Source organism: Ammospiza nelsoni, chromosome 4 (assembly GCF_027579445.1).
Source record: "Ammospiza nelsoni isolate bAmmNel1 chromosome 4, bAmmNel1.pri, whole genome shotgun sequence".
In the NCBI taxonomy this organism is placed as follows: domain Eukaryota; kingdom Metazoa; phylum Chordata; class Aves; order Passeriformes; family Passerellidae; genus Ammospiza; species Ammospiza nelsoni.
The window spans coordinates 16,686,454-16,830,632 of record NC_080636.1 but is presented as its reverse complement, the minus strand read 5'-3'; the positions used below and the strand labels follow the sequence as shown (position 1 = coordinate 16,830,632).

At 38.8% G+C, this 144,179-nt stretch overlaps 2 protein-coding genes across 8 annotated transcripts; one reads left to right on the top strand and one right to left on the bottom strand.

Moving 5' to 3' along the window:
* The first annotated feature begins 45,646 nt into the window (after positions 1-45,646).
* STX18 (syntaxin 18) lies at positions 45,647-104,938 on the top strand. Of its 6 annotated transcripts, none has more exons than XM_059470885.1 (11): positions 45,647-45,842; positions 78,308-78,375; positions 87,858-87,973; positions 89,123-89,200; positions 89,304-89,370; positions 92,711-92,826; positions 97,236-97,324; positions 100,406-100,464; positions 101,217-101,286; positions 101,859-101,939; positions 103,212-104,938. In XM_059470885.1, the coding sequence occupies exons 1-11, from the start codon at positions 45,678-45,680 to the stop codon at positions 103,305-103,307; spliced, it is 1,005 nt and encodes a 334-aa protein (XP_059326868.1). In that variant the 5' UTR covers positions 45,647-45,677; the 3' UTR covers positions 103,308-104,938. The 6 variants fall into 6 exon arrangements, with proteins under 6 accessions (XP_059326868.1, XP_059326871.1, XP_059326870.1 ...); XM_059470888.1 differs by lacking the exon at positions 45,647-45,842 and adding an exon at positions 49,567-49,585; XM_059470887.1 differs by lacking the exon at positions 45,647-45,842 and adding an exon at positions 53,975-54,095.
* NSG1 (neuronal vesicle trafficking associated 1) lies at positions 104,156-126,665 on the bottom strand. 2 transcript variants are annotated; one of them, XM_059470891.1, is made up of 5 exons: positions 126,464-126,665; positions 125,946-126,097; positions 122,152-122,268; positions 111,523-111,633; positions 104,156-106,328 (listed from the first exon to the last, which is right to left on the bottom strand). In XM_059470891.1, the coding sequence occupies exons 2-5, from the start codon at positions 126,072-126,074 to the stop codon at positions 106,128-106,130; spliced, it is 558 nt and encodes a 185-aa protein (XP_059326874.1). In that variant the 5' UTR covers positions 126,075-126,097; positions 126,464-126,665; the 3' UTR covers positions 104,156-106,127. The 2 variants fall into 2 exon arrangements, with proteins under 2 accessions (XP_059326874.1, XP_059326875.1); XM_059470892.1 differs by having other exon boundaries at positions 125,946-126,100; positions 126,464-126,644.
* Positions 126,666-144,179: the final 17,514 nt, after the last annotated feature.

Here is a 144,179-nt window from a genome sequence, read left to right as displayed (position 1 = left end):
CCATTTTTCAGCTTCTAACTATTTGAAGAATATCTGCTTGTGATGAAATTCTGAGAAAATGAATACAAGGGCAGACATGTTTTAGACAATTCCAGCAGGCCTTGGCAGATTTTTCATTAATTCTCCATTCATTTCAATGACTATTTCAACTAAGGACAAATAAGACATATTTCTGCCTTTTGTCAAGATTCTCAGACCAGTCTTAGTTCTTAGAAATCCTCACTTATATGAATTCCTCTGCAAATGTGGTCTGCCCCACTGTATTAGAAAAAAAAAAAAAAAAAAAAAAGGGAAAAAAGGCAAAACCCTACTACTAATAGTAGAGTTTTGAAAGACTCAGACTTGAGTTTTCCCTGTTGAGGTACATGGTCACTTATATGATTCTTCTTATCCAGAATATTGGTAACAGTTTTAATGCAATTTGAAAGCTCTGGCATCCTTTTGCTATTTATACTCTTGCACAAAATGACCCCTTTCTGTCTCTACATGAAATCCCCTTCCTGCATCATTCCTAAGCACTCATGGAAGAGTTCATGGCTCTGAATAGAGAACCACTAGCCATTTTATTGCTGCCTTCCTTAAAACTTTCTTTAAGAAAGATCTCTGAGAAGTTCCAGCAAGAATGAAGGCAATCATTTCTCTGTGAATTTATTCCAGAGCTAAAGATGGGAGAAATCACATGAAATAACCTAGAATCTGTGTGCTATTATCCCCCAGCTCTGTGGACCCAAGAATGTCTGGCGGATTTTCTCCTACCTCTTGTAGCCAAATCCATATTTCTGCCTTTGATGGTGATTCATATTACGAGCAATTAGGTCTTACTCAATATTATCTTTCCACGTTCTTCATTGGCCTGAGGATTGAAACTCCTAATGATGGCTGTCCAAAATAAGCCTCTCTGGTCTGTCTTCCATCATCCTAACCACATACTCTGCCCACTCAGGTCACTGGGATTTCACTCCATTCACTGCATTTGGCTCTTCTCAGACCTCCCACAGTTCCTTGTTCAATAGTTCTCTCAACACATCTCTCTCTCTCTCACTGGTCCAAATATTTATCACATTTATCATATTCTCAAAGATCTGTGACTTTTTTTTTTCTTTTTTAGAAGATTGCCTCATTTTCCCCTCCACATCTCCCAGCAGTTCCATGCATTGGCAGCCTGGCCTTTCTCCACAATTGCCTCAAGCTAAACATTATCTTCAGAGAAAAGCAACAACTGTTCAACTCTGTACTGACTGAACATTGCCCATCACCAAAATGTTGCTGAGTATTCTTGAAATTCATAGGTGAAATACTTGATTTTGTAACTGTCTTTAGAAATTATGAGTTCAGTGGTTTTGATAAAACTGCTATATTTATGAGGTTTTACTAATGCCTCGTTAATATCTATTAAATGTTTTTATGACTGTTTTATTTTTCTCTGTCACCTAAACAACAAAGTTTCAAAGCTAAAATGTAATTTCTGACTTTGTTCCAAGTATCTAGCATGAATTATACATGCATTACCATGTGTACTTATCTTCCCACAGCTATTGTTGTTTTTCCTGTTCCTGACCACCAAGTTACACAATTCCAATATTGCATATTTATTGCAGATTAGCATGGAGTTTTCCCATACAAACAATAGTTTTATTACATTTTACCCATATTTACATTTTTTGAAAATCAAATCCTCTAGTATTTGATTCCATGGCAGAGAGGGAACATAATATGCTATAAAATTAGCCTTAAATCATGTAAATATCCCCTAATTCCTTTACCTCCAGGCAAAAGATGGTATCTCTGAGAGAAGAGATTTTTAAAGCTTAAGGACTTCTATTTTGCATCCAAGCAATAAAAGCCCCTGAAGTACTGCTGTTACCTTTGTATCACTATTTGTAAAGAACAAAGGCCTTTTTAAGCAGTGAAAAGCATATTGGTGCAATTAAAGTCTGCTAATAACAACTGAAATTATTTTCATAAGTCAGTGCAAACTGGAGTTTTAATCTTCGGTGAAAAGTTTAAATCAGGAATTTCTATAACACTGTAATTACTGTAAAAACTGCCAACTGGTAAGGAGTTAGGAAGAGATTTTATCTTGTGATCATCTGTCCATATTTTCTCCATTTTATATTGCCTTGTAAGCTCCCTCTTTATCCAGAGATTTAATTTCATTCTCACACTGCTTTTAGTCTTTGGCAGAATGGAGTAGAAGCACAACTTCTGTCAAGTTTTAAAACTAGTTGGGCTGTAAGGAAATGCTGTTTGGAAGTGCACTGCATTTTAAATGAAAGTGCAAAACAAAAGCATTAAGCCAGAAAGAAACAAAATGAGATCCAGAGTATAATGCAACAAGAGCACGGGGAGGCTGGACATCGCTTCAGCGGGGTTTTGTGGAAGCTGACTGGGGAGGAAGTTATTCTCTCTGCTATACATTTTGCCAATGGAACAAACAGTCCCTGGCATTTGGGAAAGAGCCAGCAGCACGCAATAATGCCAACAGACTCAGTTAAAATAATTTATAAATACTAGTATTAAGGAACTGCTTCTCTTGCAGGTGTTTGAATGGCTGCAAAGCCCTCATATTGCAGCTTGCTGGGTGGGTATCACACAGACTTTTTTCTTTGCATAGGCAGCCAGAGGCTTGCCCTCAGAAAGCTTTGCCTTGCAGAAGGTGTTTCCTGTGCCATTCTGGCCTAGTTTAATGTTGCTAAACTGCCCTTCACACCACCAGCCATGCTGAACACATATGGGCCCTTAAACCAAAGGACACAGGGAAGGACTGGAGGCAGAGGAGTCCTGAAGGCTTCCCTGCATGAAGGGCTGATGGGAATTGAAATAAATAGGGCAAGAGATCTTTCTCCCTTTTAATGTGTTTATTAAAAATCAGTTTAGGTGGGAGAACCGACGGGTCTGCGCTCACACCACCGCTGCTCCCAGGAGAGACTCGGAGGAGGAGGAAGAAAAGTGCAGCTGTGCCCACTGGTCTGTGGCCAGAGCTGGGCATTCTGTCCTCAGGAGAGAATCAGTAGAGTCCCTGTTATTTGGTTTGACATTCAGTGTCTCCTCTGTCTAGCTGACATCTTTGGGGTTAGGGTGAGGGTAAGAAGGGTCTTAGCGGACACTGGATTCTGTTCCTCACGTCTAGACATCACTTTGATCCCTTAATTGCATGTTGGCTTGTTGTTTTTAGGGGTTTTTCCTAGGTTTGGTGAGGAGTTTCCTCATTTGCATGCCAACTTCATTGTCCCTTCACCATCTTGGTGCCATCCTCCAGGAAGCAGCAGGCTGTTACTGGACAAAAAGGGGAATTCCCAACCATCAACCACAGGTAGTTAATGAAAAACTATTAACAACAGGTGATCACAACAACAAACAGTTAGAACTCCACCGTGGCAGCAACTGGCCCAACCTGTGAACTCTTCAAGCTTTTAAAAAATGGGCAACTTTTCTACTCATAACTGGAATCCTCCCTTTACCCGGCATTTTTTTAGTTATTCTGTGTAGAACGTACGACCTCTAGACAAAGGAGTGTCTCTGCTCACAGGCCCGGCCTAGAGTCCCTGAAGGAGGCAGACACACTTTGGTGATCCTCAGCTCCCTGCATTCCCCCTGTGTGTGTCCACGGGCAGTATCTCAGCCAGGCCAGGGCAGGCTGATGCTGTTCCCCCTGCAGAGGAGATACCTGTGCCTCTGCCACAAGGGCTCGGTGTTACTGAGAGCACAAAGCAGAGAGTGGATTACCCAGCAAATCCACCCTGTACTCACAGAACAATTTTGGAGCACAGGGTCAGCCTTTTTAAGTCTCCTGGTGAATGCATTTTCTTAATTTAGACATAATTTGTTTAAAACTGGTTGGTCCTACAAGAAATTTAGTATCGGTGTCAGTGTTTTTTTTGAGTCTGGTTACACATAATGGTAATCCAAACATATTAAGATTAAGGCAGTCTGGCACCTAACTTTAACTCTGCCCTTCCCTGATACCACAAGTAGTAAAAACATAGGATTGGAGAATCTCATCTTCTTTTAAAAATTAATTATAAATATTAAACACTTTCATTATATTAATATAATTACCACAGAGTTAAAGATGTGTGAGAGCTTTAATCTTTGCTGAGCCCCTTAATGAGTGTGTAATTTTTAAGTTTAATCATGTTTTCCAGCTTTGAATTTGATGCAATTGAAACAAATCTGAAAAATATTTTTCCTTGAATTAATTGATTTCTTGGGTCCAATGCCATCTTAATTTAGTTTTTTATAAGGGTATACCAAGTAATTAATTTATAAAATTAGTAGCTATCAGCCTACATCAATGGAAAAACTCATTTTTCAAGAGATTTATACAGCATGTTGAAAAATACTTTGCTTCGATTTAATTTAATACACTAGCAGTAGGAAACACAAGGAAATGTATTAACTTTATAGCTCAGTAGTTATATCTTCATGTATTTGCTTTTAAATAAAAATCTCAACAGTTTTTCACATTATTTAATTTTTGTACATGTTTCCTAGTATTACAATGTTATTGGAATTTGATACCAGGGTGTATTGCACTAGGTGCAGTTCTTAAAGCAGAACACAAAAGTGTCATAGCAGAACACAAAAAGTAAGTTCTAGCAGGCAACATTGCAGTTTATACATCTTTATCTTGGAATTACCTTGTCTCTGGTGTAAATAGGTTAGTTTTTCATATGTTGCTACAAATTGGTCTGTCAATAAATGCCTTTGATCAATATCTAGGGCGAAGCACCACCCTTTGATTGTGATATCTATTTCTTCAAGCCACTCAGTAGTAAATGCTGATAAGAGCAGAGATAAAAGGTTACCAACAGCCTGAGGTTTGGAATGTGGTTGAAAGCTAAGATACCCACAAATCAGTGGGCTGCTGTTTAAAGAATGGGATCATCCACAGGAAACACTAAGAGTGAGTGTTTTGCATGTCACAATCATGAGTGCTATCCTTGCTTGCTATTGATGCTGAATTACTAATGACCAAGCACTGCACTTTGAAAAGGCAGAAATTAAATTAAAGGTGGGACTTTTAGGACAAATCATTTATGCATAAAACTGCTGCAGATAAACTTTTGTTTTTATACCAAAATCTGGCAATCTAGACATGTTGGGCAGTGGCAATTCCTGCATTTGTGGAGTCACAGTCAATGCAGGAAAACATGAAAAGCTAAGGTTTAACTCACTCAGTGCCCCAGGTGATGCTGCAGCCAAGAGGGGTGATTGCAGCCCTGCAGTCAGATCTGACAGGTGAGCTGTGGTAGTAGTTGATACAACAGAACACTGCCTCCCTTTGAAGAAAATGAAGATGAAAATGACAGCTACTAGCAAGAACATTTATACAGATTTCCTTTTTGTCATAATCTCTTTCAATGCAGTTGGCAGTGCAGTATGGTTCAGTCCATGCCACCAGGTGATAATGGCACCTTACTCTCTGTGCTCCCATTGCTTGGAAAGGGGAAATTCAACCTCATTCCACTGAAATTTAGACAAATGGCACCATCTACATCCTGATATGAAGTTGATTGTGATGCCTGCTTTAATGCTTTGCTGAATGAGGACTAAACAAAAAAGAAAGCCAAGCAGTATCTCAGCATTATAGGGGGGATGGGAAAAATCAGTCAAGCTCTAAATAAGGAAACACAGTTCACTGCACTATATGGGAAATATCTAATTTTGGCAGAAGCATGTTACAAGCAATTGCATAATAGGAAGAACAATGACTATATGAGTAACAATTTGCTCTGTTTGTGGCACTCATTTTCTCTTCCCTTCAGCACTTTTTGACAACTAAAAAATACTTGAAACCTTTCTTTTCTGATTATGTAAACATAGTTTGCTCTAAGTTAGGATATCACCTACACCTAAAGTTTCTGCAAGAGTCTTCCAGGATGTGTTTATTGCTTCCTCTGACAGGACACTGAGCATCAGTTTTTGGGGCATTTTTTATTGAATGCCCACAGAGGCACACAATATGGTTGAACACGTGATTATACCCAAAATCTGAGCCTATCCAATACTCTGTGCTGCAACAAAGCCCTGTCTGAGACCAAGACTGGCCCTGCCTTCTGGCAGTTTCTAGTCTGTTCAGGATAATTATTCAGACATTCACAAAAGAGTATTAAAATTAATACTTTGTTTATAAATACATATTTTCCATGAAGCTCACAGTTACTTCTAGTCGCTGGGAAAGCTCTCAGAGTGATAGTAAAGCTTAAAATATACCCCTAGAAGGCAAGAATATGAGTATTAAAGTTAAGCTAAGAAGCAGACAGTAATACAATAATTTTTCTGAAGTGGTGGCTGAGCTTGTTTTACTTACTAGCTACACAGTTGTTAGCTATTTTACACATATAACTATCATTTGGTTACTATGCAGTACAGACTGGAGTAGTCATTGGATAATTGTGTTTGTTTTATTTAGTTGAAGCTCATGGACTCAGCAGCTTTTCTTCTCACTTCAAAAGCACTGAGTTTACCCCCAGCTTAGCAACCTCACTCAGCTCCATGGAGAAACTGCAGATGGGATTTGTCTTACCTAAATACAGCTGCCTTAAGGTGAGCAGTCTAGTCTGAACAATTACCCAGACTTCCTGCATGGCCAGAGAAAAACTGCAGTCATTTTATGCGATACATTCCATCTGCCTTGGATGCTTTATTACAGTTCCAGCTGCACCACTATGAATCCATGGCTATGCTCTCCTAAATCACCATGGAGTATGGGCTGTTCCTTCCACTTCTCTCAGCCTGCAGAACACTCCAGGGTGCTCCTGGAGTGCTGTGTCTGTGAGGGCAGCTCTGCATGGTCTCTCCTACCTGGCTTTTCTTTTCAACAAATGCTCTGACTTCAAAATAACCCTGCTGATGTTCTTTGCTACCAGATGCAGGCTGTGAGATGATTAAGCTAGAGACACACACAAATGGCTGAGGGGGGCAAGGACAGGCTGCAGCAGAACGCTGATCTCATGGGGCTGCAGCAGCTCCAGCGGCAGTGGAGCAGAGCCATGGCCCAGGCTTTTGGGAGCTGAGATTTTGTGTAAGACCAAACTGCTGAGAGGTCACACACAGGAGTTTCCTCCTTCATCTCTCCACTGTAGCTATGATTGTATGGAGAATTTATCCTATTTCAAATAACAAATGGGCAAGTTTAAAGCTTCCTCCTTAGCAGAGATGTCAACTGGCCTCTCAATTTGATTTTGTCTTAAACAGCCTTGTAGACACCACAGAACATGCTAAATTTCTCAGCTGAGCAGCTACTATCTGAAAATTGGCATCTCTCAAACCATTTTTGTATGAAGATTGTGTTTTCAAAGCCAAGTCAAACTTGACAGTCTAAATTACTCTTAGAATTTAAGGTAGTATCAGGTTAAGCAAGTACTTTAAGAATGTGTTCCTTTCTGCTTTCAGTAGTGAATTACCACTTCTCAGATAAGGCTGAGCAACCAATACATATGTATATGAGGACTTACCTGGTGAACACCAAATGGGAAAACCAAAGACAAATTAGCATAATCCAGTTTGGGGATTATAATATAATTGATTTTTTTAATACTAGTGAAAACCTTTCTCTTTGTAAAGACATTATCCCTGGTAGACTGAAGCTCTTCTGCAGAAAAATTCTTCAACAGAAAACTTTTCTTCCCCAAAATATGATATTTTAGTCTTCTGTTCCTTGTAGATCAGTAAATGGTTTTGTAGTCTCTCTACCTCATGTAATGAGGATTCACAGCTTTTGCAAACATGTTTTGAGAAGAAGAAAGGACTTGAAAGACTGCAGTCTTAAGGGACCATATAATCTGCTGTTTTACTCAATCTTATCTTCATGGTAAACTCCATAAACTGCCTACTCATGCAGCATCTAGCCTGTTTGCTTGATTAGAGTCTTCAGTTGCTGTTGTAAAGAAAAGAAATCAGGAATTCCCAGTGTTAACAGCTCTCATATTTAAGAGCAATTACTGCAATATATACGTAAGGATGGGTGGTAGAATCATCAGGGATTTATTTGAATGTGTTCTACTATTTCAACATTATCTAGAAGAAATAATTTGAGTAAGATGTTTGTCTAAATTGGCAGGAAGCAACAACATAAGGCTGAAATTAAAGGACATGTACTTATTCACTGTGAGTTGAAAGAGAGTTTGATTATTCTTGTGTAGTTTGAAGTTACATCTAATGTCATGAAATTGCACTTGCAACCCTCAAATAGGGTTGGTTATTCTAATCTTGCAGTGGTTCTTTTATACGTTCCCTGCCATCTCACTTGCTTGGACCTAACCACCAAGTGAACTATGTGTGAGTTAGCAGAACATTGGTTAAAATGCTGTTCCAGTGGAAAAGTAATCCACCAAAAGAAAAGAAAAATAAAATTCTCTTCTGTCAGTTCATTGGACCATTTTCTACTCTGCTAGAGCTGTCACAAAGGAAGGGGAAAAAGCAAACATTCAGGAAGGGAATGTGACCAGTCATTCCAGAGGATGCAGAGCTTTGAGTACAACAAACCTCAGATCTCAGTCTTACAAATGCTTTCATTTCATCTGATAGGAGATCTCCATGCTGTTAATAATATGTTCTCACATGATCCTCTGCGCTGACATTGCATTTAAGTATACCTGGGCCAGGCACCTCATGTACAGCAAAAGGGCTTTGCAGCACCAGTAAACCCAAACCACTGGACAAAAAAAACCAAAAAAAACCAAAAAAAAAAAAAAAAAAAAAAAAAAAAAAAAAAAACCAAAAACAAAAACAAACAAACAAAAACACAAATAAAAAAACCTTCACTTTTTGAATTCTTATAAGTAAATTGAAATTCAGGTATGTCAGTTCCCTGGTCTAGATCATTGGATAGTTATCCAATTGCTAGATCTGGCACAGGAGGAAATGTCAAGTTTTGAGCAGAAAAAGCTCCCTTTGGTAGTTCATTAGTTCATTCCTACATCACCTCAAAGCAAACATGAGATGTGAGAGTACACCCAGGCCACAATGGATATCAGGTGTATTTCTGAAACACAAAGGAAGAAACACCATCTGTACATGCAATACCATCTGCTGTAATTTTGTTACATCTTTTTGTGAATGTTGCCTGGTTTATGCTTTTAGGGGTCATCCTCTCTGCAGCAGCTGCTGTGGCTGCCCCATCCCTGGCAGTGCTCAAGGCCAGGCTGGATGGGGCTCTGAGCAGCCTGGGATAGTGGGAACTCTCCCTGCCCATGGCAGAAAATTGGAACTATTTGATCTCACAGTCTCTTCCAACCCCAACCATTTTACAACTCTAGGATTCTGTTCTTCTAAGACCATTTTCAGCAAATGTTTTCTATACTGCTATAATCATTATTCTGAATATCAATCAATATTACACAACATTCTGAATATGGTTTCTGGTTTTGATCTGTTGATTCAAATAAAATGTGTCTTTAATTAACTTCTGAAAGGATATATTATATGTGTTGTGTAAAAAAAAATGCCATTTTTACCAGCCCAGACAGACTCTGCTCTGCTAAAAAAAATGCTGTGCATAAATCCACAGTATAACATGAATACTCAGGGGACTCAGCTGTACACAAAATATGGCTTATAAGCCAACAGCTCCATGATATATTTTTGTGTTTGTTTTGTATAATTGATTTTTACACCATGTATTTCTTCCTTCTTTCATGAGGCACACATATGGGAGCTCCTTAATGTAAAAGGGTTTTTTTTCTTACTTTGCACCTTCTCAGGACTTTCCTGCTAGTCATCTATGTCATATCTTGCAACTTCCACCTCTTCAGGGGACAGAGAGGCTTCACCTTCCAGTCTGCTGCACCTTCCTCACTTCTAGTTGTTGCTTGCAGACAAAACAGACCTCTAATTTTCAGCCAGATGTCTGCCTTCCAAAACCTGAAAATTAAGTCCATCTAGTAAATATAATAATCATCACTTGGCATTTTAAAGGGGGATCCTTGCATACAGTTCTCTTAACACTTCTTTGTTTTTGCTTCCTGTGACAACCTGTTGTGAAAAAAAGCATATGCCAATACTGAAAAAAACTCCTGCATTTTTTAAAAATATGAAAATACTTTCCAAGGGTGAAGATAACGAGAACAGTAGTTGTTTCATTATAGAATTGTTCAGAAAATAGAGCAGGAAATCAGTAATTGTTGTGAACCAAAAAATAAGATATAGAAATGTCTTAGTGGAAAAAAATATCTAAGATGAAATTCTGACCCTTAAAGCAGGTGTTTCCCATTGATTCCCACAAGGTGAGGATTTTATCACTAGCATTTTTACTAATTATGCTTACTATTAACTCCTTCATCCTGCCCATGAGACAGGAAACTCTGATTTTCTTTTTTATGTCTTAGAGCAACCTGGGGATGTGCAGTGCTCACTCTCACAGCTTTCAGCAGAACCCAGGCTCAGCACCATGTCAGTGATGTGGTCACATTCTAAAAAATGCTTGGTCTCAGGTTATTCTGTCTGTTTTCTACAGCAGCTGGAGAGAGGGGTAACATACAACACTTGGAGTTTACCTGCAGATTCTCTACCGCATAAACCACTGAAAGGTACTTCATGCAATGAGTTACTTTTAGCTTCCATTAGCCGAGCATCTTCCCATTTTTCACAAATGAAACAATAATGTTGTGGGGCCTTTCATCTTCATGAGCTTTCATGGTTTTCATTGTGAAACGGTTCTTGGGAAAACATGGAGCTTGAAAGTGGTTAATGAGGTTGCCCTGGTGCCATTAATTTAACAGAGAAGCACACAGTCCATAGTTGCCACAGAAAAGATGCAAGATACTACCCAGCCTCTTTCATCTTCTGAGAAAACACCCTAAAATAGCTCTAAAATACAAAATGTGGAGAAAAATTAGAAGCAACCTGGATATTCACACCTCTTCATCTGCAGTGCAGTGTAACACCCAGAGAATTAACATTATATTTCTTCATTTTTACATAATTATATTACTATCTCCATTGACTCTGCTGAACCCTCAGAGTACAAAGGATTGACAAATATTTAAGTATCCATTCTTTTTACAATGAAAACTACAGAATTATAGCTGTGTTTGTGAACAAACACAAGCCCAGGCTGCAGATCTATGTGATCAGCCATGATGTTAAACTTTTAGCACAATCCCTGGGACAATTTTAGTCTGTGCCAAAAAAAACCCCCTAATCTCCCAAATTGCATCTGGGGCAATGAACATTATCAAGGCAGAGCCTGGATTTGGCTTCCTGATACCAAGAGAATTCAACCATGAAGATGTGAGCAGTGTCACAACACTTAACCATGGGGCCTGTTTTATTTATTGCTACAGATATAATCTAAGGGTGTCAAAGAAGAGGAACTGTATTTTCTGATACAGCTAAAGAAACCAAGACTGATACTACCACATTCTTACACATGGCAGCTACAATTACACACCATTCCATAAAAATTTAGTCATGTAAAAATACACTTTAATGTATCTTAATGTCATGTTGACATGTTTTATTATTTTCATTGTTAAAATCTCATCATAATATCATTGTTTTTGATAAAAATATATGCTGGATGTTGCTTTAAGAGCTAAAAAACTGATCTTCTGACTTGTATCATCAATAGAATCTTGTCTAGTATGTGCATCACACTCATCAAAAATTGAAATGTGGTTTGTTTAAAAATGTTTGTGATTAGCAAATTCTTGCCCTTGAGCAATAGCAGCATCATACCTCAATGGAAATAAGAAGTCTATGTAGACAATCAGAAGGAGAACAAACCAGAAGATTCTAGTAGTCACATCACTTGTCATTTGGTATGATGTAAAAATCCAATACCAAAGTGGGGAGAAAACAAATCAAAAGTTATAAATCAGCCAAGATTTATTAGCACTATAGAGAAATCAAACACTATGTGTTTTACATGAATGTTAAAGCTAATGTAATTTGCTTTTTTTTAAATAAAAACTAACATCCAAGCATGCATATTTATCTCTTGAAAAGATAAGTGTTCTATCTGCCAGTAGTCTCTGCCTACAAGGTTGGGGTTTATCTTATTGCATATTTTCCATATCTAATGATCATGATCAACAGTGATCTCTGCCATGTGGAACTGCTTTGGCATTTGATCATTTTAATCTTATTTTCATTTAGCACTTTAACATATGATTCATAAAAAGCAAAATTAGGTTGCCAAAGTCTGTGTTTCAACCATCATTTTAGTTATGTCTGCTTTCCTGTTTTCTAATAGTACATATATATCACTGGAATTTAATACCAGTAATTGCCTGAGCATTTCCCTCTTCTTACCCTTCAACTCTTATGATGGTGAGAATTATGCTGCATTCTTCATTGCAGAAGGTGAGAGAAATCTGGCAGTAAGTTTATGCAGTTATAATGCTGCTCAGACTGGAAGCACCAATGCATGATGTGGATATGTGATAACATTTCTGAGAAGAAATATGATCAGAAAAATCATTATACAAGCTGTGGTTTCATTTAACCTTTTTAGTCCATGAACATGTTTGAAGTTTTCTTAGAGCAAATTTAATAATTTCAAACATCCTGAGACTTTCTGGCCACCACTGTCCTTTGCTGGCATGTGGATCTCTGAAACTTGAATAGCTGGAGGTAACTTACACAATCTGTTCAAGCTACCTTTGCTACTTACACTTTAATCCAGTATAAAGCAAATAAACTTTCATCTTCTAAGCACTTAAGTTAATTACATTTAGACAGAATCTCAAGTACTGGAATCAGTTCTATATACAGCCATTAAAAAGACAAACATCATAAAATCCAGATGCAAAAAACATGGCAACTAAGTCTAACAAATTTTCTTTGGCGTGAAATATAAACAAAACTGTATCAGCCGCTGCGGCCCTTCAGATCTTCAACTGTTAATCAGTGTTTTCAAATAAACTTCTTTTACTATGATGGTTATACACATGTACATTATTACTAAAATGTACTTTGATTCAAATACCAGTGGATGTTACCCTAACTTGTAGAATCTTTGAAAGTATTTTTGAAGAATAGTAGCCATGAGTTGTAGAATAAATTTCATTTTAATTTGATACTGTCTATTATTTTTCCCATTTAAAGATTTTCTGTATTTTCATTTCTATGCCACAAGTATTGGGGAATTACTGTTTTTTCAAAACCTACTACTAGAGTTCATAATTTTAAAGTCCTTTTCAAATCTATCCAAGTTTCAACTCAAGTTAACCCTCCAAGCTTTGCAGTGTTTGATTGTTCCCTCATGTTGTTAGTGTAAAACTGTTCCATCTTCGGTGCTCTGATTCCCAAACTCACACCCAGTTCATATTGTTGCTCATCACTTTAGGTTCACAAGGCTTTTTACATAAAAGTAAGCCCCAAGTATTCTATGAAATGTATAAGATCTATAGTGTACCACTTGAGATAGCTTGGGAGTTTTATGCCTTATTAATTAATAGAAACTTATTTACCACTGGGTTAATTTCGCAGAAGGTACACTGTGCATGAGTGTGAAGTCCAGCTCCTTTTATGTTACAGAAGTAATTTAAAAAATTATCATCTGGCAACATCCTGAAGGCAGCCTATGAGCTGGTCTGCTTTTCAGTCATGAATCCTCAGTGCCTCTGAAGCAAAGGTGACAACTACAGTTCATCAGGGACCTCCTGTCATGTAATTTTCATCAATGCCAATCAAAATGAAAACTTCTCAGTGGGATATTTGCGCCAGTTCTAATGAAGGTGCGATTCTTGTCCACAATAAGGAGGAGAGTAACCCACATTAGTCGGTATCAGGGATATGAGAGAAAACAGTTCAGGATTTATATCTAGTAACTTTATTTTTTAAAGCAGTTCCTATATAAAGGCTGAGAAGATGCACCTCAAATGAAGCAGATGGAGCCATTCTTGTGGGATTCAGGAGCCTGAGGCAGGCACAGTTACAGCAGGACATGCTGAAACTGTGACTACTCCTTTTTGGCTGGAAATTACTGCCCCACAGCTCTGATGGAGGAAAGAATCATGTTCCTTTTACTTCAGAAAGAGTTAAATTAAACTGTGAGTGTAGGTGTTCTGGTGTAGTTTGGTGCAGGCTAAAGAGTGCTTTTGTTACTCTTCCCCCATCTTGCTGCTGGCAGAGAGATGAGATAATGCACAGTAGGTGTGGTTTGAGCTGGAGGAACCATCTCCACTGCCCCAGATTCCAGTCCTCTGCCTCTCACGCAGTCCATGATGAAGGCTTCTCCTAACACAGGCTTAGATCCTAACTACTGTTTGTCTCATTTTCTTCTGCTGTGAGATAAGAAGTGTTGTTCCTTACGTCTCAGAAGCTGACAGTGAAAGGCTTGAAGAGCAGAAAGGTGAGATATTCCAGGATTCAATCCTTTCCATGGCTGCTGCACTGCAAAGTACTTAAAATTTGACTAAAAGCTGCCTAAGAAAAACTTCTAAGCATATTCCATTATTTGGGTACCAAACACCAAACTAAATGACAAGCGTAACTTGACCAATCCTCTAGGCTCAATAAATTTCTGAAGCTCATTAAAATAACTTTCAGTGTAACACATTTGTTTACAGCTTTAAAAAAGGACTGATCAGGATTTGTCATTGTTGCTGTAGTTATGTTACTGCTGGCATCCCCTGAAACATGATCATTTCAAGGACAAAACCCTTTAAAAAGAGAACAATAATTCTTGTGCTTTGAAAGGAGCCAGTACTACACAGGTCACACTCCAACTTCTTCACAGGGGACTGCCAAATTTTTTTTAGTGCTTAGAGGCACTCCTTCCTCCACCTAAATAAGCAATAAACCAGCAATACAATGTTTATAACACAGTTCGAACAACTCATGTTATTCCTTTTCCCCAGAAATGCTACAGCCCCTTCCTCACAACCTTCCTGTGAGATCAACTTCAGGCATTTTGCACAGGGAAATGCTAAATATGCTTTATTTACACACTGTCTTGTTAGCACATCTCACACATTAGAATACATTAAATCAAAATATTTTAATTTTTGACTCTCCTTATGCTCTAATTAATACACTGTGCCTCCACAGAGGTTATACTTACAGGGAAGCTGTCCATATCATCTACATCAGAGCAAGCATGATTTATAAGGTTCTTCAGAAATACCACCTATATGTGTCTGAGGAATCCCAATTTAAGTGGATTTGAGTAAGGATAATGCCTTACCTATATCAGAAATTAACTACATATATTTAAATTTATTACAATATTTAAACATTTATGTAGTTGCATTGGTGCAAACCGTTACTAAAATAAGCTTATTTATCATAAATAATTTAAGAGAGCAGGTCTGACATTTCTCAGGTCAATGCAGACTTTTGCACAGTGAGGGTTAGAATTAGATGAAGTATGTAGGCCAGTCTCAGAGCAAATTTTAATAACTGATGACACCATAGATCTCCAAATGCATGGGTAGTGGGTAGCACTGGATTACTTTCTACAAAAAGCCAGCATCAGTTGGATGAATAGTTTCCATGGTGTTCTCTTCCTGTGCAATTTATTTCTCACAGCCACTGGATTTCTTAAAGCAAAATAAAAGTCATTTTTGTTTCACTCAGTGTTCATAAACTTACAGCTTGATTTCCCCCATGGGGAAAAGTGGTCTACAGGGAAAGATAAGGCCAGTGACCAGTGTGCAATCATTGTAGAATTAAGAATCTGATTTAATCTAAGTGTTTGATCATGTCTGAAGTACAATGGGCCAGTCAATGTTTTTATATAAAATGCTGTTGGAGCAGTATACAGACACTTAGAAGGTCTCTTCTAGCTATATATTTTATTTCAGGATCAATTTAATGTTAGCATACATTTGCCATAATGCTTCAGTAGGGTTAAAATTCAGAGGCCTTTTTCTCCTCTGAAGCTGGATCCCTGATGCAGCAAGGTCACATCTCCTTTCTGGCTGCTGTGCAAGAGGGACTGTCTGACACAGGGCATTCAAGGACATTTATAAAGGATGTTCAGCCAGTGAAGGAGTACCAGGCTTGAGTCACTCAAGCTACAATTCCCATCAGGCAGCTGAAGGATTCCTAGGGCAGCATGCCAAGGCTGGGCACTTGGGCTTGTGTCTGTAAAAATACCTCAGCTTTAATTTTCTTGGCATTACTTACATTGCATTCCAAAGGAAGACCTATTTCTTCAGATGCCTGCCCTAATAAATGTGTTACTTGAAAATACACTTTCCAATACAAAGCTAAAGAGCAAAATCCTTAATATACTGTTTGAGCCAGCCACGTGCTTTGCTTCTTTAACCAGAATGACAGGAAAAGTAACTTTCAGCATTTTCTTAGACACTCACACATTCAGCTTTTCCAAATGACATGGATATCCCATTGCAATATTTGAACTCTGTTAAGAACAGCAGTTTCTTCTAAGGATGGGGGTGAACTTTGGTAACTACTTTTCCTTTTCTTTGTTTTTTCCCCCAAAATACATCATTTTAGTGAGGGTCCAGTGGGCTGTTAAGGACTGTCTTTATTTTGGCTTTCCTTTTGACTGAACCCTTTATAAGAGATGTTGTGTGGTTTCCCTTTAGAAGAAGAGGAGTTTTGTGAGTAGTTAAGGGCAAAAAATTGAATTTGTTAGTGGTGCATTCCACACTTTTATGACTAAGCCAATAGCACATGTCTATGTAACTGGTAAATAACATGATACTAAATCAGCCTGCATAACTAAATTGCAACATGCCATTGATTTTAGTCACTAATAAAACACATACATGTGTTTCAAGTGGTTTTAATTATCTGTTTATTATTAAAGCATGTTTGCTTTGCTGTGCTTCTATAAAGTTTTGATGTAAGAAAGAATTTTTCTTCCAAATTTATGCTCGACTGTAATACTTGATACATTTTTGGACCAGGCAAACAGTGTCAAATGGCCATTTACCAAACTATTGTTCTTTAACTTTGACCTCCTAAAGGTGGCACAGAAATCATGCCTGGGACTTGGTGTTCAGGGAAAGATAATTAAAGGTCTGATGGGTTGCATTGATAGGACTTTGTCATTAGCTGCACAGAAATAAAACACTTGAGCTGAGGCCAGAACAATCTGTAAACCTGACTAGCAAACTCACAGCTCTCTGCTCACAGTCCGGTCCCTTCTCCCTCTGATCTGATAACTCCTGCCTCTGTTATTCCCTGTCTTCCACTCTTCATTTTGTTTCTATCCCTTCCCTGACAGCAGAGCTCTAACTCACTCTCAATGTTCTTTCCCTCTCTTCTTGATCTTGCAGAGCACAGGGTGACTTGGGGATTTGGAAGCTTTCCTGTGTCATAGATGTGTTTTCTCTCCCAGTTTTGCCATTTTCCTAAGTAACACTGTTCAGAGCAAATCTGCTTAATTACAGCAATTTTTTCCACATCTCTGACTTACTCTTTAAGCTCCCCATCTTCCTGTATCCACTCATCTCTCCACTCAGGTGGCATCTCACTAAAATCTATGGGGAGGAAATCAGCAAAGGCTTCTGCTTTGTCTTGCTTTCACTTCTCCACAACTTTCCTTTACCTTTGAGGCAGAGATGCTGTAGCACTTCTCACAACTCTGCTTTCCACAGCAATCCCATCATCTTCCACTTCAGTTAAAGGAAAATGGAAAACAGAGACATCCATGTTACATTTTTTTATAGCTGTTCATCTCACTCTTCCATTTTAACCTTTACTCTTCCAGTGGCTTTTGGCACTTTCCCCTTTCAGTACAATCTCACTACACTTTACCCCACAGTCACCTCCCTGCCCTTGTCTCTCCAGCCAGTGCCCTATTTACCTCCTGCTTTACAGGTTCACTGAATGAAAAATTGAGCTTCTCTCCTCTGGTTCCATCCAGGGCCAAATTCTAACAAAACATTGATTGACAAGGTCTTTAAACTTTTAGATGATGTATCCTTATTCTGCTTAGTATCTCTCCCTCAGTTTCCATTATTGGCTCACAGATATTAACAGAAACATAATGGTGCTCTCTGCAGCTTATACTCACTAATTCTGAAACAAGGATCTACATTCCTCTTCCAGCTTTGTTTGTTATGTTTGGGAGGAGCTATTGACAAACATTGACAGGATGTGGTTTCTTTACAGTCAGAATCCTCTCGCCTTGATCTCTGGGGATGATTAGGCAAATGCTAGATTACTGCCCTGCAGAGACCTTTATCACTACTTTTGATAAAATAATTTTGTATTGCCTAGTTTCCCTGAACTCATTTGTCTGCATCAGTTCCTTTGTCTTATCCTTAGATGATTTTTGAGGCAGGACTGTGGAGTTTATCCAAACTTCACAGAACTCTTCCCACAGTGGAGTCCATGACTAAGGCACCACTTGATTTTGTTAGTAACAGCCATACTTTAAAGGCTTAACTGAATTTCAGCTGTACCTAAAAGCACATAATTGTCAATAAACCAGCTCTTATTTTTATTGGAATTGTTGAAATTTAAGGCCTTTTTCAGTAATTTAGTCTTCTTTGTAATTAGCAATAGTGAGAAACATATGGTTACTCTTTTTGATCTGACCAATTAACCATATTTTGAGATCTCATAGGTTATTCCCAGGGGATTGAGAAATTGATGGGGTAGTAAGTATTCTTTGATGTTTATTTTTCTTTATTTCTGGAAAGGTTTATTTCTGAGAAATAAATTACTTTTTTCTTGAAAATATCAGGATTTAAGCTGCTAGAAATTTTGCATCTCCAAGTCAGTACCCAAGCAATAATACACTCTGTGGACTTTTCCAAAGGCATAAATGAGCATTAATTCTTTTTATGTATTCAGTTATTACTGAGCTTTACTCCACTTCTTAATTTGAAGTCTCTTCTACATACACATATTTCCATGCATGTTCCAAGCTAAGCAAAACTGCTTCACTATTTTTATTTGGATTTCTGTTTTGAATCTGGAAACTCCTGCTTGCCTACATGGAGGGCTTGAATGACCTCTTACAAATATTATAAATAAGCAGCAAGTTCATCTCTATGAAAAGAATGCATCAATTAAACTGAGGTTTCTTTCAATAATTACATGCAGATGCTTTGACGATGGATTTTTGCTTCATGGTCTGCAAAATCCCAACATATAATAAAACTGGGTTTGTATTTTTGCTTTGTAAATATCTGGAAAAACTGTTTCACTCAAAAACATAAAGGATTTTTCACAGATGACTGGAAATGCAACATTTACGTTGAGATATTGAGATATCTTCATTTTAAAGCTGTAAGAGAAATATTTTTTATGTAGTAAGAGAAGCAAAAGTAGTAGAAGTCTTTTGCTAGCACTCACTGAGCTCCATTTCAGAACCTATCAGAAACCCAGCCAGAACCTTTGCATGTAGCTTTAGGCTTTGCTGCTTGTGTGCATTTGGAAGAATCATTTGTGGCTACATGGTTATGTCACGTGATTCTGTGGCGTTGTGACTAAAAGGCACGTCACAGAATTCATTATAAACTGTAAATAATGTAGTACAGCCCTTGCCAAACCATGTGTAAGGGCTCTGTTAGTTTCACTCACACATCCCATAATAGTATTTTGCAATACTTTTTTATTAGCACATTTTAACTAAAAGCTATGTTGTAAAGTCTAATATATTGTGACATGCTAAAGAATGCATAATGTATTTCTGTCAGGAAGAATCCTTTTAAATTGCCTTAGTTATTGCTTTGTACTTTCAATTCTAAATTTGTTTGGATAATCTTCTGTACATACCCTGCATGCAATTACTGTCTCCCAGTAGCTGTGGGGTAAAAAAGCTAATTTGGGATTTGTATCAATATTTTGTGCAATTTCCTTGGGTCTTAGTTCATGTTAAAACACCATTTGCTTCATTAGTAATCTACTGTAGCATTGTAATTTTGGCCTTTTTATTCATCTACAAGTTTTACACCTCTGCTAAATCTGACAAACAAGGGTCAGTTCTACCAATGCTGCATTCCACTGGGTACAGGAGCATACTGTGTTCCTGTATGTTAGGAACATAGGAATTGGCCTCCACAGACCCAGCAGACAGCAGTGTGCCCTGCCCTGCTTCAGGGATGGGCTCCTCCAAGCCTGCTCTAGTCAGAGACCTGGTTTGTGTCAGTGCCACACGGTGTCTCAGCAGTCACAAGGGAGTTTTGGGAGCAGGGCTCCCTAAAGCAGTGGTGTGGCTCCCACTGGATTGTGCCCACCAAGCTCATGGCAGCTTGTCTAGGCAGAATCACAGTTAACATTTTGTGGTTTATATTCTGTGTTCTTCACCTGACAGTGTTCAGATCACTGGGGCATTATCTCCATCTATTACAGCGTCCTGAGTGGGTCGCTGGAGGTGAGAGAGAGACGAGAATCTTGTTTCTTGATCAGAAGGCTGGATTCATTGATATATGATATATAATACATTATGACTATGCTAAATAGAATAAAGAGAGAAGTTTGCAGAGGCTTCCTAGCTAAGAATAGAAAGAAAGAATCTATAACAAAGTTGTGTCCAGGGACTCTGTCCCCAACTTGTTCCTGTGATTGGCCCTTAATTATAAACATGGGAACATGAACCAATCACAGGTCAAAATAGGTGCATCCTATTGCATTCCACAGCAGCTGATAACAATTGTTTACATTCTCTTTCTGAGGCTCTTCCTTCCCAGAAAATGCAGAAATCTGAAAGAAAGGATTTCTGTGAAAAAATGTCTGCGACATCCATCCAGCCTTACACAGGGGCAAATACAGAAAGTTGGGTGACACCTGCTACAGCTCTATATATGCATCCTCAAATTATATGTGCAAACTTCTGCAGGCCCATAAAAAAGTTTTTTTTCAGCCTTATTTATAGTATAACAAAGTAGTTGTTATAAACTGCAACCTTTCAACACTGATCTTGGTGAGTATGCAACAAAAAGATAAGGGTTTTGAGAAAAGCAATTGCAATGATCTACCTATAATAATACCTAGTACTGTCCTTTTCATCAACTGATCTCAGAGCACTTTAGAAAGGAGATCAGTATCATTATCCCCATTTTACTCATTGGCTTCATTTTCTTACAGTGCATTGTGCTGATTTGCAAAATGTATACAAAACTCTTTATATCCATCTTTCAGACCCAATGTGAAGTGGGAGTTATACTCACTCTGGCATGAGAGGGTGCTTTTTGCCTTTCACATCCTCCAACCCCTACGCACACAGACCCTTCTATTTTTTCCTGACTGAGTGGTTTTGCAGAGTAGAGATCAAAAGGAAATTTATCAGTATCTGTCTCCCTTCAGACCATTGAAGCCAGACTTCTGACAACAGTGTAGCAGCCTTAAAGCTGAAAGAAGCATCAAGAACGGAGAAAGAAAAGAAAGAAAAAGTCCCATGGCTACACTGTCATTGTCAGATTATGGAGGAGGAAATTGCAGTGTGAGAGCACCACAGATGCTTTGAAGGTAGGGAGGCAGGGGATGGGGGACTCTGGCCTCACTAGATTGTTGGTTTGTCCAACCTAAAAAACTCCAGACCCCCCAGTCCCCAAAGACTCCTGAGCCCTGAAGCTGAAACAGCATCCTTGTGCATTATACTGTTGTGGTTAAAGGTGATCTAAACTGCTTCAAACACATAAAGTTCATCAGAAAGTACCAAGTGTGGAATTTAAATGTAGTCCTTCCTTCATCTAGCTCCTAAAACTAGAACAATAGCATTCAGAATTTCCTTTGCTAGAAAAACTCTTGTGTATAAATGCTGAAGGAAAAACTTTGTAGCCTGAACTTTTCAAGACTCCAAGGGATCCAGACTAGGGATTGTCTGAAGCTCCTTGCCTAAATACTTGGCCAAGACTGCTGGGGTGATATTACACAGCACAGACTGTTCAGCTAAATCAGAGGAAAAGCCAGTGGCTCCTTTTATGTCAGATGTGCTCAGAACCCCTTTAACAGTATCCTCTATCCACTGTATTCCAAGTGACTTCACTGAAGCACTAGGGAGTGTTCTGCTTCTGCATAGCTTGAAATAATCATGTTAGTTATGTGATTCACTGATGAAAGAGGAGCAGATAAATCCCTGAGCTCTGAACTTGGATAGCAGAAAGAAATGATGGATGAACCTTCTGCATTGGCAATTCAATTGGGTTCAGATAATGAATCAAATGTTTAGCTGCTTACCCAGACCGTATCCCCCCAAAACTCTCCAAACAGTTCTCTCTGACACTGGGATTTCATCCAGCTCCCTTTGAAATCAATTAGCAGACTCTCATGACTTCAGCTGGGAGGCCACCAGGCCCTGGGGCTCAAACAGGTTTGCTCTCGCGTGACTTACAGATTGTTTGGCACTGTGGTGAGATGGGGACAAGGCTGACAGAACACTAGTCAAAAGACAAATCTCCAGTCATGGAGAAATGGGACAAGTGAAAATTCAAAGGACTTTAAAAATCCTCTAAGAAAACCTCTGGTGGCAAACCATTATCATGTATTTATTTTCTTTAGAAAATAGTTGATTCAGTTTGGCTTTGTGGAAAAAGAAAACCAACACCAACACCAGACATTCTTATTTAGACTATTCTGGTTCACCCACATCAGTAAAATGCATTACATTTTATTGTCAATAGATAATTATTTGGAACTTGATGACTGAGAGATGCATTTTAGTAATGGGTAGGACCTGAAAGAACCTTCTCAAAAAATATTCAGAATTACATGTGAATTAAGTAACAGGAGCATATCTAGCAACTTCTCCACTCACGGTCAGGCAAGAGTTTAGATGTTCCATATGGCAACTTGCACCAAACAAAGGGGACCTGGCCAAAGAGGTAAATTAATTGGGACACATTGTCTCAAAGTTTTGCACAGTGTCATTACTACCCAGAGATGCTCAACAGGATGTGGCTGCATTTCATCTTCTTGGCATTTCAAAAATGTGTCTGAGCCTGCATTGTTGAACCCTTTTCAGATTTAAGAGTTGTCAGTCCCAATACTTTTGTGTGACAGTATAAATAAGAGAAGGATAAATGTTTATAGGGAGGTTGTCAACACAGTATTCCTGCATTTACAGGGGAAAAAATCTATACATTGCTAGGCAGTAGCAACATATTTGTTTTTTCAGGAAATAACACTGGGGTTTAATTTTTTTTCTAAAGAAGATGTAAAACATTTCTAATTGAAATATAAAAAACTTTAAATCAACCATTTTCTCATTAAAATATACCAGACTGATCAAAAAAATGTCACTTTCTGATAAGAAGAAACTTCATGGTAAGAAAATGAGCCAGTTCTATTAATAAATCCTTGTATCTTCATAACTATTTGACACATATTTCTAGACTCCGTGATTTTCCTTCCAAATTAACCTTCTTAATTTGAAAGGGAGAACACAGATGTGTTTTGTCTCTGTGCAGCAGTTGGGTCACAGTTGCAGATCCTTTTTATCACTCTCTTTGGCTGGAGACACCCAAAAATGAGTTTGAAAGGCCTTAAAGAATTAAAGTTCCAGGTGTCAGCGTGCTGGTACCATTTTAGGCCTCCTCTGTGAGAGCACTGAGCCCACAGGAGCAGCTGTAGGGACGCCTTCTACCCAGTGTGGCCATGCACACTGACATGGAAAGACTCTAGTGTAAAAGGCTCTAATATAAAAAGGCTACATAGAGCTGAGACAAACCTGACCATACACACCCTAAAGTGCACATTTCTGACCCTAGTCTGCTGCCTCAGAATTGTTTCATGACCTTCTGTAGGGTGACTGTGGTCTGTGAAGATTTTGGGGAAGCTACAATTTAGTGTATGCCTGTACAAGGAGCCCAAATGACAGAACTGAGACCAAAATGTTTTTTAATCCAATTTTCTTATTATTATCTTCCACTTGAGTTAAAGGAAAATGGAAAACAGAGACATCCATGTTACTTTTTTTTATAGCTGTTTTCTGGCTGGTTCATAGTCTGGTTCTCAGGAGCTCACAGAGGGTTAGCTGGGCTCACAGTACTGAAAGAGAATGTTCAAATGCAAAACATTTCCCTTTATAATGAGCAGAGGTCATGGCAATATTTCCATTCCTACTGTCTTTCAGAAACCAACTTCATGAAATGTAATTTGAGGCCTCAAACTGCTTGACATAGTCCTGATAGAGGTAAAAAAATAATCTGGAAAAAAAAAAAAAAAAAGCTGTTTTGCCTACTAGTTACTATTCCTGAAAGTTATCCCATATTTTTAATTTCTACTCAGTTGTGGATAATGTGAAAGCTCTTGCCTTGAGGAAAAAGACCTTATACTGGTTCTGATAAGCTGGCTTCACTGCAACAGATGCAGGAAAAAAATAAATCAGGACTTGAAGTATGTTTCTGTCTTCTCTGAAAGTAATTTAATACTGGTCTTATCAGTAGCAGGTTACCGCTCATGTCTGGGTCTGTTACTTGTGGTACAATGTACACAGTGCTGTAGAAGACAAAGCATGCCTGATGTGTCACATCAAAACCACAGGCATGTCAAAAGATTTCTTCCTTAGTCTACCTCTGTCTGAAGGAATTGGCCATGGATCCCAGTGCCCTGAGTGTGCCCATCCAAACATGGGCACTGTGAGGCGCAGGCTGGCAGATTCTGCATCACACCGGTGTCCAAAGGCTGTTCCAGAAACATCTCCCAAAAGTGGGCACAAAGATTAAGTGCTTTCTTCAGGGAGCTAAACAGTGAGAACCTGAGGAAAAGGAATTCTAATTCACAGGAAAGGCTAATAGAGTTGTTTCCACTGTCAGTAATATAACAACACAAGGCAAAGATGGTAGTCTGTTTAGAACAGTTTATTATGAATGTCCAGATTCTACAGAAATTACCAAAAAACTCTTCATTCTCTTGTGATGTTTGTCACAACATAATGAAAGTCGCTTTAAAATGCTTTTGGGCAACAAGTGCTTGTAGAAAACTCTTTTGTGTTGTGGGCAAACTCACAATAGAATGTGTTCTTCCACTGAAAGTATTGGAAAAAGTAGATTTAGAGACACATCACCCTAGAGGAGATCAGGTCATTTGGGAAGACTGTGTTGACATTGTTGTTTCAAGCCTGATGTCACCAATTCTAAGAAACATCTACTCTTTTTTTGTCTAATATGTATATATGAACGAACGACAGCGCAATTTTGCTGATGGAGGATACCTTCTGAACTTCTCACACATGCATTTCAGAAGAAATTCAAATGCAGTATAGAAACTCTGTTCTTTAGAGTAATTAATTAATTTGTTATAGAAAATGTTGTTTTGCAAGGCAGTAACTGGAGCCACTGGGACATTTCTTTGTGCTGAATGTCTCAAGTGATATAATTCCTAATAGTCAGGTCAAATCACACATTTGTAAATTTAACTCCTCCCTGAAAATGCATCCATGACTGAATAGCAATTAAATTGAAAACTGGAAAAGCAAAACTGGATAGAAGAATGGCAAAATTATGTATTAGGCCCTTTTATTTACTCTCTTTAGCAGGCCAGATGCTGAAGTCCTGACTCAATCCTTACTATCCTACCTAAGCAAAAATGTCATTCAAGTCAAAAAGTAATAATTAAATTATTAACTGACAAAGGAGGTAGATTTGGGGATGGAGGGAATAAATAGTAAAATTGATATTTTCACTATTGCATGCATTAGAACTGCCACATTTTCAAGGACATGACAAAGCAGACCAAATTTTTGAAAACTGTAATCCACACAAGAAATAGCCTTTTCTCAGTTGGAAAAATTCCTTTTTTTTCTCTCTTATTTTCTCCAGAACTCTCTTCTCCTTTCTTCTTTGGCATTCTTTGCTTATTACTATATTCATCATGATTGTGGTGCATTTGAAGAAAGAGTATGTTGATAAACCTCCTCATTCATTATGGACCCAAAATACAATTACAGCAATTACATATAATACTGGCAATACATTTTTAAAAGCCTTGCTGAGACAGCTTTGAGACAATAATGAACACCCGTGATTTAAATCACTTGTATCTGAGATTAGCTCTTTTGCCTTACGTATTTCCTAGAAATGTTATGAAAAGTATTTAAAACAGAATAGCACAGGGTAGTCATTAAAATTTTGTGGCAAAACACACAAAAAGAATACCTAAAAACAGAGATGACAGTCACTGACTGCATTGCTCTCATTTCTTAACAGCTTATTCCCTTATGCAGAATTGAGGCTCTTAGGAAGATGTGAATTCTTTCTGTGCCAAAATAAGTGCCTGATCTTCAATAATTCAGCACCACTTAACAGAAAATCCCTCCCCATAAGCTCTAATACGGGATCTGCTCTGTGCCAAGAACATTTGAAATGTAAGTCTCACTTACCTGGTAGGTAAACTTTCCTTCTAGGTGGGTGCTGAGTTTATCTGAAATGCTGGTTCACTGATATTCCAGTGATGAACTCCAGGAAAATGAAAAAGTCACAAATGTCTGCTTCCTGTGGCTTAGACTACAGCATACTTTCAGGAAAAAATCCTGATGTTCATCTCCTAAAAACACATTTAACTCTTACTTGAGCTAAAGAACTGTCTGCTGACTCCTTACTAATGTCCATCAATCAAGTATGTTTTCATCTTCCTTTATGTCAATTGATGGACATTTTATCAGACAGATTTTTCTGCAGAGAAGGAGAATACAATCAGCATATAGCCACAGTCTCTGCATTTCTGTGGGCCCATATTGCCTGACTCACTATATTTTTAGTGATCATCACCTCATATTTTTAGAAGTTTTATAATTAGCACTTTACAATGCCTGGAGAAGTCTGAAACACTTGGATGATACCAAGCTATCACAATCTGACAAAGTTTGCACATCCTTCACTCTGCCCAACCCAGTGTCATGGCAGAAGGCATGTGCTCTAGGTATGTATTGATTTGTGTATTGATTAGTGTATTGATTTGTGTATTGATTTGTGTATTGATTTGTGTACAGTTACAATGACTGCAGTATATGCTGATGGGGAGGCTTTTTTCCATAAATAGGGGATTTTACTTCATAAGTGGCACTCAGGTAGAATTAGCAACTTTCTTCTCACCCATTCTTAACCTGTAATCACCAGATAATAAACTGCATCTTTCTTCCCCTCTCATTGCATTTTTTTCTTTTAAACCCCATTCTAAGTTATTTAACTTTTGCATTGCACTAGAAGCTTTGCAGTATTAAGTTCTTCAGGTTATTTCAGAAGACAGATAACAAAATATTAGCTATAGCACCATTTAGCACCATAACTACACCTCTTATGAGACACAGCTCCTGGTATGGGGAAACTTTCAGAGGAAGAGCAGGTAAAGCAAGATAAAAGAACACAGCTGAACAGTAACATTTAAATATTTTAGCAATGAAAAAGCCATTAACGTGTAACAGGTGATTTATATTGCCATGTAATTCAAATGCATTGCACATGATGAGGAGGGCATTGGAGGTCAGGTGGGGATCAGTAAGTATCTTGCAAGATTAGACTCATGTGATATTTTCCGTAGAATTACTTTTTTACTCACCACTAATCACATCTACTGCCTTTTCTTTTCTAGTCACTTTATTTGTTTCAAGGGGACTGATAAGGTCCTTAAGGCAGTCCCATAATGATACTAATTAATTAATAATTGGTAGCAATTTGGGTGTGTTGAAGAGCTGACCTCAGATAATTCATGCATTGTGACATGATGTACTTGACAGTGCCAGCAGCAGAAACAGCAGGAGTGCCATCCTCCAGCTGCCAGAACTAATTATAAGCAGTTTGTCTTTTCCCTTAATGGCAGATTCTGTTTGTTTCACAACAGCCAATTTAAAAGTCACTTTTAATATCATCATCAACAAAAAAATACCTGGAAAAAAATGTGTTCACTTTTGACCCAGAAACTGCAGAATGAGTTGGATTTCCATGGTCACTTTTGCTAATTCAAACACTGAACAGGAGCTAAAAAGCAGATGGAAAGTTTCTCACAGGAAAACATAAAAACTGCTCTTTCTTCTGCACAGTTGATGTGGTGCTGATGAGTTAATACAGCAACTTTAACAACACGAAGTCCCCTCCTGAAGCTCTTATATTATGTGATCAAGCTTATGACAAAGGACCATAGGCTACATTTTCCACGAAAACTAATTCTGTGTAAGTCTTAGCAGGGATAAGGTGCTGAGAAAGTCATGTAGTCTTATAGATCTATCCAGTGTCAGCTGAAGGTAATTCACTGTTATGAATTCTCATCCTTCCTATTACTTTGTAGGCTCACACCATTAAAATCCTGTCTTAAAATTTCATCCTTCTTCTATAGTAAGGTGAAAAGGTTAATTCCCAAGGGACTAATCCTGTGAGGTGCTGGGCTCTCTCAGCTCCCACTGACTTCAAAGCTAAATATTTGCTTCACATGAAAGCCTCTTTAATTCCCCATTACTGTAAGGTATACTTGTATACAACAGTGGGAGCAGTTGTCATTATAAATCAGACAGTTTATCAGGGGAGCTATTCTCCAGGGCAGAGCAGATTCTAACACACCACGACATACTTTATTTGTTAGCCTTAGTTCCACAGGAATTTTATTCAGGCAGACACCTCAAGGCATGCATCTTTTCAAAGTGTTTAGGCAGGAAGTGAGATTCAAATTAGATACACTTACGATGCAAATGCATTATTATTTGACTCAAAACGACTGAGGCTGGGGGTTGTAAATCCTGCCATAAAGAGATCTTTCAATTACCTTCTGTTCAGTGAATCAGAGAAGAGGAACCCTTTCCCTGGCTTTTTCATGCAGAACAAATTTGACTCCCAAACAAATATCAATCACCATAATACTCTATATTTTAACCTCTATAGAGAGCTAACTCCTAGCTGTTTTATATGGGGTTTTCTTTTAAGATGGTATCAAACCAAAACCTTGTATCTTCAGTGTGACTGAATCTGAATCCAGTCTTTAATGGCTCCTCCCTTTGTAAGCTCAGCAAAACTCCAGAGGATGTGTGAAACCTGGAGCCAGATCTAGATCTGATTTAGGAACTTTTTCTTTCCTTTGGAATTTCATTTCTTCCTCAGTTCATCCCTGTCCTTTGTTCCAAAATTCCAAACTACAGATAAAATAAATTACTGCTTTCCCTGTAATATTTCCACAGTGTGAATTTTTCTGATGGCTCAGATTTCCCTTCACCTCCTTCTAACTTTCAGCTGATTCTCCTTCTCTGCCTTTCCTGTCCCCATCTTTTAAACCTGCCTGTTTAAAACATGGCTGTTATAGTCTTTACCTAACATAGAATCCTTTTGTTAGTTTCTCTCATTCCACTGCACCACATTCACACCTTATTCCCCTCATAATATCTTAAACGTTTCCTTTTCCTTGCCTCTCTGTTTTTGTGTTATATTGATCAATCACACCCTTCTGCTCCCCAGCAGCCAAATTTCACCTTTCCATCCTTGAGTTTTGCGGCACAAAACATTGGGAAAGTTTTACTTTTGCTTCTGCTTTGATCTTCTGAGGAGGCAAAAGAGCAGACAAGCACAACATCACTTTTCATGGATGTTTAAATACCGTGTGAACACCTGTGTCCACACACAGTGCCTTGGCTGGAGCTGTTTCTTTGCAGGAGCATAAGGCTTCAATCAGTAGAGTTCTAGGCATGTGTATCCACTCTTTAGATTGTCTGTAGGTAAATTCAGCTTTCTCATTGCACAGTGATAATTGCAGAAGTGATGGTTTAAAGCTTCTGTATGACACAAACTAAAGGAAAGAAACAACTCCTCAGATACACAAAGCCATCTCAATAAAACTTTACAAAAAGCCTGTTTTTCTGACATGGAGAACCTGCAGGATCAAGTTTGAAGTTGCTCATATTTTCAAAAAAAAACCTTAGATTCATATTTAAATATCATTTGAGGACAAATTTATAACAAAACATATATTCCAGCAACACTTTTTGCAAATACATATTGTATATATGTTAGAACAACATTCAAATACATCTTAGCAAAACCTGCTAGTGAAGCTCATATTCAGCAAAACTAAATATTTGTTTCTTTCATCTAGTTAAATATTTGGTTGGATTCTAACTGTATATATGTATTGCCTCACATAATATATGAATAATTAAAGTTTTCAATGTATTTTAAATGAGGCCATGCTTTCCCAAAGCGAGACTGTATGACTGCAGTGCCAGTGAAAAGTGCCAAAGAAATGTCTGCAGAGCCTGCAGTCTCCTGGGGGTTTCATCTAGAGACTATTACTTGACATGACAATTGCAGAAGGACTTTTACAGGTCCTGTGCTTAGGGCACAGAGGCTGTGTCAGGAGGTCAGGGCTCCACTCCCCACCCTGCAGGACCTGCTGCTTCACCTCAGGCCACTCACCTGAGCTCTCTGGAACTCAGTTTGCCCATCCGTGAGGGGGGCTTAATCTTTCCTGCCTACTCCACAGGGCAGTTATAAGCTTATTTTGCTAATGTTCATGAAGTACTTTGAAATATTTGACTCAAAAGCAAAGCATTTTTCCTATGGTGTTGTTTTTTTCCACACAATTGCTACACATTTATAGTCATGGTACCAGCTCTCCAACGTCACTAATAAAACTGAGTCCCAGTGAGAAGAGTGGTTTCTACACTGTAACATTTTGGGGTTTTTTTTCTTTCTGTTTCCTCTTGTCCTGTCAGTTTAGGTGATGATTTGGGGGGGGCAGGCGTTGATCCTTTCACTTTGCTTTTTTCCAGACTAAAGCCACAAAGACTCAAAAGCAAATAATAAACCTTTCTCTCAACCAAAAGGGAAAATAAAATTTGGACTGTGTACATTTCCAATTATTTTTAAATTAGCCTTCATGAGCAAGTAAGAGCAAGCACAGTGCCACAACTTCAAAGATAATATCACTGCTTCTTGAGTTTATGCAGGCCTGCTTAGTCTTTATCTGTGATCCCACTATCTAAACAAAAGCTTAGCTTTCTTTTTCTGCCCTTATCTTGTTCGTCAGTTGATTGTTTGCTAAGTATCTCAGCGAATGAAACTGACTGTTCGTGTATAATTTGTTTGGATCAGAGTAAATTGGAAAGAAGGTAAAAGTGAGAGAGAAAGTAGACCGCACTTACAAATGAGTAGCGAAGGTCAAAATGAATTACCAAACATCGTGCTCGAAGCTTTCTCTTCCTCTTGTCTGATTTTTCTATGCACTTTGTGGAAAAGGGTAGCTATAACAGCATGTCCAAAGGAAATTCCTTAGATTATGTGAATTTGAAATGTCTCAGTATTGTAATAAGAAAATATCTTGTGAATAATAGAATAATCTAACACAATTAAAGTTAACATAGTCGGTTCCTTTGTCACACTGTTGCCTGCTGACAATTCTTCTGCCTGCTACTACTTTCTGTAATGCTCTGCATTTCTCAGCTGATTAATTTTAATTGCTGTATCAGTGCAAGTCTTTCAAATTGATCCTAAATTTTTTGCAAGAAGACTCAGAAACGTGACTGGCATATGATTTGGAAGTGAGACACTAACCACGTTAAAGTTCTTTGGATTTGTTCTCTTTTTGTATTGCAATAAAACCTGTTTGTGAGAGTTCAACTGTTTTTTTTCAGAAGCAGCACTCTTACGACTTCATTTCAAGTAGATAAGATAATCACAGGATTCCTGGGGAATTAAAATCCTTGCAAGACATCATGACTTGCCAAAGGCACAGCAGGCCAACAGCGTCAGGGCCAGGATTCCAGAGATCTGTCGTGCTTCAGCAGAATCTGCAAGCTGCTAGAAATGCATCTTTCCACTTCTCACTCCCTCCTCAGCTCCTCTTTACTTCACTCTCATAAAAAATAAATGCTGAAGGGAAAACACAGTTATCTAGTCAATGCCCCTTCATCATCCTACAAGCTGGATAATTTTATAGTGGCACTCTTCTTCCATTCCCTCTGGCCTATTTCTTAATTATTCCAGACTTGTTGATTTAAAACCAAAACCCAAGCCACACCACTCCTATGTAACCTTGCACTCTTGTGTAACATCTTTCAATGGTACATTTTTTTAAATGTAGGATTTATTCTTTTGTCTGGACTTGGACACTTTCAGTTTCCAGATGTTGATTCTTGTTAAGTATTTGTCTGAGAGATTAAAATATCTCAACTAAATTGATGATTTTGACTGGTCTTAAGCTTCTTTTAGATAAATTAAATAATTAGGATTTTTAGTCATTCACACATCTTTATAGCTGTTTTCTGTACTTCTACCTTGCCAGTACTCTCCTTTGGCAAAACGAGTATCCAAACTTAGTACAATATTCTCTTTCTGCAGCAGTTTCAGAAAGACCATGTACAGTTGCAATATTTTGCTTGTGTTTGCCTAATCCTCTGCTGACACATCTAGAGATTTTCCAGCCATACCATATTCAGCTCATTATTTACCATGATGACAAAAAGTAGATAACCTGTACATGCCTCTGTCCACACAGATTTGCTCGTCTCCCACTGCCACAAGTTACAGATGCTGCTTGAAGCTTTGACCACCCCATTGAACTGAATCCCATCAAGTTACCTTCCCTCCCATGCCTAACCTCACAGCTCCCTATGTCCTAATCCTTTCCTTGCCTGGGCCTTCCCTGAACCACACAAACTCCACAGATCATTTTTCTTCCCTGCTGTGAGCATGTCCAACAAGATGTGATCAGTGCTATCTGTTGGGAAATCATTTACATCAGAGGCAGCCCAAATGAGAAGCCCTGGCAATCATTGCTATGTGTCCCCAAAGCCTTACTCTGTAGAAAGGAAAGGTCAATGGGAAATTAACAGAAGACAAGAGGAAAGAAAAACATGTAGCAGTGTTCTTTCAAGCTACTTCACCTTCATTTATATGCTGTATATGCATATACCTTTTAAATCTGCAGAGCTGTCATGTTTCCTTTTTTTGCCTATCTCATGGAGACATTCTTAGGCTTACTTAGTCTGACATATCCTTTGTGGTTCTCAGCTGACAAAAAACCATAAAGCATTACTTATGCATTGACAATTTATACAATATTAAAACAGAAGTCCCCATAATCGCAGGGTGATGAAATCACAAGTAATATTACACAGCCTTCAGTCCAAAAATTGCCACCCTAAAAACTGAAAGGATCTACTCTGACATTTCCAACACCATGGTCATCTCTTTAGGACTTCAATACAACCAGAGGGCTTGTTGCAGTAACTGAGCTCCCTCTTTGAGAAATTTAAGAGTCAGTGGCTCTCTCCTTGACACCTCCAGGAGGAAAACGACAGAGTATTTCCTTTTCCAAAACAATATGGGTCAAACTTGAACATAAATTGGATATTTTCTTCCTTGTTTACTGTGATCCTCATGCAGATTTCAAAATGATGCCAGAACATTACATGGTGGGAATGAATTCATAAGAATAGTTTATTGTGTTGCAGCAGAGGACCAGTGAGTGAGACCTAGATTGCCTTGGTGGTAATGGACAGAAGGCTTGTTCTGACAGGTTTGTGCCACTGTGTAAACAGGAATGTTTATAACTGTGCTGGAAAAGTGAAGAGTTTGTTACTGGGACAACATGACACATGAATGCCAGCCAGGGTGAAGTTTTGCCAATACAATTCTTCATGCAGCCCAGGCTCTGGCCCTTTTGTGCCAGTCTGACTTTCCCAGCAGTAGTTTGTTAATCTGATTTCTGTCCCACCGCCCTGGCAGCACTGAGCCCAGCCCAAGCTCCATTCCCAGCTCCAGCCCAAGCTCCATCCTCAGCTCCATCCTCAGCTCCATCCTCAGCTCAGCCCCAGCTCCATCCCCAGTTCCATCCCCGGCTCAGCCTCAGCTCCATCCCCAGCTCCATCCCCATTCCCAGCCCCAGCTCCATCCCCAGCCCCAGTTCCGTCCCCATCTCCAGCCCCACCTCCAGCCCCAGCCCCAGCTCTATCCCCATCTTCAGCCCCAACTCCAGCTCCAGCTCTATCCCCATCTCCAACCCCAGCTCCACCTCCAGCCCCACGCACTGGCCCCGGGAATCTGGAGATCCAAAACGGCAAAGCTTCCTCTGACCCCTAAACCGATCATTATTCACTTGAAAGGCAGGCTTGCACAAACAAATATTTTGTATAGCTGTTATGATTATTGTCAGTATCTGTCCCCATTGTTCGGGCGCAGGAATTCCTTTGGTCTCATAAATACTGAGCCCGGCCCTCCCCTCCCCCCTTTAACTGTCAGATAATTACACAGTTGGCTTTAGAGTTTAAGTTGTCAAAGGAGTTTCATTACTTTGTTCCTTTTGGGCAGCTTCCACTATTGTGCTTTCTGAACACTAAACAGAACCTATATTAACTGTCAGTTAATTACACACCGTTTTTCTTCAGTATTTACCAGTCAAAGGGGCAGGTAGGCTGCAATCCTATCATCTCAATCACTGTCTCTGCTCACAAAAGAATCAATAAAGATGAGTCACTTAGTGTCACCCAGTGTCTGATACTCAAAGCCACCCATTCCTAATTGCCTTTAGAGATGGATGATAATACAAACTTTGAAGTGATAATCAGCCTAATGAGTGGCCTTGCTGAGAGGGTAGATCATGTGTCAGAACAGTTTGCAGATGCTTACAGGCAAACAAAGCCAGCTTTCCTTTTAGGCCTGAGAGGACCATGGCGAGTCTGGTACCCAGAGCCGCGCACAATGGCAGAGACTGGGGCGCAGCAGGACGCTGCAGCCTGCTGATCACAACTGACTCCATCCATCTTGCTCTTTGCCTTTAATCAGCGCAGTCAGAACAAGTCCTCCAGATCCCGGCGTGTTTATGCTGGATGTTTAGGCAAAAACTGTGTAAAAGATAAATTCTCTGATTCCGAGTCGTTGGATTTAAATAATAGCGATCGGACTTGATAGGTAATGGCCGGGGATCCCGGCTAAAACTACTGAGTAAATGTAATTAAATACAATCGGGTGCAGTCAGCCAGGCAGAGTCAGAGACCATAAAAGGCTCATTCAGACAGCAATGAAAACAAACAACGTCAGCAACAAAAACAAAACCAGTGTTTGGTTTGCTAATAAGAGCATGATCTGAGGCCTGATCTACAGCATTTTTTGCGCCCAACAATTTGACCAAATCAATAATTTGTAAAAAGCTAGCAACAAACAAATAAACAAACAAAAAGACAAATTAAATTGCTATAATCCCTTAATCTGAATGCAGTAATGTTATCATAAAGACATTTTCTATTTAAAATAGTTAAACTGTCATAAATTCAGTCAAGTGTGAACAAATAGTCTATGACCATGTTTGTGCTAATAGGTAAAAGGGTTGCGTTGATTTGACAATCCTTTGGGAATTTAGCTAAATTTTGACAAGAGCTGACCAATGACATTGCTTCAAAATCAACTCACAAGGACTGGGAATCTGCAGGATTACACCGATTTGACTTCTAAGTATAAAGGAAATATATGTGAAAAAACATGTATGAATGAGTTAGCATGCTTAACAATTTGGATGTAACAACCTAAAATTCTTTTGGGGGCAAATCTGTAGTCACTTGGGGAAAGGTGGTGAAAAAGCTGAACAAGTGTGTTCAAGATTTACACTGTTTTAATTAGAAGTTGTCAAGTTTTAATATTTTGTAGTCAACAATTTCACTTGTAAAACCTATCATGTAAATAAGGAAATAAAGCAAATGAGAAACAGAAATTTTCATAGAAGTAAACCCACCTTTTGATACTAAGAGCAAGATTATTGCTGTCATTTCAAAAACTACAGAACGAGGCATCTTTCAAATAAAACCAATGATATTTTTGTATTTTTTCTAGGTCTATATCTGCCTGGCGCCCTTTCTTCAAGTCAGTAAGAAAAGTACAATCTTTTGGATCTGAAAGTACAGGAAAAAACAGTCTTTTTATTTTGTGTAGTTTTTGCATGAATATAACACACGTGTCTGTGGAAAGACTTTATAGTTTTCTGATTTGAAGTTTTGTTTTGAGACAGCATTCTCCAGTAAGCGATGTCTGGTAATACTTGCTGCATGCTGACATGAAAACCTATGTCTTTAAGCTCTCTGCTATAACTAATATCAGCAATTAGCCCAACCTAACACTATTTGAAACTGAATGCACCTGAAGAATTTAATTTCTTTTACTAGAGAGCATGAGAAAGAAAATACTTCACGGAATTAGTAAGTGGGCTTTGAGGCATGTGTCCCTCAGCACTCACAAGCTGCCCGTGATCACACAGGTTGTTTAAGGTTCCTGAATTCACAAAGCTGGAAACACACGAGTGCCTGCCAGTGCCCTGCTCTCACTCCTGCGGCAGTCAAACAAACCCAGCTCTGCTCAGCTCCCTCAGTGGCAGCTGGGAATAACACAAGAGTTTTCCATGCATTGAAGCTGTGGGCTCGTTCCCTACAGCCCGTTCATCTCTGCTCTCAAAGCACCCCAGAGAACCAGACTTCTCTAACAATGCTACATCAGAACTTTTGGGAAGTGGTTTTGAGCTGTGGAGGAACCTCATGTTCCTTCTCACCTGGTGAATCAGCTGGGAAAGACCACCCTTAAGTAATATCCTTCTCCAAGGAAAATTCTAATCCACAGTTATAATTCTCCTACAGAAAATATTCCTTTTAAATTCTCTTCACTTACACCTTTATAGTTTATACGATTGAAGTGAATTGTTAAGCAATAAAGTTGCTAAACATGTTTTATAAAATCACTGTATAATTCCATAGACATATGCATTGGACTATATGCACACCATACATGGTTTCATAGTAATTTAGTTCTACACAAATGCATTCACAAGCATAGAAGTCTAAAAATACTCTTTCAAGCACAAAATATTGCCATCATTACATATTTTATCACTTGTTATCACATTCAAAATCTCCATTTGATCTCTAAGGTGTGTTGGACTAAGGGAAAACTTCCCTGTAGTCAGACCTATAGAACTGAAGCTGATAATTTGTGATTAGTTAATGGAAATGTGCTGACAAATGAATTACAGTTGCAAGTTTAAGCATGTATGTTGCAAGCAATTATGAATTGGAAAGGAAAGGAGACAATGAACTGAATAATGGGTTTGGTGATGCATGATGGCTGATACCCACTCAATCTCAATTCAAAGTTTGGATTACAGGCAGAGATTTAAAATTCACATGACATGAGACACTGCAAGGTATATCTTTCTAAATATTCTTTTCTAACTATTCTTTTAAAACTCCCATTTTTTTGTTTTAAAAAAATAGAAACTTTTCTAAAAGTTTTAAAACAAAAAAATGGGACTTTTAATGTATCTTTGAAATCCACTCATTTGATACTAACCTTAGAATATGAATTTAGAGTTATTTTGTTATCTCATATTTGTATTATAGCGTCGCATAGTCATAAAGAAGAGGGTTTCATAGTCATAAACAAGAGGGTTTTGATGCTCAGCTCCATACAGGTGACAAGAAAATAATCCGTGTCTGAAAGATTTCTCTAGAGATAAAGCCCTAAGGAAAATAATTGTAGCCAAGATTTTCAGAAATTGTGTGTGTGTGTGCATATGTGTGTGTATGTGAGCTAGATTTGAGAACCATAGAGATGTCTGATTATCAGAGGATTTTTATCTTCACATGTTCTAAAAAAATATCTCAAATTAGACACCCAGAAACAAGGGCATCCAGGATCAGCAGTCATTGCACAGGTATGGTTTCTCTCTCCTTCCATCACCCCTGCATGGGGTCACTGCTGGAAAAGGCAGTCCTGACCTCCGGGTCGCCTCTGGTTACGCACCCTCGCTGCATTAGATATGCTGGCACTCGTGAGCAAGCCAATGCGATGGAAACATGAAGCTGCAGGAGGTGCAAGGCGATCCGCCCCGGCTCTGGGCAGCCCCACAGCGGCGATGAGAGCCCGGGGCAGCGGGGCCGGCTCTGTCAGCGCCCCGGAGCCGCTGGAAGCGCTCCCCGCTCCTCCCGCCCTGTCCCCAGCCTGCCGGGGCTCTGCCAGCGAGCCGCCCAAGAAACAGAAACAGCACGATAAATAGTAACCTTTAATAAAACAGAGTCAGGGGAAATGTGGAAAAAGAAACTATGTTTTTGCTTTAATCCTTTGATTTACATATTGGGATTTCCAGAGATTATGAATTTAAACTAGCATCTCCAAGGTCTTTTTCAAACAAGTAGCTCTAAGTGTTTCACAGATACCTACAAAATGCCATAAACCTTTCCATGAGGCAGCAAAACATACCAGGAGCCAGTCACCTGTTAGTGGAAGGCAAGTACATTTTGAGGAAAATGCAGCAGGGGTAGTAAAATCTAGCACCGCTATAAATAATGGAAACCACAGATTGAAATGAAGGTAGTTAAACAGCTACTGGAGATGAAATTTAGCCAAGACATGATGGTCTACAATCCTTTTCCCAGTCTCAATCCTGTTATAAACAGCCATGAAACTGGTAATGACGAAAAGGAATGGCACACTACTTTTGTCTCATCTGAGATGTATCTCTGGAGTAAGAAGCTTGCTTTTAAAATTGTTTGCTTTGTATTTATTCCCTCTGAGCCAGTGTAAACTTTGCCCATTATTTTAATTGGACCAGATTCTTAGTGTGTTACCGAATAAATTACCAAACCCACTTCCTACTTTTCTCGGAAATGTCTCCATACCCCATATTCATTCAGTTCAGTTCTTCCCTGAGCTGCAACTCTGTCCAATCTTACAAACTCGTAGGACAGGACAGAACTGTAGCTCTGGAACTCTGCAATACATTTTGAACATTTTTATTGAACACATGCTGTATGGCAGTATGGCAGGATTTTGAACAGATAAACTCTACAGCAAAAATCATGCACAGAAAACCAAATGTGGCTTTTGCAAAGTATTTTCTTATTTTTTAGAAACCCCACTATATGATTGCTGTTATGCTAAAATGCAGCCTGATTCAGCACTGGGCTGTATTGCCTTCCCTCCCATTGACTTCAAAATGAATAAGCTCAGCCTGGGTATTTGAGAATTCATTGCTGTGAAGACATATTCTGGCAGGTCAACACAAGCATTATTCATAGGCCTCAATTCAGTCTGTCATCTGAAATGAAAGAGAGCCTTTCTTTAAAAAGCTAAAATCCATCTTTAATTTCTTATCCTAGTAACTGTATCAAAAACTGTTATAAAACAAATATTAAAAACGAGAGCAAGCTGATGAGCAATTGAAACACAGTAAAATAGATCTGGAAGTGCTACAGAGCCACCAAATCCTTGTTCCAGCTATTTCAGACAACCAGTTTATGTAACTTTTTTCATTAATATATGAAGATCTCTCTTAAAAACAGATAGTTTTATTTCTTAATTTACTGCTATGGTACAGTTATTTGTAGTTCTTACAGTTTGAGTTACAGATTCATAGATTATATGCCAGAGTGGACCATTGTGATCATCAAATTTGACCTCCATATTTTGCAAGATTGCCCTGAATTCATTTAGGAAGCCAGTGATTTTGCAAGCAGAAGTCTATTAGGGAAAGGGCACAAGAGCCATGGTATCAGTGTTGACTGATGGGATTAATCAGCTCATGTTAACACACTGATTATCATATAGTAAAGGGAAATGTTTCAAAAGAATACTCCAGTCTGAAACATAAAGCAAAATCATTTAGACTTCCAGAGAGGTCATGGTTGAAATATCACAAAACTCTCTTTACTCAAAGCAGATGTTTATTAAGATTAATTTAGTGTGAAAAATGAACCAGAATGCATATAAAAGACAATGCCTCCTCAATTATGTAATAGGACACCTCCTCATTATATTGTGTTCACTGAAGATGATGGTATTTTCCTAGGGGATGTATAACTACAGTCTGCCAAAGTCCCTCTCCCTCATTTTAGATTAAATATCAGACTGCAGAGCATGAAGCCAAGTGAACAGAAACAAGAGAACTCAAATAAACATAATTTAAATGAAAAAGAAAAGGCCTCTTAAGCATGTTTTCTGAGTAAATGTGTTCAAAATAGAAAGTTACAATGATGCCAGGATACAAATACAGAGAAAAATCACCAGAATTTAATATAAGCAAAAATACCTCTTTCCTACATTTGTACATGTATTGAAATGAAATGCAATCTTTTAAGTCTGAACTTTTCACAGAACAGAAACAACTTCTCTTTCTTGCCACCTTTTCTCTTTTTCTTTCCTGTCTCTTTCTGTGAGCTCCCTCCAGTGTTCTCAAGGAAGTATTGAATCATTTCATTTTGGTATATTATATTTTTATCACAGGAATCATCATTATACGAAAAATTATACTATTCTAATCCCCAAGGATGCCCAGTCTGAGCTAAAGGTCTGATCTAAACCTGGTTGTGAAAACAGGCACTGGAAGAATAAGATTCCTCTCACCCACCACAGATGTCCCTTAGAATGAATGGCACATGTACCTAAAGGGCTGCTGGCTGTAGAGGTGACTAGACAATGAGCTGAGACTGTAAAACTCTGAGATTGTTTAGAGTTAAAGAATATAAATTACTTCCTTATTTTCCTCTAGGGACTAACAAAAACAATTTCTCCTCTAAACAGCAGGTTCATCAGCTGGAAAAGACAAAATGACCAGGAAAACCAGGTCACTGACTCAGTCATCAACATGAAAAGACCCTGTCAGGTAAGGTACATTCCATATTGCAATAATAATGCCTTTGTATAAATCTAAGCTGAAAAGGGATATGATTACACTTTGGCAGAAGCCAGCCAGGGCACTGAATCCAGTATGCTGTGGACATGGCAGCCTGCTTGGAGCCAGCTCAGGATCTCTATACAGAGCTGTTATGCAGGCTACAAACCTGCCAAAAATGCTCTAACACCTATTTACATCTACTCCAACTCCTGCTTCCACCAAGATAAACAAAAATAGAGTAAAACACTTTATTTCCATGCCTCTTCCACTGGCTTTGTGGAGTTACTAAACAAATAAGAATAAAATTATTCTCTGTAAGGCTCCTCTGCCTGGTTTATTTCTGCTGGTTTGTGTTTAGTGCTTGTTCACTGACAGAATAAACCAGTCTGAGCTGAGACTGTTGCAGAGCCTTCCTACACCTTCTTCACAAGTTATTTGTTCCCACCCCTTCCCTTGTACTACCCACAGCAGTGATTTGGGCAACTGAGCCATGGAAAGGGTCAGGGAGCTTTGTTGTAACAAAACCAGGGAAATATCTGGAGAACATACAGAAGCTTAAAGTTATAAGTAGTAGAACTAAGGATAACTTAATTCTGAGTACTGCCATGTCAATTAATTTGGTGCCTTTACTGGTGTAAAATGGTGCTGCCTTCAGCTACTGTACAGGCGACTGTGACAAGCCACTCCTGCTAATCTGCATGATATCCAGCAGATAGTGAGCCATTGCCTAACCTCAGAAATGTCCAAATGGAGCTATGGAATCACTCCAGTCCTTTGTGGGTTTGGCAAAGACCTTGTAGGATTTCTAGTGACGTATGCTGGGCCTGACTCAAATCCCAGCACTGGAAATTTCTTTGGTTTGGCTTATTGTTATTTCTGACCCTGCAAATGTGGTAAGCACTCAGGCATTAAGACATTGTTTCCCTGACATATCTTTTGGTCACTGCTGTTTACATCAATTGAAACAGAATTAAAATTCTAATTTAATTTTTCCTCTTTCAAAGCACATAAAATAACATCAATTCAATGCCCATCCAACCATCATGTTGGATGGTTTGTTATGTACACATCAGGATTTGAGTTTCTTATGAGAAAATTAAAAAAAAAGATCCAGATTTCATAACATCCTTTCCCCTATCATTGTCTGTAAGTAACTTCAGAGAAGCTATCCTTTTCCTCCCCTGGTCTCCTTTACAATAATTCTTTAAATAGGTTCTTTCTACATTTTAATTTTTCTACCCTTTTTGCATTTTTGTTTTACCCATCCTTTGGTAAGGGCCACCCTACCATCACTTTTGCATGTTGTTAACAGGGAATCAATGGAAGATCACTCTTCTGCCAGTTGAACTGGTTTCTAGCAGCCAATATTTGTGGCCACAGACAACACAAGTTGCAGTTAACATCCATTCTTTCCACAAAACTCTGTTTCAATTAAGTGATCATATTTCCTTGTACAGGTTGTACTGTCTTCCAGCCCCACTTTTAAACACTGAAGAAAATTTCTCTGCACATCAACAAAGTTGTATTTACTTTGAGTGTAAGCCAGTAAGTATGTACACTACTGGCTTAAAAGTTCAAGCTGACATCAAATGGAGTTTCTCCCTTTCTGATTTGTCTTGGTTACAAATGTGCACTGTGAACAAATTGCCTTCCTCATTATATTCTCTTCAGTTTGCAACACTGGCATCTAATAAAGAAAGTTACTGGGTTTATGCCAGAAAAAAAAAAAATAAAATGGACCACATGTAGTTTTCTATTGCCTGGGCCAAATTAGGACCTTTGTAACATTGGGAGGAAGTTCAGGAGCTTTTTCCCTTTTGTCTGTCTTTCACACCAAAGGAAATTACAATTTGAGGAGTTACCTGTCTCTGAGACAACCCCATCAGCCCCTCTTTAACAGGCACATTGATTGATAATCACAGGGAAACATGAACTCCTTTTCACTGGCAGATTTTCCTAAGACTGCCTATTAAGCAGAAAGGTATACCAAGACCTGATAATCAGTTTGCTGTCCTTACAATGAACACAAAACTGTTGTAGTTTGCAATGTCCTAATTTCTTCTCTTCCAGACATGCTCCTGCTGGGGCACAACAGAGTGCACAGTGCATGTGGTCTCACCAATTTACCTGCATTGCTCCAGGTGGGTCTGTAGTGCTTTGTGAGTGTTTTTGGAATTTTACTCCAACCCTAAAATCTTAAATTTCAAGGTGAGTGTTTTTAGCAATTACAGGAAGCTCCAGTATGTACTATTGAAACATATCTGCTCCAAAGTAAGCTCTAAGCTTTTAAAAGAAGGTGGCTGTGGAAGTGCAAATGCCTAGTGAGGAGATGCAGTTACTGTACACAGGAAGCTGGGATCAAGTTCGCATGAAAGCTCTGGGCACCAGTTCTTAGCAGCTGATTTTAAAGCAGTTGTAATCTCCAAAGCTATCTATCTCTACAGCAGAGGCCCTGGGTATTATATACCTAATGAGTCAGTCCATTTGAGCAACCTTCTTTCACATTAAAAAGGCACTTTAAGTTTTTCTTTTGCCAGATTAACTGTTCAGTCTATTTCTGACAGATGAGATCAGCTTTATGGAATTTTAATACTCTGTTTCTCCTAAAATGTGTCTCTGTTTATTTCCTTGGGCTGGAATGGAAGTTTTAAGACTGTTGAGGTTCAAAATTGGTTGTGTAATATTACTATTACTGTTTCGGGGTGTTTTTCAGTAACTATTGGTCACATGCATAAAGCACAAATAAATAAGTAAAAGTAGAAATAAAGACGTGATCTTGTGCCCAAAGAATTTCCAGCTAAGGTCCTGATCTAGTAAAAGAGGTATGTGTGTGCCTTGTGAGGTTCCACTGACCTCAGTGGAAGTATTCAAAGTAGTTTAATGTGTGTATAAACCTTTGCAAAATTAGGAGGTAAAATATAGTATGTCTGTTAAAATTTACTCTGCTTTAATGAACTGTAGATTCCTTTTTTGGTCAAAACACCTATAGAGCATTCCAGTTATTGTAAAGAATTTAAATCTCATTAGAAAATAATTAAACTATTACTTGACACAGGCACCAAAACATTGGTTTTTTTCTAAAAGAAGGAAGGGAAGGTGAAGTTCAAAATTTCAAAATAGCTTTCATATTTCTACAGTTTAAATATAATAAAAACAGCACTCTAATAGAAAAACTCTGCAGATTCTTATCCAATGGCCACTTCAGTGAGAATACCTTAAGGGAGTGTAAATCTTCGCTTCATTAAATATTGGAACAAACCATACAGTTGAATGTGCACAAAACCACAGGTTAATGCTATCACCTACACTTTCAGCAGCATACTACTATGGGCCAAGATGTGTCCTTCTTATTTCTACTGAAAAAAACTGACCTGTGCAAGTGCCTGTGAAAGAATGTGCACGTGGAATGAGTTAATAATTATGATAAGGATGGCAGAACCACAGCACATGAAAATTACCTTAACAGGTAGCATTCATGAACATGTCTCAGAAGTGTTTTCAAGAAGTTTAAGACTGAGGATGTCAGCATGATCAAGTCATTCCTGAAAGTTTATTAAATGTGACTGCTCAGGTTTTGGTAATGCAAGGAAAAGAAAATCCATCAATATTGGGAACATACCTGAAAGGATCTGATTTACTACGTGTGTGTTTCACATAGCTTTATTAAACATGTCCTTTGCTGAAGTATCATTATACTGAATTTCTTAATCTTGAAAGAGAAAGCATTTGGCTCAGGGTTCAATCAAGTACTGCTGGCATTCCTGGAATGACAACTCTAATCTCCTTCATTGTCCACTTATTTAATGCCATAAATATATTCTCGTGGTAAATCCAGCACCGAGGACAGAGACTTAAACCAGTTTATTCCTTTAATTAGAAATATGTATCCATACCACAATAAAAACACAATTTAAAATAGAACAATAATAACAAAGTATGAATGAATGCTAATTACAATATGACTGTGAGGGAACCACTAATATGCAGCTAAGGCTGAATTGATGGGAACTGAACTGAAAGCAGAGCAGTAATCAACATGAGAAGAAAGCCTGATACCCTGGAATAGATGGGAAAAATAGTTCTGGTTGATTAAGTTTCAGTCTGCTGGGGTGCAGTAGCATTTTGAAATTGTGTTCTTTGGAGACTGTGTCAGGGAATAAACATGCTTCTGGTCAGTGAAAGGACAGTTAAAAACTACATGGTGTCTGCTGGATACTGGAGCATTGGGCAGCACATATGTATGCATAAGAATATTTATATGAATAACACCACAGGTTATTTGGTCAAAAGCTTTCCCCACGGTGCCACGTAATCTCATGTAGCTAGGCCACTGTACAGAACATTATAATAAAGTTATAGCATCTATAACAAAGGTCATTTCACAAAGTTTATTCTGGAATCAGATTACAAACATTGTGCTACACCTTGCAGGTACTGATGTGACACTGTCCCAGTGCAGGATGGCAGCAGCCTGGGGGTCCTGGGAATTCAGCTTTCTCTTCTGCAGAGGAAACCATCGCTGCACACCCCAGGTCTAACAAGGCTGCTCTGCCTACACAGGGAGAGGTGATCATGGGACATACACAGAATCACAGAAACACAGAATACTCTGCGTTGGAAGGGACCCACAAGGATCATCGAGTCCAACTCCTGGTCCCACACAGGACACTCCAAGAGTCACAGCGTGTGCCCAAACTCTTCCTGATCTCTGTCAGGCTGTGGCTGTTTCCCTGGGGAGCCTGTGCCAGTACCCATCTCTGGGAGAAGAACATTTTCTAACACCCCACCTAAACCTCCCCGACACAACCTCAGGCCATTGCCTCGGGTCCGGTCCCTGTCACCAGGGAGATCAGTGTCCGATCACACCGATGGCATTGCCTAGGGGAGTCTCACACTAGCGCCTACCCCAGATCGCAGTGCAGATCGCGTTAATATGTATTAATCAGCTCTAATTAACCTGCCTTGCACCAGCACTGCTCGGCTACACCTCGCAGGACGCCCTGGAGGGGGATCGTTACACCGTACACGTTCTATTTTCCGTACAGCGCTGGTTACACGGCAGGCTGTGCCGGGACACGGCTCCGGTCCCTCCCGTCCCTCCCAGGGCGCTGCTGTCCCGGGCCTGGCGCGGCCGGAGCCGCTCCCGCGCCGCCGCGGCCTCCCCGCCCCTCAGGCGGAACGCGCCGCGCGGGGCCGCGTTGCGCGGGGAAGGGCGCGCGGCGGCACCGGCGGCCGCCATGGCGGTGGACATCACTCTGCTCTTCAAGGCCAGCGTGAAGACCGTGAAGACACGCAACAAGGCGCTGGGGGTGGCGGCGGCGGGGGACAGCGCCAGGGACGAGCTGCTCAAGCGGGGCACCGCCCGCTCCAAAAGCGACTTCACCAGCAGGGCGCGGGAGGTGGTGAGTGCGGCGCCGGGGGGAGGGCGAGGGGCGGCCGGGGCCGCCGGCAGCGGCTCCTCCCGGGCGGGCAGCCCGGCCCTCACCGCCGCCTCGGAGCGTCCGGCGCTCCCGGGGGAGAGCGAGCGGGCCCCGGAGTCGCCCGCAAAGAGCGGCGGGGCGGCACTTTCCCACACACGGCTGTGGGCTGGGAGCGCGCCGTGAGAGCCGGGGCCCGGCGCTGCTGGGCCGGCTCCGAGCCCGCCTGTCGCCCGCGTTCCCCGCGGCGCGGCCCCTCCCGCCGGGGCTGCGGCTGTGTCCGTGCGGATCCGCCGCCCCTCCGGCCGTGCCTGCGGGCTGAGCACGGTTGATTCCTCCTGCCGGCTGCCACGTAACACAGCTGCCATGGCACACGGGTTCGTCTGCGTCTGCAGCGCTGCTCCCTTTACTGCCTTTGGCGTGCTGGCTTCCGCTCTCACACGGGGTGGCACCTAAGTGCCAGCGCTAGGCAGATTACATGTACAAAGGTCGTCGGAAAGTTTTAAGACTTGCAAAGACAAACACTGAAAAGTTAAGGAGTAAAAGAGGTGAAAGATGATCGGCATTAACAGCAGTCCTCAGTCCATAGTCGTTCTGTAAAGACAATTTTGCTGCATATTCTTTTCCTCCATTCTTAGTCAAAGGCAGGGTTTGAATAACATGTCTTTGATAAAGCACTGGACTGCATGTTGAAAAACTAAGGAACTGTGAGGAGACAGACTTACAGAATGGATTTGCAAGTTTGGGACTAAATGAGAAATGCACAAGTGTTTTATAGTAGCAGAGGAAGCACAAGGAAATATGAGGTTTTATGTTCCATTCTAGACACTCTTATAGCCACAGATTTGTTTGTTCCCTCTGAACAAGCCTTTTGTCCCATTGCCATTAGTATTTTCTCTGTCTTCATTTTTATTCCTCCTGCTCAGTTTCTGTGTCTGTATTTCAAAGTATTTACAGTCTCAGACTAGGTTCATGCCAACCTCCTCCTCCCTTCTAGTCTTTGCTCTTTCTTACCTTCCTGCTACCAGGGCTTCTTTGCTTTTGCCTATTCCCAAGTTTGGTTTTGTTTTTTAAAGTTGTATTCATACTCAAGCCTACCCTGACCTCCATCTTCTCCTTGCCCTGCTGTGGTTCTGTGCAGTGATAGCATGCTATAGCCATGCCATTTTTTTCTGCCCTGGTTCTTTGGCTCACCCCTGTTCACAGCTGCTGTTTCCTGATGATCCCAGTTTTTTCTCTGAACTCCTCACCCTTTCTGAGTTTCCTCAGTGCACTGTCCAGACAACAGAAAGAAGGACAAAGGTGTGGAGAAGGATGTCTTATTTAATTTGTAAGAGCATCAGGTGAAGTAAACAGCTAGTGCCAAGGGGGATGAGCTGAACTGTCTGAGTGGGACAATGATTTAATTAATGGTGCTTATATAAACGTGACTTTGGAGAAGAAACAAAAGCTGCAGTGTGTTGCTGTGTGAACACGTGGTGCCTGTTGACAGCTGGTCAGTGAGAAGGAGCAAGGTGGGCTGGCTTTCCTCTCTAAGTCCTGTACCTTTGTGATAGTGAGCCAACAGCCCACCAGACCACAGAACATCATTTTAATGTGTGAATAAAACATTGAAACTGCAGCTAGAAGAATTAAGATTTATAGTAAAATAAATGATGATTTTATGTGTTTGTTTCAGCCAAATACAGTTCAGTTTAATCATGTATGTGTCAAACTCTCTAATAGTAAAGACCCTGAATAAGCTACACTTAGTCACCACTTTCTTTATGCCTTACTTGGTTGCAGAATAGAATATTTCAGTTTGGAAGGACCTACAACCATCATCTGCTCCAACTGCCTGACCCCTTCAGGGCTGAGCAAAAGTTAAAGCGAGTAATTAAGGGAATTGTCCGAATGCTCCTTGAACACTGACAGCCTTGGGGCACCAGCCACCTCCCTGGGAAGCCTCTTCTGATGTTTTACCACCTGCTCATTATAAAATGCTTCCTAATGTCCAGTCTAAGCCTCCCCTGGCACAGCTTTGAACCATTCCCAGTCATCCTGACCCTGGATACCAGAGGGAAAAGATTGCCACTTCCTTCTTCATGTCCTCTCCTCAGGCAATGTAGAGCAATGAGATTGCCACTCAGCCTTCTTTTCTCCAAACTAGAAAAGCCCAAAGTGCTTAGTGCAAGTTCTCCACCTGACATGGAAATGTGGAAGTAGTGAAATAATAGAGTCTGCATAAAGAACGACTCCTTTCAACATTCTATTCTGTGTGGGCTTGCCCAGCATCTTGCAGGTGGAGCTGTGCAGGTGCTGCTTGTGCTCCAAGCTCCAGGAGGAGCAGCCAGTTGCTCACAGCTGCAGCACAGCTGGAATGTGGCACTGGGCAGGCACTCAGCTGTAGGATCAGAGATCTCTCTAGCCCATCCCACAGAGGTTTTGTATCACATAATTTAGGTGTTTGAGCACTTTGCTGAACTATATTGAGTGAAATAATTATCATACATTGAATGTTCTCGTTCTCCTTTCTGGCCCTGAAGGACTGTGACTTTTGCTGTAGCATCCAAGGACTGTGGAAACCTCTTTGGGTTTTGACTTCTTTGTATACAGTCTCTAAGTGATGCTTAGGAGGGAAGATTGAAGGTGCTCAGTGTTTGGAGGAGAAGCTGTAACAAATTGTAACCAGTAATTGTAACCAATAATCCTACAATATTGTAACCAGAATCCTACACAGCTTCTGTATTTATGTAGAGGTTCATTGTGCCTGGGAGATAAAGTTATAAATTCCTATTTTACATTCTGAAACTTAACATGATTTTTTTAGGTGGATTGAGGGAGGCACAGAGAATGTAGAATATAAGAGTTTTGACTTGAATCAATATTGTGTGGGGAAGCTGGTTTAGAGATGTGTGCTCTTGGTGTTTTGTGTTACTCACAAGTAAATATTTCAGCATTCTGTATTAGTTTATATTTTTTTGAACCTGGCTATTTTATGCTCAGGTATACTGTGTTGCTGCAGTCCCTGGAGAGCTGATGAAGGTGTTTGTATTTGAGGCTAAGTTCTTAACACAATGATGTTAGGAGTTCATCTATAACCATGGTAAAGTTAGTTGCAGAGACTGGTGTTGTTGGTGATGTTATTAAACTGTGATAAAATTGTTCAATTCATATAAATCAAAGATGGCTGTTATGGCTCTGAGCTGTTGAAAGGATTTACTTTGCCCTGGCATTGACCCATCACTGTTTATTAGGTTTGGGTTTTTTTTTGGTCTGTCAGCTGCCATTGTACAACCATTGGGCTGTCTGATATGTAATGTGACTTATGTTTTTTTATGGTGAAAATTTTTGACACCTCTCAGTCTCTTCACCATCTGCATAATGTCTAGGACCAGGTAAGAAATTATTGTTAAGGATCAACAGGACCCTGTAGCTACAGGAAAGCTACAGTTCCAGTGACAGACTTTCCATTACTTGCAATGTATAGAAGGCTTAGAATTCATTATGTGTATGTTAGTGCTTTTTAGTGAATGAAAGCAAAACATTTTCTTTCTCTTAGACTTTATGGTGACATTTGAAATGCAGTATCCAGGGTTAATAAAGTTTGCATTTCTTCATACTTTTATGTAGGCTTATGTAGTTGTTTGATCCTGCCTGGATGCCAGGTACCCACCAAAGCTGCTCTGTCACTGCCCTCCTCATCTGGGCTGGAGAGAGGAAATAGAATGAAAGGTCCATGGGTTGAGGTAAGGACAGGGAGTGATCTCTCAGCACCTGGGTCATGGGCAAGACCAACTTGAGTTGGGGAAAATGAGTTTAATTTATTACCAGTCAAATCAGAGGAGGATAATAAGAAATAAACCAAAATCTTAATACCAAAACCTTGCCACACAAATCCAAGGCATTTGTTCCTTGGTATGGTGTCAGGTTTGGGATTAAGCTAAGTGATTGAAGAATTTTAAAGATTTGAGCAGAAATATTTAAGTAAAAAAAATGGGCTCACAGTAAGTGCTCAGTGACAAACATAAGCAGTTCAGAGCTCCAGTTTATGTGGCACTGGTTCACAGCTTTACAATGCCTTCAGTCTGTTGTTTTGGATGTTTTAAAAGATTGTCAGTTTTGCAAAGTCTTTGGCATTTGAGCTGCTGTTTTATTTAGGACAGTATTAGGAAATGTGACTCCTAAAGGCCTTCCCTTTTACTTTTTTATGGCACATGAGAGCAATTAGGAATATCCTCTGTCAAATATACTTCTTAGATATTTGAAAATATAGAAGGAACAAGAACTTTTTGTGATTGCTGACTGTTCAATTTGTGTTGGAGAAATGGAATCAAGGCTGATACAGCCAATAAACAGAAATAAATATAAATGAATGATCAAGCTGGATTTCATGGTGGATTTAATTGCAGTCTTGAATAAAATCTGTTTTGCTTTGGGAAATCATCTTATTTAAGGTTTTGTGAAAAGCTAAAAACTGAAGAGTTGGAACACAAATTATTCAAAAACAATATCAGGCATATGTGAATAAATATCCTTGAGAATGGAAAATTTGAAAGGTTAAATGCTTCTAAATCTTTAAGTGCAAAATTTCAAAATGATCAAATATCCATGTTTGAAACTGTTGAACACATAAGGATGCCAGATTCATGAGGCTTCAACATCTGTTATTCATATAAGTTCTGTGTATGGATTCTGTAGGATGATTAACTGATTCTTCAAAAAAAGCATGGTACAATAGGCCAATACTCACACAAAAATTATGTTCAGCTGCTCTGTACAAATGTGTAATGAGGAGGAAAAATCCCCACATAAAACTTGTCTCCAAAACTAGTTCTTGTGAAAGCCAGAACAAATGACATTGAATATAAATTTTAAGCAAACCTTTTAATTTCAAGGCCTTGACTTCTGTAGTACATTGCTTTGGCTACACATAGGGCAGTGGTGACTTAATAATTTTATTTTATTTTATTTTTTATTTTTATATGTAAAACAGCTATTCATGTGTACCTGTGAGAGTCCAACTTATTTCATTGTTTGGAGTGCAGCCTATGGGATAACTTACAATAGCAGTGCTATTAGAAGAAATGGAGAGCTGTTTTTTTGTCCTTGGTGCCAGATTTGAGATACTCCTGCACATCTTTGTACAGACTGGTATTTAGAGCATTCTCCTAGGACAGAAGAAGGTAGGAGTGTTTGTGTGTGAAGTTACAGTTTATTCATTGCCACTGTCACTGCATTAAATAAAGCCTAAAAAAGGCATGGGGAATGCCCAAACCAGGAGCTGGCCCCCCAGCTGACTATAGAGGACCACCTTGAATAGCATGATGTCATTGCTGACACAGGACAAATAAAAGGGAGTGTTTCTAAATATATGTACTTTCTGATGCCTGTCAGAGTGTTCAGGATTGTTTGAAGAGGCACCAAGAATAAAATTGAGCCACTGAAATAGTGTAATGTACACAGTGCTAGTAGGGAAAGACAAGACACTCACTGGAAAATATCTAGGTGTTTACAAATAGGAAGATTGAAAAATATTAGTAGATCAAATCTAGAGATCTAGATTTCAGAGGATTCCTTGTGCTTAATACAATTCTAATATGATAAGGGAAAAGTTGATTTTCAGACTGGGAGGTCCACAGGCTTTTCCACTGCCTACTGGTTTCAGATAGATCATAACTTCAGTGAGTGGCAGGTACCAATGTACTGGTCCTGGGAGTAACACCATCCCTGTTCTAAAAATGAAAGGTATAGAAAAATAAAAAAGCCAAATATTAAATATTTTATTGGCATATATTGTAATTATTATGATGCTGGTTCTGAGTCAAGTTCAGGTTGGTGATTCCAGAACAAGTCAGGTTATATATGAACTTTTAAAAAAACTGTGGAATATCCAAAGTAATGAAATAGTCAGTTTGCTGTATTAACCTTTACGAGATGGGACATGTATTCTCCAGGTCTGAAACAGAACTGAAAGGGACTTAATCCTAAAACTTCCATATCCAAGAGTGAATTTAGCATTGTGGGCTAACACAGGCAGAGCACCAGAGACTGTATGGTCATGTAGTGAGCTGCTTCTGTTGTAATTGGATAGCTGATACTTACCAGTGCTATGAAGGAAATGGCCAAAAATTGCTGAAGTTGTGTGCTTTAATGGTTTTGGTTTTATACTCCAACTAAAAAATTATAACCTGATTTAATAAGCCTGTTTAATAAGATTTTTTTAAACTCTGCTGATTGCATAAGAATAACTCCCATGAGAGAATATTTGAATGCAGGGGAAATATATACTGTTTGTGGTGTAGCCAAATTAGAGTCTTTATTAGAAATGAATGACCGTGCCAAATTTTGGACAGTGAGTGATTTCAGTTCACTTGACTTTTAATGAGAGTTAAGTTCTATTAAATTGGGCCCATTGCTGAGGTCATTAGGATTAATTCCTTCTTCTCTCATGAACAGTTAATGAACAGTTGCTCTTTCCCCCAAAGTTCACCGATGATGTTGCATTTTGTACTTATTTACATGCACATGGGTTTCCCTCCCCCATGTTGTAGGCAGAAAGTATAATTTGAAATTGTACTTTTTCAAATAGGGAGTTACAGCATACTGCTGCCTAATATCTCAGATTTATCTCTTCCCTTGTGCAAATTACAGTTAATGTTAGTTTTTTATTATGAGCATTTATTGGTTTTACTTCTCATTTCCTTCATCCTTGTTAGAGAAATTTAGTCTGAGAGACGGAAGGGAAAGACAATAATTTTAATTAGTAGATGAGAAACATAAAAAAAGCTGGTAAAGGAAATAGCAAAATAAAGATTGGGAAAAAAACCCTACAAACTGGGAGAAGAATGAAATGCTGACCTTGTTCAGTACATTAGAACTAAATGCCAAATCACTAATGTTCCCCATGTGATGCTTCTGGTTTTAGCAAAAGTCACTTCAAAAATAGTGAGGAGGGTATTGGCTGGCCTTGGGGAAAAGTTATGAACTCCTGCATTTTGGGAAATGTCTGTGCAAATGTCTCTCATTGTTTCCCCCTGCTTTGTTTGTTTGTTTTAAACTACATTCTTAACTCCATGGGAATTATTTTTTGAATTTAACAGAACAGCAGGATTGAAAGTTGGCTCAGGAAACAACTTTCCTTAGTTGCCTGTCAATTTTGTTTTGACTAACTGGACCTCATGTGGTGCTGAGGAGTCTAAAACACTGCAGTTCCCATTTTGAGGATGTTGCCTTTGTCCTCACCTCACCTCACCTCCTTCCAGGCTGCTTGTGGGAGGCGCTTTCCTGGCTTGGAGTTGGAGGAATTGTTGTATCCTGCAGCTGGTAACCATGAACTCTTTCCTGATTGTGGTGTTCTCTTAAGCTGACACCTTTTCCAAGCTCTTGCTTTTTCATCCTGCCACAAATAAGGATAACATTTGTGGAAGTGGAAGAAAGCTGAGGTTTATCATGGGTAGCCTCCTTCTTTTCTTAAACATAATTTACATTAGCATAACCTCTGCAGGAGAAAGATGGGCTAGGGGCAAGGTGGTGGGCCTTGAGGTGTCTGAAAAGCTGGAGAGATACAGTGGAAAAGAGAGACAACAGAAAGTGTGCAGGCATAGCTGGAAGAAAATGGAATGATCGAGGTTGTAAAAGATACAGTCTAATATTAGAGGTAGAAATATGAGAGAAGAAGGAATATCAGGAAATTATGAGGTTGTGATATAGTTCATCTAAGTAGGGAAGAGAGGAAGGGAAGAAGGGAGAAAAAAGCTGGAACTTAATATTTTCAGGTTACTGAATTTACCTGATGCATTTATACTTTTTGCTGTTTTACTGAGTTCTTTATCAAAGACTTTGGAGCAAGAACAGCTCATTATTTTGAGTACCTTGATGCACTGCCATTGCTAGAAGCCTTGGGGTCTATATTTATTTGTGTTGAAATGTAGCCTCTTGTTTGGGACAGAAATGAACATAAAAATAAGCAAACACAAAAGAATATTGGTGTGATTTGTTAAGTGATGCCACTGTGAGGTTTATTTTTCCAGCTATTAATACTGAGGCCAAAATAAAGCTAATTTCCCTGGAAGTTGGTAACTTTAATGTGTCTGATTATTCTCCTCCTCTTCTTTTTTGAAAATAGAACAAGTTTGGTGGATAGCAGCCCAGAGAAGGTCTTGGCTGTGACACTTCCAGTATCCTGCAGTTCTTTCTGTGCATGCTGCATCCTGCTTCTTCACTTAGGTAGAGATGATGTTCTTGGACACTGGAAAAGTAATTTCTTTTGTTATCTTTTGCTAAATCGAGTCTGGACTAAGGAGTTTTCTCCTTATCAATTATCAAACAAATTCTGAATCATCACATATGTTAATTGGTTTAAACTCTGAAGCATATTGAAATATTAATAAAATGAGGAGATATTTTTATTTAGGATGCAAATTGTGCTTCACAAAAAAAGTTTAATCTCAGAGAACAGCTATTTCAAAACATAAAGGTGTTTGAACTTTTCACAAAAATTGGTTACATATCATTGCTTTCAATGAGTAGTACTCACACTTGTGTTTTTGCTAATTGAGACTCATTTTGGTCATCAGGTTTAGTTATTGCTGTAATACTGAGCTGATAGCTTGTGATTTTTTGGTAATGAGTCGATTAAGTTTTTGTGTGTTTCACCACAGATAAAAGGATACAATTTTTCAGTGAAAGGTTATGTAATTATATGCTCTGTCTTTGAAACTTCAGTCCATTGTACTTGAAAATATTTTTCAGACTGGCAAATATTAAAACCTGGCATGATAGCTTTGGCAGTGAGAGCAATTAAGGGGTGAAAATTGGAGGTATGAATAATTTCCAGTAATTCGAGGAAAATGTTCTTTAGTGTTAAAATATTACACTGTGGTATAATTGCATAGAATGTTAAATGATGGATACTTTTTTGAAAAGGCAAGTTTCCTGGCTTCAGGGTGGTTTGTCAAAACTTTCTGTCTGGCAAAAAATTACATTTTATAGTGATCAGGTGTTTGTTGTCCCTTTTTACCCTTTCATTCTGACTCTGCCTTCTCTTTCGATGGAGGCTGGTGAGACCTGTAGAAAAGTGCATGTGCTGCATTGACTCAAACGTGCATCTATTCCATTACTGCAGGTATTGTCCAGCATTTGAAAAGCAAACAAAATAAAAACCAGGTACAATTAAATGTAATCCAACTTTCTTTCACTCTTTGTTTTTCCACTATTAATGGATTGCTTGTTATTTCACACCGGATATTTTTTTTATGGACTTTTAAACAGTTTTGAATATGGAAGTAATCTCACCAGTTCTAAATTGAATATTTCATTCTGTATAGAAATTTCTGTAGATGCAACTGACTGCTGTTTCCCACCTCTCCAATTTTTCATCTGTGTAGGAAGAGTGAAGTGGGTTTCAATTGAATGTTGGTGGAGGTTCTGTGGGGATATCCATAAGCTCTCAGATGTTATGTTGATTAATGATGGAAAATAAGAGAAGGGGTCTTGGTTTTACTCCTAAATTTATTTGACCTCTAATATGAAGTATTATTCTAATATTCTAACTAGAATAACTATAAGGTTTTAATAAGGTCATTCCATACATTTTTAAATTTTTCTTATGGAAGAAAACCCTAAGGCCTCCACTGTTTAGTCAAGGTGAAAATAAAATATCACTTTATTTAGAAGACCAGAAATAGTTTTGCTGCAGGACTTGTGGGGATTTCTGGAATAAAATACACACCTGAGGCATGTCAGGTAGAAGAGGAGGTGTGAAGGGAGCCCCCCATGAGTGCCCTGGGGGCTCCTCCCTGGCTCTGTGGCAGCAGCCTCCAGAGAAGGGGAGAGTTGATTAAAAGGGTAGGAAAAACAGGAGTTTGTCAGTTATGGGTTGAAACCAAGGTGTTTGGTGTTTTGGAGAGGAAAACAGATTCATGGAGTTCTGAGTTACAAAAGTCTTGTGTCATCTGCTGGTTTTCAGACTGATGGGTAAAATCTGGATGTAATTGTGTGATGGATTTTTTTTCTTGACTATTTTCAGATGATTTGGATGTTTTAAAAAACAAATTTGAATTCCCAGGACTTCTGAGATTTCTTTTTCTTAAAAATTTCCAGCCTTCCTTTGAGACTTTTTGGGTGAGCTCACTTTTCCCCCATCTCCAATTTAACAAGTTTTGTTTCCTGCTTTTACTCTAATTCTTTCCTGGAAAAGAAGGAAAACATTGTGTGAGCTGTAGAAGAACATTCTGCCCTTAGGACACTCTGTGTGTAACATACAGCATGTTATACATGGTATCTGCCTTTTTTTATGACTTGTTCTCTTATATTAAAGTAAACACTGATAGCAAGCAGGCGTGAAAGGCAAACATGTAGTGGTGATGAAAACTATTTAATGATTAGTAGAGAAACATATTTATTGAAAATAAAAGCCATGTCTAATGGTGACTTCTTGAAACACTACCATGTTGTGGTATTTGCAGTGCTGTATGTCCTGTACAGTAGATATTATTTAAAATTGCTTGGGAACTGGAGCTTGCAATAGTGAGCTTGGAATGTCCTGCAGATAATTAAGTTGTGGTCAGGCCTTACAAAAATATAAAGTTCTCGAACTATGATTTTATAAACATGCTACAATAACATTTCTTTATATTTAACAGTTTCTTATAGAAAGCTGATAGTCTCACAAGGCATTGACTAAAGGTAAAACATCAAGAAAGAAAAAATATTAAATTAAAACTTCACTTAGGATGTTGACAGTTGGCTTGTAATATTAAACAGATGTGTGTGTTCTTGGGATATTCTTCTTTCAGAACCTTGTTGCATACTAGTTTTCAAGTGACAGCTACAAATTTTTGATTAATTCAAAATTCTTCTTTCTTCAGTTATCTTTGTTATATGTTATTTTCTTTGGGTCTATTCAGCTAGACAGTGTGGTGCAAGCTGCAGTTTCTGCTGTGATATTGAAGGGAAAGTGTTCCTTTGTGTAGGCTTAAATTAAATTAAATGAGGCATTCCTCATTCAACTGTATAGAAAAATTATTACATATATGCAAATGTGCATGTATGAAATACGTGTATGTATTTCTTGGGCATGATATTACCTTTGCATGTGTAAGGGTGGCATTTATTGGTTCTGGTTGTGGCTGTGGTAGTAATTTGGCAGTTTTGGCTCCTAGTAAATATTGCACATAGAAGCCAATACCAAAATAATGGAACTTAAGTTTTTATAAGATGTAAGTTTAATGAAACATGGAGGGAATGGTCACTTAAAGGGAAAGTGTATAGCACTATTAAAATGGCAAAATGTTGTGTCCAGTTCTGATGTCAACCTTTTTCAGAAGTGTGGTAGTGGTGGGATGTTGCTTTGTTGGGTTTTGGGGTTTTCTATTGACAGAAAGAGCCACAAGAATGATTTAAAGTCTGAAAAATTACCTTGCAGTGAGAAATCCTTTAACCTTATTTTGTTATGATGCACAATCACAAGTCAAAAAAAAAGACTTATTTCTTCATGAATGCTCTAAACAGCAAAATAAGATGCAGTGCTGCAAGTAGGATGCATTATTTGAGGTGTGATTCAGCTGATCCTTGATTTGGTAAATTCTGCATCACTTGAAATCTCTTGAGTCAAGTGCATGTATTTCAAAATACACATGGTACTGTACAAGTGATGCAGCAGTTAATGCACAGAGATGGCTCTGGAATTTCCTTTGACATATGGGATGTACATATCCTTATTGCTTCATACCAAAGCAAGCAATTGGATACTGCTGTTCCAGATCCCAGACTGCTGCTCCAGTGACCTGTGACTCTGATCAGTCTAACCTTGGACTGTGCAAATGTATGAATGTTCTCTCTTCATTTTTAATAATAAATGAACTTATGGGAAACAAATCATGCTAGAGTATTTCTAAAGTAAAATAGCTGTATTTGACTTCACAGGATGCTGAATCTACCACACACGTTTGTTGCTTACTGTGAAGTAAGCAACCACTTTTTAATTTTTTTTGTTTTTTTTTTTTTTTTTTTTTTTAATTGTCAGGTTTCTTTTCCACAGATTTCAGGGGATGAGTGATGTACAAAGATGGTTATTTATTTATTTATTTATTTTTAGAACTGAAGGAATCAGTATGAAGTGATTGTTGATTAAATAGTGCCACATCGCTGTAGTCTGCATACTGACTCCATTTAATATATGTGAATAGGATATCTTTTTTTTTTTTAATGATTGTATAAAGACAAAATTATACAACATAATATGAGTTGAGACTAGCTTGTAAGAATGCACTTTATTTTTCTTGATGATGTTGCTTTCCGTTCCCAAAATTTTTAGCTCATTGTGGAATCTGTTAAAGTATAGATGGGAAATACTTATGAGAGCTCAGATACAGTTTCTTATGGATTTTAACATGATGTAAGAGACTGTACAGCAAATACTTATTACAGATAGTAAAAATGTGAAGGAGAAGAAAAAGGAAAAATATCAAAGAGCTTATTAGTTGGTCTAAAATGTGACCTGGTGTAACTTCTTATATTCTATTCATTTTCTGATGTGTTGCAGCATACAGAACATGTGGTGCTATGGCCTGGCTATTTCACTTACTTGACCATTTCTTCACAATTTATTGTCTGAAAAATTACAGTAGTTTCAGGAATAGTATGTGGATTTCCACAATACACTTGAAATATGTACAGTTTTATTTTTTAGGGAAATAAGGCATGTGTATTTTTTGAAGGAAACTTTGTTGCTTACAAGGAAGGAGAAGAAGCCTTTTCTATATAGCTCTTAAGATTGAGACTTAAGACATATTATGTACCTCATGCAAATTCTGTATATGAGTATTATTTCAGTTTTAAAGAAATACATTCAAAACATCCATTAGAGATGTGGAGGAAGAAGATAATACAAATATTAATGGATTTTACCTTTTGAGTGAAATTGCATGCTCATTTCAAGGACTACTTTTATTTGCTTATAACGTGGTTGCTACTGATGCTCTTACATTTAAAGAAGAGCTACCACTGCAGAAACCCATAGTCTGTTTGCAGGCATTTTATAGATTGAAATGTTTTGAACAAACTGATTTGTATCAATCAGTTCTTAAAATGCAGCAGAACAAGTTTCTTTTTTCGGTGAGACTTGTAAGTTGTGGTGGGAATTCTGTGCAGCCTGATGATGATGGACAGGATCTTCTGTCTGAGCAGGCACACAGATAATTCAGTTATTAGAATGTGTCTTTCTGCTGGGGCTTTGTGGTGGTTGGGTCTGCCTTCAGTTGTCCCTCTTGTGGACGACTTTGAAATAATATGAATAAAATATTAATCATGGAAATTACATGAGATATTACATGTTTGTTCATTAGCCCACTGAGAGACAAAGGATATTATATTAACATAGCTCCAATTATCCTTATTGCCAGTGCTTGAATACCAAGGCTCTGGCAGAACAGCTCTGTAGATGTATGCCTAGATATAGATCCTGCCAAGATAACTTGTTTGACTGAGGCTGTTGTCAGTGAGATAGTTATTTTAAGCACAAATGTATGTTTTAACAAAAAAATATTTTCTTCTTGGAATTTTATAAGGAAGAAGATCGTTGTAATACAAAGAAACTCAAACTCTTGAATAATAAGTTTGGAATTGTTTCCTACCTCTTTTAAGACTATGAACTGAACTATTATGTTGCCTTCTGATTGCATGGTGTGTTTCCTGCTTTAAATTGCTATTACAGTAGCTCTGAGAGTGCCTAACTGAGAGCAGAGCTAAATTCTCTTTGCAGAGCGTTTGAACTGTTAACTGAGCAAGACATTGAATGATGCAAGATGAAATCCTGGTTGTACTGGAACAGGCTGCAGAGTTATGGTTAATTTAATTGAAGAAAATACTGCAAAAAATTCTTAGCTGAGTGAAATTTCAATGCTTACATATTGTTTGTTCCACATTTTATCTTGACTAAGAATGAGGATGAAGGCTCAAATAAGAGATTGTGGAAAAAGAAGTCTTCTCAAGTGTTTTTAAGTTTTTTTTATCAAGACATATTTCTTTTTTTTTTTTTTTTTTTTTTTTGCAATAAATGCACTTATTTAGTTGAGACTATTCAAATATTGTTCACTTTGGTCCTAAGAGAGCATTCCCCAAGTGGGGAGGCATTATGAGTAAGGACATTTCTAATTTGTGTCATTATTTGTATTTCCAAAGATATGCTGTATCCTAAATCAAAATAATTCTGAAAATATTTATTCATAACAGTTGTTGGGTAAAACTAGCAATTTTCTGAAAAAATGTAGTTTTGAAACTCTCTCTGAGTTGTAGCAATTAACCTACATGCACATTTATAATTCTAGAAAATGGACAGCATATTACATTCAAAGACTGGATCTGATAGACTCAAATTGCTTAAAACATCAGTTATTGAAGATGTCCCCCTGGGACTTTGAGAAACTATTTAACAGATGAAAGTACATTTTGAAAAGTCTGACCTTACAGGCAATCATAAAATGAATCAAAACAGTTCTTTCCTCCCCTGAAATGTACAGAGCCATCTGTATCTAATCCAGTAATTATAGACTGAGTTCAATTACCTTTTCAAACTTGGAGCAGACTGGAGACTAGGCAGTGAACAAACATAGGGTTTTGTCTAGACCTCAATTGACCACAGTCTAAAACTTGAATTTATATCTAATTTTATTTTTAGTGTAGCTTGATAGTTTTTAAAGGATTTATTTTGCTACCTAGTTGCTAGATCATGAAAGTTTTTTGTTGTTGACTTAGTGTTTATGGTGACATTTTGTGTTCCAGTGAAGTTAATGAAATGGCACCAAGTCCTAAATGTTTACTGTATAAATAATTTTAAATTTTTAAAAAGTGGATTTAACAGCTCTTTTGAGTCTTTAATATTGCCACAATCAAATTATGAAAGAATCTGAACAAAATTATGTAATTTAATGTCTGTACTCATATCCATATATTTAATATTCAGATCGAAACACCCGCCTTTGATAGTTTTGGCTCTTTTAGAAATATGGATGCCAACTATGATATTACCAGTAGTTGACACAGATTAGAAACTGTGCTGAAACTAAATTTTTAACTATTTTTAAAAATTTATTTCAGTTAAAGAAGGTAAACTATCTGTTCAGCCACAGGCAGTGTTAGAGAATACATACACAGCTATAAGTTGTAGCAGTTCATGTAAATTATCAATTTGACCACCAAGTTGAAGCCTAGGCAACTTTTAATATTATCCCACAAGCAGAACAAACCACATAATATATAATATAATATAATATGCATCTTGATGAGAGTAATCTTGTGCTGCATTCACTGTCTGACCATATTTCCAACAAGGTGCTGTTACTCCACATAGGGCAGCTCTGAGCAGCCTTCTCTTGGCAGGCATTGTTCACAACAAAGCTGTGTAGTTCATGGAACCTGGTGCAGTGCACTGGGGTTGTTACAGGAGAACATTTCCTATCTCTTGGGTAGCAGTGGAGGAGCAATGATTAAGGACAGAAAAAATGCTTTATTTTTAACTTTTAATTGTGCAGTGTGCGTTTGACAGAATGGCGTTTCTTGGCAAGTGAAGCCTATGATAATTAGTGCATTTAGTTTAACTTACTTATTCTTAATAATAATCAGTATTTGTAGCAGTTGCTGTAATTAGTTAAGAATGTGGCTCATGGTGACTTCCAAGTCAACACATATTTGATGAATAAGGCACACTGTTCCAGTAAGTAGTAAATTTGACATGACAAGCTGGAGTCTTTTGATGTTTAATTGGCTTTCCTTGTAACACTTGAGGAAAAAAATGATCTAATGAATGTTGCATTGACCATAAAGCTGAAGCCCCAGAGATTGCATGGAATGCATTTTGTCTCCATATTTTGTAAGCATGGGAAAAGCTTTCTAATATTTCTGTTTTGGCATGGTTTTTTGGGTGGGAGGTGTTGGTTGGTTTGGTTTTTTAGTGTATAGTAGTTTTCTGGATGAATGATACTGTTATGAAGAGGTAATATGGAAATGTATAAAATCATATTAATAATCATAATCTTAAAGCAAAATTTGTAGTAGTATATTATCAGGAAGTGTAGTAGTATATAATATCAGTCTGGTTTGTTGTTTTGGTTTTTTTCCCCTCTCAAAAAGGAAGGACTGTCATGCACTCAGAAGTCAGGAAATCCAATTTAAAATTTCAGTCCTTCATCAAAATCTGATTTACAAAAGCATGGGAAGTCCTTTATTTCTCTCTGCTTTAACTCCACATCAGGAGCCAAGAAGACCTTTCAGCTGTTGCTAATAGCAAATGTCATCATCTGTTTCACAATCATATTTCTATTGGTAGATTTATCATAGAAGATATGACTATAAGCTGCTTCCAGTAAGTCCCCTAGCACTCTCTTTTCTTCCTCTTTCTGTTATGACCATAAGAAATAAAATTCACCTAGAAATTCTATTTAAATTTATGCTTCCACAGAATGTACCACCAGCCTGCAATGGAAAGTAGGGATGGTTGATGTAAGTTTCTGAATTTTTAATAATTCCATGTTACAGCTTCATAGGAAAAATCTGCTATGACCAGGATGCTATAGCCTGTAGCCTGCAGGTTACCTGAAACGAGAAGTCTAGATTTAGCACTGTGTCTATTTGGATCTGGATAATTTTAATTTTAAGGGGTAGTGACACTCCTGACCCCAAATTCTAAGGCTGCTAACAGTAGCTTAAGAATTATGCTGGCTGCAATAGACAGAATTTGTGTAACAGGAAAAAAGACTATTTCGTAGTCTCAAGATTTTTCATGACCACATCAAGTGTTTTTCCCAAGTAATGGTTGGTTCAGTTGCATCTCTTTGCTCGTTAGAGAAAGGACTTTGTTTTGTGACTGTTGCAAGAGACTGCTGTTGATTTTCAGTTGCATTCTGAAGACTGCCCGATAGATTTTGTGCTGTATGCATTGCGTACATTATACTTGTAGTGTAAGATTAAAAACAGTATTAAAAAACCAATTGTGTTTTTAGTTTAATGGAAAGAGAAAAGTGAAAGCATTTGTGCTTTGTGGCTAGTTGTGTGTTGGCTGGTTTCAAACTGGATCGCTGGAGTCAGCTCCTGTGATTGTCCAGGAGCCTCGGAGCAGGCGCCCCACGCCCACAGAGAGCACGCACCTCTTAGCTGCCTCTGTTCAAGGAAATGCATTGAATTTGCCTTGTGAGATCATTTTTAAATCTAAAGGGAATATTAACTTTATAGTAATCCCTGGAAAAAAATTGAGGTTCTTCAGGAGTCACCCTATTTTCTCCTGTTTCACTTATTTAAAAGAAGTAACTTTCTTTTGCCTTCATTTGTTCCTTCCAACTCTTTCATTTTTGATGTGTGCTTTTCTTTCTGATTCTGTGTATTTATTTTGTTAGGTTTCTGTTGAAATCTCTCACAGTTTTAGTGTCATTGATTTCTTATTGTTGGTATTCTTAATTTGCACTCCATTTGATTCCTTTGTTATATTTATTTTCTGATTTTTTGGCTGATTTTCTTTACATTTCAGAATTAGTTGACCCTTGTTTATTTAAGTGCTAAGAACCTGTTAACTACAAGAAGGATAATTTCGTTGCCCACAAATACCTAGTCAGTTGTTTCACTTTCTGCAGTAGAAGGGAAGCTTTTTCCTCTTGTTGCTGTCTGATGTGTTGTGTAAGATGAAGGAATTCAGAGTGCCTTCCATGTGAAGCTTGATCTTTATAAGTAGTTTTTCTTTTTTTTTCTTACTGAAAAGAATTCAGTAATTTTTTCCTGCATTGTCCAGCAATTGTTTTTTTGGACTTTTTCCTTTTCTTGACTCCATTTGTGATGTTAATTAGTATTAATAATGGCTACTAATGAAGCAGTAAAAAGATGCTTGTAGTCATTAAAGTTATGCTTTTAAAAAACTTTTGAAAGTAGAAAGTCCTCAAATTATTTTAAATAAAAGAAAAATTATGTTGTGTTAATTAAACTACGTAAGTCACAGTACAGCTCATTTGATATAGTGCAATGAGATAGAACTAAACAAAGTTGTGTGAGTAAAACTTTCTACTTTGACGTGGGTTTATTTTCCTTCCCTTTATTTTTCTATCCTTACTCATTTTTGTCTCTTCCATGCTTATTGATGCTGTAGTCAGACAGACACTTGAGTTGCTTATGCAGGAACCACATTTGAATTGCTCTGTAGGGGACTGAAGAACATTCAGGACAAAAAAGAAGAAATATCTTCAAACTAGTTTAGATATCCTGACTTTAAGTATACACTGCTGCTATACACTCTGTTCAACAATATGCTTTTCCACTGGTATGACATTAGAGCTACAGGCATTTGAAATTGTTTTGTGTTTCTGTGGGGAAAATTGTAGTTTTAGAATGCTCTGGTTCTAATGCTGGTGTGCCAAGGAGTAGAACGTGTTATTAATACATGAGGTCAGGTTAACCCTCTCCTTGCTAGCACATATGTAGCATAAAGTGTTTTGTTTAGGCTGTTTTGAACACTTTCAAGAACAATATTTTACATCCTTGGAGATTTGCTTTGAGAGTTTGTTTCTTTCTCCTTTAAGTGTGGAGTTTGGGTTTTTTTGCTTTTGATTTGGTTTATTATCCTAAATAAAGATCTTGATCTTCTAATACACGCTAGGCTCTCGTGTCTCTGATATCCGTCTCTCATTTGCACTGTAATTATATTTTCTGCTTTAGCTTGGGTGTACCTTACTTCTCATGTTTTTTCACTTGTTACTTCAAACCATACCCTTCTGCTTTTGTTTCTATTCCCCCTTCCATCTGCAATTCTTTCCTTCCTTCACTTCTCAGTGTTTCTCTTATTTTTCTACACTTGTGCCACAATGAGCTTTACCAGCTCCTGTTGCATTTATTCATACAGTCAGATATCTGCTTGACATTTACCACTTAATCTTGACTAATCTCTGTATGATAAATTCTCTTTCTAGTATTAAGTTTTCATGTTCTAATTGTGATTCATAGCCGTAACATTTTTATCTTAAAGTTGCTAGTGAGGTGGGTCCTCATCAGGGTGGTACTTCATGTTTACCTTTCTCTCTTCCTAAGATCATGCCAGTGCATGAGCAGACTACTGAAATACTGATGAAATGTATTTCAGTAATACTGACTCATCTGTAATGCAGAGCAGAGCTGTGGAGCAGTGGCGTGACATTTGTTAAATCCGGTGCTCGTAACCCAAATAGAAATGAAAATGTAGTATCATTTCTGTCCTTGACATGAGAGACCATTCACTAATTCATGTAAGAGCTGTGAAACATTGTGGCAAATTGCAATAGCATTTTAGCCTAACCTTGAGTGAAAACTGTACACAAACCTGTATCCATCTTACAAGAGATACTTCAATTTCTCCCTATGCTTGTCTACTGAAATACAAGTATTTTTTTATCCAGTTGTTCTGTTATTTGTCCACACAATGTAGTAGCATTCAGCTACTGCAACCCAACCTGGGAAACTAGTCCCTGTTTTAGTCTCTCTAATGGAGAGTTTCAAGTAAAATAAGAACTCAAATTCATTTTGCACAGTAAGTATTTTAATAGATTTTTGTCTTCTGAAGCTCTTCTGATTCATCAGAATTTACAGAGTAAGCACAATCTTTTTCATTGCACTGGTGGTTTCTGTGATCTTATCTCCGTGTACTTCGGAGCCAGTGCAGCTCTCGCTGCTAAGTCCTTGTGAACAGGAATCTGTCAATAAATACATGTCAGTGTCTCTGCCACCATCTTGTTTCCTGAGATTGTCTCACAGCTGGCTGGGCACTTAGGAATTTCAGAATGGAGACCGTGTTCCTTTCCTGAGCAGCCATGGGGGTAATGCTGTAGTTTACAGCCCTCTCTTCTTGGAGACCCTTTGGAGTTGACTTCTGGTTGGAACCTCAGACTTAATGCAGCAGTATACAGTGGTGGTATGTCTCAGTACAGGGGCTATTTCACTTTATTTCAGCCAGCCCTTTTGTTTCCTTTTCTTTGTTTGTTTCTGTTTCTTTCCCTATTTATGCACTGTGTGTTTTCTGTGGATGTGTACTGTCAAAAAGCCACCTATTATGTGAAGTTACGGGTTCCTATGGATTTGAGACTGTCTAGAGATAGATAAAACACTTTCAGAAATTAGTAAGATGTTGCAGGGAATGGTAGCCAGTTACAGGACACAGGTCAGTTAACTCAGAGGCAGGAACAGATTGTTGTATTTTGAGGTGTCTTGCAAAGTTCACTTCAGTGAGTCTCTTTTGGCATTTGTATTCCAAGCCAAGCTTTTTTATGCCCACGTGAGCCTTGGTTTGGCTGAGTCTCCTAAATCAGGCTCTCCTACAGACTGAGTTAAGAGAAGGAGACCAGAAGCTCGTATCTCTTGAGGTTTTCAGAGTTTGTACTCTGGCTTATGAACAGTTACTAGAAACTTTTAAGCAGCTTAATTTTCTTTCTCTTGGTTTGGTAAAGTGTTTGTCATTGTATAATAGATGGAATAATTGAGTTCACAGTTTAGCTGTAAATAAGGCTGAACTTTATTCTTTTTTTCATTACTTTCCAGACATGATTTGATTATTTCCTATTGATATAGTCAAGGAAGGCTTACATGGTGACTTTCATACAGGTTATATAACCACCACAAGTGCCATAGAATAGTATACTGTGAAACATACAAGAATTAGAGAAATTACCTGTTAAACTGTATTTTTTTGATAAAGTTTCCTTCTGCTTTTACTTCAGTATTTTTCACAACTTTACATGGCTAAGACAGATGTTCCCACAGGAAACTATTTCAGTCTATTGTGATGTGAATTTTTTTCTAGATTTTGGGCTATGTTTTTTGTTTTGATTTTACATTGTAAAGTACATCAGTGTTTCCTCATGTGAACTTCTAGTTCTTTTCCTTGCTTTTTCAAAATACAAAACATGCTGTTGCTCTTTTAACTGATCTATAAATCCTGAATTAGTTTAACCTTGAATTACTTTATGTAGCACAATTGTTGTTGAGGGTCAGCATGCTAGAATATTTCAGGCAAACTTGTAAATACCTAGTCTATAGGAACCACTATTTCTGAACAATCTTTTAGCTATGCTGATATAAGAAAAGCTTTCCAGTTTATGCATTTTTGTTCTTCTCTGCTACTCCCAAACTTTTTATATGAGAAACTCATAAAATTTTTTGTGCTGTGTTCCTGTTGGCCTTGCAATGTCAAAGCTGTTTCTCATGATTGCTTTCATCATTGAAGATGTTTAATAGATTTATTTTAGCTTTTTAAATCTGAAAATCCTTAGCTTTTTTTTTTTAGTGATTGGCATTTATATCAAGTGAAATTAAAACTCAGATATCTGAATGCTTTGTTCAAATTGGTTAAATGAGTATGATTGAGTTGTAAGAAGTAGCCCATCAAGTAAAATCTTACAATTGCATACAAAGCTGTCTGTTGAATTAAAAAAACAGAAACCCAACTTTCATTTGCAATAGCACTGTTCTGATTTTCATTAAATAAATTATGTTTTACTCTATTTTGTTTAAACTCTAGATTAATTTCTATGGTTACAGCGGATATAAATCTCTTAGATTGCCTTTAAAAGGGATTGTTTATTCAAAACAGGACTGACAGTCTCTCCTCAAGAGAAGCTATTACTTAATTTTATTTTTCTAAGTTTAAATGCTTAAAAAATATTTGTAATGATACCCCAAAGGCATCATAAAAATGTAAAAATAATTATACTCTAAAATTACCAAAATTACAGGAAGTGGACATTTAAAAAATCTTTCTGAGATTCATGGCTGAGAAAAAGTGAGGCAGGAAAAGTGCCTTACTTCACAACTTGAAATCTTGTCAGGGATTTCACTTTCGGCGATTAAAACTAAATATTTGAATTGTCAGTATTACTCAGCTGTGAGAGAATAGCATTGATTTCCCTTTTAATTACAGCTAAAACTTTCTGCTCACAAATTCTGCAAGCGCTTTCTAGAGAGAAATTTTTATGTGACTATTTTTTTCAGGTAGAAATTATTTTCCCCATGGGGGGGGCATCTTTTTTATAGGCAAAACAGCTGGCAAATACCCATAGGCAGATGAAAACCAACATAAAAAGCATTTTGTGATGAGCAAATCCTGGGGTTCAGAGATACTTCTTTTGGATGCTTCATGTGTTATCTTGGGGGTGTAATGGTCATTTGGTAGTTAATGGAAATATGGAAGGACAACATGCTCTAAACGTTCTTCTCTTGTACTTTGGTCATGTCAGACGATTCTTGAGTGGGACCAAGATAAGATGTCTTTCTTCTGTGATGCTTTTATTCCCACTTGAGCTGTGATAAACTTCTAGCCCTTGCTGTAGAATTGAGAATCCGTCATGGTTTGCCTTCTAAGACATTCAGAAAGGGATAGGATGAAGGGAATTGGATAATACTTGGATTTCAGATTGACTGTTAGTATTCCTCTCTTTCCTCTCTCCAAGAGGTCCAAGAGCTATTAAAAGCATGATCCTTTTTTTTTTTTAAGGCTGTATTTTTACGCACCTCAGTGTACTGTTGTAAGAACTAATGGTGAAGAGTTGTTTTCCCCAGAGGTGGAGGAGTGGTGTTTTGTATGGTTCTATTTCCTAGGTGCTGTAACAAAGGAGTAGTGGCTTGCTCAGAAAAGGCAGTGAAGGAGAGCATTTGAAGTAGGGCAGAGGAGGAGATGTGTGTGCCTGATGGAGCAGCTCTGTCTGGGTTTCCTGAGGATGTGAATGCCTCTCTCAGTGCATCAGTCACTCTGCATCAACCATGGAAGGACTTAAGGCTACCAGGGCCCAGGAAGTTCTGCCATGTAGGGCAGAGGATCCAGCTCATAGAGTTTCCTGTTGCACGAGAAAAGGGGGCAGAAACGGCCCTTTGTCTTAATTTTTATGCTGATACCATAAAGCACTTGGATTAAAATCTTAATGTGTGCAGAATTGGCTTATTTCCAGTATATTTATTTTTTGCTTTTGTGCTTGAACTGTATATATGGTCTTTACATAAGGATTCATAAACATCTAATTTCTGACTGGGTGTTTTTCTTGGTGTTTTAGTGGGGGAGAAACTTATTTGGTATAAATGCTAGAGCAACCACTGAAGTAATGTTCAGTCTGTATAACAAATTAAGGAGTTGAAACATAGAAGTATTTTTGCACTAAGAATATTATTGTACAAATAATGAAAATCCAGGAAAATACTTGCCCCTCTGAATAATATTTGACAGGAGTTGTAGGATTTTGAGACAGAATAGGTGTTGTGTCGGTTCGTGCTCTGTATCACTATGGGTGTATGAGTGTAAGTACACCGAAAATGCGGGGCTCTCATGGGAAGGGCCTGGCGGAGGGGCTGCGGAGCCTGAGCAGGCTCGGCTCGGGCCGCGGCTTCAGGGAGCGCGGCCGCCGCGGCGGCTCGGCCTCAGCCCCGGGCTTGGTCCCGGGTTCGGCACCGGGTTCGGCACCAGCCCTGGGCTCGGCCCCTGTCCTGGACTCAGGCCCGGCCCCTGTCCCGGGCTCGGCACGGCACTGCATTCGCACTGGATTCGGCACCGGCCCTGGGCTAGGCCCCTGTCCCGGCCTCGGCCCCGGATTCGGCCCCAGTCCCTCTCCCGAGCTCGGCCTCGGCACTGGCCCCTGTCCCGCATGCGGCCCTGGCCCGGGTTCAGCCCCGGCCCCTGTCCCGAGCTCAGCCCCTGTCCCGGACATGGTCCCGGCCCCAGCCCTTGTCCCGGCCCCGGCTCCTGTCCCGAGCTCAGCCCCTGTCCCCGGGCTCAGCCCCTGTCCCCGGGCTCAGCCCCTGTCCCGGCCCCGGCTCCGGCTCCTGTCCCGAACTCGGCCCCTGTCCCCGGGCTCAGCCCCTGCCCTGGGTTCAGCTCCTGCGGTGCCCTGCAGTGTATTGCGGTGAAGCAGATTTCAGTCCCAAAGTGAAGTGCATGCACATAGAACTCTCTGAATTGCACTGCAAAAACCTTTCAGAAAATCAAAAGGTCTCATAATAATGGTCGGAAAGAGCAACCATTTATTACTGAGTATCTGTTAAATGAGACTGGACTTCTCTCTTTATATCATAGAACATCTTTCAGTCAAGAAAATGTAGTAATAAAATGAGCTCAGACTGAGAACAAGAGACAAGGAAAATATCTCTTACAGAAAGACTCAAGCTACGTTGAATGCAGTTACTGAAAGGTTGTAAATGGAGCATTTTCAACAGCAGTGGTAAAGGCCAATTATTGCAAATACGTATTTTGACCAATTTCCTTGTATCTCTCAACCAAAACATTCCCCACAATTGTGGTGGGATATATATTTTAGTCAATGAGGTTTTGGATGATTGTGTAAAAATACAAGTTAAAGAAAGTTAAGATTGGAGTTTGACAATAGACAAGAGAAAGGGAAATAGTAAGTTTTATTAAAATCAGATGTTGTGCTCTTTTTTTTGTTGCTGCTGATGATAAATGAAAACTAGTTATTAAAACCATTTAGCATGATGATACATTGTAGGAAGCCCACTGTTAATTTTTTTCAGGTCATTTCATGTTCCTATTGACTGTCAACAGACCATTTTCAGAATATCTAGATGTGCTTCTATATGTGATGGTGTCAAACCAGTGTGTTCCACAAGAGCTAAGGAAACAGTGCCAAAATTAACGCAGACCTCTATCTTAAAGTCTGTGTGTGTTGCATTTCTTTGGTTTAGAGTTGAAATTCAGTATTTGTAAGTAATTACCCTAAAAAATAAGACTTCTTTTTTCCCCTTCTGTTCACAGATATCCAAAGCACAAAGCATTAAAAACAGTTTTAAGGATATACAATATGTTCATGGATATTTTCCTTAAGCAACAAAAATTTAAAAAAAATCAGTGACTTCAAAGTAATTTTTCTGTACAGGTGGAGTTTGCTGTCAATACCATACACATTTTTAAAATACTTATCAGCCTTATTCCCAGATAGCACTCCAGTGAAACCTTCATTCAGTGATAATACTGGGTATTGTGGTCCGTGGGGAACTGGAGTTTTTGAGCACTTGGATCTCAATTTTGTTTGACTCTTATTAGAAGTGTCTTGAACAACACAAGTTAGCAGTTGTGTCACAGAATTGCAAGAAGAATTTTTTTCTTGATATATTTGACTGAATCTTACAGTAACTCTGGATTATTTTTATGAAAGGCACAGTAAGATGAAATATGAGACTTTTAGGCTGATAGTGAGTTATTGACTACCAAATCTACCATTGCAGGTAATTAACAATGAATAAAAAATAAAAATAATGAAATGCAGATCTAAAGTGCACTTTAGAGGCAAAGTATTTAAATGTAAACTGACAGTAGTATAAATCAATGAGACATTTTTTGAACCACAGATAGTATATATAAAAATATGTTAAGCAGGAACTAAAAAACCCCAAAATTAAAAAAAAAATATTTAGAGCAAACTGGGTTTTGTTTGTTTGTTTTAATGTACAAGACAGTGCTTTTTTCTTTTTTACTTTTTCCTTTTTTGACAGTTTGATATTAAACAAAATGAATTGTTTTCTACTCCAGACCAGGTATCAGGAAATTGGCTTTGCTTCTTACTGCAGTTTAAAGATTTCTTAATCGCTTTGTTAATGTGCACCAAATACTGCCTGTGGTATTCTGCAGACAGGTTTTAACTTCCAGTATTCCACAATGACTAATGAAATCTCCTGCAATGATTCCTACAATTTTGCTTTCCTTTTATATTAAAAATGTGTTGTTTTAAATTAGAAAAATAGGAATAATATTAAACATATTTAAAAAAAATTAAATTTTGTTCCATCTTTACCTTGAAGTTTCAAGTAGCCTCACTCTTCTTTTTCATGGCTTTTAATTCAATTAATTCAGTTTTGAATGTTCTTATCATATATGCTACACATTTTGTTAACATGACCCCCCCCATTCTTGGTTAATTCCTTTGCTTCAAATGCAAGGCTGCTAATAAAATGCAATAAGAAACGTTTCTGTGCCCGTTGCTGTAACATGTATGCTGATGTAAAGCAGGAACTGAACCAAGTCACAATTTTCCTGAGATTAGAGGTAGCCAGGCTGGCTGTCTCCCCGCTTCCAGCTCCGGGCCACCCCCTCGCCGCAGTTTAGATATTATTTGCTCTTTTGGGTCTCAGATTACGAGAGCAATTGATCTGCGTGACCTATTTTAGAAACTTTCACGTTTGCTGGGGAAACCTAAACCAAATGTATCCCCTCCAGAGACAAATGAGCTGCCCAGCGGCCGGGCTGACGCGTGGAGGCAGCCGGCGAGTCCCGGCCTCAATCCTGGGGGCACAGCTCCACCCCATGGCGCGCTGCGAACCCGCACCAACTCCTCAAAGAACAACCTTCACACGGGTAAATGTCATTTCATTGGTTTTATCGCTGTTACAGCTACTTCACTGTACCAGCGAATTATTTCATTTCCTCTTTTGAAGGTTCCAGTTCTGAAATGTTAAATCCAAATTACAGTACTTTAAAAGCAAAAATCTTGTCAGTTCTTGGCAGCATCCAGCAAGAGTCTGTGTTGATTCAAAGGGCTGACAGTGTTTTAAATATAACCTAGGTAAAATATAACCAGTGTGGAATCTAGCCCGTCCTGTGTTGGGTTTTAAAAAATTCATCTATCTAGCCAAAGGTAGTTTGCACTGAAAAAGTTCTTTATAGGAGTAATTTCTGCATCAAAACATTTCTAACTAGTTTTCAACTGTAATAGTTTAGATAAGAGCTAAAGGTCTTATTTAAAAAATTATTTAATATAAATTTTGCTTCCATTTATAGTATCTATTCTGTTTGGGTTTTCACTCCAGACTTCTGAAAGCACTTACCTTCATTACATGCACTAACCATGGAAAATTTCCTTTCCCTCTTTTTTTTTTTTTTCAATATGAATTAGACATTGGAAAAACAAGTTTATGTTCTTACAGTAATTACTGTATCTCCTCCTAGTACTGAAACTATTTCTTTTGGTAAAAATGTGCAGTTCCTGTTCATAAGCTGATGCCTTACTGAAATTCAGAATTTCTCTTGAAATAGGCAATGGGTTTGTTTGGCTTAACTATATGTTAGGAACTGAAAACGGGATAGGTGCCTAGATGCTAATATACTAATATTATACCAATCTTAAATTTTACACTTCTTGCCAAGGGGCTTGTAGAATATAGTCACCTTTTTATGAATCTGTAAATGGAATCTATTTAGGTAAGACATTGGAGATAATGTGTTTCAAACATATTGGAAAATTAAATGTAAAATTTTCTTCAAAGTTTTTCCCCCCCTGTTTTAAGGGATAATATAAGGGATAATATGGCACTGTAGTCAGCAGTGCTTGTTAGTGCTGCTGAATCAACAGTAAATAACCACTCTCACAAGTTCTGCAAAAGCCTTTCAATTATATTTTGGTTTTAAGTAATTTTTAAAGTTTCTTTTAACAAAGTACATCTTTTAAAAAATTCAGAGTGACAATACAGCGCAAAGTGTAACAGTCAATTTTATATGGTAGGAAATAGTTGGGCATTGTTGTGATGGAAGAGTAAATTTGATAAAACGCTATATTTGTTCAATGAAAATGACCATTCAGCATGCTTGAATTCTCTCTACAATATGTCACGGGAACCTACTCCAATCATTTTAATCGTAAACAATGCTGCTGCTTCTTGCAGTGGGTTAAACGCATGCAAATTGGACCCTACTGTTTCATGAGGGATCAGTTCTTTGTTGGAGTGGAAAGCAATGCCCTATGTATTGCTAAGAGACTGAAGGAAGCGTAGTCAGCGTCTTGTTCTAAAGCCTCTGCGTCTCATCAAGATGCTGCTTTGCAGGCAATGCTTTCCTGCTTATCTTTTTAAATAACTTAGCCTGCTCTGAAATCATTAGAAAAATCTCCAAACAGAGGAACATCTACCATTTCTAGTGCAGGCCCCAAGTATAAATAGAGCTATGCATGCCACCTGTGGTAGCAGATGGCAGCCATTCACAGCTTCCTTTTGTGTCAGACCTGCATTAGATGCAATAATTGCTTTTATGCTTTAATAAGAGTTGTTTAAAAAATCTGTATTGGCAACAAAACACAGATATATATGTTAAAGAGATAGTTTACTGTGGGGATCAAGTGCAAACTGGAACCTATAGTAACTTTTAAAAAGTTATGTTACAGGCTTTAATGTGAATTTATAGTGTTTTTCACTTGCATGATGTTGATGCTTTTGTTTGTCACATAGTGGCAAACTGCTGCTGCTTCACTGTAGAGAGTCAATTGAGTTTTCATGATTAGAACTACAGTTTGGAGTTTTTAAATAACTCCTGGAGTCCCCAGATTCAGTAACTGAGCTTAGGAGGTTATCATGTTGAATTTTTTAGGTTGTAATTAAATATACCTTATCCATTCATGGCAGATGCATCTTGTAGGAAGTTCCCTACTGGTGCTGTTTAGCTCCTGCCCTCCCTTGTGCTGGTCCAGGTATTTGTGGAGCTGAAATGAAAGAAACCAGTTATTTCCAGAAGAGTAATTTAAAAAAAAAAAAAATTTTAGTGTTTTGGGGTGTGATATTGAGCCTCAAGGAGTATGAGTGGGAATGGGAAGAGAAGAGGGAGAGCCTGGAGTTTCCTAAGTAGTCCTCATTGTTAGAAGGAACATAACCCACCATATTGTGGTAGTGCACAGAAGCTGAAGAGGATGCTTTTGCTGTAATGATATAACTGGTGCTCCAGTATTGTGAGAAAAGGTATTTTATTCCCTGATTCCCTTAGAAATGTCAGTTATCTGGAAATTCAGCAGTGTTCTTCCTTGTAAGATAGGTTTAGTTGTTATGTAGTGCAAGAGTGCTGCAACTATGAAGGGCTTTTCTCTAAGCCCTCCTGTCTCTGTGGGGATGCAGGGGGAGAAAGGAAGTAATTTCTTTATTTCAGGGTTGAAGGTTTCAGGTTATTTCTCTGCTCCAGACTTTGGGAGAAAAAGGAAGTGAATTTCCAGATGCAAAGAATGAGAACCATGACCAGGCCAATACTCAGATGTGTTTGTGCTTCTTCAAATTGCTCTCATCTATCCTTTTGACACCTATGTCAAGTGGTGGTGAAAATGTTTTGAAAACAGGCATGTAGAGCAAATTGGAAGTTGCAGTTATGATGGATGGGTAAATGGAGTGGAAGAATGGGTATGCTGAAATGCAAGTGGGATTTAAAACTCTACTAGATCTACTTGGAAGATTAATTAAGAGAAGATACAAAAATTTATCCCAGAGGTGGTGGAAAGCAGGGTGAGAAAGACTGCCCAAGAAAACTGTTGCAAGAAGGGAAGACTTTTTTTACAGAGATAAAGTTAGTTTTGGCCAAGTTCACAATGCGTTGCTACTGGTATTAAAAGCCCCCTAAGGTTAAAATATTCTTCAGCTGGTTTAATAAAAAGAAAATTAGCAGAAAGTGTGGATTTGTCATGCAATTGGAGTATAAATGAGGAATGGACTCTAGGCTAAATTAATAATGAAAAAAACATAGACCAGTGGAGTAAAAGCAAGATACATACTGGGATCTAGAAAAATTAGTAGGAAAAAAAAGGTTTTTCCAGCAGAAATAGTTACAAAGTAACCAACACCAGTGAATGCCTTTCTAGTCATTTGCATTGGAAATGGATGGATGCAAACTGGAACAAATGCAGAGGGAAGCTGTGAGTTCTGCAACTTCAGAACTGTTCTGTGAGAAGGAAATAAAAGCTTGGAGGTTATTTGTCTGGGCTACAAAAGTTAGAGATAGGTAGATAGGTAGATAGGTAGGTAGGTAGATAGATAGATAGATAGATAGATAGATAGATAGATAGATAGATAGATAGATAGATAGAATTACTGACAGCAAAATCAAACATGCATGCAGGGAAACAGAAATTTTAGGGAAAGGACCATTCTGAAGCAAGCAGAGATATATAGAAGTTGGTAATCAATAAACCTGGAAATTAGACAATAATTTGACAGTAAAAAGAGCAATAGGATTCTAGTAAAGACACTCAGTTGTAATAGGGAGAAGCTTTATTCCCTTTAGGCTGAAGCTTGCTGCCTTTGTAAAGAGTGTATGGTGGGCCTCTGATAACACCATATATAATTGCAAGTTGATGACCCTGGAGGTATCTTCAGGATTTTTCTTTGTATAATGTGGGATATTTTGTATCTACAAAAATTCGAGCATCATACAGAAAACCAATCAATTTTGTAAAATAAAATTAGCATTCCCTCCCTTTAATACTAGTGAGACCTTATTTTTAATTAAAAAAGTTAATTTTGTTCATATGGTTGTGACAAATTGAATTCAAAGCTGTGCCAGTCGTACATGGTAACAAAAGGAGAAAGAAATATCTGCCGTGCAGGATTGCAGAAGATGCTGTTAGAATTTGAGGGAAATGAAAACAAGAAGTCTCACTTCTGATGCAAATCTTGGGAACTAAGAGCTTGATGTGAGTATGGGCATAATGGTGTCATTCTAAATTCATGAAAATAGCTTTACAAATGAAGGAGAGGCAAAGTGGGGTCAGTGCAATTCAAACACGTGATGACAATTTTAGCCTAAATAGAATGCTCTTTGTGACTAGATGAATTAATTACTGTAAGACAGTGCTCTTGCTTGTCATTCTGATTCTTTCTGCTTGTTAATCACTCCTAAATTGTAACTATTGCAGTAATATGAAGATTTATTGCTTACAAAATTTTGCTTTTCTGTATTCTAGTTTAGTGTTTTCTCGTGTGTTAATGTAAATGTTTTGGAGCGTTTCTTATTTTACATTTGTTTTGTCCTCTGTAGTACTTTCTTTCTGCCTATTAAGTATGATTGTTCCACTGGAACACTGTATAACTGTTTTAGATGTTTTGTTTTCATAGTCAAACTTGACTTATATATTGAGCAAATTTGATGACATACCAAGTCTGAGCTGAGAAAGAGATTACTGTACAAATAATAAGTGGTAATGAGAAGGAATCTGTAGAATGGTTTATTTTACTCTTTGTGCCTCATTGGTCTTGTAACAATTGCAGTATTTCCTTCTTGCTGTGTATAATGGTGCTAACACACTTTGGGAAACTCCTGAAGGTACTGACAGAACTCAGTTTGCTATGAATGGGATGACATTTCCTGTGATAATCGCACAAAAAACTTGAGACATGAAAACTAGGAAAATCCTTTTCCAATATGATGAATTATAGTAAAAATGAAACAGAGCAAATAATAATAATAGGGAAATGGAGGCTTATTTATTTGCACAAGGAAATACTTATCTTGAGTTGTACAAATTACTGTGGTCTTACAAAGTACATTTTTTCCTTGCACTTTTTTTCAAAGAGCTGCTTTTGAAGAAAAATAATTGGGGGAATTAATCTTCTATTTATCCAAACTACTCTGTGTTCTTTCTCCGTGGTTTTTCTGTTTGTTTAATTGCAAAGATCATTTGCATGAAAATGGGATTTTAAGACTAGAGCAGTTGATGATACTTTTCCCCAGATACATGGAGTAAACTTTATTTATTGTAAATGAAAACAACTTTTGTTTTGTAAAATGCCTTCCATGCTTTGTTTACACTGAATTATTAACTAATATTTGAGAATATAGTTTTAAAAGTTGCCTCGGAAAATATATACTGCTAATGTATAGAATTCTCTTCCCTTTTCCCACCCTCCATCATGTCTTCTCATTTCTCTGGTGAATTAAGCTACACTTCTGTAGTTCCTCCATTCTCTAAAATAAGCAGCATCTTATGCTACACCAAATCTTTTCAATTAGACTGAAGTTTTCAAAAGTTGTTTCAGTTTGTTTTTTTTTTTTTTGTGGCTTTCCAAAAGATCTTTGTAAAGATTTCTTAAAAAAGAAAATAAATAAAAAGTTATCCAGAGTGAGGTGGAAATTCAGAAATGGAAATTAGATTGAGATGTATGATCTGGCAAAGCTTACTAATGATTATCAGGTAGTAGAGAAACCACTTTAGTTTGGGCACAAACTGGTCACTGTATTAGGGCAAAAGTAGAAGGGAGGGTCAGTACCTTGCCATACAAGTTTTGATAGCTGGACTTGAACATGTATATCTGATCAGTAAAGAGCTGAAAATTTCTTGTGTGGTCTTCCAAAATGAATTCATTTCCAAACTGTACATTAAATTATGGAATAATTAAATTCTGGATTGAAAATTTAGATAATGTTCTATGTTACCATGTTTAATATTTTTAATGTTTAATATTGTAGTTACAGTTACTTCATATAATTTAGCTCATTTTCTTTGGGAAGAAGAAATGTATTTTTACTGCTGCTCTCCAAGCTAGACCTTTGTACAACAAATTTTTTTTAGATTATTTTTATGCTTGGAAAATGTGAAAATTCTAGTATAAAAGAGTAAATTTTATTATTCTATTTAGTTGTAGAATAAGAAATTTATGAATTCATGTTTGAAGTGTGAATACTGAACTTCAAATATAAAATCATCTGAAATTTATGATTTCTGTTCATTTAGATTTCTCATATTGGAAAGCTGAAAGATTTTCTTCTACAACACAGAAAGGATTATATTAATGCTTACAGGTAAGTTTGCACTGTATTTAAATGGGTTTATCTAATATTTATTTATTTATTTATCTTAATGCTTATAAAGTGAACAGATTTAAAGCCTATAGGCATAATGACTAAAGCCAAATCAGAGATTGTTATTAATTGGCTTGCTGTAAACCACTACAAGATGGAAGAATAGTGCTGTCACAAGAAAATAGGGCACCTGAATAAAATGAGGCTCAGAATTTGAAGATTATTCAAAACTGCTGTATCTGTTTGCTTGTTGGTACCTTTAGTAGTAGGATTTTCAGAAAATTAAAATACAAATTTACGAGTTTGTAAGAAAAACATAGTATCTTTTGGACTGCAGGTACTAAGTCAAGTGATCATAAGATCTAAATGTTAGTGCAGCCTGTATTTTGGTTAACTGAGTACAAATCATTGTAGCATTTGAGAAATGTAACATTTGCTTTGTTGTGATACTTTGTTACATACAAACCAGGTGAATCAGCCCTGACTGTATTCCAGTTCAGACTAAAGCTGAGCTGTTGCTTCTATCAAAGTAGATAAAATGCAGCCTGAAATCACTTTGGGTTAAAAGCTTCCTAGATAGCCAATAGAAGTGCTATCCAGACAGATATGCTTCCCCAGGGAAAGACAATAAGAATAGTTGAGCCATCTGCTGTTCCTTAGGCTCAGTCCATACAGGAGGAGCAGTTTTTGTGAGAAACTCTAATCCTGAAAGTGAAAGGGTCTGTCACAGTAACAGCAGTACTACCTCATCAGTGGAGTCAAAGTGTGTTCTCAGTAAGTTATCAGTAGACATCTGGCACCCTTTTTTGTCTTCACAAGAGTTTAAAAGCTGTATTTTGTTATTTTAAGAACAAAACAAAAAAGGAAGATGCCCTTTTTTATAGAGTGACAGGCTGTGGGAGCTGTTCAGTCAGTGCTGGTGAAAATGCTGCTCAGGGTGTGCGCAGTTCTGTGTGTGAGGTGGGTCAGGGATGCTCTCTCCAAGGAGCAAGCAGAAGTAGTGCTCAGCTCCATGTTATGACTGGCTCCCTGCATTTCAGTGCCTGTAGGAATAGGGCATGAGCAACACTAGGTGGAGCCAGCAATTTAATACTGACAAAACTGAATGTGCATGCAGAGGTTGAGAAACTGCAAATAATTCCTGTAGGAGCAGTCAGTAGTGGTTAAATTTTGGATGTTATTTGTATTTTATTAACTATAGTGTGCATGAAATGGAAGTGGTTACAGTAAAAATGTGTCCAGATTATTTTGATTTCCCGAAGTTTTTAATGTTCTTTTTGTAAACAAGTTGTAACAAGTTATGGTAATTCTCAGTGCTTTCCACCTTCCTCTCCCCTCACCCAAGCCTTCATTAAGGAGAGGAAAGAAGTGTCATTTACTTTATTAAATCATAAAATAATCCTGCAGATCTCACCTGTGATTGCAGTTGATTCTGTTCTTAGTGGCCAAACTTAAATTGCTTATGTTTAGTTTGACATAAAAATGTCAAATTCCATACTAGATTACTTGTGCTGTTCTACTTCATGGATACAAAGAGCATCATAGCATCCATGCTATCAGCCTTGCAGTCTTAGCAAATGCCTCACTCAGTCAAGACTGCAGTTTTAACAACTCTTCAATACTCAAGTAATGGGGGCAGTTTTGGAACAATTTAATACTGAAAGTCTGTGCTGAAATGTATGTAGGACATGTCAAATTTCATGAAAAAAAGTGCTACTCTGTATTTTGTCAGTCCTGCTGTTTTTTTTCCCAACTACAGCACAATGTGTTGATGAAATTGAGCTTTTGAGTTACCAAGTTGTATTATTGTGTGCTTTTTAAAATTTCTTCATTATGTGTTAAGATCAGGTTCTTGATTGCTTCTTTGACCTTGCTTTTGAAGACTATGAATTCTTTAGTAATAGAGTTTTTATTTTTGGCATACATGAAATATCCTGCTACAGGTGGTATGTCTTTAATTCATTTTTAGAGGAAAATTTTTAGCAATGATAAAGTCAGTTAGAAGAGTGGTTATTTGAAACCTGGCCTATTTTATCAAACTTTAACTACTTAACTGAAATACCTAAAGTGACTTAGTAATTGCTTATTCATTTTCTTTCTTCTTGATTTGGCTATTACCTATAAAATATCTAAGTGGTAAAACACAAGAAATTCTTGATGTAGTGATCTAAGCTTGCTGGCTTACAGGCCACTGCACCTTTATCCTCTCCTGTTTATTAGGATTTATTTCCTTTCTCTTACATGTAGGGTTTTTGCCTTCTGTGATAAGGAATTTTTTGTCGTTGTTTTAACCCCAGCTGGCAGCTCAGCCCTACAGAGCCACTCACTCAGTGCCACCATAGTGGGACTGGAGAGAGAATCAGAAGAGTAAAAGTGAGAAAACTCAGGATTTGAGATAAAGGCAGTTTAATAGTGAAAGAAAAAGCCACTTACCCAAGCAAAGCAAAGCAAGGAATTTATTCACCATGGGCAGGCAGGTGTTCAGCCATCCCCAGGAAAGCAGGGCTCCATCACATGTAGCAGTGTCTTGGGAAGACAAATGCCATCACTCCCAGTGTCCCCTCTCCTTGCTCTTTTCTTTCCCCAGCTGTGTGTGCTGTGCATGAAGCATATGATCTGGAATACCATATGGTCTGGAATATCCCTGTGGTCAGTTGGAGTCAGCTGCCCTGGATGTGTCCCCTCCCAGTTCCTTGTGCACCCACAGCTCCTCACTGGGAAGGTGGGAGGCAGAGCAGGAAAGGCCTTGGCTCTGTGTAAGCACTGCCCAGCAATAACAAAAACATCCCTGAGTTATCAGCACTGTTTCCATCACAAATCCAAAACACAAACCCTGTACTTGCTGCTGGGAAGAAAATTCATTCTATCCCAAGCAAAACCAGTGCACACATGTTGATCACTCTTCCTGGAAACGTGGAGGCAGGGATTCTTGAGTCCTGAAGTTGTTAACAAGATGTGGGCGCTTTTTCATTTTTTCTTGTTGAGCAATAACTCCTTTCAGATGAGGATTTCAGATGAGGTCCCATTTCTAGTATATTGACTGCTATACATTCTGCATTGTTCCTCTCAGTCCATTTGCTACAATGCTTTCCTATGCTGCTTTTTACACTGTGCTAGGAGAATCCCATCTTCAGTCTTTGGTAACTTGTCTGATGTCTCATCTGTGAACAACTTAACTTGTGCCTTTGCTTTTCATCACGAGCTCCTTCATGTTTTTGATCACTGAACCACCAAGACAACTCATATGTTTATGCAAAATGTACTTCAAGGAACTAGCTGTAGTGCCCTAACACCTGGAAATTTGAAATAATCCTCTTGGGATTCCTTCACAGCCTTCAGTTTCTCTGAAGGATCTTTCAAGGTTTAGGCAGTTTCAGGGACCAGTAATTATTCCTAGTGTTTTAATAAGACACTGGAAAGGAATTGAGAGAATTCTAGATTTTTTTTTTTTCCACAGAACACCTCATACTTAAAAGAAAAATACTTGAGAGAAGAGCTTTCCATCTGGGATTATTAGACATCTAATTAATTGTGTTTTGCAACTGCAGAGATACTTATGCAGTTGATCAGTGTAGTGTAGATGACTTCTGAATAGAAATGTCACTTTTTCCACCAGAAAGGCTGCATGGGTGGCTTTTGATATCTCTTCATTACATGCTTCTGTAGTCCTTTTGTGCAGTTAAGTGTTTGAACATTTGTTAATTGCAAATAATACACCTGGAAAAATTATTAACAAATTATCTTTCTGTCTTAAAAAATAATGTTAGTGCCCAGTAATTATGCCTCCTGCCCTAGCATTTATCTGCCTTTAGGAGTTCTCTGTCTCAAGGCAATAAATCAGTTACATCATTTGCCACTTAGTAAAAAATCATTGAATGCTTACACAGTGTTTTGTGGAGAGTGTTTCCTTGTATTTAACAATAAAAGAAGTAACCATTAAAGGACTCTAAAAATAGTGTTTTACTGACTCCTGTACAATGCCAGGCTGCATTCTTTTCTTGACTTAGTCACATTTTTACAACAAGTAAGGCTTCTTTTGTTGCATTGAAGTAGTAAAACATGTAGATGGTCTGTAAATACTTTCTTTCTGGAGGAGTATATTTTTCTGTTCTCTGGGGTATTCTCTTCAAATTATTTATATATATATATATATTTAAATTACATTAAATTCATATATCACATTTCAGAAATAGTAATTTTTCATAGTAGCACTCTGGAATATCCCAGCAATATTTTACAAAACTGTAGCTGCTAATTCAGGTATGCCTGTATTGCCTATTCTGGTAGCTGAGGCTTCCACAGAGAATTAAAAAAAACTATGTAAAAAATGTTGTGGAATGTTTTGTCATTTGAATCAAGGACCTTTTAGCTTGGATTTATGTCAAACAGCATTTGGATGGAAAAAGGCAGTAGATGAAAATGCATAAAACTTAATTAAGTAAGAAATCAAACGATTTAAAATATAGTAGATGCCCAAAGGGAAGAATGTGACTGCTGCATTTGCAGCTAAGCTTATCCATACTTGTCTGGGCACTTAGCACATGGCTAGCATTTCTGTATGGATTTGCTAGCCAATATCTGCAAGTGGTAAGTTGGGCAAATCTCCACTATTTTACAACTGATTTGTTTCTGCTTATTGCTTCTCTCTCTTTTGTTATACACTGTTGGAGGAAAATCAAATTTTTCTTCTTGATATGTTACCTTTGTTGGATTAGTAAGCAGAAGATATTTTATGTAGCAGCAGAATTCCTAATTCCAAAAGCTGATGTAACATCAGCTTTGCTTCCTTGTGCTTTGACAGCAAAATAGAATCACAGAAATGTTAGGCTGGAAGTACTATAGCTGAAACACCCAAAAAAAGAATGACTAGTGTTTTGCTTGCTTCAAAATATTTCTTTCAGTGAAGATTTCATATTCTTATTCTGCTTTTTCCTGTTTCCATATCTATGTTATTAGAATAATGTGTCCCATTGTAATGATGACTTTTTATGCAACAGTATGTTGTTGTGTTTGGTTTATGATCCAGTATGATCCCAGATGACTTTCTGAAGAACTGTTCCCTAATCAGTTATTCCCCATTCTCTGTGGGTTCAGATAGTTGTTCTTGCTGTAGCAAAGAGCTTCTGACCATTCCTTATTCAAATTCTTCGTGTCATTTCTCCAGGCAATATTGTTTTGAATTGAAGTCTTGATGTCTTTATACAGTTTTAATTTGCTTAACTTTATGCCTCTGAAAGGTTAGTAAGTATATATTCCATTCTGCTGAATTGTTAATGAAAGTATTAAATAGCATCAGATTCAGGACAAAATCCTGTGAAACACAACTCAGTGTTTCCTTCTGTTTTGGTGTGTAACCACCCCCAAGTTCAACTTTGCAGTTTCACATTCATATGGTGGTTATTTCTTCTAACTCATCTATTCTTCTAACTCATTTATTCATTGGTCAGAATGTTATGTGAGATAATAACAAGAGCCACACCAAAATATAGCAGTGATTGCTTTTCATCCATCCATAAGACCTGTGACTGTATCCCAGCAGTAAATTATACTGCCTGTGATGTACTACTGATACATCTTGGATGCTGTTAATCTTTTTGTTCTTTCCTAAGTGCTTAAATATTACTTATTTATTCCTGTGCTTTTCTAGACTGAGTGGTCTACAAGTCTTCTGCACTTCATTTTTGTCCCTTTAACCCTATTTTCAAAGATAGTTACTGACCTTTGTCTTTTTATCAATGTGTCATTTGCCTATTCTCTCCTAGTTCTTGGCAGTGAGGATCCATCTTGTCATTTGATGCATTTCCCATTTTGTTCCAGGGCTGGCTCTCCTGTCTCTGCACACTGTATGAATGTGCACACACCCTGGGCTTGTTTGGAAGTTGGTTAGTTTGTTCCAGAGCACAGCTTTGTCACACAGATAGGATGGATATGCACTTCTACTACCAGGAGCCACTGCACCTTCAGGTACACTTGTGCTATGACCTGGTTCATGTAGCTCTCTCTCTCACACAGTTCACTCAGCAGCCTGTTCACTAATACACTATCTGACACTTGCTATTGCTGATGATAATATCAGCAAAGAATTGTGATCTTTTTAAAATGACTGAGGTATTAAATTTGGCCCAGATGCAGTAAGCTAAAAGAAGTAGTAACTACAGCTTTCAAGTGATATTCATGATGAAAAGTTAGTGCCAAAAAAACCCAAAACAAAGCAATAAACACCTAGAATTAATTCATGCTCTGCATATAATTTTATTTCTCTGTTGAGTAACAAGCCAGGGCAACATTCTTAAAGTGTTTCTTATAGTAGTGTTTGCAGAGCAATCTCTTGTTATCACTGGCATCCCTTCCCAACTGAGTCTCATCCTGCACTTGATCCTTTTCTGAGTCTGTCCCTGCATGCTGTGCTCCCTTAGACTTGTCAATAGAAATCACAACTAATTTGCACTTCGTATTCTGATCTTTCTGTTTGAGCTCAACAAAGCTCCATTGATCTCTCACTGAATTAATTGCCTACTCTTCCTTTTTATCAAGGACAGAGTTGCAAATTATAATGTAATTTCTGTATGAAAACTACTAGTTCATTTGAATTCTTTGCCTTTTTAAGTTTGCATTTTCTCTGCAATTTGACGTGCTAGTTTTTCTAGACTGGTGAAATCTGCCTACTTGATGGTCACTGTCTTCACTGTACTCTTCATTCACAGTTAAAAATCACAAATAAAGTGAGTTGCCTTGTAGCCCAAGTTTCTTATGAAGTTTTCTCATATTGGCAAGGATGACAATCCAGAGGATCTTATTTTCCTCCTTTCTCCATTCATTTTCTGTGCATATCTCGCTAATTATTCTGATTGCTTCTAAAAAAACCTGATTTGCTTGGCCCTTCTTGATTTAGTAATGGAGCCGTCCACTGCTGAGATACTGCCAGTGCACTTCTGAGCATGCATTTGAATCTCTGGCCTACAAGACACAGCTGGATTTTTTTTCTGTTCTGTTGGTTTTTGTTTGATGTTTTTCTGTGGTTTTGGTTTTCTTTGGCCTGTTTTATTTTAATGAGCGGTTCCTCTTCCGGTAGAGGATGGTGATTAAATGGATTTTCAGTATAATCTCTGTGTGCAGATTTTCTGGGGAATGCAATGGGGACTTCAGTACCCTGTTATAGTACTAGTGGATGCCATATGTGTTCTGACATAATGGGATGTGATTGTATGACTCCATTCTTGCCTTCCCAAGGAGGTTGTGTTTCAGGTATCCTTCTCTCTGAGTGCCTTGACCAGCTCATGTTCAAAAGCACTGGTGCCAGACACTATGTAAACTGTAAGCAGTTATAAAAGGAAAAGTATTCTGTTTCTTGTTTACTGGATTAAGCTGCATTTTACTAGCTTTGAAACTGTGAAACTACTACTTAAGAATTTAATCTGTCCTGTTTTTCTATCAGCAACTAGGGAAAGTAACTTAACAACTTCCCAAAGTTAAAAAGCTGTTGCAATTATCCTCAGTGTATCAATACACTAGCATTAGTTAAACTGTTAGTAAAAAATGAAGTGTGCCTGAGGCAAATTTTTTTTATTTATTTCTAAGTCTGATTTAAAAGAAAATTCTGGTTTGCAGTTTTTAATCTTTATTTTACCCTCTTATGTTAAAAAGTGCCTGGAAAGTGTGGAGCTCTTCAAACACTACAAAGCTGGGAGGAGTACAAGAAGCTAGACATATAAACACATTTACTTTATATCCTGTTCAATAGCAGACCAGCCAGAATTAATGATTGTAATCTGAAATAGAAGAGTAGAGTTTTTTTATCAAGAAGCTGTCATACAGCTGTTACTCCATCCTTATTTCTCACTTGAGTCTGTGTGCCCTAAAATGCTCAAGTAACTCTCTAGGCTGAGCTCACTGAAGGATATTATGAATTCTGCCATACCAGATGGTCTTAATGGTCCCTTTGTGTCTTGGTCTTTGTGGAAATGGATGGAGGAATGGATTTCCTAGCTTTACACATGCTTAGAATTATAAATGGAAACACTACCAAGGAATAAAGAATAATTTTATGACATTTAGAATAGTTTTAAACAGGGGAAGGGAAAAAAGCCCTGATATTTAGATGTCAAATACATGGCAGTTTTGGAAACAAACATATAAAATATAGAATATTACTTCTAATTAGTTTGTCTTACTGTTTGCTTGCTAATATGAGCTTGTGTACTAGCTGACCAATAAGTAGGTACTAATTTTCAGATGAACAATATACTGATTTTTTTATGTAAAACCAGTAATGTGGGATGGGAATGAGGAGATTGTGATATAATACTCAAAGAGTATTATGGAGTATTATTATTTAGAGTGTACTTAAAGCTTTGTGGAGGGGATCTAGACCCCTGCTTGCAGTACATTGATGATGCAGGAGGGAGCTGCTGGGTTTGTATGGGATGAGCTGATGGGACAGGGTTGTGTGAACTGGTTGTGGGCTTTCCTGCTTTCCTGTGCCTGGGATTGCAGCAGACACAGGGGAGCTTTGCCATTACTGCAGTGAACTGTGTAAGAGATCTCTAAAGAGATCAGGCTAAATATTGAACATCTCTTTTTACTTGTGTTACTGCAGCAATGTAGTTGCATTACACATGAGGAAATTTTCACATATTAAAAAATAGTTTCAAATGCAGGTATGAGTTAAGGTCTTCTTTCCTTTTTTAAAGAGCAGGTATAATAGGCTGTGATCACTTCATCACCAGGAAACACAAGATGAACTTCTTTTGCTGTAGCAGTTTTATCCTGTCACCTATGGCTATGGAAACACTGTTAAATATCTTCATACAATATGCTTTTCTGCTGGTTACCTACAGTGAGTTAATATTTTAAGGACAGGTCTCCTTTTTTATTAATTTAGCAACAAAAATATATATTAATAGCATTAGAAAATACCAAATGCATAACGTATAATCTAAAATTGAAATAAACAACGGGAACAGGTTTTAATAAATACTGCAATCAATTTGATATTATAATTGTGCATCCAGTATTCTTTCTCTAGTTTGAATTCACAATTTCATAGTAGAGCTACTTTTAAAATGAAGCACTGTATTTATGATAATGACAATTCCTTTTTTTTTTTTGTACTTCTTTCAGTATTTGAGCTATTCCTTTATCTGAATTCGCTTTGTGTTTTTAGGACACTTTATTGGAATAAGTACCAAGGGTGATGTTATATTTTCTAGCTGTATTTTCTCCTTATCGGCTCTGTGTTTGGTTATGTACAAGATGATAGGAGATTCTCTTTTTTCTACATACTTTACTTAAAAAAAGCCTCCCAACTTTATGGGAGTAGCATTTTGATCAGTGGTAGTTACTGTACTTATTATTTTTTTCTGTGAAAATCAGTGTTGCAGAAAAGTTCTTGCAAAGATGGTAGGTCGCAAGAAGGTGTAAGGTGTGTGCTTGTGGATTTTATGTTGGGGATTTTTAAGTGACAAGTTTTTCTTGTTTCTCAGCCATGTTATGTCTGAGTATGTGAGGATGACAGATACAGAGCGTGACCAGATAGATCAAGATGCCCAGGTGTTTATGAGAACCTGTGCTGATGCCATTCATCAGCTCAGAACAGAAGGTAAACTAAGCAGCTCTTACATGTTTGTTTTTTTTTTAGCTCTTGATAAAGGCTGAGGTAATGCTGAATATTGGTACATAATAGTGAATCTTAAATGCTTTAGGAAAAAGATGGGGGAAGTCTCCTTGCCTTTTTATTTGAATTGGTGTAATCCCATTGGCTGATTAGTACTGTAATTCCATTTTCTTTAATGATAGTGGAAAAAGAAGCCACAGCAGAGAATTTTGTTTATGTGTTCAAATACCAGTATTTGAACTTCAAACTTTGAGTAATAGCACAGAAACACTCAAGGTTAACAAGTATAAAAAAGGGTCTTAAATATTTACTACTTGAGTAGTAATTCTGCACTTTGGCACAGAGGCCTAAACCAAAGCTCTCTAAATTTGATGGTTGTCTTTTACTAGCTTGTCTACCTGTAAGGTAATACAGGTATAGTACTTCCAAGTTAGAGATAATTAAATAACTTTAACAGAGTCCTGGTAGATTAAAAGTGTTTTTGACAACCTGAATATGGGAGTCATACCTTTACTACACTATCTTGTGAAAGTTGTAGAGAGAGAATTTCTGTGTTGCTATTTTCAAGTTGACTTGCTGCATCTCTGTATTTTATTGATACACAAAAGATTTTAATCAGATTTAAAATGCCATCTAAACATAGTTGGAGCGTTATTCAGAATCATTGAATGTCAGTCATGCATGGGAACTGCATAATATAAAAATGAAAAATATCTATATATGTGAATTAAAAGGATTTGACACAATAAATCCCAAAAATTTCCACATAGTCTGTACACCAGAAAATTCAAGTTCAATAGTTTAAGTAAGTTAAATCTCTAGATTTATTCTGCTGTTCTTAGCTAGATGTCACTTATTCCTGTTTAGAGTTCATTTGACGTAATAGAACTCTGGCATATATAAAAATACTATAGGACACTAGTTATTTTCATTTTTTGGTTTGTTGTAATGACTTGCTCTTTTAGAGAATATATATTTAAATGTAGCTATGTTTAAAAGAAATATTAATACATAACATATATAAAATGTGACTAGGCTTTTGAATATAACTTGCATATCAACTGAAAGTGCAAACTGTTGTGGAATTGTTGTAAAAAGTTAAAAGATTGTTTTATATTTTCTTTTCTATTTCAGCACACAAGGGTGTCCAGTCTGCTCAGGTGAAGGAGCACAGAACAGCTGTCTTGGACTTCATTGAAGATTACTTAAAAAGTACTTAGTATTTACTGAATAGTTACAAATGGATGATTGCATTTTCCAAGAATGAAATCTTGCTCTTTTAACCTGAAATTTTGTTTACTGCTGTCTTGAACAGGAGTGTGCAAGCTGTATTCTGAGCAAAGGGCCATCCGAGTTAAGCAAGTGATAGATAAGAAGAGACTGTGAGTAGTGTCAAAAAATAGTTTAACTGTGCCTTTCACTTGTAGGACACTCAGCAAAACTATTGTTCATGTTTAGATGCTAAGGAGATTGTTTTAATGGAAGTTTGTGGTTGGATGAGCAACTTCTGCAGTCAACAGGTGCATTCTAGGGCTTTTTACTCTTCAGGCATGTGAAGTCAAGTCTGAAAGTGGCAAAGTGCCTTTATAGTGTTGTAGTTCTCATTTAGGTAAAGGATAAAAGCACCAAATAGGAAAATGTGGGTTAATAAATCTATTTGACTTCTACAAATTCACCAATTTTTTTTCTACTTTTTTTTAAAGGTCCTATCTTTCTGCTAAACAAGTATTTATTGACTGTGTTGTCAATAAATACTACTTGAGATGGCAGGTGTTCATGGCAAGCAGAAACATGATGAAAATAAAAAACCAGAATGTAATTTCTGAACTGAAACAAGAGCTTCCACTTCTTATAGTGGCACTTGTTAAGGCTGCTTATATAGAGCTGAATATGTCTAGGAGACATTAAAGGTGATTGCTTGCTGCCTTTTTGGTCTGGTGGGATTTTTTTTCAGTCAAGTTTCAAACCCTATACTTCTTCACTTTCTTTTTCTGCATACTCCCAGTTGTGAGAATGACAGGGAAAGTGAGGAGGTTTGCAGTTTATTCAGTACCTGAGAAACTTTACGTGTCTTCTCATTCTGCATTATTTGGATAATAACCTCAAGGTCCATTATCTATATTTTAATTTTAAAAAATGTGCACATAAATAAATTCTTGAGCATTTTTCCAACACTTGATGCTGGTTTATCAGTTTGGTGTAGTATCAGCTACAGTTACATTGAACCCAGAGAGATTTTTTTCAAAAGTTCATAAGTGTATTTTATTCAGAATGATTCAGCCTGATTAGGCACAATTAGATTCACTCAAATATATCATTATGAGACATAAATGGTAGTACATGTGGAGGATCAGACCAAAACCAAGAAAACAAAATATCCCAAACCACTTCTGAAATTTGGTAAGAAGTAATGAGAGAAAAGTAAAGCATTGGTGTTTTTGTAGCTCCCATAACTTTTCAAAAAAAAGCTATACAGAAACAGTGTAATATTTTTAATGTGTAAAAATTCAGAATCTTATCAGTATTCTTCATGTGAAAGAGGTTCAAAGAAAGAGAGCATTGTTCCTGCAGTCGAAGCAGTAGCTAATGAATATGAGCTCTTCTGATAGTTAATACTCTTACATTACTCTTCCCAGGTGAATTCCCAGGTTCAGGATTTCTCAGATGAATAAACAGAGAAAAAACCTCAATTTGATGCATTATTTCAGAAGTTAGAGTACCACTTAACTAAAGAGTAGTAAGGCATTAAGAATTAACCCAAAAGATACATTCTTTTTTTTGGAGGGTCCCTCTATGTCTCTCTTTGTGGATGTAAGAACTAGAACACAGATGTTGACCAGGTGGAGTCTGTATGCATTGCAGATGTGATGTAGTGGCTCAATTGTCATTTAAATTAAAATTCAATTCAAATAAATCACAAGGCATAGCCCAATCTTTATTATGACTTAAAGAAGAACAGTATAATTGATTTGTAACTTCCCTGAGGATTTCAGCAGGTGCTTTATGTGATAAGAACATGTACCTTGAAAGAACCAGGCATCTTTTATACAGTGCACCCCAGACACCTTGTTCATTTTAAATTGAAAGTTTCCTATATTCCTGTACTGTGCACAATAAGGACAAACAATAAAGGAATATGTTTCTTTAGAAATAAATTAATCCTAGCGCAGCTCTTCTTTCCTGCAGTTTAGTCAGTTTAAAATATGTGCATATCAGACAATACTGAAAAGTTTGCCATAGAAATATATTTCATCATGTTTCCTTCTATATTGATAACTATCCTAAGCTCTTCAACAAATTGCCTGAGTGTTATAATTTCCTTTCAGAGGTTGCTCCTATGTATTCACTCACATATTTTGATTTAAAAGTTCTGCTGGTTAGGACTAGTTTCACTGAAAGAAAAGATGAGAAATAGAAACACAAGCATTTCTTTCTGTAAAGTACTTGGTTGTGATTTTCAATTTTAGTGTTTATTGGTCTTCAAGATTATATTTAATTTCAATTTTAAACTTCTTTTTCCATTAGAAGATTTTGTGAATTATGTATGGAGTTATTCAAATCAAGCTGATATTTTTGTTACCTGGGGAATTAGTGGTTTAGTAGTACTAAAACTAATAGTTGAACTGCACAGATATGTAGATAAGTATTTTTTTTTCTTATCATTAGGCAAATTTGAGAGGGAGGAGATTAGAGAAGAATTCTTCTTTGCAAAATTACCAAAAGCCTAATAGTTGCAGAGGTTTTATCACTAAAAAAGGTTCCCTGCTACTGTTAAATAGCAACCACTCACTGATGACAATTGCATTATATTCTGGTTTTCACAGAATTTTCTAATTAAGGGTTAGAATTTAGGCACAATGCAATGAAGGAACACAAAAAGCAGGACCTTCTGTTAGGCACAGGGGAGAATTGCAAATCATAATGAGATTAACTGCTGATTGTATTTGAGAGGTTAGGAAGTGATAAAGGGTAGGGTGGAATCACCTGGCACAGCAGGCGATTCCACCCATTGGTTTTTGTTCTTTACCTTCTTCAACAGCAGTACTAAACATTTAACTGATTGCTATTTAGCAGTTACACAATTCATTGTAGACAACAATAAACCACAGAAATTTACTGGAAAAAATACTTTACCTCTAATTTCAACATTTTTTGATGCCACACTGAAACATACTTGACAAGTACTTAATATATAATCACTGAATAAGCTTCTCATGTTTTGCATTGTCTTTGTATTAAAATTACCTAATAGGGACTAAGAAGTAGTATAAAAAGCTAATTCCATGGTATTTCCTTTATGACAATTGAAAATATAAAGTAAAATTGTCATTATTATTTGAAAAAAATGAAGAAGTAATGCTTGGCCGTTGCTGCTAAAAATTTTTCATGACCTAAATGTTGGCTAAAAAAAAAAATAAATTTATACACTGGATGTTTGAAAAGAAGTTTAATAAAGTGTCAGTATTTTTATGCTGTAGCCTTCAATATTCTCAACTCTGAGCATGTGGTGCATTTTGTCCAGGAATAATATTCACACTTTCTTTGCCTTTGTAGCAATATTTCAGTGACAGTTGCTAAGTACATTTTGTATCTCAACTGCAAAATCTTTAATGTGAAGTTCACAAGAGTTGAAGTATTGAATTTAGTAATCTGTGTTTTTTCTCATTTTAGAGAAATACATCTGTATAGTATTAGTTAAATCATTGGCTCTTGTACTTCTAGGTCCAAACTTGAACCTGAGCAGAGCAATGTGTCCAAATCACCTCTTTCCACTGAAAAATCTTCACAGAGTGCTTTAGAGGATTCTGAAGAAAAACTTTCTGCTGAGGAAAGCAAAGGTAGGAATAAAATGTAGTTACATTTTACTTTTTGTGGCAAGACCTGTCTGGTTGATAGTACTTCACTTTAGAAGGGCCAATTGCTATGACTGGCAGGTTTTCCATTTTCATCTTGCTTGAGATGATCAAGCTTCTGTGAAGCATACTGTGAGACTGAGGAAGCAGAATCTTAAGCTTTTTGACATACCAGCTAAAGAAATCATATGCTCTGCTGAATTCTTCATCTTCTTAATAACCTCTTTATGTACTCTTTCCTTTTCATTTATTTTTATCAATATCTTCTGAAATTTGTCTAATTTTTCCATATTTCTTTCACTGAATGCAAGGAATTAGCAAGTAGGTCAATGACTCTCTCAGAACATTCTTAGTTTTTAAGCACAGAGACCTTGAGTTGGAGACTCCTACAGTAGGAACTCGAAGGTGGAACATGCTCACAGAGGAGGTTATTGGCTGGTCACATCCAGTAGTTTTGGGGCTTTCTTCTTGACAGCTTTGAGTTGCCCTGCTGGGAGAATTTCATTTCATCTTTCAGGGTGCAGGAGATAGCCAGAAGTCCAAAGCAGTATCTCTGACCTTGGGGTCATTTCAGATGGTGCAGGTCTTGATGGGTTTGTGAGCATTGGTTCTCATTCCTGGTTGCCTGCTTCTCAGGCTGAGGGATAGAAGCCATTTCAATTCTCTTAGCCATTTCAGCCTGTCCTGGGATGTGGGTGCTGGCAGAGCTTTGGAGCTAAGTGCCTTTTGGAGTACTATGCAGATAATTTCAGGTTTCATGCCTAGAGATCTTTCTGTGATTCTGAAATTGCTTTCCCTGGCTTGTGGTCTCCCACTCTTCGTCTAAAGGAGACCAAGGTACCCTGTGATTTACAGCAGGAATTTTTTTCCTTCTAATTACATTACATTGTGATAATACTTTGTCAAGGTAGAATAAATGCAGTGGTTGGCCATATTATTCGGATAAATAGTTGTTGTTTCTTTAGTGATTTTATTAAGAGTAAAGTTCCTCTGTTAGGTGACTCCAGGGCCATACAGAGCATGGATTCATGTGAAGTGGGTGCTCCACTTCTGGACGAAGTCTCTAACACTGAATTACCTCACAATGTCTGAACAACTTCATTTTCTGATAATGGCTTTGCTTATCTTCCTAACCAGTTTGTACTTCTGCAGCCCTATCAGTGTGCCTTTTTTCCCCCTCTAACACTGAATTTATCATAAGAGGTACAGGTTTTGATTCTGAGCCATTTCTAGTGCTTACCTTTTTACAGTGTGTCATAAGTGATGCAGCACACAGGCACACAGATGAGTTTCACCTTAACCTGTTATCAGTGTTTTGCAGCTGTGGGCTGGTGCCACTGGAGAAGCAGCAGCATAGTAGCATCTTCATTGCCCTGTGCTCTTTCCTTGTTACCACATGTCCCTGCATTCTCCCACCACATAGTGTCATTACAATTTTTAGCTCCAAAAATCTGTGCACCACTATGGGAAATACTGTTCCTTGGTTGCCTTGGACACAGCAAACCACTACAGTAAATAGAAATGCAGCTGTTTTATTGCACATTAATTTTGATTACTCCAGTTCTCACTTTCATGAGTTTTTGCTTTAATTTTTATGAGAAAGTAGGGGTCCTGCCACACAAGTGGTGCTGCTGCAGTACTTATGAGGGGTTGCTGAGTAGACTTTGAGAAAACTATGAGACTTGTATATCAAAATAAATCTGTCTGGAACAGTATGCAAATGCACACAGCCTGTGATTCCTCACATAAGGGTAAGTGCTGGTTGTTGCTGCTTATAGGAATCAGCCTTGTGACTTTGCTGGTAGGTGGCTGTCAAAGTGTGAAAATAACATGAACAAGATGACTAGGAAACAAGAAGCCCAGCTTAAATTTTACAGCCTTTGATTTATACTTTTTTTTTTCAAGTAACTTTTCAAATTTTTAGGAAGCCAGAGAAATGCTTGCATTTTAAAATCAGCTCTTTCATCTTCAAGATGTTGGTGGTTTAGAGAATGGTGATCATTTGTTTTTATGAATTAGCCATCAGCACCATGCCTTGGTCCCTTGGGTTAAATCTCATCTGTAAAGATACTTTTGAGAGCAACTTGTGGTTCTGTCCTTAATTTGAACACTATGATGAACAGCTGAATGTGCTACTTAATGTGCTGAAGAACAACTTGGGTTTTGTCTGGTTTTTTGGCAGAAACCAAAGCAAAATGTGATTACCTTTGTTTTGTGGCAAAGCACCTGTTTACATTAGAATTATAGTGGACATGCCTCATGGTAGGAAAGTAGTCTCTGTGGAGAGTGCTTTTATATACTGGCAGTATTTATTTGCATATTACAAATTTGACATTTAGTTCATGGAAATAAATGTAAATAATGAGTAGCTTTTGAACTGGTCCACAAGCTTAGCAGCTGTCTCCTTTCAGTGTGGAAAAAGGTTCAGAGTATTTGATCATTATTTTATATCTCTGTCACAATTAACTACTTCTCTTTCTGAAATAAAAATGTAGTTTGGCTTTTGCCAGCTGAATTGCAGAAAAGCATTAATGTCAGCTCCATGAAAGCTGCAGAAAGCCCAAAACATCCCAACAGTGACAGGAGGAACCCTGGGGAGATACATGTGTCTTGCTTACCTCTTACCATAAGTATATTTGCTTATTAGCCATCACATTGGATACAAGTGCTGTTTTTTTACAGTGCTGGCAGGGCCTGAAACTAATTGGTTCCTCTGGGTTTTCTCCTTTTTTTTTTCTCCATAAACTAATTATCTTATTTTGTTCGAATACGGTAAATAATTTATTGTAATTTTGATATAATGTAAATACATTGATTACCTAAACAAATAAGTTTTGTGATTCTGTGGAATAGATTTGAAATACTGATAATACCCCATGGAAAAAAATACTTGGATGCTTTCTAAACAATCTTTAAAGACATTCTTGCGTTTATACTTTACTACTATAAGAAAGAGCTGATCTATTTTTTGGTTTGAGGTTGTGTTTAAAATAAATTTATTATATTCCTTATCTGCATCCTCCATTTGTAACATTGTCATTGTTTATGCATCCTCGTTAGGTTGTTGGAAGGCAAAAAAAAGTTTATAAAGGAGACATACACAGTACTCTTTTACAGTATTGATATTTTCAAGAGTTCCATAAATACTATCATGGAGAATAAAAAAGGAAAACCTCTCCTTTTATCTCTTTTCATATATGTGTTTATAAATAAGACCACTTCTTTCAGAGGCTTCCCAGGACAAGGCTTCAGCCTCTGAATGATGATGCATTAGTGCTGCTTAAGCAATTAAAAACAATATGTCTAGGAAGTTATAAGAAAACAAATTGAAATACATATAAATGCTTAAAAGATTGACTGAAATAAATAGGGAGCCTAAAATGTATGAAAAACTAAAACCTAAATATTTCTGTGTTTTAATTTGCAACCTGCATCTGATGCCTCAAAGCAGGTTGAGGGCTGATCCATTGTGGGGTGGTACAGATCTCTCTTGGGTTGTGTAAGATTGTTACAGCCAGTGGGGAGAGGAGAGGCTCTCTCAAGGCTGCAGTCTTACAAGGTTTTTAAACACTGATGCTAGAACAGCTTCAGAAACAGTGGATTCTTGAGCCAGTTTCTTTGCTCTCTTCTAATTTCTTCCTCTATAACCAGAAGTATATAATTAAGCCTAAAATTAAATCTTCCTGAAGGGAATATCCCAGAAACAGCCCTTCAAGATCTTTTATGCCAGACTTATACAAAGATTTATGCAGATGAATAGCTTTAATCAAAGGGAAAATACTACTGGAATGACTGAAGCAGCTTTGATGTGTTATGGTTAATTTGTGGGGTTGGAGCTGATTCCTGTTATATGCTGGAGGACCCCTTGCACAGTTGGTGTGGGATTTGCACTGTAAGAGGAAGTTTAAAGAGCATGACAAAATCGAGTTCATCTATGAGCTTTGCTCAAAACATCCTTGAGATTCTGTCTTTAGTTTCTGAAAGGAGGAACTGGTGGTTCTGTCAAGTCTTGCTGGAAGATAATACTTTGCATATAGGCTGTCATTTTGAAAATTGTGTGGTTTTATCTGTTAAAAGACTACTGCTACAGTATTTTGTGCCCTAAAAGCTCTTTTAGTGCATTATGTGTTATTTTACATCCCTCTCAGTCAGTATGTTAATGGAGCTCCCTTTAGTTTACAAAATTAAACCTACATGAAGACCTTTGGCCTTGTTTGGACATTAAAGGTTGTTGGTGTAATTTTGTGCTGTAAATACAGGGTGAATCTCAGTAACTGACAAAGGAGACACAACAATTTCATGATCAGTCTAACATGGATGAAAAATTATTTTTACTTTACTACTCAGTGCCCTGTGCTATTCAGTATCTCAAGTGTTTGGTGGTTCTTTTACAGACAGGAATCTGCCCGATGCCCAAAGTAACCTTGGATTATGGGGGGATAGCAGAGGTGAAGATGAGCTGTCACCTGAAGAAATACAAATGGTATGTTTATCCTGTGTCTAGTTGTCCATTTTATTGTATTTTCTGTTGTATTCACGTGTGGTAAAAAAAAGAAGTACAGATTCACCTAAATTAACTTTTAACATTTTATGCAGAATAATGCTGTAAAAAGATACACTTTTTGCTTGGGACTTCCTAGTTTTTCTGGTAGCAGCTAGTATTTAAAAATGCTATAAAATATTTACATGGAGACATGAAATTAATAAAAGCTATCTTTCAACAATCAAAATTAAAACTGTTTTCTACCACTACAATCACAAATTGCTTTGTTTAGTCAGTAAACAATAGAAGTCAAGGCAACATCAAAAGAATCATTATGAAAGTTCTGAAAGAATAAATTGTTTGCCCTTTTTCTTGGACAGTTTCTAGAACACAAATAGTTGTACTATTTAATATTACTGTGAAGTTATACTTCATTTTATTTCTTTCTATTTTTTATTATCAAAATCAGATTGGTTTCCTAGAAAGAATAGCTACAAGATGTCTGTCACAACAGAATTTCATTAATTTTAACACTTTTGCATTTCTTTGCATGTTTATAGATTGATCCAATTCTGCTTACATTTGAATAGGAAATTTTTGACATAGGTGTGATTGCTGACAGCCTGTCAGATTTTTTGATACTCCTAAAATTTATCATTTTGAGCATAGTTCAAAATTCTTAGAATACCTCTCTACATTAACACACACTGCCTTGGGTTTATATAAAGAAAAAAGAACTGATTTCAATCAGTAGCTGTACAGCTGTCAGAAGAGTGAACTTTACAGGGCAAAGGGCTGCAGCAGTATGACTTTGTGGAGCTTCCTTGGCAGTGATTCGAGGTGTTCCCAGACACAGTGCACGTCATTCTTCCAGTCAGAGATGACTGAGTTGCACACAATGATGGTATGGCTTGTTAAAGAGAAAATGTTCTTCAAAGGCTGCTCTGTATGCTCTCATGTTGTTCTTGAGTGCCAGTTTAAAATCTAGAGGATTATTCCTGCTTTGTGATTTCTTTTACAAGATAATTCTGCTCATATTATCATTCTCCTTTCTTTAGGCACAATACTTTTAGGCCCCTTGCTGTCAGCCTCCATGAAATGAGCGTTGGGCTCTGAGAGGGCCTTCTGACTGAAAACTAATGCAGGTTGTGTTTTGTAGAGAAATCTCCTCTCTGAAAGGGTTTTTGAGCTTTGGAACCAACTGCCCAGGGAAGTGGTGGAGACACCATCCCTGGTGGTGTTTAAAAGATATGTAGACGTGGCACTTAGGGACATGGTGTAGTGGTGGCCTTGGGTTGTTATCTTGATCTGTAAGATCTTTTCTATCCTATACAATTCTATGAAGAGGATAGCTGCAATCTGTGAACTGCTGTGTTGGCTTTAAATTGGGATGGTTTGTGTCATATCATACTTAGCAAATCCTCAGCCATGCTTCCATGATCCTTCATGTAGATAAAATAATGAATTAAAGCCCTATCATTGCTAAAGCACCAATTCCTATCACTAGTTTACCCTCAGGAGAGAGCTTGATGTTGATCAAAATATTTGCAGGCCTACTGCGTGATTTACACAATAAATTTCAGTTTATAACTCTGAATACAGGTATATTCATGTTTTTTACAGTTATTGTGAGCAGGTATCTTGTGATTGCATTGAGTGGGAAAAATCTCTGCTGTTTGGAGTCATGAAAATATCTACTTTTCTCTGACTTCATCTTTTTTTTGGTTGGTTGGTTTTGTCTTAAATTCAGGGGCAGCACATCTAATGACTTCTCTCGTGGAATAACTAAAAGGAGTGGTGATTATTTATTTTATGCCCTGGATTTTTTAGCCATATATTAAGCAGTTTGTCACTTTATGCCATACTTTGGTAACAGAATATTTCACTGTCATGAAAGAGGCTACTCAGTAAGCCATAAATCACTGAGCTATACTGATTGCTAGAGTTTGGTTTTACGTTCCCATCATGTAAATCCCTTTGTGAGGCACTGGTGTATCATGTGTTCAGAGCTCAAACCCTTTGTTCAATTGCCTGTTTTAGCATATCTTAACAGCTGTCTGTGCAAGTGCTCCATCAGCCATGATTTCAAGTTGCAAAGATCATTTAGCAGTTTAAAAGGCAATCTGTGCCAGTGGAAGGTTTTAAATATCAAAGAGACTTTTAAAAGAATACTTTCTCAAGTGGATTTGTGCTATTTGTAAAGGATTAAAGTCATTCACTGTTTCTTTACTGAAAATTTGTCTTCTCAATTAGCTACCATCTGGTTTTTCAGGCAGTTAAATAGGGGATTTCTAATGCTGAATATTTGTACAGATATCCTTACAGAAGCCAGAAAAAAAATTGCAGCATGGTGGCCCCACTTAACTCAAGGACCAACTGGCAATCACAGCACTAAATCTTGTGGCCCTATTTCATTGCCCTGTGCCTTGGCTTTGCTGTGACTCCACCAGAACCAGACATACAATGGTCATGAATGTAAAGCAGTGCAGTTATGAAGCACAGCATCTGCTGCTGTGAAGTAAATATAAAATAAATATATTTTAGGCGATAGTATTTTCAAAAATGCTCTGCTCTGTACGTGGTGTCACTACATACAGCAGTGACAATGACACTTGAATGTGTTGCAATGCTGGTATTACTTCATTTGACAAAACCATTGGATCTTTAGAGTGGAAATCAATGGAACTGTGCAGTATGTTGCTCTCTGTTCCCCTTCAATTCATGGAGCTGGGCACCTTCCCTGAGACTGCTACCCACAGTGAAGGTGGCAGTGCCCAGTAACCTTCCTCTTAGACTCTGTGGAATCCTTTACCCCAGGAGAGAAGGCTGTTCTTTACCAATGAGGTAGGCAGTGAGCCTCTTGCAGAAAGAAATCTGGATGTTTTAAAAAATCTGGATGTTCAAAGAAATAAAATCTTTTTCTTCATTCTTTATGATAGAAATTGCCCATGACAGAAGACTAAACCTTTCCCTGTGAGATACTGCTACCCTTCTTCAAAGGCATACCTGTCATTTCAGACTCACTTCTGGGAAGTTAAACATATACATTTCATGTGTCATTTCCTTCTCCCCTTTTTCCAGTTTGAGCAGGAGAACCAGAGACTTGTTGGTGAGATGAACAATCTCTTCGATGAAGTCAGGTACAGTTTCTGTCCCTTGACAGTGGCCTGTGCTGGTCCCATGCCCCCGTCAGCCCCCGTGTGCAGGGCGTTGGCTGCAGGACACCTGCCTGCTCCTGGGACAAATCACCAGTGCCCAGGAGAGGAACCATGTGCTGTCCCACAGTGTAAAGAATGGCAGCACTGGTTACATATGGAAGGCATTCTTACATTCTCCCTTATCCACATTTTAAAGTACTACATTTTCCATTTCTGTCCTGTTGTCTGCTGGATATCCAGATGGCAGTAGGGGAGGTGCCACTGCTGACCCCATGTAGAGGCAGGCAGTGGTGCCATCACTCTCCCCAGCTGTGCAGAACACCCAAACAGCTACTCAAGCTAGAAACTGACTTTTGGGTATCAGTCCTAGGCCAGGTGAACTGCACACACCAGAGTAGCATATGAAAAGGGTGTGTCAAAGTCAACTGCTTAAAGCCCAGCATGAATGGTATTATATGAAATGAAAGAAGGGAGACAAGTGAAATACCTGGCAGTGAAAGCTGCTCACTGAGCATTTCTGGGGCTCAGTGAGCCTTTCCCAGGGCTTCACTGGGGGCTGGTTGTCTTCCAACCAGGCACTGTCCAAGCCCCAGTCCCTGTTATTGCTGCCTCACAGGCAACTGACAGAACAGTGGCCTCCTGAGCAGCCACTTACTGGCCTGGAGGGTCTGAATCTGCAGCAGCAAGACATGTTTGCACTAGTTTCTAATAGAGTGTTTCTGTTCTTTGCCAAGACAAATTGAAGGAAAAGTGGTGGAAATCTCCAGATTACAAGAGATATTCACTGAGAAAGTCTTGCAACAGGTTAGTATAATTTAATACTAGAGCAGCAAATACAACTTAAAGATTTTCTTGGGGGCATTTTGGTCTTGATTGCCAACTTGTGAATATAAAATTAACAAATCTTTAATACAAATGTGAAGGAAAATACTTTTGTTTTTCAAATTCAAAATCAAGATATTTACTGTTATTACTTATTAGAATGTACCAGGAATGGAAAATGAGAGATGTGTGTTAGAATGCTCCTTCTGCCTCAGAATTGGTGTTCTGTTAAATGTGTTATGTAACAACATCCTTTCTGGAAATGTTGGTACCTCTTCCAAAAGAGCTGGAAAAATCAGACAGGTTAGATTTGACTCTAGATAAATGGGAGATTTCCTCATGGTCCTGGTAGTTTCCATTCAGGTTCATAAAATCACCGAAAAAGAAATTACAACTTTAATGTATTACTCTCTACCTTTGCATCAATGAAACAAAAATGTTAGTAATACCAGATTTTATTTTGAGTTCTGCTTGTTCCCCAAGTCCTTGGAAGTAGTTTGGTTTTTTTTGTAACATTCATTACTATTTCTCAATTTTATTTCTTTTTTAAACAGGAGACTGATATTGACAATATCCATCAATTAGTTGTGGGTGCAACAGAGAATATAAAAGAAGGCAATGAAGACATAAGAGAGGTAATATCTTGAAGTTGTGTTTTAGGCTCATTTCTCTTAACTTTCAGTTTTTTCCAGGTGTTGCTTTTGAACAGCACATGAGAGCCCACCCATGGCACTGGTGCAGTGGGTGTTGGGTGTCAGGACAGGGGTTTGGGAAAACTGTTCAAGGTAGCTGAGCTTCTCAATGGTTCACACTTGCTAAGCATGATCTGAATAGCTACACAGGACTGCAGAAATCTACTTGGCCTCAGCAGTTTTTAAACGTGAAGGTCACCTGGCTTGCTTTTAAGCACTTGTGAAGTTTTTTTAAAACAAAGAAGTGAGGGGCATAAATTGCAAACTACCACTATAAGACAGTGTTGAAATGGTTGAAACAGAATGCTGAATGTTAGCAGAAGAAATTTTGAACACCTCTTGCATGCTCCTAGTAAACAAATCTCTTCCACTTTTACTAAATAGAAGGAAAGGTTGTTTTATTTTGAGAACTGAGATTACAATAAAAATGGAGTTTCTAAATTAGGCTACTGAGTAAATGGCTCACTTGTTTCTCCCTCCCGAGAGCACACAGAAAAGGTATTTCAAGGGTGAGTTGTCCACTGCTCTGCTCTTCTGAAAAGTGCACCAAATATGGCAAGAACTGAAGCTATATTTTATTTTACTTTTCACATTTTTAGGTAGAACTAAGTTTCCTAAACCATCCTGAGAAACAGTTGTGAAAGGTGGTAATATAAACTGTTACTCACATTAGTGTTTGTATCATATAAAAAAAATTCCTTATGTAAATATAAAATCTCAATCTAAAAAATTAGAGCAAAAACCAAGTCCCCTGCTGGTCAATATTGGAAAGGAGTAGCCAAGAAAAATACTGGCTCTGAGACTAAGTGACTGTGTTACCTCCAGAGGTGTCAAGGATTTTGTATTTGTTTGTTGTTTGGTTTTGTTGTTTTTTTCATTTGTTTCAAGTCAGATCTTTATTAGAAAGATGAAGGCCTGATTCCTTTTAATCAAGGAATTTCACTTCTGAAACTTAGAACTAAGTTTGAAGCATTGTACTTTGCAATATAGCTCCTGGAGTTTGATTTGTGCAATTTTAAGATTTTGAGTGTGACTTCAGTGTGATAAATCTAAAGAGGTACCAGCCAACCTGACTTGTATTCACCTGGAATTAAGGTCAAATTTTGTTGTTTCTCTCGTGGGAGGGAAGGGTGATGCCACAAACAGGCATTCTGAGTTGCCACTGTTGAAATTGTATTTACTGGTAATGGTAACAGGGATAACTTTCCCTCACAGGCCATCAAAAACAATGCTGGATTTAGAGTATGGATCCTCTTCTTCCTTGTGATGTGTTCATTCTCCTTGCTTTTCCTGGACTGGTATGATAATTAATTAAACATATATTGGCTCCATGCTCTGTTTGTAAATGTTCTGACATTTTTTTAGTGGAGCAGGGTATAACAGCATACCTATGTATTTTATGCATTTTCTCATACCTCTATGATGGAATTAAAGTTTTCCAGTAAATCAATTGTGCACATATCCATTAGTACATTCATTTTAAATCCCTGTATCAAACATAAAACCACGCTTATCCACTGGAGAACACAAAAATCTTTGAAAGAGCTGTGAAGAAAGCAACAAGCTGGAGCAGACCTAACAGAAGAAAAAGCAACAGTACTGGTTTTGTCACAGCCACCCACCTGTGCTGTGGGAAGTCCAGCTCCCATCCCAGAGCAAGAGAAAACTGTTACTGTGCAGCAGCATCTACGCTGTCTCAGGCGTTTATTTCATCACACCACTTCAGTACACAGTGAGCACTTTGCACATAAATGACCTTTACTTCTAATCCTTTGAAACTACTTGTCTCAGAAATCAGCTTGATCTAATGGTACTAATAATGATAAGGAGTCAAGGAGAGAGCTTTACTTGTAAGTGAAAAGAGAGAATACAACACAAACAGATTGTGCAATGAAACAGATGTTCTGGGATGCTGGAATAAAGCCAAAGGATAGACAATTCAACTCCTCAAAGTACTAAACCTGGCAGCAATCTGTTAACTAAAAAAAGTCTCAAAACCAAGTGTAGATAAGAGTCAATAAACTCCCTCCTGATTAATCAGACAGAAAATGGTTTTGACTTCAAGAAGCATAAACAATCTGTTTCTCCTAGCTCATAAGGCTTATTAATTTTTATTGTTTATTGTTATGAGGAGAAAAATAAGTTGTTTCTCATCAGTATTTACTTTTGCATTAAAGTTTTTATTGTCCTAAATTTAAGGGGAGGAGATGTATCGTGAATCATTTCTATTTAGAACAGTCTTGGGAAACAGACCTTTCCATCCTGTAAAATCTGAATGTCCTCTATAAGTATGCTGATACGAAATGTGTGTGTTTTCCCATCTCTCTTCTGAAATGTATATTTCTTTACATTTTATGCAACAGGTAGCATCTTTCTTATTCTTTACTATGCATAGAGTGAAAATGTCAAAAGTTACATGTGAATCAATTGTATTCAATAAAGCAGATACCTGTTAGAAAATGCAAACATGGTATGTTTTAAAGATCTTCACATAAGCTTAATATTTTTAATTGCAAAGAAAAATTTGGCACATAGCTTATTGCTTCTTAGGCATTCCACATACCATGATGACTTAATAAAAGCCTTTCACAGCTGCACTGCGTAATGCACATTTCCTATCAAATTTAGAGCACTGAGTCATAATGGTTATTTTTTACTGTATTGGAATGACAGGCTTCTGCTGAAGAAAAACAGAAGTAGATATGACCACATTTGTTCTACTACAAATCTTGAGAAACAGCTTTTACTGATGTTTTCCCCTTAAAAAAAAGGAACTTTTGACATGTCCACTCTCCCTTGTCCCATTCAAGTTACATGAATAAAAAAGGCAACTTGCTTGCCCAGATGCTTCACACTTTTGTATATTAAATTAATAAGATGTCTTTTTATAATGTATATTTAAGATTTATAATAAAAATGAAAACATGATTTCACACAAAGAATAGGTAAGTTTGTAATTACAATGGACCTTTAACGTGCATCCACAATACTATGTTCTTCTACATCTTTTCCCCTCCCAAGCCATACACAAACAGTTCTACTCTTCACTCTCTTTCACATGGAGCTTTAACAGCCAGTTGTGGTACCTAACACACTACTGTTTCACTTGTGATGCTCCATGTTTTAAAAAGTATCAAACTGCAAACCATACATAAACAGAAAGCTCTTTCTAACTAATAAAAAGGGAAAATGTGATGTAATACAGGAGAAAATTTAGACATATTACTCCTTCAGCTGTATCCAACAAATGGCATAGTGGACTACATGTACTGTGAATAGGCTTTCTGCCTCTTCAGTATGATCAAAAGATGTCATTTCTCATTAGAACATCCTGAACTGTATATTTTTTACACTATCCTCAACACCCACCACTAAACCTGCCTGTGTTTTTCCATAAGTCTATCTAGTTTGTGTTTCAGTGCACATCCTTACCAAGATGCTAAAGCCACAGTGGAAATGCAGTTAAATCCTGCTGACAGCAATAAGAAAACATTGAGCATGCCTTGTTGCAGAGAACTTCATTATCACTTACAAAAACAGGAAAGGAAATGGAAGGAAAAATGCGACCTGACAGTTTCTTTCTCCATACAAGTCATTACATTACGCCCTGATGTCAGTACTGACTATCATTCCTGCTTGAGCCCAAACTAAACATTACTTACAGCTTTCAGCTAAACAAGAGATCACTCTAGTTATGGCTGGGGTGTTTCAGTTTGCAAAATGAAAAAGAATTCAAAAACTTAATAAATTAAGTATCTGTTCAGACAACAGAACACATGATTTATCTAAGGTTCAAGCCCTGAAAATCCAGTGACAAAATCTATCAGTATCCAATAAACTGCAAGAACATATCTAACATTGGATTTTTTTTTAACATTGAAAATGGTGTCAAAGCTCTACAGCAATGCTGATATGCACCTGGGGTTATGCCCATGAATGTTCTGCAGCAAGTTTTTGTTTTCACTTTTTTCTTTTTTTTTTTTTTTTTGCAAAGCAGTATCAGCAAACAGAAGCAGTTACACCATAAACATGAGTAACCTCTAAATTATCCATAATTATATTTAATGAAAAGTTCCTTGAAGTCCCTTAGTTACCTTCAAATGACATACTTTTAATAATTAGCTTATCATACTAAGCTGATTTCTCAGCAGCTTCAGTCTCCTGTTCAGAGAGTTTCTCTTCTGACAGTACTGTCATCCAGGGGGACACGGAGCGCGTGATGGCTTGTTTGGCCAGGTTGTAGTGGTTTATGACCGTGTAAAATTTCCCTCGAGCGCTGGAGTCTTGTTCAGAGTAGTAGTTTTCCAAGCCAGCTGGAATGCACTGATTATTCTGAAAAGAAAATCCATTGCTTAGGTTTCCGATACAGCCCCCCACACACATGAAGTAGATTAGGTTTTTTTTCTCCTTTTCCTTTTAATCTAAGACAAGAGTCACTCTCTGTGAGTCAAGATGCAACATACATCAATTAACTACAGTATTGTCCTACTGTGTTCAAAATGTTCTTCCCTGCAATCCTTAAATTACTCATGCATTTGCCAGGAAGACCAATCTGGGTTTATATATCAGAATAATTAACATACAAGAAATATGCTTGCTGAAAATAATTTTGAAAAAGTATTCAGTCTCCAGTTCCAGCCACATTTTGCTGTTTATTCCTGCCCACCAAATTCCAACTGTTTGGTTTACAATTACAGCTGTCTGTATTGCACTGTTAGATTAACTTCAGGCAATTTGCCCTGGTGTTTGCAGTCTGAGGGACAGAAATTAATACAGATATATTGCTGCCAATGTATGAACAGTTTTACAGCCCAGTAGCTCACACATTATAGGGAAAACTCTGTGGGTGGCCAAGCATATGTGGAAGTGTGTACACACGTACAAAATACTTCACTCCTTATTGTCAGAAGAGGTAGTCAACAGCAGGCTTTTAAAAAGCTCTCTGGAGCTGTGAGACTACATTATTTCATTTCCCAAGACTGCAGGAGCACTAAATAGAACCTGCTAGATGCTCAGAGCTTTGGAAAATGAAATAGATAATTTAGAGAGTAAAATAAAAGTCAAATCCACTTTGCTGTCATCTTAAAAGCCAAAGTGAATGTGGCTGTGCAGTGCATTTGTCGCAGGGATCATCCAGGAACTCTTCCAGTCACAGTGCAGGAAGAGCCTACAGAGCAGCTCGTTGCACTGAAGAAAAAAGTTATTTAGGCATATACTGTGGTCCCCAGGTTCTGCCCCAGAAGGTCTTGGGGTATCTCTGCAGGTCCTCTTGCCACACTGGCAATCTTGCCTGATAATTTACGATGTTAGGGCAGTCACCTGAGCAATTGAATTGACTGTTGTAAGCCAGAAGTAGCTGCAGCTTGAGGAAAAATTCATTTAGTAATTTCTACTCTGGCTGTTTTGAAAGAAATAGAGTATTCAGTCCTCTTGATTCCAGCACCAGAGGACTAAAATTTATAATACTACAGCACAGCAGCTTTGAACTGCTGCTGTTCTCCTACTCAGCAAACAGAATTTTATATTGGGACTTTCTCAGCAGAAAAACACATGCAAAAATTCCATGGGTTTCAGGACCAGATTCTACCTTAGAAGTGTCCACATTTACTTCTGAGTTGACTTTTGTCCATGTCAAAAAAAAAAAAAAAAAGGCATAAATAAGCACAAGTAACAACTCTTTCAAATGGTTTTAAATCAGAAAGCAAAAGATGGATGAAGACCCAGCAGACAGTCTTGGCTTAATACAAATTTTGCCTCCTAAAAAGGAAAAAAATCATCAAAAGGTATGAAAGAAGAAAGGAATACTTGTCAAAACAAGAGGCCCACAGGTAGTCTTAGAACCTGTCTGCCCCTGACAAATTCCATCTCGTGGCACATGTGATGGCTCAGAGATGCCTGGCTGTCACAGGACTGGCAGCCTCCTACAGGCAGCACCTCACTGCCTCAAAGCCTGGCAGACTCACAGGAGTGCCCAGAGTTTCCACAGCCACCCTGGTTCCCTTCATCTGTAACCTTCTGTCAAGGCAGCAGCTGGGACAAGTCTCCCTTCTCAGTTTTGTTGAAGTGGCACCACAAAGCAGATGGGATTTACCCCTGGTAAACAGCACCTGTGGCAGTTCAGCACTGTAACTCAACAGAGGCTTTCCTGTCCTCATAGTCAATGTGTGTGTCAGCTGCAAGACTGGGACCTAGATTTATAAAAACATAATCCAGGAATATGGAATAGAGCTATTTGAGATGCATATTCATATACATCAACCATGTCATCTTCTGGAAGTATTATCCATGTTTTATCTGGGATAACTGACACTACTTCTGATGTGATAAAATGACTAAGAAGCACATAGACACAGACATATGTGTAGTGATTATTTCACTTAGTCATGGGATGTAATCACAATTCTAAATATTTAAAGTGGGGAAAGGAACACAGTCCATTGAACTAATGAAATCTGCCAAAGAAATTCAACCAAATATAATTATTAGAGCTGAAGACAAGCCAAGATTAATGACAGTCTGAAAAAAGCTACAGAATCCTCTGTTGATTTCAGAAGCAATTTGCTTTGTAGCAGGCAAAAATGACTCAGTGATGTTTTTTGGTTTCTTTTTTTTGAGGGGGGGGGGTTGTAGTTACAAACATGCAAGACATCTGACAGAAGTGCCTTAAGAAACAGACATCAGTTTCCCTCCTGACTGCATTTTTGCTCCTGGGATTTCATGCTTCTAGAAGAGATGGAAAACAACCTCTCCTTTCACTCACTGCCCTATGTGTACTGCCTAAGGACAGCCCTTTGGATTAGTGCCCAGTCAAGGCAAGCCATGCACTCAGTGACTGAGTGATGGGAAGATGGGAACTGCTGCTGATTCGTACCCAGCCACTTTCAGCTATGTAGAACATTTATTTCCATCCTTTTTATTTGTTGCCATGGTTCCCAGGTGAGAGAAGAAGGAAGGCCATGAGGAGAAACTGGGATGCTCCAGAGTGACTTGCCAGTCTTTTTTTTTTCACAACCCTTCTATTTTGGAAATTGCTTACAGGTTATGGCCTTTGATGCCAGAGAAAACCCTGGTTGCCAGTCTATATCTGGCTGAATTAAGATGATTCCTTTTGTTCCTTTGACATGAAGACCCCAGTGGAATTCACTTATAAATAGTATCTTCTGTCACGTTAACTTTGCTGGGTCAGTAATTCCCAATTTCACAGATGATGGTGTGGTCCTCAATGCACTGAAGTGACTTTGCTGTACTGCCCACAAGTCTGTGTGAATGCAGGTGCTTTGGCAACAAAAGCTAAAGGGTAACACACAGTACAGAACACACTGAAACCCTGGGGAAATTCTTCTGGATCTAAGTGCACTCAGGTTTTTGTGGTGAGTCTCACCAGGAGGTTCTGATGAGTGCTCCAGAGAAGCAATCTGCACAGCAGCAGTACTGAGGCTGTGTCAGAAAGCTTAAGCAAGCACAGAAATAAGAGTGCTGTACAAAGGCAAATGAGCACCTTTTTAAGCACACCTTCATGCCCTGGAGGCGTAGTACAGCAGAAAGCTTTGGAACTGCTCCATGGATGAGAGCATCAAAGCAGAGAAGAGAGGCTGACTCAGAGCTGTGGTTAGCTCAGCCTTTATGCAGAGATTCCTGCTGCACCAGGCTTCCTGAGGCAGGCACACCTTTGCCCTTAACCAGGAAATCACATCAGCATCTAAAGCCTGGGAACATGCAGGCTGGGTAATGTTGTTGAGTCCACCTGAAACATGAAGCCAGTCCACAGAGACACTGGTCACAAGGTGACAGACTTCACGTGTCCTAGGACATCTGTGCCAAGCTGTGCCATGACATATCATGGACTCTCCCAAAAAAAAAGACACAAATAAATACAAAGTCATCTTAACAGTGGTAGTTTTCAGGCTTTGTGTCATTTGCCAATATCCTTATTGCAGAATTCTTTCTTAAAAGAGGTACATGACCAAAGATGCTCTGTCTCCTGGCATTATGCCATCAAGCAGCTGGAAACAAAACACCAGCTCCAAGAAAATCAACAGGAGAGTAACCATGATGCAGCTCTGTGTATGTACTGCACCTTATGAACAGAGCATGAGCTATGGGACATTCTGCCTAACTTCTGTCCCAAACACAGGACCACAAAGAGAGAAACACAACCAGACTCTGGTCACTGGGCAACTGAAATGTAGCTGAGAAAGTGTTCTTTCCTTAACTATTTGTGACACTGGCAAGAAAAGCCAGAAGAAGCCAGAAAGCTGCAACCCAAAGGAGAGGACAGCTTGGTGTGAAAGGAGGCAGAAGCAGGAGGCTGTTGCTAGACTCACACAGGAACATGTCAGGATCACATCAAGACAGGCTTGAAAGGCACATAACAGTCCATATTCCAGACTGTTCAATGCCAAAAGAAAGCTTAGGGGAAAAAAAAAGGCCTACTGTCCCCTGAGACATGAACACAGAGGGGTTTCAGTGCCTGTCTGAGGCAACACAAAAAGCCAACAGCAGAACCAAAAGCTGGATGTCCTGAGTTACAGCCAAGTATTCTAACCACAGTATCTTTTGCCCTTGAACAAAGGGGAAGCAGTAACCAACTGAATGCTTGAACCTAAATTAATCCAGAAGGGCATCACTGATTATAATTTTGAACTAGATTCTTGTAAGATATTTATGTGCTTGAAGTGACAGATAAAATCCTGAACAGAATAGTTGAGGAGTGCTGAGGCAGCCATCTCTTCTTGAATCCTTTTGAAGTTCATACTGGGCACCCTTTTGATTTATTACATGACTAAATATTATTAAAAAAATTAAAGGGAATAATGCCATTATCACTGCTACTTTTCCTACCTAATTACAGCCAAGTTCAACTCTGCGAAATTTACAACTGGGAAGTCAATGTTACTTTCCTGACTTTCCGTCCAGGTCATAGCAAAGGAGCCAGCACCACCATCTCACACAAATAAAGTGAGCCCAGCCTCCTTTTGGTTAGAACCACTACTTTTTACAATAAATGTGTTTTCCCTTTTTTGGCATCACTTTTGGCAGTAGGGCTCAGGGGTCACTGTTCTAGAACAAGAAGTTCTTAGTACAAAAATAACCCTGAAGTAACTCTACTACTCTTAATGAGAACATCACTCTACTTTTTCTTTGACACATATTCCAGATTTTTTTCTCCACATTTTATTATTTTCTCATTTCCTAAGACACAGTAATTTGGAGGAACGTGCATCATTAAACCATATGACCTATAAATGAGGGCTTTGTCCAGACAACTGCAGTTTGAGAGACACAAGTGTTTAGACTTTTGCTATATTTTCAATGTTTAAAGCATTAGCAAAATCACATTATTAATACTGTGCAATAGTACAACTTCAATTATAAATTCCAAAGCAAAAGCACAGCAGGAAGCACACTAACCTTGTAAAGAAACACCAAATCTATGCAATACATCATGCCTTAATCAAGGCTATGCCTAAAACAACACAGAATACTCCATACTCTACTGTTTTTCTAGAATGGGTATGCAATTTACCTTGAAAACAAATCCTTCTGGACAGGTATGATCATACTTGTAAACCTTGTAGACTACCAGAAATACAACACACGTTAAGAACGCAAGGGCAAAAAGGACCAGCACAGTTACCTGTAAAGAAAAATAAAACACACTTATGTTAGTAATGCACTGCTTGTTCTACTGCTGCTGGTTACTGCAGGCAGCAGAAGCCAGCTCTGAATGCACTGTACAGTAAAATCAGGCAAAGGATAAAACCAGCTGCTTAATTATTGAGGGACAACAGAGAAGCAGCACCTAAGTGCTTCCACCCTGCCCCTCTCAGAAGAAAGAGGATCATCTGGGCAGTACACATTGCCTGTGCACTGCAAGGCTTTATTTAGTGCATTTCTGTTCAAGGCACATGAGGCCAGGACACACCAAGGTAGCTTGTGTCTGCTGTTTTTTCAGTATGTGGATGATGTAAGTCTAAGTCTAGTTTATGTCAGCTGCTAAGCATGTTTGTTTTCCCTGTGCCTGTCCAGGAATGGAGTCAGGTGATAGTAAGTTAGCACAGGTGTCATCCAGAGGTGACTTGCAGGGCATGGACAAAGTCATGGCAGCCCTCTCTTGTAAGCATTAGAGGATTAGAGGTCATTGCACCTGCTCTGAACTTAGGGGCAGCTACACCAGTAGTCTGCATTCTTGGTTGCTCAATACTCCTTAATTTGTAGGTTGAAACAGTACTCGTTCATCACACAGAGCCTCTACAGGAGTAGCTGACTGCCAGATCCGTGAGGAGACACCCCCTGTTGGACACGGGGCTGGCCTCCAGGAGTTTGGCACCTCTTCCCACAGGGCTCACAGAGAAGCCTTACACACAGCCTGGCATGGCTTTTCACCTTCAGTACCTCTCTGCCCCTGAGCTGGGGCAGCAGAGAAGTCCAAGACACACCTTAGGACAAAGCTGAAATCAGTGTCAGGATCAAGCTAACCTTTCCCAGGTACAAACTGAGCAGCTGGAGACCAGCAGCCTTCTGCTGTGTCACAAGACAGAATTACATCACCCACTGATGAGAGAAAGCACAACATTTTGTCTGGCAGTTGCAGTACAAAACTCTCTAAATCAGATCCATTTTTGTGGAAGGTGTGAGTGAGCAAACAGAATTCTTTACCTGGGAAAGTATCCCAGATGTGTGTTTTTATTATTCTAAAACTTCTACTGATAGACTAAATAGTAGGTCATGGAGACTACAGAGTAAGAGTGATTGAGATTAATTTTCTTTTGGCAAGTTAGAAAGAAGCAGGCATGTGCTACAGCATAAGAAACAGTAATAAACAAGATTATATTATTCATTTTTTAAAACAAAGCACAATATGATCTAAATTTGAAGTAAGATGAGTAAACCAGCTATATACACCTTCTGAAAAACGAATTTACACATATCAGTGTCAATTAATTGAAACAAGAATAATCTGGTATTTGAAAAAGCCAAATCAACAAAAAATTGTAGCTTTGCCTCTTGGTAAAAACAACCACCATGCAGCCTCCTTTTGGTAAAGCTCCGAACTAACAGTTTGCAACACTGCAAGCTGTGTGTGGCAGTGGTGTTAGGACATTTCAGGACAACAATAAACTTAAGGGACTTGTCATCCTGTGAAAGCAAATCTCTTCGTGGGCAGACAACAGCAAGTGCTGTATTTCTGGCTGAATCAAGGTTGAGTAGTGTGTGTTGCTGAAGCCAAGGATTTAATAAGGATTTTTGATAGGAAAAAAATAAGCAAAAAAAGGGAAGGCTGGAGTAGAGGCAAGGAGAACTGCAGATCAAAAAGTAATTTAGCAGCAGAAATGCAGATATTAATGTAACAATTGAAATGAGACATGGAGCAACATGTTTAGTTTCTCAGCTGTCATTGGAGTACAAAAAGAAAAAAAATTCTTAATTAACCTCTGAAAACATCACACTGACAACAATTTTCATATCTAATTAGCCTTTCTCCAAGTTCATTACTTATTTGCATACACAAAAATTAGCATGGATAGCTCACACTGTCTTGTCAACATTGTATGTTCTCCTTACATCTCCCATGCCTCCATTCCCTGCATGAATCCAAGAGACAAAGTACATTTTCACCTTCCTTTCTGGCCATTCTCTGTGGCCCAGTTTAATAACAACCAATGTAGCACTCCTACACATCTCAGCTGTGGCCTAGCTCAGCCCTTCCAACAGGTTTTTTATCAGGCTCCTGGCTCCACAGAGCCTTCAGCAAAGGCTGCTCCCTTCAGGAACACAGGCCTGTGACACGGGACACGGGCATCAGGCACAGCTGCTGTGGCACACATCAGTTCAGCTCGTATTTGTCTCCACCACGGATAGGAGCTAAGAGTTTTAAATGTTTTGAGAAGTACTCTTGAAAAATATATTTGAAAATATATCTGAAAAATATTCTATAGAAGTATTTTAACTGTGTTTCCCAGCCCTTCTACTAGCAGCCAGTAGTAGAATTGTAATATTATTTCCACACTGTAACCACTCAGTCATACAGATGAGGTCTCAGGAACATAGTGAGGCAACAAACTAACAAGCTGTTTTGTAATTGAGACTAAACGTTTAGATAGTAGAAAAAACTGTATTTCCACAGTCATTGCAGGATCACTCTTCAAAGCTTCAAAACTACTCTGAGAACTCACTGCTTTTTAAAAGAAGATCAAAGCCCAGTGTTTTGTTGATTGCTGGAGCCTGGCAAGCTGCAGAGCCATGGCCTCGGGTGATTTGCTGAGACCCGGTTTCAGTGGCACTGTGAGGCTGTGAGTTCTCACTGCTTGCACAAGTTCTTCCATTGCCACACAGTCAGCCATGGCAAGAGTTCTCAGGGGTCCTGCTTCAAAAATATCACAGAATTTTCTCTCTCACTTACTCTATTTCCTAATGTTACTAATTTTGGTATTAAGATGTAAATTTTTACTCTCATTATCTCCAGTGATTTGCAATCACACTCCATTTGCAAATCCCTAATCAAGTAAGCTCTTGTCTCCTTCCTATTAGGAGAGAAGCTCCCTTCTCTTACCACCCTTCAAGATACAAGGAACTCCTATTTAAAGACAGTTGCAGATGAAAATGGCACAGATGGAATCTAGCAATGGATTTCTTTCCAAGGTGATTGCCATCACCTGTTAATCCAATCCACTTCTCACTTTTAAATTGAAAATCCTTTTCTTTCTTCTAATAGCCATTTCTCTTCATTCTCATAACCCACCCCAGTGGCCCACAGGGACCACTTCTGAACCTGAGGCAGTCAGTTTCTCTCCCTAACACACTGCAACCCTACCTCTGTGCCTCACCTCCTGAGCCCTCTCTTCCCAGATGCTTTTCAGAGATAAAAGCATGAAAAAAGAGAAGGCAACAAACAGCTCTTCAGACCACAAGGAACCCCAAAGCTGTCATGGTATTGCTTTCTTCCATAGCAACTTTGCACCCTCACTATAAACTACAGTTATTTTCTTCTTCTTCCCAACACACTACTCACAACTTGCCCTCCTCCTCAGGCAGGAGCAGCTGCCATGCATGCACAAGCACCACTTCCCTTCCTCTGGAAGGAAATCTTGAATCTCCTTTTTTGTGGGAGCCAGCTGGCACTGCAGGACCCCACACAGTACATTCACGAGCAGAACTCTTGTGAATTACTGTGATCATTCACTGCCATGTACATCCTGCAAGAACTCCAAGGTGACTGTCACACCTCAAGAGTGATGGGCTTTTAAAATACTTTATTGAAGTACCTATAAGATAGGACAAACAACCATTTCTTTTAACTAGAAATCCAAAGTGTGATTTTGCTTTCATCTTGAGTGTGACATTTGAAGTTAGTTTTAAGGAATCTGGCAGCAAAACGAAGCAAACAGAGAAGATGACAAGACATTATGTATGTGGCAGATTTTTGAATAGATTGTAAGTGAAGAGCAGAAGAAGGACAACGTCTAGCCAGAAGCCATTAGAGTAATCAAAATGAGAGATGACTAATGAATGAACTAAGCATACCCAGAGCAAAAAACCTGTCTTCAGACTCTGTAAGCAGTTAGCTGAACAAATGAAACTCACCATATCTGACAACTACACTATCATGTAAACAGCTTGTGATAAGGCCTTTACCATAAGATCTAGCAGATCTTCCCCGTCAGTCTATGCTACTTTGCCTCAAGACTACAAGACTATAGATTATAAAGACTACAAACCATATTTTCTCTGCCTGGCAACTGCAGTCTCCTTCTTCCTCACTCCACTAATGTTTATTTGGACTCCCTTTTTAATCAAGCTGGAATACTACAGCAAAACTGTACCAATAATACCAGCTCATCTTCACACCCTTTCCTGGTTGTATTTCAAGCATGCACAAGTCTACCCATTTTGCTCCTCTCAGCTCCATCCTTTTGCTGTTTATTTTATCCCACTGTCCCATTAAAGCCTGGGTACAATTAATTTCTCCCCTGCCTTCACTTCTACTTGTCTAATCCTTGCTATTGCCTGAGATTCTTTCATTAAGCCACTCATACTGTGCTGTTGTGCACCACACCTTCCTTCGTGCTTTTTCTTCTGTCAGCACACAAAGCCATGTCGAAGCATTCCTCTTATTAGAAGAACTAACAAGTTTATGCAATGATTTTCACTGCTCAGTCACTGGCTCTTGGTCACATCTCCTCTCTGCTCCACATCTATGCATTACCTATTTCAATTGCAGAACACAACTTTCATTTCTGATAGGTTTGTGAAGTGTGAGGCACAGACTTGCTGCCAGCCCTGAACAAGAAGAGTGAAAACATACACAGCACCTTTCATGGGAAATGATTTAGAGCCAGTTAATGTTTTGCTCACCAGTAAAATGCAGAGACCTTTGGGGTAAAATACAGCAACTCTGTACAACTACTTAGGACAGGAAATTAAGATTATTTCTATCAAATTTAAACTACAAGAGAATTTTAGGCAGACAGCCTGTAATTACAATAGATTGTGTCTGGCTACATCCCACAGACAAAAATTCGTAAAACATTGCATTGACTTTCTTGCTAATGGCCATGACCTCCATTTCACCTCTCTCCACTAAAATCCTGCATCTCCAGCTACACAATGCCCTCTACCAGCATATTAGAGAACACAAAAATCAGCTTTCCACTTATCACTGCTTCTGCAAAATTATGTCCTTGTTTGCTATTACCTCAGCCTGTCCCTGAAAGTTTAACTGAAAAACATGTCTGAAACAACACACTCAAGGATTAAGAAATGTTAAGACATTGGAAATGGCAATGTGAAAGAAAAAAAGGAACATTTACATCTATACATGCAACATTTGACTCATATTCATTTACAGAGCAATGCAAATTACACAGAACACCCTGATGCAGTGCCCTGCACTTGCTGTGGGAATATACAGGATGACCTGTGACTCCAGAAGACAACCAGGTGCCTTGTTTCAGAAGAGTATTTCTAATATTACATGTCAGGTTTAGCTCTATGACTGGTATCCATCCACTGAACTCAACTGCTTCACCACAACATTCCCATCAAAACTTTGTGCTCAAAGAGGATGATGGTTTGGGGGCAGATTGTACAGAAAAAGCAGTAGAAATCAAAACACTGTCCCTTTCAAACAGAAATGACAAAGAAGAGAGAGCTGTCTTGGATGCTTACCTGGAGATTGCTGGGAGTAGCAGCAAAAAATGCAAAAAAGGCAGGCAGATTCATGAGGACAGGAAAAGAAAAGAAGCTACAGAACCAGAGCTTACTAACAGCGACAGTGCCAGACAACAGGAGCAGTCTGCAAGGGAATTGATTAATGAAACCTGAGGGACACACTGTTACACAAGAACAGGTTAACAAGGCACTGGCCTTGAGATCCTAGAGCTGCAGCTTAACCCAGCTGTTCATGGCAATGTTCTTGTCACCTTCTATCACACAACACCATATATTGTATTTCTTAACAGGGATCTGAGGAAGCAGTTCAAGAAACCCTGTGGCACCAAGATAAGAATCTTACTACTTTCTCATACAAACCCAGAAGATACTACTGCAGGCCAGGAAAAAGGCTGCATAATGTTATTACAGCAGAGGAAAGGTTATTTAAGTGATGCATCTGGAGACATCCAAAACATCATCTGTGTCACCTGTGTGACTGGTTCTGTTCCAGTAAATGGGTTTCTAATGGAGACTGTGGCAGAGGACACCTGACTTAGAGCAGGGGAGCTGTGTTAAGCATCCACTCTACTTAAATCTTCCAGTTCTGACTACAAAATTCCTTTCAACCAAAAATTTAGCAGGAGGATTGTCAATGTCATATCAAAGAATATCAAACATAAAAAAAAGGAAAATAACAGTTGCCATGCAGTGCCTTTACTTGCATCAATTACTTTAAAATAACTGTTACACTGAAAGAACTACCTCCTTTATTTTTCTTATTTGAAGTAGTAATGAAAAAATATAAAGCCTGTCAAACACTTATACTTGTGAGTAACTTTAATCCTGTGAGTAGTTCCACTGGAGAAACAGAACTACTAATGACAGTAAGTACCTGTCACTCTTCCAACACTAAGTGACAGACACAGAATCTACTTAAGGAAGTGATACCTGTACAGGAATCAGTTGACATTTCCTGCTCTTAAAAGACTTTTAAAGTGGAAGCAAAGAGCTACTCATCACACAAAGTAATCACACAGCAGCAAAGAGAGAACTGTTTTCCTTGCTTCTGATTATTTTTGCAGCAATAATAATCACTGGCATTACTAAGAAGAGGTAGAAAATTGTTGAGGCAGAAACATGTTTGAAGGATGCCCCTTTTAAGACAGAAAAAAGCCCTGAACAGTTAGATATATGGTGCTTACATTTTTGCAGTCTTAAAGTGACCAGGTAAAACTGCAAGAACTGATCTTGAAGTTTCAATTCCTCTTCCATAACTTCATGCAGACATTTCATCAGCTGACTGCTACTTGATAGTACACAGTTTGCATGGTGTTAGCACAGAGATAAGCTTGAGGCTTTGACTCTGCAGTTAGATGTATGCAGAGATGTCAAAGATAAAGTCAGAAGAACTGAACTGCCTTTGAACAGAAACCAAAGGCTGAAGGCATATCACAGCTTGGGTTGATTTAAGGACTTGAAATTTATTATGAAAAATCAGTGTTTATTTTCAAAATACCTCTAAATGTTCTTTAATGATGTTTTCTCAAAGACAGAAAAAAAAGTCATGCTTTGCTACAACAGATTTTTTTAATTGTTGTGTTTGTACACAACTGCCAGCTGTAGCCCAATCAGTGGGTGCCAGAGTAGACATCCCACTACAAAATCCAACCGGGGGTTGTAAAAACACTGTTCTGTCAATGGGGGAGGCAAAGGTTTGGCCTTGGGTAACTCAGACCATCAATTTTCTTCTGCCCTAACATCCTCCTATGTCCTGGTTCACAAGGATCCTGTGTTACTCTGTAGAGTGGACAATTTACAAGAGAGAAAAATCTGCCTTGTTCAAAGTCACTTTCCAGATGTTTTCCAGAACCAACTCCCTACATCAGCCTACACTGTTCAAAGAACAAAAGCAAGACATCTGTTTCTCAAAGGGAAAAAATCTTAAGTGAAAAAATCACACCTTCCTTGGTGTGGTTAGAGCCATAAAAATAAATTAAGACAACAGCGTTCTCAGAATCGGGAAATCTTCACATTCTTTTGAGACATTCTGATCTGAATTCAGAATGTGGCTTCATAGAGGAAAATGATACTTGCAGTTTTCTTTGAAAACATCCTCAGCTCTGTTATAACTGTGGTAATGTGAATTGAATGCAGAAAAATACATTTTATAATTGATTATTCACCAGGTGCTAAAACACCAAATGATCTACACGACATATGCAATGCTGGAGTGACTTCATTTGTTATAATGTGTAACTTCTCAAGAAGAACAGCTTTAGATGATCTGCACTGCTGAATCCCAAAAATGCAATCTGCTTTGTCATTATTTAAGGAGTACATCCTAGAATACACATGTGAATTATTTGTAAATATGACTGACTCACTTGCTTATTTTTAGCACAACACTTGGGCTGTGTCTTGTGGCAAGCTTGTGCATTGGTGATGTACCATACTGAAGTCATTAAAATGGCATCTGAAAGTTTTTTCATGAACACAAGCCAAAGTCAATATCTCACCAGTTAAATAATGCATTTCATAATTACAACAAATATTTAATTTTCAAACAAATATCTTTTTGCTCTCTCAGAATCAACAGCAGAAGTTAACATGATGGTTCACAATTAATAAGGACCCAGGAGAAAACCTCACACAATCAGTACTTTTCATCTACATATTTATGGAATGTTATCAACTATTCATGTAATATTTATTACTGGGAGTGGTGAATATGACAGTCATCCCCGCTGGAGATCTAGTCAGTTTTCCTTAAAATGTTGCAAGCAGCATAATTACATTCTAAGATTGTTATATAGAGATTAAGGGACATTTTTAGGACCTGAATGTTCTGCATGAACATGGTTTTCAATTAACTGAACAAAAATTTTCCTAACTGATCAATCCCCATACTCTTCTCTGGAAACCTAGACTTACAGCCACAATGTGAATCACCCTGCAATTCCCAAGAGACAGCAAATCCTACAGAAACCTCTCTCTGATGCAGCAGTTACCTAGCAGCAAAACCTAGCAACCCTCTAGTATGAGATTAATCCCAGAGCGATCATCATAAAATAACATCTAAAGGATATTTTATCGAAGTATGCCATCCAAAGGTATATAAAAATGCGATGCAAAAATCCTCAGGCTTTTAGCTGTTCAGCTACACAAATTAGAAAAGACTACCCAACAGCACAACAAGCTATTTGTTTTCAGCAAGGTCTCATTTGCTCAGCTTTCCCAACAAAGACAGAGAACCCCCCCAGGTTTACAAAAGGATGCACAAGCCTTTTAAATGTGACTAAGATATTCAAAACCTTTCCTTAGTTACAGTTTAATGTTCCAGCAATTAAATCCCTTGGGCCTACTGCTAAACCATAAGTACAAAGTTCTTCAGGTATAGGCTCTGCTCAGCTGCTTGGAACCAAAGTCCTATCAGGGCATTCAACATAAAAACTGCTTCTCTTTTCTCTTCTAGACACAGTAAGCATTTTCCAGTCACCTTAGTGTGACCAGGACACACACAAAGACAGCCAGACAAGCTCTCCTTGTTCTGAGCTGTCCATTTGCATTTACCCTACCCTCCTCACCTGAGAGGAAGGGGACTGCTCTCAAGGACTGGAACCATGGTGACAGAGATAAAGAGAGAATGTAGCATTCTCCCTGAGGAATGGCATGTCCTTGCCCCAAACCAAGGAAGAGGAAAAGCTGGAACTAGGATTCTTACCTCCTTGGTAAAACCCTACCACACCCCATCACATCTCTTCTTGGCTGTGTGGGGTTCCCCCCACAGCTTCACTGCATGGCTGGAGACCACAGGTGAATGGCACTTAAAACATTTGTCGCAGCAACACTCTGCAAAGTTCCTTTCCAAATATAGTCTAATCCCTCCTTGAGCCTTCACTTTGTTTGTTTAGCATGCTCTGATTCCACTGAGAGCTGCATATACACTTCTGAAGGTCAGCTTGGGCCTGGGCAGCTTTTAGAGCACAGCTCTGGCACAACAGTACCAAAATCTCTGCGTGTGCCCCAGAAGTCCTGTCATGCAGACAGAGTTTAGAACTGTGCAGTAGAAAGGGAATCCACACCTTTACTGAAACTATGTATTTTCCCTTCATACTAAATATTAGGCTTTCCAAAGGTATTTGCACTTGTGAACTGCAGAGTGTGGATGCCTACTGCTTAAAAATGTTTTGTATCCTTGGGTAAGATGCCAAATTAGAAGCACTGGAAACCTGCAGTCTTATTGTTAAAAGGACAGGGGAGCACGAGCTGAAGTGCCAACTTTCCTGCTTTGCTTTAATTACCCAGAACAAGAAAAACTATCCTCTAGTGTGAAGGGAGAAAGGATATTCAAGCCTTGCATCAGATAAATCCTCAGGTTCCCTATGGGACTGATGAAGGGAGTTGTAAGGGTGTGGACACAATCTGAGTCAGATTCTTTCTGAACTGCCATGTGACAGTACCAGGCATCACCAAACCATAAGATTAAATGGGACCAGGAAAACTGATAGGAAAGCGCTCTGATATATATCCCTGGGTTGCCAAATCATATATTTAACTATAAAAAATACATAATGGACTATGACAGTGCTTTTAAGAGAATGGTTTGGCAACAGTGATAAATAAAAAGCCAAAAAAAAAAAGGAAATGTTCTGGTGGTTCTTGTCCTTCAACACAAACAGGAGCTTTACCCATGCCATGAGCGCTCCCCTGTGCAGCCCACGCACACCCTGGCAAGGCACATTCTGGAGCCCACACACTGACAGAAATGCCTTTGGAATTCATCTGCCAGTGAGGGATTACAAGCAATAAAGCTGCAAGATTTGATTTTGTTTCTAATTGTTCAATTTTGAACCATTATAACATTGAATTAATTTTTCTCATGTCCAGCTATATCCACAACAGGCACTCTGTTATAGCCAGTTCTGACTACAACCAGCAATTGATTTTAAGCACTTCTGCAAACACAACTGAGACATTAACATCTTCACATAGCACTGCTTACCTTAAACCTTTCTGAAACCCCTTCAGTGATGCTGATTGTGAATTCAGCTATTTTAGGAGTACGGAACTTTCCCTTCTTGCGGTCAGGTTCATATTCTGTTTTTGTTTTGACCACAACCTTTAAGAAAAAGAATCAATCACAAAACTGTCAACTAAAGCTGGCCACAAAAACCTTAATTATTCTTTAACTCTTCTTTTATCTGCTACAAGCACATCTAGCACCATATCTTTCCCCTCCCCACTTTGTGTAATTCTTCTTTGAAAGTGCAAAATTATTTATTCCTTTTTCCAGTATATCAATCATCAACTAACTTACCTCTCAAAGTGGTTTTGATGGACCTACAGCAAGACTTGTTATGCAACAGTTTCACAAAGGTTCCATTTTTTCATCTGTGGTGATACTGTGCTCTTATACTAAGCAAGGATAGGTCAAATCCAAATCATGGACCTTCCCACTTTGGATAGTTTGGAAATAGCTACCTTCATTTGCTTCAGGAAATTCCACTAATGGGATTTCAAACTGGACACCAAGAGAAGATTATTGACGACTACCCATAAAAATCTTACAGATGACAACGCCATGTTCTTTGATGGAAGGATTTTGAGGTTAAACAAAAGTGAAATAACCCATGTAGTCTAGTTGCCAATCACCATGTGACAGACTATGGCCCTTGGCATTCTTATTTTTAACATCTAATTTCTGAATTATCAGCTGCAAGCAGCAAGATGCACACAAACCCTTGTTAATGAGATTTCTTCAAACACCCAAGGCTCTTCAGTTTATTCCTTGCTATGAACTACTGCCCCAAGCTACACAATTTAGCACCTTAGCCCTATTCCCAAAATACTCACTACGTCAGTTGTAGCTCCAGTGTTCTCCTAGGCATTCTAATCATACGAAATTTTCACATACCTAACCTATTTGCCTCATTTTTGTCTTCTGCATTTTTCAGGAACTTTTTCCAAGTATTATTCTCAAACTAGGGTACAGTTTATTGTAGTGATGGTGCTATTACAATTTGCTCAATTTCCTCTGTTTTTCCAAGGAATAAGTATCTACTCTTTTAGATTTTTGAAAATCAAATTCTATCTTTATCCCAGCTCACGGTATTAATAGCAAACACATTAATCACAGAAAGGCCTGGCTTGGAAGGGATCTTGAAGATTATCTTGTTCCAACTCCACGCCCCAAGGCAGGGACCCCTTCCACTAGACCAGGCTGCTCAGAGCTCCATCCAGCCTGGCCTTGAACACCTGCAGGGATGGGGCATTCCCAGCCTCCGTGGGCCCTGTGCCAGGGCCTCTGCACTCTCACACTAAACCTTCTCTCTGTTTAAACCATCCCCTTGTCCTGTCACTACAGCCCCTTGTAAACAGGCTCTCTCCATCTTTCTGAAATTAGGATGGTGACACTTCAGGTAGTCAGACACTGAAATGACAAACCTTGGGCTCCCTTCTTCTCACTGCCCTGAGTGATACCTGGAATGTGTAACTGTACCTGGACTCAGTACTAAAAGTTTATTAGACACTTTCACAGTATTACACATACTTGTTCAGGACATAAGTTTAAAACCAACTTACCTATTTTCAGTTATAATTAGTAAGATAGTAGTTATCACCTATTTAACTTTATAGCTGCCCAATAGCATCATGGAAGTTAACCACCTGATGATTTCTGGAATGCTTTTAAACATCTTAGTTCCCTTCCTCCCCCCTTTATGTTACATAATCTCAGGCAACTCAAATCACATTCAGCTGACACTGAATGTACAGTTCTAACTGCTTGGTTATGTAATGTCTTCTTTTGTTTAACATATCTAAATATGAATTTAAATCACTTCATCCCTTTAATTTAGAAACTGTCAAAATCATCAAATCCTTAGCACTGTAGTCTCTACTGTTCAAGAAGTTATGCTTCACTGCCATGCTGGAGCCTTGCAAGTGGATAATAACCATAGACATATGAAGAATGTACTTCTATTCATTATACATGAGGGTCTGCATACTTCAGAATCTGATCTGTGTGTCAATCTTTTCTTAATACAGCTTCTTTTTTTCATGTCAGTTGCTCTGCTCCTGCCTTTGAGTCTCTAACAACCAGTAAAGAGACACTGACATGACTAACCAGTTACAGAAGGACACCAGCAGGACCAATAAATTTAATTTTCCCCCTCTATGTTTGCCAAAGGAAAAGAAAACTAATATACAATTGGACAGTGGCAAGTAGAAGAGCCAATCAAATATCCCTTTATTTAAGTTTCTAGCTTAGCTGGACATTTGCTTTCATTCAAGGCAAATGCCAAACAGGTGGGAGGAGTTCTGCCCATTCTAGCAGGAGCAAACGGGCTGGCACAGAGCCCCTGGGCTCACAACAGAGGCTCTGCTCAGGTTAAAGCCATTACCATGCAGTTCCCTCATTCTGCTTAGCAGTGCAGGAACAGAACAAATCCCTTTGGTCACTGGTCCCTGGTAATCGGTTCTATCCAGTCACCAGTTGGCAGATGTATCAGACACGGTAAGACTCCGCTTGTTCTAAAGCCTTAGGGTGTGATTTTGTCCTCAGTTACAAGATTTACACCCATGTAACTGAGGGCATAAAATGGACCCTCAGGCTCCTGAACAGCTGTTATGGCTTATTGCATTTATGCCTGCCAACTGGTCACTACACACAACACAGAATGCTGTTGATAGCAATTAAAATGGAGGTCACATATTTATTTGTATTGCCTACAAGCAGCACACTACCAAGGAAAATTTTACAAGCTAAAACTCTTTACCCTAACTTCAGATTATGTGAATTTTTTTTGAAGTTTGAGGAATGTATAGCTATCAGTTTATCTACAAGTAGAATGCAGCTTGTGGAAGACATAAGGCAAAAAATAAAAACTGTATGAAGACCACAAAGCTTTTTATTAGCAGATGCATGTGGGAAATTACAAGTAAGAATCTTATTAAAACAGGATACTGAAAACCCTGAAAAAATCCTACTCCTTTGTGCCTCATGTGTAGTAGCATTTACTGAATTCTTTATTGTGAGGACAATAAACATATTTACAGGCTATCACCTTTCTAAATCTTTAAAATTAAATCCCTAATAATCAAGACATTTAATGAGCAATGCAGGAAGCACACTTCCCCTCTAGCATGTAAGCAGCTCACTGGACTGCCCCCTTCCAGCTACAGAGGATATCTGAATCGCCTATTTGGAGGATTTTTTGAACAAAATAAATTGCCAAGGAGAAAACTCAGTGGCCTGTTCTCATGTCATTATTTCAGCTTGTCTGGGGTTAGCATTAGTTTCTCACTGAAGCACAGAAGGAAAATGGAAGTGCTCTCTGTTGCTAGTATGCCCATGCCCAAGCCCATCTTACAGAGAAATAAGGCAGGGCTCTATTCCCCATCAGGGAGGCATTTTCTAGACAGAGAAAATCCATATTATCCACAGAGAACACACAGGACCTTCCAGATGCAAGAGAGAAAAATACAGAATAGGAAGGGTTATGACAATACAGTATAGAGAAGCTTGCATTTGTATAGTATATGTTTCATATAGCAGCACTAAAATCTCGACATGCCCATTGCTAACATTTCACACTGATTTTTAATGCAAATCACCATTAGTGGATTTTCATGAGCTTAGCTGTTGGGGTTTTTCCCTAAAGGTAACTAGCATGCCTTGAAACACCCCATATTTCTTGTCGCTCCTAAGCTGCTCTCTACCCATGACCTATTCTTTTGTTGTTTGCCAGAGATGTGGGTGTGATTCTCCAGGGTGGAAACTAAAGCCTACTGTACCTTATCAGGAGGTGGGAACTGGAGCTGATTGACATCCAGGGGTGTGATCAGGGGGATGGTGTCAAATCCATCCTCCAAAAGGGGCTGCTTTGTGCTCTTCTCGCTGAAATTATTCCCCAGTTTCACCATTCTTCCAGGATAGAGGGATTTTTCTGCTGGCACACACAGGCACACACGCAAAGAAATGCAAAATATCAGAAACCAGACCTTTTCCCAACCCTCGGGGGACCCGAAATACCTTCTGGAAAAAAAAAAAATTAAAATAAAAAAAAAAATCCGTGTTGGTCGCTATGATTCGGTTAGCCACTGGCGTTCTGGGAAGTACGAACGACGACCAGACCATGTACTACGAAAATTAACAAAACCCCACGGCACCACGCACACAAAGCAGCACCCAAACCCCGGACGCGCCAGCGCGGTGCGAGCGATGCCGCCGGCGCGGCCCGGTGCGGCACCGCCCGCAGCCCCGTCCCCATCGCCATCCGCGGCGCTGCCCTCGCCCCATCCCCGGCACTCACCGCCGGCTGCCGGCCCTGGCTCGGGGCGCAGCGATGGCGGAGCGGGGGGCGAGGCGCGGCTCTCGCTCCGCGGGTGGCTCGGGGCGGCCGCAGCGCCGGGGCCGTGACGCAGCCGCCGCCTGGCTGAGGCAGCTCCGGAGCAGCAGCGGCAGCACAAAGGGGCCCGCGGGGACGAGCGGGCGGCGGCTCCCCCAGCCGGCGATGGCGCAGCGGCAGCAGGTGGAAGGGGCGGCGCGTCCCGCCCGGCCCCCCTCGGCCGCCCCTCCCCGGGCGGGGCCGCGCCGGGCCCTGCGCTAGCGGGGCGGGGAACCGGGAGCCGCCGCCCTGCCCCGCTCGGCAGCGCTGGGGCCCGGCACGGAGAGCCCCGGCACGGAGAGCCCCGGCACGGAGAGCCCCGGCACGGAGAGCCCCCGTCGGGGCAGCGGCGGTGGTTGGGGCGGGGAAGCTGCGATACATGAGGCGGCGGCGGCGGCGAGGGACCCCGGCCGCTGAGGGGGGCGAGCTGCACTCCCTCCGGCCGTTCCTGAGGGGAAAGGAAGGGAAGGGAAGGTGAGGGAAGGTGTGCGGTCAGCACGGGGGAGCCCGGCCCGTGCCCGCTGTGCCAAGCGGGCCATGCCAGCCCTGGGACCGGCGCTCGCGTCCCTCCCGGGCAAAGGCGCTGCGGAGCCTGGCAGCCGGGAGACAGAGGACATCTTACAGGCTTCGGGCGGAAAAAACCCAGTGATTCGTATTCACTGCGCTGTCTCCTGTAACCCGAGGCAGCCAGCATGCTCCTCTTGCCGTCTTGCAGGTGCATTGCTGCCCAGCCGGCGCAGGGAAAGCGCTGTGGGCGATGCAACAAGTGCCTGGCATGGTAGGCAGCTCGGAGAGAGGAGAGGCAGACAGGTGCCCAGCCTAGAGCCAGTTTCGTGCTTCAAAACCAGCCAACCTCTTCTCGCAGATGCCAGCATGAGCAGCCTCTCTGCATTGTTTGTTCCAGTCGCTCAATGCAACACGCATCCCGTTTTCCCGAGATCAATGGTCTGTAATGCTAAAGGCCCTTTCTGGCTGTGGCACAAAGCAAGTCGTGTCTCCAGCTATGGATCATCTTGTCTATCTCATTTATTTCTCCCATCAGTGTTCTGTCCTGAGTAAATAAAGTGTAAAATAACCTTGTCTTACCTGAGCAACATTTCATAAATCATGCTTGCGTGTGTTAAGTAGAAGAAAAAGGTTTTCATTTTATATAGAAAATTGCACCTGTGAGTGGAAATGAAGGGGTTTCTCAGAAAACAAGAAACACTTGAATTTTATTTAATTTTGTCAAAGCCCTTGTCTTACAAGTGTTCTTGAACAGAACAGATTAATAACCCACAGAAGGATGAGTGTAATCCATTCATTTGTATGTGAAGCAAAGTCATTCAAAGTCCAAATGACATCAAAAGTCCAAGTGATGATCAGAAGTGTATTTGACAGTATACTACAGGGAGCCCAAATAACACAGCAAATGGTTTAACAAATTGACTGACTAGGTTCTTTCATCTCTAGCTTTTGTGATTTTATATTTGAGCCCTATTGGGTGAAGATTGTCAAAAGCTTAGGGCAATTGTGTATTAAGTGTGTGCCTGAGGAAGTATCAGTATTGGATTAAGATGAATGGATTTAAATTCCCCAGTTGCTGGTGAGGTATTTTTTTTTCATTATGTGAGCATGTGCACAGGTTATTATGTTTTAATATGTTTTAATGTCTGTTGTAGAGAAAAGGAGAAATTTGGATAGCCTGTTTAGAGAGTGAGTTATTCTCTTTGCCACTGTGCATTTCTTTAATGGTACCTGCTTTTGGTCTTGTCTGGTTTTCTAGTCTTTCAGAAAAAAATCTTTTTGTTAAGCAGCTGAACACAACACTTGTCACTCAGTACTTACACTCAGTGGCTTACATCATTTTCATTTTAATTGCACGTCACCCCATGTACTGTGACATAAAAAAAGAAAAGCTCTGTGGTTTTGTATGCAGGTACATGCACATACAGATACCTGTGACTAATAAGTGTCTTTATTTGCCAGCTGTGTAAAATGAGCTGTTAAAAGGCTCTAATTTCTGATATCAAATTGTCACCTCTAGCTTGCTACTGATGGTTTTAGAAGAAAAAATGAAGTAACTTAGTTATAAAAGCTTCCTAGTCAGAAGTTGCTGCCTTAACAAGGCAAAAAGGTGTATATTTGCATAGACATTATTTTAAAATAAATGGATTTGTCAAAACTAGCACACCTCATTTCTCCAGGGCTCCTGCTGTAGGTCATTTTGCTGTGGTTATTCAGGGGGTTTTAAATTTGGGGAAGAAACTGTCCTCTATCTTCTACAAAGTAACTCAGGTTCCAGGTGCTTAACAAATTGCCCACATCCTTGCTCAGCCAGTGAAGTGTCATGGCCAGCAATCCTTATCTTGTGTTAGTTATCTCTGAGGAAACATTGCAACTCCTTGTAGGTATGTGGGCAACAGGAAAAGCAGCCCACTCACAGAATTGATGACCTGGGAGCTACTCTCATCAGGTCAGATTGTACCCTGATTTACTTACTCTGAAACCTTAATGGCCTCAGTGAGGTTAGAATTCCCCCTGTGTGCCATCAGCCTGACTATGAAAGCTGAAAATTTGCACTTCACCATCAAGCAGGTGTAGCACTTCCCAATGAAGTAACTACCAGAGGAAGTAGAAAAAAGGAAGTAGTGTGGATCTTGTGTTTGCTGGCACTTGGTCTAGGAAAGGATATAGAAGTCTTTTTTCAAATAAGAATAGGCCCATGTCTCACAAAAGCTGGAGAAAGCACAATTGCAGGGAAGCCTACATTTACATCACTTATCAAGCCCTCATTTTGAAGCACAAACACGAAGAACAAAGTCACACAGTCTCCACATATGGAAATCAAGGAAACGTTGTAAACTGCTACGTTCCAGAGGGCTGGACTTCTGATTCATCATGGGCAAAGCATCTAGAAATTACAGGATTTTTTCCCTGCAGAATAGTTTTTCTAAAAATGAGGCCAAAATTGTGACAATTAATCTATTATTTGTGATTTGATGATGCTTTATTCGGGTTGACCACATGTCTTTTTCTTTGTGGGTTGTAGTTTACTGACACAATCGATTGAAATGGCTCTTCTGGAGCCATCACAATTTGTTGTGTGAGTGCAGCTGAAAACACTTCAACGTGCCATGTGTCACGCTTTGTCAAGCTAACAGTTGATGTTTCCAAATCAGGATTAGGAACAGTGCTGATGCAGTGAAATGCTGCAATTGCTTGTGCAACATAAGCATTCATGAAAGGGAACAAACTCTGCTGAAGAGAGCAGCAATACCTATTGCTGTTTGTCGGGTGCCCCAGTAGCTTTTTTCCCCCTAAAGCATACAGCCCCTCTGGTATCTGAGCTACTTACAAATACCAAAGAAGAAGAGCATTCCCACCTATCCATTTTAGGAAGCTAATAAACTTCAGAAATTATATTGAACTCTTGGGCAGTGATAGGGAAACTTGGATGAAGTGATGTACCAAAGGAGGTGCAGGAAATGCAGCCAGGTAGAGGCAGCTGCATGGCTGCCAGCACATGATGCAGCCAGGAGTTCACCTCAGTAGGCAGGGCTCAGGTTATACAGCCCCTGTAGTCCCTCCCTCTGCCCAGCAAATCCACACTGGGAAAGCAGGGAACCTAAAACTTAACTTTTTCTTTAGGATTTTATTCTTGGATTTCTATATGTGAGAGGCTTATGTGTGAACAGCTCTAGAATTGTGGCATTCATACTGAAATGGGTAATGGATAAATGAATTGTGAACCTGTGCATGAACAGAAATTATACCTTTGTGACAGAAAATAGCAGTATGAAAAATAGTGGTTTTCACTTACTGTCAGATTTGTAGAATTGTCAGATGAAAATGAAAGTATGCATGTCTATTATTTCCAAAATTACTGAAAAGGATGGGTTTGAATTCTTCTTTGGGGAAAACTGAGAAATGGTCACTCGAAAGCTGTGAAATTCTTAAAACACTGAACCATTTTCCAAGTCTGGCAACCCTAGGTTAATGATACTAAATTCATACACACTTATCTAAATAAAATTTTTCAGAAAGAGTGTAGTCCACACATTGGAATAATGCTGAGACAAAACAAGTTCTAAGCACTCAGATTCTCAAGAGCAGTATTTCTCAAATGGTGACAAAACCATCAGTGATACACCCACATAAAATACAGGGCAGTAAAAGGCAGAAGGATTGCTCGGGGAATCAGAGCCCTGAGCTTGCAGGTGCAGCAGAAGGGATAAATTGTGCTGCAAGGCAGATTATGTCCTGTGCCTCCTCACACCATCTGCAGGCCTGCAGGTTCATCTCCTGGTGAGGAGAAGTGCCAAAATGCAGCAGGGAGATGACAGCTCTGGGTCTGGGGAGGAAGGCAGGGGAGAATCAGTACAGGGAGATGCTTTGTTCTCCAGGCCTCCTGATATTCCCAAATATCAGCCCCACCTCCTGGCTAAGCTGGGGCACAGAAGTGACAGTCCTGTGATGAGGAGGCAAAGCTGTCTGGCACAGGGATCTGGGGAGACAGCAGTGATGGGATCTACTTAAACACAAGGAAGCACAGCTTTAGGGGTAAAGTCAGGTTGATCTTTTACTGATCTCTTCCCAGGTTAATCCTGCTTATGATTTAAACAGTCATTTAAATGGCTGAAGTTACCTGATTTAGAGAGGCAAAATAACGTTTTGGCTATTATACAAATGGATTTCAAACAGCATCTAAGTAACAAAAGGTCATGCAGTTCAAAACAATCCTCTATTAATTTAGAGTATTACATGAATTTAAAGGATAAGATCAATTCCAACAAAAGCTGGACTTAACCACTAAACCATTTATTTTTTTTAAAAAAGGTTCATAAACAAACCTTTCACCAGGAATGCTAGAATGTGATCCTAAACTTCTCTTTGGCCTTGAACCACTTCAAATTAATTGGTTTGCAGCCAAAGGAGGTGCATAATATAACATCACAATTTATATTTAGGAAACCTCATTAGAAATGAAAAAGTTATGTAACTCCTCAGAGAAAGCAAAAGAAATATAGGACAAATTATACTCAAACACTGCAGTTAAATTATTTTAACAGCAGGGTAGCTTTTAAAAAAAAAACCTGTTAGGACAAAATCCTACATAGCATGAGGAAAAAAGCTCTTATATCTTACTGTAATTAGAAACTCATCAGGTTAATGGGACAATTTTTCAAAAACTGCCATTTAAGTTTTTGCACATGGCATTGATTTTGCTTTATTTCAGCTTGCAAATAGAACTTGGCCAGAGGGGGGAAAAATAAAGCAATCAGACATTTTCTAATGTACATATAAATTCAAAGCTCTGTATCTTTTGTGTCTGTGCTCTTTCATTCAATTTGTACTTGTGATGGAGTTCTTGGATCTCACTATCACTTCAATATTCACTGACTGGAATTGCTCAAAGCACCAAGGGATTTTGTGGTATCTCAGTCTGTAGCAGGGAATCTAACAGGCTTCAAGGGAAAAAAGCCAGCTCATGAAGATTCACTCTTTATTTGGGCACTTAAAAGCTGAGGCATAGGAAATTAAAGATCACTTTTGATAATTAAGGTCAGCATTTTAAAAAGATGTTTGATATTTAAAGATATGATAAGAAGAAATGCCGGAAAGAATGGAAGGGGGTGTAGGATTATGGGAAAAGTTGTCCAAAACAGCCAAATGACTGAGAAACCTAAATCTGTAGGCAATTCTGTTACTGACTATGGCAGGTTATGGGGATTCCTAAATATGCTTATTTACACAGATATCTAAATGTCAAAAGACAAAAGAAGGGGATGTACAAAACATCTGCTCACTCCAGATGACTAACAAGTGAAAAATAAGAGGGAGTCTGCAAAGCAACTCATGAATGAGCCAGCCACCTTTACTGAAAGGATGAATTATTCATTTTAGAAAGTAATGAATTATTAGAATTCGGTGCCTAGAATGCAGCAGCTGTCCACTGATGTATATATTTTTTAGAAAGCTTTCAATATGGTATACTGAAAAACAAATCTGCAAACAGAGATGTTACTAACAAACAAGGTACAGTGCTTACTATTATATTCATATTTTTCAGGGTGGGTAGAGCAAGGTAATTATGGGAATGGAATAATGGTATAGGACAGTACAGAATAGAGTATTTCAGCTGGAATGGACCTAAACTGATCTTCTAGTTTAACTGCCTGACCTATTCAGGGCTGAGCAAAAGTTAAAGCAAGTTATTAAGGGCAGTGTCCAAATGCCTCTTAAACACTGACTAACTTGGGGCATCAACCATCTCCCTTGTGGTGTTTGACCACACTCTTGGCAGGGAAATGCCTCCTAATGTCCAGTTGGAAGCTCTCCTGGTGCACCTTTGAACTATTCCCATGTGAAATAAAGTAACTCAATGAACGAAGCAGAACTGTATAGCTAATTAACTAATATCAGAAGGGTACTCTTGGATTAAAAATGTACTGCTATTTATATATAATATCCTTAGGTTTATATTCTAAATGGAAAGGGTTTTACACTTGCCTGTTATTAAGAACTGTAAAAGTGAAAAGCTGTGATGTGCAGTGCAGCTTATTTGCTCTGCATATCACACTCATCTGTAAGATTAGAGCTTTAAAACAGCAGAGTTTTTCCTCTGCTGGTAACCCATTTTGCATTCCTTTAAACTGACAATCCATGCAACAGGAGATACTTTGAAAAACAACAAGAAAAGGATGTAGCAAGCAATTTCAGTAGTAACTTCAAAGAAATTGTATTAACCCTGCAGGATCTGGTTGCCACAGGAATAATTCTGTCCCTGCTGGCTGAAAAGAATTAAACCCAAGACCAACTACATCCAGACAGCACAGATGTTGACTACCACAGGATTACTGGTACTTCACAGCAAGAGATCTAAGAACTTAAACCCCCTTATGTGTATTCTGTAAAATACACAACATTGTCACTGCTGTACTTGAATTACTTATGTTACTTTAGGAAACTGCAGCTGAGGGCATTAAGCAACCTACATTCTAAGAAATCTAAATCCAGTACTTACAAATTTTAAATCAATCAAATCTCTGAACATGATGCATATTTGAAAAAGAATTAGTTGAAATGAAACCACTGTGAAAAATAGAAAATAAGAATGACAAATGAGGAATAGTTCCAGAAAGACAGGGAAATAGTTCCAGAAAGACAGAATTCCCGCTAAATATTAAAGTACATCAGCTGAAGAAATCCACCAAACACATTCAACACTCCCCCTAAATTGGGTTCTTGAATCAGTGACTTCAATCAGAGATGGCAGTAAAGACATCCAGTTGCCTTCTGTGGACACAAGGGAAGAGAGATCTCCTTGAATGCTCCACTAAGGGCTGTGGAGAGCAAATGTTGTTTTAGTTTCCCTGAGGATAATATGGGCAATTGTACCAAGCAGCTTCCAAAAAAAATTTTACATCTTCAAAGCACTGGACAAAGATGAAATAACAATTCTCTATTCCATTTCTCATTACAGACAAATATGAATTCCAAAAGAAAAGCAGATCAGGCCTCAGGCTTGAGAGAGAAAAGGACAATTCTTCAAGAGTGTTGGGATGGCCAAGCTAGCTAATAGTAGTAGTTTAGTGAGAATCTCCTGGTCATAATTCCTACAGAAAAGTCCAAAGTGGTATATTTTAATACACTCCCAGCTGCCTAACTGCCTTTTGCTTGGCTGAACTCAATCCAACTGGCTCATACCAGCAAAAGAATTTGCAGATAGTGATGGGATCATAAAGCAACAGCTCAATGGACATAGAGAGGAGCAGGTAGATATTTTTTTGTTTCACAGTAGTCTGCTCTTGTTTTCATCCATCTCCAGTTATCATATGTAAATGCTGACTCCTAGAAAATCAAAAAGGAGTGTAAGGAAATATTTGGCAGTGACAAGGAAGAATCTATCACTTCTAAGGAGGACATCAGCCATTCAAGGGCTATCCTGTCTGTTCTGCCAGTCTAGTCCTACTGGGCAGCTCGGGATATTAGACAACATTCTAGAAGGAGCAGCAGCAAGGACTGGGTGCCTTCTTCCCACTGCAAGGGAAGAACTTTTAATCCATACAGACATTTTTTCTTAAACTAGATCACATTGAGCTTCAGTAAGTCTAAGTCTCCAATATTTTCTTGTGGGGAAAACTTGTGATCTTAATGCATAGAGGCTTTTAATTACTTTCTTAAGACATTTTTCTGGAGGATCAGCATATTAACTCATGGAATTTCACTGAAATTTAAGCCTGTTCAAAACATCATTTCTGCTTAGGCTACAGTTATGTGAGTTTGAGACATGGTTTAGTTTTTAAAAAAGTTTTTAGTTTTTAAAAAAACCCCAAAGAGTGTCATACAGAGTGCAATACACAATGGCAGTTCCATTTCTGTAGAGGCATTTCATCCTCATCAAGCTTATTCTTCCTCTCTTTTAGGAAAAATTACATTTCTGTATGTCAAGCATAAATAGTGACTCCAGATAACAGTGACTACAAATAGAGAGCAAATATGGACCCTACATTCATTCAGTAATGTAACTGGCCCAACATGCATTGTATACACAAACTCTAAAGAAAACCAGTGACCAGCTCTGCTGGAAAGTCAAAGCCAACTTTTAGAGACATTTTTACCTATTTCCATGGTTATAGGTGGGTACAGGAGGGTGTATTTTTGAGACACCTCAGTGCTTTCCCAAGTCTAACAAAGAGCCTGAATATCCTTTACGTCCAATGTACATAACTCATTTAGATTACTTAAATAAAATCCAGTTGATGAGAAAAATACTGTTACCAAAATATTTAAATTATTTGGAAAGTAATTGTTTTCTTGAAAATAATTGGCTTGAGTTGTTCTAGAAGGGTTTTATGTATTACAAAACTGCCAGCTAATAGAGTAATTGACAATTCTGGTAGAGCTGGGTACTTACACTATGATAAAAAAGCAGTGGTTATCATAACTTGTGGTTATCAGCTGCTGTGCGCTCATAAAACTTGTGAAAATTGTTACCCTGTGAAAGCACAGTGCTTTCAAAGAGTAATAATGTGCAAATAAGCACAGTGACATTTACTCAATATTTCCTTGGAAAAATTCAGCTGAGCAGAGCTGAAAGTGTAGCAGCAGTCAAATCCCTGTTGGAGCAAGAGGGAAGGGCACATCCTGTATCACTTTTGGGAGTCTGCTGTTCTGCTGTGGCACAGGTACCAACAACAGGGCAGTTCCAGTTACAGCCAGCACCCACCACAAGTGCTACAGCAATGAAATGTAGCTGGGCTGTCAAGCTATGGCATTGACAAAGTCATTCTGGTTGACTCACAACACCTTACAGATTCCTTTTTTGCTTCCAGATGTGTAAATAGATTTAAAACTAATGATAGTGTTTGATCTGTATCTATTACCAAGTTGTACAGCCAAAATCACAAAACCAAATATTGAAACTCCACATCAGGACATCCTTGGAAATTACATGTAGGGAACAAAATCTGTATTTTTCACTTTACTATTAGAGTTTAGTTTTTGTAAATTTTAAAAGATATTTTCTGCTTACTCTTACAGGAAATACTTTCAGATATTATTGTTGTTATTATTATTATTATTATTATTATTATTATTATTATTATTATTATTATTATTATTATTATTATTATTATTATCCTATTTTCCTCTCGTTTTGAAGAAGACATTGCTGAACAATTTCAGTTTTGCATTTTCCACTCATACTCTAGTTATTCTGAACACAGACTTCTCACTGTTTTTGCTTTGTCTGGCTTCTGCGATCCCTGCCCTTTCGGCCTGAACACATGCAGCTGTGCAGTATTTTTATATCCTTGCCAGAAGCAGAAGCCAAAACACTTTTCTATAGGGGGATTTAGTGGGGAGTGACTTCCTGAGTTGGCAGGTGGGCATCCTACAGTGGAAGAATGGCAGACGTGGCTACCAGTGAGATCAAAATAGAGCTGTGTTGTTGTGCTGAGCACTTTCACTCCATGTGAAGGAAATGGCTAAGGGTTTGTGTAAAACATAGTATCGGGAAATGTAAAAGGTCCAGAGAGCCCACAGAGCTCTGCCAGGGGGTCAGTGTTTCCCAAGGGATCCCTGCAGGAGTGCCAGGGAGCTGGCTCACCTTGTGTGGCGACCTGCAGCGAGAGAAACAGCTGGAAGGGCTCAGGGATAGGGCGGGAGCACATAAAGCACAGAGACAAAACCCATCCCAGAACTGACGGTGTTCAGATAAAACCCATCCCAGAACTGACGGTGTTTAAATAAAACCCATCCCAGAACTGACGGTGTTTGTGTCACACATCTCAGTACCCACGAGGCCGAGGCACAGCCGCGCTCTGCTCTCGCCGGCAGTGCAATCTCCAGCTCTGCTCAGCAGGAACGCCCAAGGGCAAGAAATGATGTCGTCGCAGTTTATTAAAGATGCGGATAACAAAGCAGTTAACACATTATCGCTTCCTAACAAAGCGGAAGGAGCTTTATCCCTGCTGATAACGCCGAGCCCGATTGCCGCGGATGGGCGGGAGGCTGCCGGGCGCAGCTGAGCTCAGCCCAGCCCGGCCCGGCCCAGCTCAGCTCGGCCCGGCCCAGCCCAGCACGGTGCGGTCCGGCCCAGCCCAGCCCAGCTCAGCCCAGCCCAGCCCAGCCCGGCCCGGCCCGGCCCAGCCCAGCCCAGCCCAGCTCGGCTCAGCCCAGCCCAGCCCAGCCCGGCCCAGCCCAGCCCAGCCCGGCCCGGCCCAGCTCGGCTCAGCCCAGCCCAGCCCGGCCCAGCTCAGCTCAGCCCAGCCCGGCCCAGCTCAGCCCGGCCCAGCCCGGCCCGGCCCAGCTCAGCCCGGCCCGGCCCGGCCCAGCCCGTTTATCTCTCGGGCTTTCACTGCCCCCTGGCGGGCAGAGGCGCTGCAGCCGCCGGCCGGAGCGATGTATCAGGTGCGCTGATCTGGGGATGCGCGGGATAAAATCAGCCCAGCAACACTCATGGAGATGTTTTGAAACGCTTTTTGTCTTCTGATTTCCAGGCGCTTAAAGTGTGCTGGGCTTTTCTTGCAATGACCAGGGCTACCCCCTTAGAGGTAGGTTTTATTTAATCCTCTTTTTAAAGGGAGGGGTTTTTGAGAACAGCAAATGGCACAAATCATATAATTAAGCTTCTGAATAGTGGTGATACGATTACTGGTGGCTGACAGAGTTTCCTTGTTTAAAACAAAGCTTTCCAGTGATAAAACTTTGATGATTGCACTACAGCCAGGCTTGTTAGAAAGATGAAATATACCCAGGACAGTCAGAGTGTTCAGTGCTCATCCATATCACAGTCCACATATGACAGCACTCCCTATCAGAAGTAATTTAGATAGTTTCCAGACTTCAATTATTATTTAGTGTTTTGTCACAGAAGGGTTCTTCTAAGCACTTAAAAATACAAAGGGATGTGATATCAAAGCACCAAGAAAGTTCCAACGCAAACATGAAGTGGAAGTACGTGGCTCATAGTTTGTACAACACCTTCATTAGGACTTCAGACAAAAGCATCCTTTAGGGTGACTGCTTCTAGTCTTTGCAAAAGTAAACGTAACTTGGTCCTGGGTATTTAAAAGCCACATTTTATTTGAAAAAATGAAGTTCTTTCCAGCTGGGCATAGTCAGGATTCCTGTTTTGCCCATGTGCCAATGTAATAATTTGGAGCTGGAGCTCAAAAACTTGTACTCCTGACAAATATTAAAGTTATCAGAAGAGTCACTTACTAGCCAGTGGCAGAAGAACAAGATGTTTTTCCTCTTTGACTTATTACTGGGTGGTTCCAAAGGCCTTCCAGGCACTTAGCAAATATCCTTGGTGCCCTAAGGCCCCAGTGGGCATCCTTCTGCCAAAGAATAGATGAGAACAACAGAGAAACTTTTAAGATCAAAAACCTTTTTGGTCAATGTAATTTTTCTGGTAGCTCTGAAACTCATGATTACAAGGAAAATAGTTTATCAGCTCCATGATTATGTTCTTCATTTCAGGCTGTAAAGTAGCTGCTCTGAAGCAAACATGGCATAATCTAATCTACTTTACTGAAACAGCAGCTGAACTAAGCTTTGACAGTCATTTCCTTTTTGTCTGCTCAATTCCTAAACCAAAGTGAAGTTTGAGCTTGAGAGGGTGCAGAATACAATGGGTGAAACCAAAGGCAACATTTATATGAATCTTAGTGAAGCTGAATTCTCAAGCTTTAGGCAACTTCAAGTCATCTGCAAGTCAGACAATATCTGCATTACATGAGAACTTGATATAACATTACAATACTCTCACAAGTACAAAAGGTTGTATTTTCCAGTACCTGATTCCCCTGTGACCCAGCTTTTAGTCATGATTATGAAAGGTGTGGGCAAATGAAGGAAGTGTATGGAAAAACAGTGCAAATTGTTTGCTTAGCAGCATTTGCTTTTAGAGCACGTCCAGAAGTGTTAAAAATATGCTTCAGATGACGGGAGTGATTCATGACTAGACAGCTGCTGAGAGAGACATCACTGACAGGAGAGAGAGGGGGAGAGCATGGGAGAGAGAGGGAGAGAGATTTGACATGCAAATTACTTGGAGAAAAAGAAATTAAATACCATTTCTTCGGAGCTTTAGAAATTAGGAATTATTTTAATGACTTTTGAATTGAAATGAAGTTGCATTTCCTGGAGCTGTTGGAATTTCAGTGCCCCTCAGATCTGCCCCACAGGCCACAGTTGTTATCCAGCTGATGCCATGACTGCCTGTCATCACTTTCTGGGTAGGAAAAGGTAATATCCTTTTGCCCATTTGGCATTTTGCAATATTAAGAGACTGACTGCTGCATTTCCTGGCAAGTCTTAACTTCATAAATAATGCAATTTGGACACTGGTATCCATCTTCAGTAAAAAAATTGAATAGAATTGGCTGGAAGCAAGTCCCTGCTCAACAAGTAGAAGGGATAATTTCTACTCTCTGCATCCATAGGACAAATCCAGACAGTGATCGATTGAAATCCAAATCCAAAAGCAATGACTAAATAATTTAACAGTTGAATTTGAACTTTGATATTCTAGTGATATAGAGCATTCCCCACCTAAAAAATATCCTGGCAGAAGTTCCCAGCCCTGGTCTGTACCTGCAGTCCCACTGCTTTTCCCTATCCATTTAACATGGATCTGGCAGCACAGCCCTCAGCCCCTGGGCACAGACTTTACTGTGGCAGCAGACCAACAAAGAGCAATCTTCATTGATTTTCTGCTTTGATATTGCTAATTTCATATATGTTTATTGTGATATATGTGATATATGTTTACAGTGAAGGCCCAAACTTAAATTTTGGATATTTGTCAAAACTAGTCAGCCTTAATCTTGGCCTTTTCACAGCTCCACATATGCACGCCTTCTGAATGATTTAATGTTTATGATTGTTCTGTTGGCTTTTTTTTTCCCTGAAATACTATGTCGTACTTTTTGTACATGGGAATATGTGAATATGTGGAGGGCATTTATTCTGAAGTAGAAGTAAACGACAGTAAAATCAGCTAGAACTCTCTGCACCTAAATTATACAAATTTTCAACCACTTCTAAAATCAGCATGTTAAACATTCATATATTTGCATTGAAAAAGCTAAGCTGATTTTAGAAAACCAAAATGATTAAATCATAGGCAATTTGTGCTGACCACCTCCCTTTTAGAAAGGGCTTTTTTTCACATTCTTTGTTTTACCAGAATACAGATTATCTATTTGAAATACATGAACTGAATGGACTTCCCATTGAGGTTAGTGTATTCTAGCATTGTAATAAAGGTTATGAAAAGATGTCCGAGCACCAGCTGGCCTTCCTTTGATCCTCTCCATTCTTGTGATGATACATTTTCACACTTAAGATGATTCCCTTCTACCTCAAAGGCTGAGAGCTGCTTTGGTCCTTACAAATATTAACTGCAATCACAATGACCTATCTTTCTGGTTCCAGTCATCTGTTTAATATAGAGTGGAAGGTCAGAACTACATTAAAAGGGTCTGAAAGGCTTTATTTCAGTATACTGCCCCATGCAGAGCTTCACAAAAAGCTGGCAGACTTGTAGTTCATGCATGCACGCTCCTCAGCACTGCATTGTGTGCTGCTGTTAATGGGCTTTTGTAACCTTCCAGGAAAAATTCCCTCACCAAGTGAACAAAACTGTTGTCAGATCTGAACACACATGAGAATATCAACTACAAAAAAGAAGAAAAAATTATATTTAAACAGTAGGGGTGCTGTCTTCAGAAGAAAAAAAGGATGTCTGAGTCACTGGCTTGTGTCTTCACTAGGCTGTGTTTTAAAGGTAGTTTTAATCTATTTTCTAGGATGGAGATTTAATAGCAGAGGTGGAAACCAACTGTTTAGAGAAGGCAAATTCAATAATAGATGTCAGTAAGGATTAATGAATAAGGCTATGGACCAGAAAGCACAAGTATGTGTGTACCAATACAAAGAAATCTATTTGCAGCACAGTGGAGCACAGGTCATTTTGAAGTCATTAGCATACTGAATTACCAAATAGCTGCATCTGAGGCACTTCAGTTGTCCTTAGAATACATTTCCCAAGCTATCACATTTTTCCCTTGGAATATGTCTATAAAGCTCATGTTTATTTGCTTTCTATTAAGTCTTCTTCTGAAGCAGGACCATCTACATGTGTTGCCATGTTAATCTCACATACTACTCCTCAAACAAGCTCTTTAGCTAAAGAAAGCTAAAAATTCAAAATCCCAGCACCTACTCCAAAACATGGAGCCTGGTGAATTTATAAAGTTTTGCAGCTCTGTTCACCTATATGCCTCAACACTTGTCCTTCCTGAGCTTGCATACATTAACCCCTGGGCTGGATTATGAGGGGTGGGCAAGGGGCATGAAGTGAGCAGCAAGAATTGAATGCAGCTGTCCACGTATGAATGGAGCTACCCACAGTGGGGAGGACAATGCAAGGAAAGAAAAAAGTGGATTCCAGAAGCAAATGGACTATGGGGCCAGTTCCACTTGCTTCACACTGATTTTGTCTTAAATTTGGCTTGCTCTTGTATATGCCACTTTTGGGAATACTTCATGTGTAGCAATTACTTCCCTGTAAAATTATCACCAGGAGTTTAAGTGTATTTGAATTTGCTGAAGAAGCCATGGAAACAAAGCACAAGTGCTCTGTTCTAAAGCCCAACCTCTGAATTTGAGAAACATCCAGTAGGCCAGGTTTAAAAAGTGTGAGAGAATGCAGATGAGGTGTTAGATCACAAAAACACTCTGTGCTCAATGGCAACAGGTAATAAACAAGCAGTAAGTCCTGCCTAGTAAATTTCTTCTTCCTTACACAACCTTTTCAGTTCTAAGTAAACTAGAAAATAAGTCTCAAGCAGAGGATATTTTTTTTTTTTTTGGGAAGGGGAATTATTTGAACTTAGATGTCATTATATGATATCTTCTTTTCCTATGTATACACAGTAAACACCCTCACATAAAAATGGCAGGTTATGTTTTGTACAGATTTAATGCTCTTTAATCAAAATAAATAAAAAAGCTAATCAAAATAAATCAAAATAACCACAGTAATGCCTTCCAAAGTCAAAACACTAATTTGATTTTTTAAATATTGCTCAGGAGTCAAATGACAGGTATGTCTGCCCTGAACAAACACAAACAAAGCCCTGAGTGGTCGCCTGCACCTTCTGTAAAAACAGTGAGTCTGATTCGTAAGACCAAGAGCAGCTCTGAGCTGCAGGATAATTATTGCAAGAAATAAGTCTTCCAATTTTACTAGGCCAGGTTGACTAACATCCTCTTCCCAAAAATATTTATTTATTTATTTTAATATCATACCATTTACATCAACTGGAATGGCACCAGTGCACTGTTTGGTACTGGCCAAAGGCCCAATGCTATCCATGCCCTCAGCACCCTGGCTGTGGCATTTGAGAGCAGTAGCTATGCATGGGTGTCTGCTGCTTGTGGAATATCCTTGGCTCAGCACTGGTCTCAGTTTCCACCTGCTCCTCAAAGCCACAGGGGTCCCTGCTCCTCTCCAGCTCTGCCAGGTTTAGGGCAGCATTAGGACTGCCAAACCTTATTTGCTGTTCCCACTCAAACATCCTCTTCATTAGAGGTTGGCATAGGTAATTATTAGGATACAGCAAAGATCCTCTTTCAAGGTCATTTTCTGCTGACGTCTCCCTGACAAAAGCTCAGGCAATACTAATTTGACATGATAGACTGTATCTGATTTTGGAAACACAACAGCAAAATACATTTTCTTGCAGTCAAGCAGTGATATTCTCACTGCAGAGTGGCTGCAGGGATGGGGCTTCTTAATCCAAAATTTTTACTCCTTACATAAAAATTCATTCTCTTCCATCTGACTCCATCCACCTACTAATCTTTTGAATTTTCTCTCTTGCTCAGCTTTTCTTTCAAGCCAGCTAGAAACAACAGTTCTTAGTGCTCTTTCCCAGCGCTGTAACTCCTCCTTTTTTCTGGTTCCAGCTGCACAAACTCAGATGGAACAGTTTCCTCCTACCAGTGTTTGCTCCACTTCCCTCTCAAAGCTGCCACATTGCAAGCTGGTGTTTTAACAAACCCTCCAAACTGCAGACAGCACCCCAGGCTGGTGGCAGCTTTGAGACCTGTCATGTTTCTGGTGTGAAACAACTCTCACAGAAATGCTGCCAAGCAAGGGGAATAATCCTGAATGCAACAGAGCTGCCCCTCATGGCACAAAGCACCGGCACTAATCCATGATCTGATGTAATCTATGTGTTTAGAGTATCTCAAGCTGCCACTTTCCCTTTATGACAGTCTTACACATTCCTCCAAACCTCCAACACACTGTTAGAAGAGCACAAAGGTTGCAACATGGTTTGATTTAAACTTACCCTATAGTGACTCCTCAAAAATGCAACAGAGAAAGCAAAATCACTGTGGAATCAGAGACAACTGAAAAGTTAGGAGATTTAAATTGCAGATGTATCCGTTCCAAGCAACAAAATCCTTGTGGCAACAGAGTCAAATTTCTATTTTCTCTTGGGATAAGTAATTTTAAAAATAGTTTCTGACAAGAGGAAACCTACAGAGCTGGTGACTGGCACATACCCACATTTTGCCTCAGGCAGCAGTGCAAAGAAAGCAGAGTGAGAGTGAGCACGAGCACACGTGGTCAGAACTGTAATACCTGGACTGTAGAATTCACATGGGCAATTCCCACAGGGAACTGCAGTGTTCCAAAGCAAACAATGTAAAAGAATGAGGGGAGAGCTCAGGGTTCACCTGTAGAAAGTGTTCCCTGCTTAATCTATGTGGGACTGCGCTCAGCTAGACTATGTGCTATTTTTAACACACACACCCTGCTTTGTTGTTTTGATTTCACTGGCTGGAAAAATAGTGGTTTTAAGTTTTCTAGTACATGTGCACTACAAGAAAAGAAAGGTGAAAAAAAATCCCAACTTGCTCTCCAGTGCAGCTCATTTTTTTTAAACTGGTCTCAAGGTAGTAAAAAAGTTTTTTTCAACATTAAATGACTATTGAGAGAAATGTGTATCTTTTGAGACTCACACAGACACTGCAATGGGCTGCCCCTTTTGTTTGAAGGTGTGCTGCACTCTGGCCAGAAACATTCTCTCATTTGAACTCAGGTTGAAAGCAGTTCAGGAAGGTGCAGGGA

Excerpts from the sequence above, each read along its gene's own strand:
- STX18 (XM_059470885.1), top strand. The coding sequence starts at position 45,678 with ATGGCGGTGGACATCACTCTGCTCTTCAAGGCCAGCGTGAAGACCGTG. Across the intron at positions 100,465-101,216 it reads AATCTCTTCGATGAAGTCAG|ACAAATTGAAGGAAAAGTGG; the intron begins GTACAGTTTCTG and ends TTCTTTGCCAAG. Across the intron at positions 101,287-101,858 it reads CTGAGAAAGTCTTGCAACAG|GAGACTGATATTGACAATAT; the intron begins GTTAGTATAATT and ends TTTTTTAAACAG.
- NSG1 (XM_059470891.1), bottom strand. The coding sequence starts at position 126,074 with ATGGTGAAACTGGGGAATAATTTCAGCGAGAAGAGCACAAAGCAGCCC. Across the intron at positions 122,269-125,945 it reads AGTTCCCACCTCCTGATAAG|GTTGTGGTCAAAACAAAAAC; the intron begins GTACAGTAGGCT and ends TTTTTCTTAAAG. Across the intron at positions 111,634-122,151 it reads GGGTTTCAGAAAGGTTTAAG|GTAACTGTGCTGGTCCTTTT; the intron begins GTAAGCAGTGCT and ends TTTTCTTTACAG.